The sequence below is a fragment of the Pseudorasbora parva genome, chromosome 22 (genome assembly GCF_024679245.1).
Source record: "Pseudorasbora parva isolate DD20220531a chromosome 22, ASM2467924v1, whole genome shotgun sequence".
Taxonomy (NCBI): Eukaryota; Metazoa; Chordata; class Actinopteri; order Cypriniformes; family Gobionidae; genus Pseudorasbora; species Pseudorasbora parva.
Window position 1 is genome coordinate 9331603 of NC_090193.1, and position 144179 is coordinate 9475781.

At 39.2% G+C, this 144179-nt stretch overlaps 4 protein-coding genes and 1 long non-coding RNA gene across 6 annotated transcripts; 3 read left to right on the plus strand and 2 right to left on the minus strand.

Annotated features, from left to right (window-relative positions):
* The first annotated feature begins 324 nt into the window (after window positions 1-324).
* Window positions 325-913, plus strand: LOC137058808 (uncharacterized). Its single transcript, XR_010900855.1, has 2 exons — window positions 325-369; window positions 450-913. It is a non-coding gene; the product is annotated as an uncharacterized lncRNA (long non-coding RNA).
* A 4988-nt stretch (window positions 914-5901) lies between these two features.
* On the minus strand, window positions 5902-7305 carry ccl25b (chemokine (C-C motif) ligand 25b). Its single transcript, XM_067431083.1, has 3 exons — window positions 7220-7305; window positions 6739-6856; window positions 5902-6576 (listed from the first exon to the last, which is right to left on the minus strand). The coding sequence occupies exons 1-3, from the start codon at window positions 7281-7283 to the stop codon at window positions 6486-6488; spliced, it is 273 nt and encodes a 90-aa protein (XP_067287184.1). The 5' UTR covers window positions 7284-7305; the 3' UTR covers window positions 5902-6485.
* Window positions 7306-21695: 14390 nt separating this feature from the next.
* ctns (cystinosin, lysosomal cystine transporter) lies at window positions 21696-34512 on the plus strand. The gene is made up of 10 exons (XM_067431071.1): window positions 21696-22048; window positions 22148-22226; window positions 22326-22413; window positions 22878-22981; window positions 27845-27982; window positions 28058-28157; window positions 28320-28439; window positions 30674-30844; window positions 33909-34026; window positions 34121-34512. The coding sequence occupies exons 1-10, from the start codon at window positions 21988-21990 to the stop codon at window positions 34288-34290; spliced, it is 1149 nt and encodes a 382-aa protein (XP_067287172.1). The 5' UTR covers window positions 21696-21987; the 3' UTR covers window positions 34291-34512.
* Window positions 34513-35916: 1404 nt separating this feature from the next.
* On the plus strand, window positions 35917-64257 carry ranbp3a (RAN binding protein 3a). Its single transcript, XM_067430768.1, has 18 exons — window positions 35917-36213; window positions 38471-38553; window positions 40018-40073; window positions 40158-40194; window positions 40548-40634; window positions 40741-40812; window positions 43626-43691; window positions 43893-43985; window positions 44071-44183; window positions 52599-52706; window positions 53761-53855; window positions 53963-54035; window positions 54140-54248; window positions 57087-57211; window positions 57299-57419; window positions 58968-59110; window positions 59194-59371; window positions 60799-64257. The coding sequence occupies exons 2-18, from the start codon at window positions 38538-38540 to the stop codon at window positions 60846-60848; spliced, it is 1542 nt and encodes a 513-aa protein (XP_067286869.1). The 5' UTR covers window positions 35917-36213; window positions 38471-38537; the 3' UTR covers window positions 60849-64257.
* A 24844-nt stretch (window positions 64258-89101) lies between these two features.
* On the minus strand, window positions 89102-122978 carry nrtn (neurturin). Of its 2 annotated transcripts, XM_067431755.1 has the most exons (4): window positions 122362-122978; window positions 121641-121689; window positions 97798-98071; window positions 89102-90795 (listed from the first exon to the last, which is right to left on the minus strand). In XM_067431755.1, exons 3-4 carry the CDS (start codon window positions 98042-98044, stop codon window positions 90368-90370), a joined length of 675 nt encoding a protein of 224 aa, XP_067287856.1. In that variant the 5' UTR covers window positions 98045-98071; window positions 121641-121689; window positions 122362-122978; the 3' UTR covers window positions 89102-90367. The 2 variants fall into 2 exon arrangements, with proteins under 2 accessions (XP_067287856.1, XP_067287855.1); XM_067431754.1 differs by lacking the exon at window positions 122362-122978 and having other exon boundaries at window positions 121641-121984.
* Window positions 122979-144179: the final 21201 nt, after the last annotated feature.

The window sequence follows — 144179 nt, forward strand, 5'->3', positions numbered from 1 at the left end:
ACAAGAGAGAATCTCCAAAGTCGAAACTGTGATTGGAACTAACAGGGGCATTCACATTCACAGAACTGGAATTAATTTGTTCATTCTTCATTACACTCTGGACTGTGTTCATCTCAACAATTGTAGTTCTGGGTTGTTGGTTGTTGATATCATTCTGAGTTGTTGTATGTGGATGTTGCTATCATTCTGGGCTTCATTCCTTAGTGCAACTGATAACTGATAATGCCTCTTGGAATGTAAAGTATGCAAACAGCTAGCAACCTGCAAATCACCAGGTAAGGGGGCGAGGTTGGTGACTCTAAAACTACCCATTTCTCTACATGAGGGCTTTTCACCAGGACATGTCTATCCAGGACCATCGCACTCCCGGTGGGTACTACCTCTGAATTTCCCAATGAATTTCACCCAGCCCAACAAATCAGCACATGTGTTTTTTTTTTATCTTGCAGTGCTCGTTCACTGGACTTATCGCTCTCTTAGCCTGAGTCATTTTTCTGCAACTTTAGCAGGGTCAGGAGCATTACCAAAAATGCTGGCAAAATGCACACATCTGAAACAATACCCTGGACGGGGTCTGCTGTACAGCACGTGACCATTTCTGGACCACTCTGTTGCACCTGATTCAGGTAGCTTGCGATTGGGAAGGTCTCTGGACTGAGGGAACATTTCAGGACGGTTTCTGTGCATATCAGGAGCAGAGATTTGGACTTTCAAGTCAGCAATCTGCCTCTTCAAGCCAGTGATTACAATCACTGCTACATCATTCTTTTTTTTAAATTAGCTGTAGTTTTCATAGCTGTGACCTGGGCCTGAAACTATGCACTGATACCCATTTTTTACTTAGCTCTTTACTTGCCAATACCAAGTACCAATATGAGTACTTAATTGTACCATTAAAGTTCTTCTAACAATGTTTTATTTTCATTAGATTTTTTTTTCACATTCTGACTGTAACAAAATACAACTTGATGCTGTTTAGCATTTTACCTAGTGGAATTTTAATTGTTTTAGTGTTAATTTTGTCACCTATTTTTAATTTAGTCTTAGTCTTGTGCTAAATGTCCTTGTTAGTTTTGTCTTGTTAGTCATATTTAGTCATTCACATATCTTTTTTAGTTAGTCAAGTTTTAGTCGACTAAAAGTCTTGTCATTTTAGTCTAGTTTTAGTCAAAAGGCAACTCAAGGTATCTTAGTCAAGTTTTAGTTGACTAAAAGTCTCATCATTTTAGTCTAGTATTAGTCGAAAGAAAACTCAATATATCTTAGTCAAGTTTTAGTTGACTAAAAGTCTCATCATTTTAGTCTAGTATTAGTCGAAAGAAAACTCAATATATCTTAGTCAAGTTTTAGTCAAAAAATGTTAGTCTTTTTTTACATAAATTATTTCTGAGATTATTTCTAATACCATTTCAGTTAAACAGTGTTTCACACATCTCAAATATTGGTTAAATGTCATAAATACCAGACAAAATACATGATTTTTGTTGAATGCAAAATGCAACTAACTTTGTTAAATTTATCAATTTCGATCAGTATCAATTCATATATATATATATATATATATATATATATATATATATATATATATATATATATATATATATATATATATATATATATATGAAGAAAATAATAAGAAAATAAGGAAAATAAGAATTAGCATTTTAACTAGTAAAATGTTATATCAAGAATTCATATCCTGTAAACGAATATAAGTCAAAACGGCTTGCCAAAAGTGCTGCTGCTGTAAGTCAACTTGGAAAATACTAGTCGTTTACTTTGGCTACATTGGTTTTCTCTGGTGCTCACAGCGGCTACAGATAAATCTCTACTCGGGTGAGAGAGGATTTTGAAAGCTTACACAAAACTTTTACGTTTGTCATATCAATCTAGTATAGCAATTAAGCTGTGCTTAGCTTAATATACCTCATAACCGGTTATACTACTGGTTATGAGGGACAATTAGCCTGGGAAAACCAGACAACTTCCGTTGAATGTGAAACCCAGAAGTATATTCGAATGATCATTCTATCATGTATTCGATCATGTATATTCGAAATATAAAGCTTAAATACAATGCTGAATCACTGAAGTAACCCTTTAAGCTGGGAGGAACAAGTGGGGACACATAAATCTTTGAGCAGGGAGGAACCAGTGGGGGGCACAGGAGACTTTGAGCTTGACCACTCGCTGTGGCTGGTGTGAATAAAATTCAGAGAGCAGTCTGTATCGTGAGTTACGCATGCATGCCAGATCTAAAAAGTTCCTTATATGGTCCGCTAGTGAACTGTCCTTTTGCTCCAGGCAGAAAAGTTGTACAGAGAGGAAGGTCCAAAGTGAGGACGAAGAGAAAAAAAGAAAAACAAAGAAAAACGTTTTTATTGGTCTGGTAATCTGTCACGGTCAGTTGTAGAGAGTGCACAACAAAACAAAGGAATATCCAAAATACAAACTAAACCTCAGATGATTACTGAAGAAAATCTTAACCACATTAAACACATAAATCAAGTTTTTGTTGTTGTTATGTCTATGTGATTTTTAAAAATTATGCTTTAAGACAAACCATGTGCAAATTAATTTGTCAAAAGCATTGTTGAGTATTTTCCCTTTAAAACTGCAACTAAACACAGACTCAGAAACGAAATCACTGGCTTGTCCAACTTTTAAAAAAATGGAAAAAGGGCCGAAACAAATATCCACTTTCTTAACAAAGATTAATATTTTCGATACATTTCAGTCTGGTTTTAGGAGTGGACAATTATGCTTCATTAATTTTATAGGATTTGTCAGCAGGAGGATCCTTCTGACTTGTTTAAAGCAGTTAGTTGGTCTTAAAATGGTATGGCGCTTGTTTGAAATGTAGATCATTTTCAGTGAAGAAACTATTTCTCTGCTTCAGCTCCTATTACCTGTGGGGTTCCACAAGGGTCCAGTCCTGTTTTCATTGTACATGCTCCCTTTCAAAATAATTTTAGGAAGTATGGTATTTCTTACTATCTGTATGCAGATGACACTCAAGTGTATTTGCATCTGAGTAGTAAGAATTCCAATGCCATACTCCTTGAGTGTCTGGTGAAAGCTGTAGATGGCTGAAAACCTCATTTATCTGAATAAAAACAAAACAGTGCTTTTATATGTCGAGACCTGCCAAACATATGTTGTAGTATATGTTTGCAGCTAGTACAAAATGTTGGGGAAACAGATCATGTTACTCCCTTGTTATCTTTTCTTAGGATGACTACTAGTACAATTTAGGATACAGTATAAGATTTTGATATATGTTTTAAAAAGCATTCCTTGGAATGGTGCCAGAATATATAGCTGAGCTTATTAAGCCCTACAGTCCAGGCGAGTGTCTCAAATAAAAGGGTGATTGTGCTTTTTCCATCGCTAGATCTTCCTCAACCCTGATTGTTTTTAAGGACCGTTTAAAATGTAATTGTTCTCTCTGGTATTTTAGGTTATTAGCATTTGGCTTTTTTAGGTTTTGTCTTGTTGTTCTTTTGCTATCTATTTTAATGTACAGCACTTTGGAACTACTGTGTACCCTGAAAGGTGCTATATAGCACCTTTACACTCACACTCACCTAAAGGATATACACTCACCTAAAGGATTAGGCTATACACTCACCTAAAGGATTATTAGGAACACCATACTAATACTGTGTTTGACCCCCTTTCGCCTTCAGAACGGCCATAATTCTACGTGGCATTGATTCAACAAGGTGCTGAAAGCATTCTTTAGAAATGTTGGCCCATATTGATAGGATAGCATCTTGCAGTTGATGGAGATTTGTGGGATGCACATCCAGGGCACGAAGCTCCCGTTCCACCACATCCCAAAGATGCTCTATTGGGTTGAGATCTGGTGACTGTGGGGGCCATTTTAGTTCAGTGAACTCATTGTCATGTTCAAGAAACCAATTTGAAATTATTTGAGCTTTGTGACATGGTGCATTATCCAGCTGGAAGTAGCCATCAGAGGATGGGTACATGGTGGTCATAAAGGGATGTACATGGTCAGAAACAATGCTCAGGTAGGCAGTGGCATTTAAGCGATGCCCAATTGGCACTAAGGGGCCTAACGTGTGCCAAGAAAACATCCCCCACACCATTACACCACCACCACCAGCTTGCACAGTGGTAACAAGACATGATAGATCCATGTTCTCATTCTGTTTACGCCAAATTCTGACTCTACCATCTGAATGCCTCAACAGAAATCGAGACTCATCAGACCAGGCAACATTTTTCCAGTCTTCAACTGTCCAATTTTTGTGATCTCATGCAAATTGTAGCCTCTTTTTACTTGTAGTGGATATGAGTGGTACCCGGTGGGGTCTTCTGCTGTTGTAGCCCATCCGCCTCAAGGTTGTGCGTGTTGTGGCTTCACAAATGCTTTGCTGCAAACCTCGGTTGTAACGAGTGGTTATTTCAGTCAAAGTTGCTCTTCTATCAGCTTGAATCAGTCGGCCCATTCTCCTCTGACCTCTAGCATCAACAAGGCGTTTCCGTCCACAGGACTGCCGCATACTGGATGTTTTCCCCTTTTAACACCATTTTTTGTAAACCCTAGAAATGGTTGTACGTGAAAATCCCAGTAACTGAGAAGATTGTGAAATACTCAGACCGGCCCGTCTGGCACCAACAACCATGCCACGCTCAAAATTGCTTAAATCACCTTTCTTTCCCATTCTGACATTCAGTTTGGAGTTCAGGAGATTGTCTGGACCAGGACCACACCCCTAAATGTATTGAAGCAACTGCCATGTGATTGGTTGATTAGATAATTGCATTAATGATAAATGTAACATGTTCCTAATAATCCTTTAGTGAGTGTAAATAAATGAATGAACGAACAAAGATATTTTTGAATAAATCTGAGAGCTTTCTGTTCCTCAATTGACGGACTATAGACGCATTTCCACCGCAGGAACCAGGGGTCTAAATAATGTTCTGGGTAAAAATGTATGTTGCGGCGCGAGGAGTAAGAGTTGTTTGATTTACAAATGTAGTTTAAAAAATACGACAGATGATCTGACAAAGAGGTTCAGGCTTTATTACGTTTATTTGCAGAGGACGAAATCCAGTGGGATCTGGCAAGCCACGCAGTCCTATCTCACTGGTCTAATCTTCACAGTACTTTAGACCCTGATGGAAACGCAGACAGCAATAGGTCTGGGGGGAAAATAGTTCCTGGGAAATTCTTTGTTAATTTGGGGTAGTTCTGGGTAATTTCGGTGGAAAGGGGGCTTATGCAACTTTGATGCTTTAAAAATTTAATACGGTATCGTTAAACAAAACACTATGAATGCAGTTCAATACAGAACCTTTATTTTCAAGAGTGTTAGTAGCCTATCCTTGAACAAAGATTAAATTGATTTGTTACAAATAAGATTTTTGACCGCACAGCAAGATTAAATGGATGCGATGACAGGTTTAGACCAATGTTATTTGAGTCGCAGCTATTTGGCATGGAACGGAGAAACTCTACTCAGTAATTTATCACACCCCAGCAAGTTTAGGCATCACCTGTCACACCTCACAGTGATACGTAGGCATATGAAAGACACAGAGATAAGAATCTCCTAAATCAACCCCAAAGAGCTTAAGCAAGAACAAACACGTGCTCAGAGGCATGGGCCCAAATGGGATATAAATGAGATTTCTTAGAAAGGTTGAGGCAGACTTACTTTATTACCCAGCTTTTCTCATTAAGCAATTGATATTTATAAATAAATTATAATTATAAACGAGTAAGGCTAAATAAAGCAGTGTCTGGTTGTTTTAAATAAGCTAATAAAAGACAACAATAATATTTTACATTTAATTTGTTTAGTTTGTTATTGGTATTGGAAGCTAGATTATCAATCAAAAGAAAAACACATGACAATTTAAATGTACAATTGCAATACTTTATTATACATTGAGTGCATTATACTGCCCTCACACACACACAGACACACAGACACACAGACACACACACACACACACACACACACACACACACACACACACACACACACACACACACACACACACACACACACACACACACACACACACACACACACACACACACACACACACACACACACACACACACACACGCACGCACGCACACACACACTATACAGTTCACAGGTTACATGTGCATTCGACTAAAACTCAAAAAATATAAAAAAATATATACATAAAGTATAAAAAGATTAATTGAGCATGGAAACAACGAGAGAAAACATTCACAGTCCGTACATTCATATTGTTTTAAACAGAGGCAAACAATACAGTTAAATATGAACCTCTGCATGAAGATAGCAATTCATAGTCTGATGTAGAAAATATATCTCAGCAGTAGTGATGATGTTATAAAATATACATATTATAATAGTGTGTTGCTCATATACATTTTTTTTTTGTTAACATTTTCGTCTGTAAGTGGCATGATCAAATCTGTCTCTGAAACTCATACGCTACATTGTGCCTTAGTTGTTCATATCTATTTTCTGCATCAGCTGTCGCACCCAGGGTTTGTGTGGATCAGCACAGACCGTCCTTGATGTCTTCAGCTTTAAACTGTTTAGAGAAAAGAAAAAGACTAATTAGAAAAAGACATACATATCTCTGCAGCCATGGCTGTTCGTTTGTGTGACTGATGCACAAGACAATTCTGTGTTACTGGTAATGATTTCCAGCTTTCCAAGCAATCGTGTTTTATGTGTGATTTATAATACTCACACAACAGCAGGAATGTTACATCCTCCATCTGTTTGCTGCACTCTGTAACTCACTACATTTCTTTTCATGGACTTCTTCATTCCTGAGACATACTTCAAGCAGCAGTTTTCATAGGAACCTGAGAAAATATATATATAAATAGTAATGTATAAATAGTTGGTATAAATTAATGCATTCAGGTTGATTCAGTGATTTAAAATAATATTTTTGGCCTAAATAAAACCAGTTACAATTTTTTTTAGTGTATCTATTTATGCAAAAGCACACTTCACGCTTTCTTCATTTATCTTTTCCTCTTAAACCCTTCGATTAAAAAAAGATGCAATTTTTTAGAAAATGAAAACATTTGTTATTTGTGTAAAACGTACATTTATACAAACTAAACATTTATTTTTTACTATATATTTTGTAATATTACTTATTTAATATCACATTATCAATGCACACTTGAAGTGACCTCACTTAATGAATCGATTCCTACCTTGTGCCACACTGGGGTACATGCAAGCCAGCAGCAGGATAAAAAACAGGATTTGAAACTTCATGGCAGAATGTTGTGCTTCCAAATAATCTGCAAGAAAAGACGAGAAATGTTTAGTGAGCATTTTCATTATGTGCATCCACCAAACAATACCTGTTTAACCGCAACTGTAACCCCAACCTTTAATGTGTAACACGTGGCTCTAATGTGCTGAATAATAGCTAGACCGCATGCCTCATATTTACCTCAGAGGTTCTCGGAAGAATGATGTTTCTCCTCACTGCTAAAGCTGCTCTTATCCCCTCCTCTACATAGTTAACACTTTTTATAGCAACAAAATCTGATACTTTGCCACGCCCCCTGTCACATTTTGCCTAGATTTTACTTTCTGCTGCATTAGACGCTGTTAATAAAACTAACTTTATGTTGTTTTGACAAATCACAATTGACTTAAGTTCCCGCACTACAAACATAAACAGGATGCCTGAGGCGATATCTCTAATATCTCACATCTCTTTGGTCAGCAGGGAGATGTTTTATCGTGAGATGAACCGCTGGGAGTCTGGAGTTTTTTTTTACAGCCCCCATTTCTCGCCCCTGTCATTATTGCACAATACAATATCTTTGCCAAATCCTTTCCCCCCTTAAACATCTGCTTTAAAACTTGTAAGGCCTGTGTGCCAGTTAAAATGAATATTAAGCAAATTAATTGTAATATTGTGCAACGAGATTCCCCTAAACTGATCCCGCTTTTTGAAATTATCCAGCAGTGCATGTTGCTGTGTGTTAATGTCACATCTTTCCTCCCTTATGGATGTCTCAACTCTGATGACCAATCATTATCTTGGTGCATCTTGACCTTGACCTGACCTGAATCTGAACTAAACTGCAGAATTGTGTTTGTGAAGGGATGTGTAGTTTGTTAAGTGACAGGCACATCCTTCCTAGCTAGTGATATTGTGCAGGTCTTTGCCAGTAAGACAATTCAGTGTGGGCCAACAGCTCATTTCTGCTGCTTTTTTGGGGAATTCCATTTGATTTGACCAGGACATGAGAATTTCATCCTTGAACTGCCACATCTAACATTCTACAGACGTCTAGAATGTGTCCTTTAAACCAGAAATTCTGCGGCAAGGAGATCCACTTCTCCAAGTCTTGGGGGTAATAAAGCAAGGGTCAGATTTCTTTGGAAACTTCCGCACTATTAAATATAGCTCTACATTTGCTTTTAAAGAATATTGAGTTTCCTCAAACTTAGAAGACACTTCAGCCTCTTTAGGGACCTCCCAGCAACACTAATGCTGGAATGTTAAATAGTCCCATATGGAGAACTGTTGTAGTGATTGATTTAGAACATCTTTGTGAACACATTTTTTTTTTGTTGTTTTGTCAAAAGAACATTCTGACATTGTTTCTAGAATTCTACATAAGTGGCCTATGATTACACTACTCTGCAAAAAGGGGATATGTGCATGTTGTATTTATTTATGACATGCCATCATCCCCCTGACCACTTTTTTATTAAGTCGTATTTCTATAACCCTATGTTACAGATGTTCTTGATTTCATCTCTTTTTTTTTAATGAGGCTTACAGTAGAATTTATGTGAGAACTAAACATCTCACTCCACTGTCATAGCTGTAAACATTCAATAATCTTTTTGCAGTGCTTAGAGTGGAAGTAATGCAGAAACTTTATCTTATAGTATTTATTTGTATACTATTCTTGTCTTGTTCATACTTGTTCGGCTTCTGTTCTTGGATTCTTCAGTCCTGTGCATCACAAACTCTTCAAGAATCAATCAAATAAGCAGATGTATGTATGGAAAATGTGTAAACAAAGGTGTGTTCACACCATGCCGTAAATACCGCAACTGTAAAAAGGCTTCACTTGCTAGTAAAACTTTTAATTACAAAAACAACATTTTCTGAGAGCTACGTCTTGCACAGTGTGGCTGCTGTAGGACTACTTGACCACTGCAAATGTAAGGAGTGTTCAAAGCCACGAGAAGCCAAGAATGCTAACGCTGCGGTACTTTTACAAATAATCTTTTTGTAGATTATTTGTATTTGTAGTTGTGTTTGTTTTTAATTAGTGGACCTTTGGTTTGTATTAATTAGTCACATGTGTTCTTTTGTTTCAGTTTTCTGTTTAACATGTTGCTATGGACATTCATTTAATCATCTGGTGTTTTTCATTTGTTCCCTCATTTAGCCAGTATTTTCCTTCAGTTGTCAGTTAATGGGTGTCTATGCTTGTATTTGCATTTGACACACTACTACAAAAGTCTTTTGTTTATTAAAACTACGTTTAAACTTTTTAATTATGTCAGTCTGTCTTCATCTTCAGTCCGTGACGGGTATGGATTGAAAGAGACTTGCTAGGAAGACATTTGTGAGGAAAGAGTCTTATCCTTTAATAAATTGACAGTCCATTGGCTGATCTTCAAAATGTTTGGTCTTAAACATTAGTGTAGGATTTAGCTACTTTTAGTCTACACCGAAAAAAAGTTTTTATAAAAGAAGTCATGGACAATTACACAACAGGTATGATTCAGTTTATGGCACTACTCATTAAATAGTTGTGTTTGACATTGGCTGTGGCGAGAGTAGCCCATAGATAGACCATAAAAAAATATTGATGACACGATTTCATTCTCTTCCACGGAAGTACTTGAAGCATCAGGAGGTCCGAATATAGTGCTGAAATCTTGCGCAGATTTTGGGACCAAGTCTGCACAGAACAGTGGGATGAGTTGGCGAAACATGGCGGACTGTTGTCGCTCTAAATTTCTCGACAACCATAGTCACAGAATTTCCAAATAGGCCTTCATTGGAAATGGGGGCGTCCAATAAAAATACTTTTTTTCTTTAATGACAGTGAGATTAAGCCAAAGATGGCGCTCGACTGACACCATTCCTGCCATGGACCTGCCTACTGCACGGGCAGTGTGCTTGGTAGCTCTTAGCGCCAAGTCAGTTGCTCATCTGAGCTCTCCCTCATCCAGCTCTTTTAGTAGGTCGGCTTGATAGGCTTGGAGCACAACCATAGAATGAAGGGTGGCTGCTGCTTGCAGATGCCATCTAGGATTTTCCTACCAAAGAAGTAATCCTGCATGGTTTGGAAGGCAGCAGGGGGCATGACTTCCAGGACGGAGGTCCTGAGGTTGGCACTAGATGTGCTGCGAGAGTTTTGATGGCCAGCATCATCGCGTAGCCATGATCCGCCATTTTAGAAATGGCCACGAAATCCACGGCCGTGGGATTGGTGAGGCACGCTGAAAATGGCTGCTTCCAAGACTTCGAAACTTCATGGTGGAGGTCTTGGAAGAAGGGAAAAGGCCTATGAGGCTGGGTTGGCGCGCGACCAGTAAAAAAACGATCCAACTTAGATAGAGCCTGGTCTTGCGCAGGCTCGTTGTTCCTTCCAATAGCTCGCTGTACACCAGGGAAGGGCATATCTCTTATCCGCTTGGGGGGAGAAATGCACACAATTCGCCCATGAGCCCTTCGGAATCAGAAGCCGCCGTAGATATCACATCCTCATCGGAAAAGCCACAACCAAAAGAAATCACGTGTCACGGGCTTCTGGCGTGGGCCACAATTCGTCATGAATAAAGAAAACTGGGTTGTCGTGGCTTTCAAGGGCGCAGACGCGACTGGGGGAGAGTGAGAGAAGGGGATCATAATCCGTCTGCTCACTCTCAAAAGTACTCTGATTCGCCAATGTCATCCCAAGCATCCATCTCATGGAGTGCCTCGGCGGCCATAGAAATCGAGAAGCTGGGATTAGACGGGCAGCCTTTTCTAAAGGCGGCAAGCCTCGAGCCCAACATTTTTAAATGCAGGCTATCGCAGTGTTGATAGTCAGATAGGCCGTTAAGCATGGCCTGAGCATGCGCACTGCCTAAACATAGCACGCACCTGTCTTGAGTATCTCCTCCAATGTGCAGCATCCACCTGGATGATGTGGTGGCAGCCATATTGCATCAGAACACCCCACACACACCAGCTTATGGTGGAGAGGAGACAGAGTGATTAAGCCAATCATTAAGCCAAAACATCAGGAAAATCAGACCGTTCCTTACGGAGCATGCAACACAGCTTCTTGTCCAAGCCCTGGTCATTTCTAGACTTGACTATTGCAATGCGCTTCTGGCTGGACTTCCATCTTGTGCAATCAAACCGCTGCAAATGATCCAGAACGCTGCGGCACGTCTTGTCTTCAATGAGCCCAAAAGGGCTCATGTCACACCTCTATTCATCTCTCTGCATTGGCTACCACTCGCTGCCCGGATCAAATTCAAAGCCCTGACTCTTGCTCATGGATCTTCCACAAGCGCAGCACCCGCATACTTCGACTCGACTCACTTCAACTCATGAGCGAAGGCTTGTGGTACCATCACAGAGAGGCATGAAATCCCTCTCTAGAACTTTTTCTTTCATTGTTCCTGGTTGGTGGAACGATCTTCCGTCCTCTATACGCACAACAGAATCACTCACTTCATTCAAAAGACAGGTAAAAACTCATCTCTTCCGTGAGCACTTAATCTTACATTAAAAAAATAATAAAAAAAAACGTTCCCCCTCTATTTCTCCTTTCTTCTTAAAAGCGTCTGCTAAATGCATAAATGTAAATGTAAATCATTATAAGGGGATTATTAGAAGGCCATGATGGACAGGGGACAATGGGCAAATTTGGCCAGGATGCAGGGGTTAGTAGACCCCTACTCTTTTTTGAAGAACATCATAGGATTTTTATTGACCACAGAGAGTCAGGACCTCGGTTTAACGTCTTTTCCGAAGGACGGTGCTCTTTGACAGTACAGTGTCCTCATCACTATCCTGGTGTGTTAGCACCCACACAGACCACAGGGTGAGCACCCCCTTCTGGCCTCATTTACACCTCTACCAGCAGCTACCTGGTTTTCTCAGTTGATCTCCCATTGGCCTTCCGCAAGACTGGAAGTAAAATCTGACAACATGCCCCATAGGTAAGGTACATTGTAACATGACCAAATGACAGCTTAAAATGTTACCTGCTATAATTATAATAATAATACAAAAAATATCCAAAACAAACTAAAATATTTTGTTAATAAAATGCAATTATTACCTTTTAAAAATAAAACAATGGCATTTTTTAATAATTCAAAAATACACACATTTTTGAATTTGACAACAAACACATCGCTAAATACATCTGTACAGCATAGTTGAAACAATAATAATGAATCATTTCTGAACATTGACTCTCAGTCATTATCCACCCTTTTCTCATGATTTCTCAAAAGAATTCATAAAAGGATAGAATATAATAGCGTAGTTCTAATAGGGGCTAATAGGCTCATTGTAACGCAGTGTTAGAACCTGCGCGCTTGGGATTTAAACTGCAGCTCGAGTCTTCTGCTGTTAGATCAGTGATTTAAACTGTTAAATAACAGATATGCAATTACAATAATATCAGATTTGTCTCATTTTAAATAGACACAACAAACTGAGATGAAAAATTAACGCAAATAAGAAATGTTCTTTTGCTTATATATATATATATAAGTTTCGTCATCAATGCAATGAGTGTCACTTTCATCCACTTAGATGAATTTAGAAGGCTATCTCGTGAAAATTTTTCTGACCATAAAAACTACCAATACACATGAATTATTTACCATATATTTCATACTTACCAAGCATGATGAGCCTTGGTGTGGCTGGTAGATGTAGATCATTTTCCACTGACATTCGGGTTGACGTTTTCTTTGCAAAGAAATTTGCCCTATGTTGAAGTTGTTTTCTATAAAAAAGTTAGTTGGTGAAAAGACAAATTGCAAAGTTTGCATCTGTACATTGTGGCAAATCCTGACTAACTAAGAAAAACAAAAGCAATGATAAAACAAGTTGTTAATCAGCAAGAGTTCAGTTGCTGATAAATGCAGTTATTCCAGGAAAAAAAATCTACACAAAGGGATATTACTTAGTGAGGAGTTGTGAAGAGAGGCTAAAAAAAACTTGCTAATCAGGAAGCTATTTCAAACCATGCAAACCATCTAACTTTACATTATGTATTTTAAAAACACAAATATTTGAATTGTTTACTTACTTGTAGCTGTGCGATTCATTTTCAGTCTGAAAACATACAAATCTACTATTGCAGTTCTCAACACAGCACGTAGCAGTAGCAAACAAACTCCAAATGGGTGACACCTGCTCGTTTAGACTCAGAGCCCTTGCACTGTAAACAAATGCTGTAAAAAAACAGCCACATTTTGGCAGTAAAATGCTGTTTTCCATTAAAACAGTAATAGACTGTAGAAAATAATTCATTCTGGGTAATATTTGTCATTGCCGAGAAAATAGCCAACAGTAATATACTGTGAATTAACACGCTTAAAGTCGACACTCAGAGGCTGTGTTCAAAATCACTCCCTATCCCCTTATTCACTATTCCCTACACTAGTTCACTGATATAGACCACTCGACAGAGAGAGAGGAAAGAAGAGAGTGAATTCAGACACTGATGAACACCTGCTGTTATCACTGAAGGAAAGAGAAACATCAACAGAATAAAGTTGATTTCATCAACTGAAGATAAAGAGAAGACATTAAATCTGTGAAGATCTCAGCAGAGGATTAAACAACCCCACAAACAGCATTACCAGCTTCACACATTACTAACCAGACTGACTTTATTTCTGTCAGACGACTACAGAAGCTCTTATTGAGAATTAACAGATGATGTTTGATTGTTTCTTCTGACGTTACCATTATAGTGATCAGTGTTTGCTTTAGTTGGGCTCTTGAACATTGACACAATAACATTAGTTTTTCTCTCGCTGCTGTAACGGTGTTTTCAATACATTTGTTATAGCAAACAAAGCTGAGACAAAGCCATGAGTAGGTTTTGTTGACTATTTAATAATGGTCTAATTCACTAATAATTTAGTAGTCATATCTATAAACATATAGCCGATGCTTATTTTTTTGTAAAATTTGATCCCTATAATTTTATAACATCATTGTTGTAACATCCAGATAATTTGAAGAGCATGGAAACAGCTTCTGGTAAAAAAAAACATCTGAAAGCATTGCTCCCAGAAAACTCCCAGCATGCATTGCAGCACCAATAAATTATTGCTGCTGAATAGCCTGGTTATTTTCTTTAATTCTTATTATTTGCCTTTATTTTTGCTGCTGTTGTTGTGTTGACTTTAAGTAGTGTTTTGTGATGTTCAGAGTGATCTGTTCGGTTTTTTTTTATTGATTGTCACCATTGATTCATATGCTGATTCTTCATCTCTATGTGAGTCTAAATGACAGCAGAGAGCAATCTATTCTAGGAAATCAAGCGTTTAAAAATCAAATCAATCAATCAAGAGCCCAACTGAAGCAAACACTGATCACGATAATAGTGACCAAATATTTTCAATTAAACATCAACACCTAAAGATCTGATAATTCTCAATAAGAGCTTCTGTAGTCGTCTGACAGAAATAAAGTCAGTCTGGTTAGTAATGTGTGAAGCTGGTAATGCTGTTTGTGGAGTTGTTTAATCCTCTGATGAGATCTTCAGAGATTTAATGTCTTCTTTTATCCTCAGTTGATTTCATCTAAAGCTGTGGCTGAAGTCAGTTGTAGTTCTTGTGTTTCTCTGTCCTTCAGTGATTCTTGTTAACTAAGTGATTAATCTCTTAATTATCTCATTTACTTCATCAATGCTTCAATTACTCTAACACTCTGTAGTGTGTACACTCTTCAGTGTTCATTTAAAACTTAAGATTTTGCTGTGGGGTTAAAAGGGTTACAGGGGTTAGATGAAAAATCCCACAGAGGGAACCGCAAATTAATGGTAAGCAACTGTAAATTCATTTACAGAAAAGTTCTGTAAAAAAACGGCAATTTACTGGAACCAGAGCTGCCAGTAAATTACCGTTAAATCAAGGAAAAACAGTAATATACTGTAAAACGTAACAGTCAGATTTACCAGATGAATCAAGATATTTTCACTGAATTTTAGTGCAAGTTAATAGAAAAAAGTTGTGCAAAGTCAGTAACTGATAAGGAGAGTAAATCTTAAAATGACCTGTGTTTATGTGTTGTTGCACAAGATGATATAGAAGAGATCTTTCAGTTGAATTCATTAGTTTTGTGGGTTACCGTTGTGCTGAAGTGTAGAGCATGTGCTTCAGTCCAGGATGAGCAGAGAAACATTGATGATATGCTGCCTGATGCTTTATTTAACGGCAGTGACTGTGTTTGCTGATGCAGTTATGAGCTGTTTGTTGAGTAATTTATCACATGCGTTTGTGCTATTGCTCGCAACGAACTGCAAAGATTGAAGTTAAAGTCATGTTTCTAAATCATTTTACTACTACACCTTACAAGTGTGTAATGACTCAAATGAAGTTTTACGATACAAACACCTATAAATACTAGTTTTAAAATGAGAACTGTTTGAAGCGATCAGTTTTCCAAATGAAAATTTACCTTTCATGGTAATATTACGGTAAAATACTGTAAAAAAGGAGAGCTGTATATAAACAGTAGAGGGCTGTAAATTAACAGTACATTGCTGGCACCACAGCTGCCAGTAGATTACCGTTATTTTACGGCACAATTTTTTACAGTGTGCGTATGTATTTGTGTTCTCACATGCATGCATACTTGCATGCGTATGTGTGTGTTAATGCATTAATCCTTGTTTTCTGACTGAAGATGTAAACAGTTTGAAATAAAGGGTGACGTAATGCATCATGGGAATGTAGACCAGTAATTTACCAGTAAATGTTACAGTTATTTCCCTTCATGGGCGCTGAAAGTAATGTACTGTAGTTTATTATTAGTGCAGCAAAACCTCACCTCATATTACAGTAAAACACCTTCCAATGATGTCAAAGCTAAATACTGGCGATTTTATAGTTATTTACCCAGAAATCTACACTCCCTGACAAAAGTCTTGTCGCTTGTGTACAAATTGACCTAAAGTGACGCTGAAATATATTTCTAATCAAGATATTTTTACAAGAAATGGCTCATTTTAATCCCACTAGCTTTTGTGATAATGTTTCAGTGAAAAACTAAACTTTCAAAAAGTATTCTAATATTCACAGCTTGGTAAAGCCCATTGAGTCAATTTTTGCAAAGACATAAGTGTTGTCACCTTGTCATATGAGCTTCCCCTTTGACTAATTATGGATCAATTAGGTCTCAAGTGTGTATAAAAAGAACCCCAGTACGCTAGACCTTCACATCAACTGCAACTAGACCTCTGCAAACATGCCTAAGATTCACCCTGAGACTAAAGTTTTGATTATCATGAGGCTGAAGACCAGATCCACTGCTGATGTGGCAGACACCTTCAATGTGTCTCAGCGTCAAGTACAGAGGATAAGAAAATCCAAGGCCAGCCCATTTTCCACTGCAGCAGAGCTCCACGAGACCTGGTCACCTGAAGTCCCTGTGTCAACCAGAACAGTTTGTAGGATTCTGTCTCGAAATGGCCTCCATGGTCGAATCAGTGCCCAGAAGCCACCACTAAACAAAAGACAATTGAAAAACTGTGTGGCATTTGCCAAGGCCCACAGCCTGCTAAAAAGATGGACGCAGGAAAAGTGGCAGAAGGTGGATTTTTCAGATGAATCTTCTGTTGAATTACACCACAGTCGCCGCAAATATTGCAGGAGACCTACTGGAGCCAGAATGGATCCGAGATTCACCCAGAAAACAGTGAAGTTTGGTGGCGGAAAAATCATGGTCTGGGGTTACATCCAGTATGGGGGTGTGTGAGAGATCTGCAGGGTGGAAGGCAACATCAATAGTCTAAAATACCAAGAAATCTTAGCTACCTCTTATATTCCCAACCATAAAAGAGGTCAAATTCTGCAGCAGGACGGTGCTCCATCACATACTTCCATCTCCACATCAAAGTTCCTCAAGGCGAAGCCAGCCCAGTCACCAGACATGAACATCATTGAGCATATGTGGGGTAGGATGAAAGAGGATGCATGGAAGACGAAACCAAAGAATATTGATGAACTCTGGGAGGCATGCAAGACTGCTTTCTTAGCTATTCCTGATGACTTCATCAATAAATTGCACTGTAAAAAATACAACTTTAAAAAAGTTGAAATGACTGAATTTGTTGTGTTGTTTCAACAAAATATCACACATTGTAAAAAACACAAATTGAAAAAAGTTAAAAAAAGACTGATTTTGTTTTGTTGGTTCAGCAAAAATCCATACTGTAAAAATCTCATACAACAAAAAAAAATCTTAGTACTAATTTCCCCTAGCTTTTTTTTGTTGACTCAACTTTGGTAAATAACTAGCCTAGAAATCTAGTCGCACCCTAGCGGCAGCAAATTTAATTTGCCCGCAAGTGTGGTCTAGCAACTCTCAATTCCTATCTGAGCTGTATTCCTCAGAAACTGGACGGCCCAATCACATCGTGTATAGAGTCGGCGGGCGAAGCCATAATGACCACGGCCGAGTTGCGTTTGCGTGCTAGTAACACAGAAACTGGCGAATGGCGGCGGTCTTTCGAATCAGCTCTACCCTCGCCTCCGGAAGACTTGGAGTTAAGCTTTCCTCTGAGAAAAGAACAAAGAACGGCACTGAAGTCATTCTTAAAAAGGGAAGATGTGTTCGGAGTCTAGCCGACCGGATACGGTGAATGTTTAATCAGTCAGCGAGCTCCCCTTCACCTTCGTTGCTCTGGTTGGTGTAGCGCTATCCTATCACGTGCAGAGGGAGTTTGAAAGACAACCGTTTATCCCGCCCCTCGGATTGAGCCCTGTCTATGGTGAGTTTCCAGACCAAACATCTTGATGTGGGTCTGGCTTGTCAGGCTAGTAAATAACAGTTATACGAACTGAAAATAAGTTGTCTGTGACACACAAAAAAATGTTTAGTTGAGTCAACGTGACATTGTTTGTTTTCTGGAGAGATGCAACTAATCTGTAACAAATCTTTTGTAGTTGAGCCAATTCAGCATTTTGTGTCTTTTGGAAACAGAAGCTCTTATTAAGAATGAACCGGTTCAGATGTAGACTTTTTTATTGAAAATGTGTGGTTACCATTTTTGTGATGAGTGTTTCCTTTAGTTGGGCAGTTTGAGTCTTAACAAATTGTATGAGTTTGTAACAGTGTTAAACAAAACACATAATATGTTGCAAATAATACTGTAACCAACGATTAAGTGATCTAGAGAACAGCTTTATAAAGGGGAGTAGTTGACTACTTTTTTTCATGATTAAAATGATTTTTTTTAAATAATGGTATATTATATTTATCACCAAAGTTTTTCATTGCAGCAAATCAGTCATTCTGAATTTTGATTTTTAAATATATTGTAGGAAATTTTTTTAGACACAGACATCTAGAATCAGCATATGAATCTAGACAATGGTGACATGCTTCATGCCACAATGCATGCTCAGAGCACTCATTTTAATACTACGTTGGCTCCCAGCATGCATTGCGGCATGAAGCATGTCACCATTGTTGAGATTCACATGCTGATTCTTGATGCCTGTGTGTGGTAAAACACTCCCCCCAATAATGTATTTCAAGTTCAGAAGGTCTGCTCTATTGCAACAAAGTTTTGCTGGTAAAATATTCGTCAGGAATAATAATATTGATTTATTAGAGTTTATGAGGCTGAAAACTTGATCAACTTGGTTTCTTTCTTAGCAAAAAGTATGCCTTTTGGCTAAACACCATTACAAACTCACACAATGAGGCTAACTGCCCAACCAAAGGAAACACTCATCACCAAAATGGTGATGACCAAATTAATCTAAACCTGTTTCCAATGGACAACATTTCTTGAATTGGCTCAACTACAAAAGATTTGTTACTGAATAGTTGCGTATCTCCAGAAAACAAATAATGTCTAGTTTACACAACAACAACAACAACAACAAAAAATGTCACAGACAACTTATTTTCAGTTCATATAACTGTGATTTACAAAAGTTTAGTCAACAAAAAAAAGCTAATTGAAGTTGCAACCCATTCTTGTACCACCTTATTTTTTTTTTTTACAGTGTGTATGAATCCTTGCCAAACCGCATGGATGCAGTCCTTCAAGCTCATGGAAGTCATACAAGATATTAAATTTGGATCTCACAGCACCACAACTTAATTTGCTGACGTATTTTTGTATTTGCAGTAAATTTGTTCAATTTCTGTATAGGCGACAAAACTTTTGTCTTGCCAAAATTTGACATTTCTGTCTTGATTAAATGATACATATTTTTTCTATGAAAATTATTTATTTCAGTGCATTAAACATCATTTGGGAGGGTTTTAGCTTTTCATATGAGCTATTTCTAACACCAATGAATTAATTAAAAGTCAGGTTAATATCAGGTATTTCCAGAAAATAGATAAGCGACAAGACTTTTGTCAGGGACTGTACAGCAAGGTTTAACAGTGTAGGCTAACGATTTGCACTTTCACATTCAGTGATGAACCTGTAAATCTTAAACATTGGAAAGTTTGGTTTCATGCATGTGAAATTGGCTACTTGTGTGTATCGTGTTTTTTGAGTGAATTATTAATGAGTCTAATCTCCTTCCATACTTCACTGCCATAAATAATAATAATAATACATTTTATTTGTAACCCTTTATATTAAACAAAATCTCAAAGTGCTACAGATTTAAAACAATCAACAACAACAAAAAAATAAATAAATTAAATAAATAAAACTGAAAATTAAGAAGTAAAAAATTAATTCAATCAGAAGCTCTGCTAAAAAACATGTAAAAACATGTTTAAAAGCATTTACAGTCTGTGGGGTGCGCAAGTGGTCAGGGAGAGCATACAGACGGGGCTGCTGAGCAGAAGGCCTGATCTCCCACAGCATGAGTTTGGTCGTGGGAGTCCTGAGAAGACAAGTCGAAACAGAGCGGAGGTTATGTGTGGATGTTTGTGTGGTGAGAAGTTCCTTGAGGTAGGTGTGTGCGTCACCATGGATGCACTGGCGGGTAAAGAGGGAGATCTTATACTCGATCCTGAGCGAGACAGGAAGCCAGTGGAGTGATTTGAGAATGGGGGTGATATGGTCATATTTGAGCACCCTCATGATGATTCTAGCAGTGCTGTTCTGAATTAACTGCAGCTTCTGGAGATTTTTGCCAGGGATGCTGATATGGAGCGCATTGCAGTAGTCCAGCCTGGAGGAGAAGGCATGGATAAGCTTCTCCGCATCTGCCTGTGTTAATATGGGATTAAGTTTAGCAATGTTTCTGAGGTGGAAGAAGGAGGTCTTACACAGATGTTTGATGTGAGCTTCAAAAGTGAGTTGCGATTCCATTCTGACCCCCAGATTGGTGACTGAAGTGGAAAGTGGAATGACCTGATCAGAGAAAGCAATGCTGGTGATAACGGACTTCCGGACCTGAAGTAGAGTGCCGACTAGGATAGCTTCAGTCTTGGAGCTGTTTAGCTGCAGAACGTTTTGCTTCATCCACGCCTTTATCTCATCCAGGCAAGTGGATTGTGTAAGGTCAGCAGAGGGAGATGAACTTGTTCTAAGGTAGTTGAGTGTCTTCTCTTCTGCATAGCAGAGAAAAGAAATCCCATGCCGGCTAATGACACGCCCAAGTGGGAGCATGTAGAGTATCGAACAGTATCCAAAGCTGCAGTTAAGTCCAGGAGGATGAGAAGGGATGGGGAACCAGCATCTACTGCCATCAGTAGATCGTTTGTGACCCTGACCAAAGCTGTTTCTTTCCTGTGTCCAGTGCGGAGTCCAGTATGAAATTTCTCATATAAATTGTTTTGTTCCAAATGGACCTTAAGCTGTGAAGCAACAACTTTTTCCAGCACCTTAGAGAAGTATGAAAGGTTGGAGATGGGCCTGTAGTTGTCAGTAACATCTGGGTCTAAAGTGGGTTTTTTAAGAAGTGGTCTGATGATAGCAGTTTTTAGTGATGAAGGAACATGGCCAAATCCTCTCCCATTGCCTCCCTCATACGTGTTTATGCAAAACTTAGGTCATCCAGATTCTTTTTGCATGCTGTTTTATGAATGCTGTGTGTACGGACATATTTATTTTGTCACAAGCTGTTTTTCATCTATAAGCCTAGCAGGGAGGTGTGTGATTTTGGATGCGACCATCATGGTTTGACTCGAATTGTTTGCTCAATTTGTTTTTAATTCACATGAAATGTAGCAAATAAAATCATATTGTTCAAAATAATATGAACAGAAAATATTTGAGTGTCACTTATTCCAGAGGAAACTAAATCTCTACAAAATCTTTGAGAAAAAACAACAACAATTGTATTAAGTTGGTCTGACTCTAACGGAAGAAGCTCAAGAACCAAAAATAAAGAGATCTATTTTTATCCAAGCAACTGTGGGAATCTAGACACATACACGCACACACACACACACACACACACAGTGCTAAATTCGGAAACTTTCATCTGTGCGGTCGGGTAACGGTTCATGAGGCGAGGAGAAGAGGGAGGGGAGGCGATCCACAGACAGTCAGCTGATCCGTGTCATGTGATCTAATATGGCGCACGCGGAACTACAGACTGATCAACATCAGTTTCCTCCTGTCGTAGAGTTTGTTTGAGCTCATGATTTATATTTAGTGTATGGATAACTCATCGACTGACGGTTGATGATATGTAGTTAATCTGAGTTGTGTCTTTCAAACACTAGGCGTGCTAAAATTATTTTCGCTTTACATTTGATGAGAGCGCATGACTGAACAGTAATAATTAGTCGTGTAAGATTAAATAAAATGTCAAGATGATGCACACCGTATTATTGTTTCTAACGCTGTCTGCCTGTGCGCACACAACGTTTGGTTGTGAGTATACGTTTTTTTTTTTTAAATACAAAAATAAGATATTACACATGAGAATAAAGGTAGTTAGGAAAGTTAATATCACTAACGTTATATTTACAGATGCAGAAGTGACCATCAAAGCGCCAGCAACAGTGAATCTACAGGCAAAATCCTCAGAAAATATCAACATTACACTAAGGTATGCTTACAAGTCCTGATTTGTGTATTCACTCCACTGAGTAAATATGTGTTTTTGGAAAGCGTTTATATTGGGCTTGTCATGTGTTTACATTCACAGTTCAACGCTGAACACATCTGTAACAGTTTATTTCAATATTACATACACGTCAAAAAATGTCTCTTCAATAGTTCAACTGCCTGATGAGGTATGTGCACTTTTTTTTCTATCATATTTTAATACAAACGCTGTTTTAATCATATTCAAATGTTGTTGAATACAAATATTATGTTGTAGTTTACTCGGAAAGAAACACGTTATTTTGTTTTTGGTCCAAAGTTTTTTTTTTAAATTTTTATTCCTTGGCAGTAAGCTTCTGTAGTTTTCGGTGCCAGTTTATAAAAACATTAACATGTTGCTTTTCTACTGTATATTATATTTTGAAGCCTGCTTTCATATGGAATAAAATTCTTTGAAGCTTTTTTATTTATTTAATTTTTTATTACATATGAGTCATAACATAAAGTAATTGTCCGTATTAAAATCTCATTGTCTATGTTTGAGCCGATTGACATGAGTATCACATTAACTTAAAACAAAATGAATCCCATAAAATACTGTCAACTTAAGCAATGTTAAAGAACTATATTTGTCCTCTGTCATCTTGCACAGGTTGTTGTGCCAGCAGGAAATGCATCTGTATCTTTTGAAGTGCAGGCAAAAGGGGTTGGTCAGGTGACCGCTTACCTTTACAGCAATGACACTCGCATAAAAAGGTGCGTTTTAAGCTACATTTTCTTAATCTGTCACCAATTAAACACAGTACTGGGTGAAAATGAAACACATGTGATCTTCTACAGCTTCCTATTGTTTTCTTTGAGAACTCCTACATTTTGTTCAACACATGGGCATTCATTATAATTTACATTTTTTCCAATACTGTTATTTTTGTTGTTGTCAGTTACAGCATTAAGTAACATGAGTGTATGCATTATAACTAGATTTGGAGACATTTGCATCAGCTTCTTGCAGAACCAGTTCTATTTCTGTAGTTCCTTAATTTAGGGGATTTCAGACTGGGCGTTTGTGTGCCGCTAATAGGTGAACTGTGTTTCATGTTAAAAGTGCTATAACGTGTTCATTTTGTCAACTATTTTATTATTTAGACTTAGCCCTGTGCCAAATGCACTTTTTGTTATTTTATCAGATTTAGTCAACCTTGTTCTTTTTTGTGTCTATGTAGTCAAGTTTTAGTCGACTAAATGACCTTAAGTCTAGTTTAGTTAATTAAAACTTAGTCACAATTTTGTCATGCTGCATAATGGATAAATATTTTTTTCGCTGATTTGAATCACAATGATTGTCGTCATATGTGACCATGGATCACAAAACCAGTCATAAGGGTACATTTTTTGAAACTAAGATTCATACATAAGCTTTCGATTGGTGTATGGTTTAAGATATGACAATATTTGTCCAATATGCTATTATTGTTTAATAAGTTATATTTTCAGCTTTCAAAATTATATGACAGTTCATTGAAAATCTGGAATCTGAGATTGCAAAAAAATCTAAATCTAAAGAAAATTGCCCAAGCAATGCATATTATTACTAATAGTATATATATATATTTACAAAATATCTTCATGGAACACAATCCTTACTTACTATCTTAATTATTTTTAACATAAAAGAAAAATGTATAGTTTTGACCCATACAATGCCACCTATTGCCACAAATACACCTGTGACATATGAGAAATGTATTTCTACATTTCGTCAAAATGATTGCACTTTTATCTGTAAGCACAAATCAAGAGAATGTCCACTCGTATGCATAGTTTACTTGACGTTATCTAGTTTCCTGATTTATTATTGGCTAATCATCATATAAATTGGCACACACTTTGCATTATGAAAAATGGCAAAATGTTGTTAATGTAAATAGTGAAATATAAATGAATTTTAATTGAATTGAAAATGTATCTATAATATTCTAATACTAACTTATAATACCCAACTATTTTGTGAGGGGGGAATATGTTGTTAACATAAAGTGCTGCTATCATGCTATTTCAGAGATTCCTTTTCTTTCTTTCTTTGAGGCCATGCCCACAAAAAGCCAGAGCTTTCCCTTTCCGATCTTTCGCTTGTCTTTTTCTTCTCGTCTTAAAATTTGTTCTGACATAGACTCAAAATGATGTAGTATACACCAGGTCAGTGTCTGTGTGTCGCTGTAATTCTGCCACAGAAATACACTGAGAACAGAGAAGAAGAGTTGTGGCTAAAAGGGTTTCAGCAAGGGTAGAGTGAGGATAAAATCTCACGATAAAATAACAATAAATAGAGATTGTGTTTTATTAACGCCTACACCTACCCCAACCCTAAATCTACCCTTACAATAATGCAGACACTTAAATGATGCAATATTGATGTGGGCATGCCTAGTGCCTATAGCTGTATTCCTTCTAGTCTTCACTGTGTGATATGTGGTGTGATGTCATCGTTTCACAAAATATACAGATTGGCTGTACACATGAAAATGCAAAGGTGTAGGTTTCAGATGAAAAAAACAAAAAAAAAACAGTTTCTGGCTCCTAAAACGCCGGATCCGTCTGGACGAAACGCTGATACAATATGAAATGTTTACGTAGTCATATTTCTCATAATATACATTGCAGCTTCACCTCTTTTCTCACAGTGTCTAAAATGGTTCGTTAAAGATTTTATCGATAAAGTCTCTCCAAACCCCTCCTTTCTGAGAGCTTATGCCCATCTGATTGGTCAGATGGCCAAGTCTGTCGTGATTGGTTTACTGCTTGCAGCATGTCGAAAACAAAATGATACAAACGTAGCAATGGCCTTAGTTTTACCATACCAGGGGCCTTTGCCATGAAGCCGGTTTAGCTGGCTAGCCAGATATGTTTAAGCTTAGTTTGTGCCAATTCCGGGTTTAAGGTATAATTTAAAGTGTTTTGGCATTTAGCTGTGTTCATCGCCTTGGTAACTTACGCTCCACGGCTAACCTGCTACAGTGCAGGTTATGTTCTGGGTAAGAGATCTTAAACTGAAATTGGACGAATCAGCTGTGAGTAAAGTGACACATTTCTGATGCAATAAAGTCACTCCCCGTTTTTACTCCAAATTAAAGGTCACTGGTTTTTAAAGACTAAAGCGTCTGGCTTTTAACAATGCTTATTTAAAATAATGATTTAGATATAATTTATGTAATTATTATACCCTTAATCAATTACACATGTATAATTTTAGTTAATCAATCATTAATTGGCACTTTGTTAAAATTAATATAAATAGCCTATATAAAGTCAAGCTTCAAAATCAATAAATAAAGCTTTTAAAAAGATGCTTACTGAGCTTAAATGTTCAATTCTCTCTATATATCATCCAAACTAACTTCATAACTTAACATAATTTCAATCATGTAATTGTCTGCAGAAGAGAGGAATTAATCTCACAGTAATTGCGAGAAGTGAATCTCCACTGTTCCACTGATCCACAGCATGTGATTGGCTGTTCACTGCTGATGTCACATCACCGATCCACAGCATGGGACTGGCTGTTCACTACTGATGTCACAGCTAAACTTAGGAGCAAAGCCTGAGTTGACAGAGAAAGCTGATGATCAGCATCATGGTACCAATAAAGCCTGAATCGATTGGTTTGGTTTTGTCAACTCGAAACTAATCCTGTAACCCTGAGTTTGTTAAACTACCATCATGGTACAGGCACCAGTTCCAGCCCAAGTCCTCATTCTTTGTAGCCTGACAAGCCAGACCCACATCAAGATGTTTGGTCTGTAAACTCACCATAGACAGGGCTCAATCCGAGGGCAGGATAAACGGTTGTCTTTCAAACTCCCTCTGCACGCGATAGGATAGCGCTACAACCAACCAGAGCAATGAAGGTGAAACAGAGCTTGTTGACAGATTAAACATTCACAGTATCTGGTTGTTAAAACTCCGAACACATCTTCCGAACACATCTTCCCTTTTTAAGAATGACTTCAGTGCCGTTCTTTGTTCTTTTCTCAGAGAAAAGCTTAACTCCAAGTCTTCCAGGATCGTGGTCAAAGCTGATTCGAAAGACCGCCGTTCGCCAGTTTCTGTGTTTACTAGAAGCACGCAAACGCAACTCGGCCGTCATTATGTTAAGCCCGCCCACTGACTCTATACACGATGTGATTGGCCCGACCAGAGTTTGGTTTTTACAGTTCAGACGTGTATTGAGAGTTGCTAGACGACACTCGCGGCAGATTAGATTTGCTGCCGCTAGGGTGCGTCTAGATTTCTAGGCTACATCCTTTGGACTGTTGTTAGGGGTTACAGTTTTGACCCATAGACCAGATATGCGAAATGAAGACCAGGAGTCAGGATGTTCAATCATCGGAGAGAATTTTACTGAAGAATAGTTTGCAGTTTCATCAGTAGAGTCAGCTTCAGAGTCTCTCAGGGCGGTGTCAGGCCAGACTCTACTCTACACAAAATTACCACACCAGTTATACCAATTTCAAGGGCATGATTTACATCATTACAAACACGTGGAATATTACTGATTGGCATAAAGTCTAAACAATGTGTCACGCGAGAATAGATAGGAGATGTTGTTGTTGTTAATCAGGATGTATACATCAGACAATCCCAAGATTGGGGTAGTGTTGACTTCAGGGGAGTCCTAGAAAGACGCCAAGAAGTCTAGGGTGTGAGAAAAAGCGGTCCAATCCAGTCCATAGACCTGCACAGAACATGTAACACACACACACAACTCTAGGGCACATCTCTCCTCCAAGGTAAGCGCAGCAGTGAGCTTATCAACAGGACAAGATATCAACACCACATGACAAACAAATCTCCAGAAAGAAAAGTATGACTAATGTCATCTACCTCATTCTATAAAGAAATATAAAGAAATATAAAGACAAAAATGTACTTCTATCAATGGGAAAAATCACACTATATAAATGGGAAGAAATCAAAATTGGGAGACTCAAATCCTCCCACCCCTTCCTGTCCTGGGGTTACCAACAACAGGCAGGATTCACCTCTTGGAAGTTCTAACTTTCTCTCCAAGGTCCTGTTGGTCAGGACCCAGAGATAGAGGTCAGGCTATCTATATCAGGGCACAGACTGTCTTTGTCAGACCGTCTCTGGAAAGCAACTTAGAAACCATACAGCAGACATAGAGTCAAAATCATATTAAATAATAGTTAAATGTATTAATGATCAAATAAAATTGATTTTCAATATAATTCATTATTGTGGAAGGATAATAACTGATTATTAAATTCATGAGGTTATTAAAAATCATTCAAAAGGATAAGATGCATATGATGAAGATGCATATGATGAAGAGGCAAGGGTGTCGGCCCACTCCCCCCTTCACTGTGCACTCCATTTATTGTGCACTTTAATCTTGGCAGACCTTTTACATTTACAAACACTATGTGAACGATAATATCCGAAAAAGGCATAATAGGGGCACTAGATATTTTCCACATAATATTTTAATAATTTGTTTTGGCTTTAGTACAGTGATAAATAGAAGCACATGTTGAATTAGTTAAGAAGTGCTTTAAGATAAACACCTTGACAATAACAACTAGCTGTGTTTCTCTTTTTCAGCTTTGAAACCCGAATCAGATTCTTGATTGTCAGAAGCAACGTCCTTTTCATCATCAACCAAATCATTGGCTGGATTTACTTCGTGGCCTGGTCCGTGTCGTTCTACCCACAGGCGTATGAGAACTGGAAACGACGCAGGTACAAGATAAACCTTGAAATTTGAAGATTTAGACTGACTGAAAAATGATAAATAACATGTTTTGTTTCATACAGTGTGGTAGGCCTCAATTTCGATTTCCTCGGTCTCAACTTGACTGGGTTCATTGCTTACAGTGTGTTCAACGTTGGCCTATTCTGGGTGACTTATATGCAGGTGAAGCAATTTAAAGCTTTCAGGTTGTCAAAATAATTTTGTAAAACATTAGACATTTAATAATTTAGTGCGAGATGTACTAAAGCAGTATACTGTCTTTAGCTATCGTCTGATTGTTGAGTAGCAGTTTTTTAATGGAGATGATAAATGTTGCATCTACAGGAGGAGTTCCTGAAGAAAGATCCGAATGGTGTCATTCCTGTCGATGCCAATGATGTCTTCTTCAGTCTCCATGCTGTAGTTCTCACTCTCGTCTATATTTGCCAGTGTGTCATCTATGAGGTAAACATTGAAACGCAAATGTGAAAATATTAATATTGTTAATACAAATGATAAAGTATATTATTTTACACACACATGTATAGATTAGAGGTCTGCAATAAACTTTAAACGAGATCGTTTAACCCTACCAGACTGATCGTTTAACCCTACCAGACTGATCGTTTAACCCTATCAGACTGATCGTTTAACCCTATCAGACTGATCGTTTAACCCTTCCAGACTGATCGTTTAACCCTATCAGACTGATCGTTTAACCCTACCAGACTGATCGTTTAACCCTACCAGACTGGACCGGTAAATTACTGGACGTTAAATTTTAAGCCCGCATCCGGAGTCAGTTTCTCACAGCAATTACCTTTTTGCAATTTACTGTGTTTTAGGATCGCATGCAATAGAAAACGCTAATAATGCCTAATACATCTAATAACGTGGTTCATCGCTTCCTGTCCATAGAATGCTCCGTTTCCAGTATGTCGACACAGATACATTTCAGTTGAGTACTTCAGTTTAAACGAGGAATCGTGATAGCCCAACTAAAGAAATGTATCAATTAAATCATTAAAAATCATACTGATTTAGAATGGCATTGTTTGTGTGTGTGTGTGTGTGTATGTATGTATGTGTGTATGTGTATGTATATATATATACACACACACACATTGTCATTCAATATTCTGTATGATTTTTAATGATTTAATTGATTTCTTTTTTAATTTTATTTATTTCTTGTGATCAAAGAGTTTTTAGCATCATTACTCCAGTTTTCAGTGTCACATGATCCTTCAGAAATCATTTTAATATGATTTTTGCTGCTCAAGAAAAATGTATGATTATTATCAATGTTGAAAACACCAACTTTTTTAAGGATTATTTGATGAATATAAAGTTCATGAGAACAGTATTTATCTTAAATAGAAAGCTTTTGTAACATTGTACTACCGTTTAAAAGTTTTGGTCAGTAACAAGTTTTTATTTTATGCGAAAGAACTTAAAGAAATTAATAAATTTTTTCAGCAAATATGCATTAAATAGATCAAAAGAGACAGTATAGACAAAAGCGCCATGCTCTACTGTTTGAGCTACAGGAAAGCCTATATTATTATTATTTTTTTATTTATTTACAGAAAGTAATTATTTTAAGCAAGGATGCACTCAATTCAGAAATTACAATACAGATTTTTACATTATATATATATATTTCAAATAAATGTTCTTTTGAACTTTCTATTCATCAAAGAATCCTAAAAACAAATGTCACATTTTACACAAAAATATGAAGCAGCACAACTCTTTTAAACACTGATATTAACAATAAATGTTTCTTGAGCAGGAAATCATCATAATAGAATGATTTTTGAAGGATCATGTGAAAATGTCTATTAAAATAGAAAAGTTAATCTAATAATATTTGACAATATTATTATTATATTTTTTTTGCTGTATTTTTATCAAATAAATGCAGTCTTGATTATTACTAGCCTGACAAGCCAGACCCACATCAAGATGTTTGGTCTGTAAACTCACCACTGACAGGGCTCAATCCGAGGGGCGGGATAAACGGTTGTCTTTCAAACTCCCTCTGCACGCGATAGGATAGCGCTACAACCAACCAGAGCAACGAAGGTGAAGCAGAGCTCGCTGACAGATTAAACATTCACAGTATCCGGTCGGCTAAACTCCGAACACATCTTCCCTTTTTAAGAATGACTTCAGTGCCGTTCTTTGTTCTTTTCTCAGAGAAAAGCTTAACTCCAAGTCTTCCAGAGTCGCGGTCAGAGCTGATTCGGAAGACCGCCGTTCGCCAGTTTCTGTGTTTATTAGTAGCACGCAAGCGCAACTCGGCGGTCATTATGTTAAGCCCGCCCACCGACTCTATACACGATGTGATTGGCCTGACCAGAGTTTGGCGTTTACAGCTCAGACGTGTATTGAGAGTTGCTAACAACACTCGCGGCAGATTAGATTTGCTGCCGCTAGGGTGCGTCTAGATTTCTAGGCTAGATTATTACTTCTTTCAAACATAAAAAGAATCGCTCGCTCTGTCTGTCTCTCTGTCTATCTATCTGTCTATCTGTCTCTTTATCTATCATCTATATATATGTGTGTGTGTGTGTGTGTGTGTGTGTGTTCATTGTATTATTAAAAAATACATTTAAAAGTAAAAATAGATAATGAAATTGCATTGCTTCTTAAAGTGTTTTTTACATTTTTTTTTATTTGTGTTTATTATTTAGAGAGGTGGACAAAAGGTTTCCAAAGTGGCCATCGGGTTATTAGTGATTGGCTGGACCTTTGCGTTTGTCTCCCTGTTTGTTGCTGTGGCACAGAAGATCTCCTGGCTGGATTATCTGTACTATTTCTCTTACATTAAACTGGGTGTCACACTTGTAAAGTACATCCCTCAGGTACAGCTCTCTTATCTCACACCACAACATAACACAAAAACAGGCTTTAAAGCTGCATCCCCCATCATTTAATCACTGTCTTGTCTTCTTTTTTTTAACGAGAATGAGATGTTTATCATATGTTTTTTTGGGCCATACGAACAAAAGAGCATGAGAACCGGGGCTGTCAAACTACAAAACCAACATTTCATTTTATTTATAATCTTCATCCCCCATTGTAGCTGTCAAATCTCTTTCACACTTGCATTCAGTTGAAACATTCAGTGTTTTGTTCAGTCATGAGAAACATGAGAATCAAACCTGGCCGTAATGTTTGAATATTCACATGCGTGAAAGAAATTTAAGAGTCATGGTAGATTTGTGCTTAGTAAAATACTTTGTAATGCCGACAAAAACAGTGGCTATTCATAGACCAGTGCAGTAGATTTTGATGCGGTTCACTGCAATGCTAAACATATTTCACACTTCCCCTTTTTTAAAAGAATTGTACACTTGCTTGTACTTGTGGCATGTAACAGTAGATTGAGAAAGAGTTGCCAATGAACCAGAATACAAGTAACCCTTCCAACGTCCTAATAAAGTGTACCTATCTGTCCTGAAGTGTACAATGTTTGATTTCAATAGAATCTCATTGTACATTGGAGTAACATAATTTGTGAAACATTTTTAGGACTAAATCTAAAAAATAAATAAAAAAAATGGGTCAAGTTTGATTCATCATTTATTATATTATAATTTTTCCTGTGAATCAAATTTTACAAAACACACACACACACACACACACCTTTGTTTTTGTGACATATGGGGACATTCCATAGGCGTAATGGTTTTTATACTGTACAAACCGTATTTTCTATCCCCCTACACTGCCCCTGTCCCTAAACCTACCCATCACAGGAAACATTCTGCATTTTTACTTTAAAGAAAAACTCATCCTGTATGATTTATAAGCATTTTGAAAAGTGGGGACTGCCAATGCCCTCATATTTCACCCTCTCCTTGTAATACCTATGTCATACCCATGTCATTATACACATTTGTGTCCTCATATGTCACAAAAACATGCCCACACACACACACATTTGTTTTTGTGAAATGTGGGGGCATTTCATAGGTGTAATGGTTTTTATACTTTAAAAAACGTATTTCCTACCCCCTTTACTCCCCCCCCTCCCCCCCCACACACACACACACACTTTGTATTGTAAAAAGGGAACTTATCTAGACCGAAACCAAAAGGGCAGGTGCTTAAGCACCACTTACAGTCTATCTCTGGACATGCCTGATGAAATATATATTATACTGTATTCAAATATGGATTATTTTGTATTAAATTAACTTTTTGTTTGTTTACATATTCTAGACATTTCCACCAAGCCTGGTTCAGTTATTCAAAAATACAGTTCCTTCTCAAAAATTAGCATTTTGTGATAAAGTTCATTATTTTCCATAATGTAATGATAAAAATTAAACTTTCATATATTTTAGATTCATCGTAGACCAACTGAAATATTTCAGGTCTTTTATTGTTTTAATACTGATGATTTTGGCATACAGCTCATGAAAACCCAAAATTCCTATCTCAAAAAATGTGATTTCATCCGACCAATAAAAGAAAAGTGTTTTTAATACAAATAACCTTCAAATAATTATGTTCAGTTATGCACTCAATACTTGGTCGGGAATCCTTTTGCAGAAATGACTGCTTCAGTGCGGCGTGGCATGGAGGCGATCAGCCTGTGGCACTGCTGAGGTGTTATGGAGGCCCAGGATGCTTCGATAGCGGCCTTAAGCTCCTCCAGAGTGTTGGGTCTTGCGTCTCTCAACTTTCTCTTCACAATATCCCACAGATTCTCTATGGGGTTCAGGTCAGGAGAGTTGGCAGGCCAATTGAACACAGTAATACCATGGTCAGTAAACCATTTGCCAGTGGTTTTGGCACTGTGAGCAGGTGCCAGGTCGTGCTGAAAAACCATAAAGCTTTTCAGCAGATGAAGCATGAAGTGTTTCAAACTCTCCTGACAGCTAGCTGCATTGACCCAGCCCTTGATAAAACACAGTGGACCAACACCAGCAGCTGACATGGCACCCCAGACCATCACTGACTGTGGGTACTTGACACTGGACTTCAGGCATTTTGGCATTTCCTTCTCCGCAGTCTTCCTGCAGACTCTGGGACCTTGATTTCCGAATGACCTGCAAAATTTGCTTTCATCCGAAAAAAGTACTTTGGACCACTGAGCAACAGTCCAGTGCTGCTTCTCTGTAGCCCAAAAGTGTCTTGACCTGGGGAATGCGGCACCTGTAGCCCATTTCCTGCACACGCCTGTGCACGGTGGCTCTGGATGTTTCTACTCCAGACTCAGTCCACTGCTTCCGCAGGTCCCCCAAGTTCTGGAATCAGCCCTTCTCCACAATCTTCCTCAGGGTCCGGTCACCTCTTCTCGTTGTGCAGCGTTTTTGCCACACTTTTTCCTTCCCACAGACTTCCCACTGAGGTGCCTTGATACAGCACTCTGGGAACAGCCTATTCGTTCAGAAATTTCTTTCTGTGTCTTACCCTCTCGCTTGAGGGTGTCAATGATGGCATTCTGGACAGCAGTCAGGTCGGCAGTCTTACCCATGATTGCGGTTTTGAGTAGTGAACCAGGCTGGGAGTTTTTAAAGCCTCAGGAATCTTTTGCAGGTGTTTAGAGTTAATTAGTTGATTCAGATGATTAGGTTAATAGCTCGTTTAGAGAACCTTTTCATGATTTTTTTTGAGATAGGAATTTTGGGTTTTCATGAGCTATATGCCAAAATCATCAGTATTAAAACAATAAAATACCTGAAATATTTCAGTTGGTGTGCAATGAATCTAAAATATATGAATATAAAAATCATAAAATATAATGTATTATCATTACATTATGGAAATTAATTAACTTTTATCACAATATGCTAATCTTTTGAGAAGGACCTGTATGTGGTATTTTTTTTTTTTAGCATATTCTTTATTTAAAACAGCTTAAAAAAAATCAGTATAGCATATTTTACAGTTAAATAATTGTGAATGCCTTTTCAGGCATATATGAACTACCGCAGGCAGAGCACGGAGGGATGGAGCATCGGGAATGTGCTGCTGGACTTCACCGGGGGAAGTTTCAGTTTGATTCAGATGTTCCTTCAGGCCTTTAACAACGGTGAGACCACACAAACACTTTAATTTCCTAAACCGAAACTCTTTAATGAAGTTAGAATGCACACAAATCATTGTTTTATGTGTTTCCTTGACAGATAAATGGAAGTTTATATTTGGAGACCCCACAAAGTTCGGACTGGGCGTTTTCTCCATATTCTTTGACGTTGTGTTTATAATACAGCATTATTGTTTGTATAGAAACAGAGAGTCCCCGTATCATGATTTAGATGATCAGAATGATCACCACACCGATTTTAAAACATGACTGGGAACAAGACAATAACATGAAGATTTCATATGGACTTTCATATGTGTTTTGTTTTTTTGTACTCACTAATCTAAAGTGTGATCTATATATTAAAGGGAACTATATAAATGTCTGTCTTACTCCAAAATGTCTTAAAAGCAAAAAAGCACTTTTTTCTTATGAATTAGTATATATATTTATAAATGATTTTTCTTATTTCAATAAATTGATGCTGTCTCAGGTAAACTCTTGTTTGTCTTGTCTGTATTTCATGTGTTTTACACTGTCATCTGATGGCTTAAGATAAACTACATGAGACTAAAGTTTTTTTCATAGACTGATGACGACGCATTTTAATGATCATCCGCATAAAAAAAAATTAATGCTATACTTTGTATTATATTACATTTGTATAAACAACAAAAAAAATGTTTAGCTAATTCTGCTCTGAGGTTGTTTTTAATACACCGGCCATGGGAGTGACACTTTAAAAAAAGAAAATGTTTAACATCTTTCTCTCTTTCTGACTGATGCTATCAATCTCTCTATTTTTGTCCTCTTTTTTTAAAGTTGTGATAACAAACTTTTGCTTTTTGAGCAAATGGGGAGTCTGAATAATAGTCTCTTATTCACCACTAATACTATAGACGTTTATACAATATGACGACTACCGCCTCAGAGAAATCTGGAAATGTGAAATGTGTCTATTGTTTAGTCTGTTAACTATACGCCCAGGTTACGGAACATATAGCACATCACATCACATATTAGGTGGGATATTAGGCAGCAAGTGAACATTTTGTTATCAAAGTTGATGTGTTAGATGCAGGGAAAATGGGCTAGCGTGAGGATTTGAGTGAGTTTGACAAGGGCCAAATTTTGATGGCTATAGACACATCTCCAAAACCAGTGACATGACCCTGTACAAGATGTGTCTCCAAGGCTGTGATGCATGTGGGCCCGAAGGCTGGCCCGTGTGGTCCGATCAAACAGACGATCTATGGAACAAATTTCTCAAGAAGTTAATGTTGGTTATGATAGAAAGGTTTCCGAATACACAGTAATCGAGAATTTGTTGCATATGGGCCTGCATAGCTGCAGACCATTTAGGGTGTCCCTGTCCCTGTCCACGGAGCAATGAAAGAAGGTGGCCTGGTCTAATGAATCATGTTTTCTTTTACATCACGTGGATGGCTGGGTGAATGTTCATCGCTTACCTGGGGAACACATGGCACCAGGATGCACTATGGGAAGAAGGCAAGCCAGCGTAGGCAGTGTGACGCTTTGGGCAATATTCTGCTGGGAAATCTTGGGCCCTGCCAAAAATTGGTTGAGACACGGTTTAAGGAGAACAACGAGTTTGAGGTGTTGGCTTCCAAATTCCCCAGATCTCAATCCAATCGAGCATCTGTGGGATGTGCTGAACAAAAAAGTCTAATCCATGGAGGCCCCACATCGCAGTTTACAGGACTTAAAGGATCTGCTGCTAACAACTTGGTCAGGTTCCAGATACCACAGCACACCTTCTGGGGTCTAGTGGAGTCCATCAATGAGTTCAGGGCTGTTTTGGCAGCACAAGGGGGACCAGCACAATATTAGCATAATGCTATTCCTGATTGGCGTGCAACCTTAAGATATTCACTTGTGTAATAATATGTTTCTTCTTTAAAACGATCCAACGTCAGTATTCTCAAGCATTCATGAATTACAAATATTTAAGGTCGATGCTCAAATAGGGGAATGATAGTTAACAGGCTAGAGTAATAAAATAACATGGCATTTGGATAATTTAGAAAAATAACACATTTTTCTACTCTGCTGCAAGCGCGCGACAGAACCAGAACAGAACTGCCTGAACTCAGCAGTTTACGCTCTTGCGTCACTGTAGAGCGCAGGGGATTATGGTTAGCGGAAGTAAGATGGCGGAGGTGACAGATGAGGGTAAGTGGTATTTGTGTCTTAATACCCCTTTACCTTTTCCATACCCGTTTATTAACTATAACCAATCATGTTATGATGTCGCGGACCGTTTGGAGTTGAGAGATCGAGTGGTTGCTTATTGTTGCTGATTTAATCACGCAATTTTATCGTCGCATTTACGCGCACCGGCCTCAAGTCAGAGACAGAACTAATGTTTACATACATCTGTGTTTGTTAATATTCTCTCACAGAAGTTTTTTTATAACAGGTATCTTTGTTTGTGTTCATATGCAGGCATGTACATTTCTGCTATTTTCATCTGTTTATACTGGTTGTCGCCGTAAATGCGTGTAGCCAGTTATTTCGATTTGCTGGTTTCTGGTGGTTTGTGGCAGGAGTGGATGTGCCACTTTCAACACGTTTTAAATAAACTTATTTTGAGGAAAGTTAAGAGGAATTACAGTGTGTCATTTGTCCGTCCTAGAAAGTCATTTGTAATGTGTGCAATCAATTTAATTGTCCTTTTGGATGCCAGTACAGCAATTGTACATGGGTATTCATTTTAGTGAGGTGACGTGAAGGCCAAGTATGGTAACGTTACCCCATACTCGGAATGTGTCTTCTGTATTTAACTCATCCAAGTTAGTGCAGACACATCAGGAGTAGTGAACACACACACTGCGAACCATGAACACCCCCCCCCCAGAGTACTGCATTAAAGGGTTAATTCAACAAAAAATTTATATTCTGTCATTAATTACTTACGCTTATGTCGTTCCAAACCTGTTAGACATTCATTCGTCTTCAGAGAACAAAATAGGATATTTATATTCTATCTGACCTCTCCATAGACAGTTTTTTAAACCCTTTTAAGGACTAGAAAGGTAAACATTGTTAAAATAGTCAATGTGACTCCAGCGGTTCAACCTTAATTGAACGAAGTAACAATAATACTATTATAACAAACAAAAATAAAGACTTAATTTAACTTTTTTCTAGCCTGTGTCAGACTCTTACGCTGTTGACATAGAGTAAACAGTGCAGCGCCTCCTAGTTCTACGGCAGAACAACTCCCGTCGTGCGCATGCATTGTGGTGCTCATGTCAACATTGTTGCCCAATAATAAGCCAGCGTTCTGGAAGTGCTTCATGTGTTTTTTTGTTTGTTTGTTTTTTTCACACAAAAAGTAAGCATGACTTTACTACTTTTCTGGACCTTGAAAATGTTAATTACATTGCTGTCTATGGAGGAGTCAGAGTCAGAGAGCTCCCGGATTTCATCAAAAATATTTGTGTCCGGAAGATAAACGAATGTCTTGGAACAGCATGAGGGTGTGTAATTAATGACAGAATTTTCATTTTTGGGTGAACTAACCCTTTGATGTGCGAGCAGCTGTTATAGGAATGATCCACTGGAACACTGTGCCGATCTTTACTGAAGACACACTTTCACATCATTTTTTTTGTAATGCGGTGAATACAAGAGGAGAGAGACACTTAAAGGGATAGTTCACCCAAAAGTGAAAATCAGCCCATGATTTACTCACCCACACCCTCAAGCCTTTATTGACCCATCAGAGCTGTGAGGAAAGCATTATTTGATGTACAGATGCATTTTTTATGGAGTTTTAAAAACAGCAACAATTAGTGCCATTATAAAGCTTGGATTAGCCAGGAATTTTTTAATATAGCTCTGCTTGTATTCGTCTGAAAGAAGAATGTCATATACACCTAGGAAGACTTGAGGGTGAGTAAATCATGGGCTAATTTTCATAGTCTATATTCTTTGTTTGTCACAATAGGGAAGAAAAGATTATCACAACTTCCATTTCATGCCGACTTTAATAGGTCATTTGTAAATAATCATGTACACTGTGGACTTAGTTGTTTAAAATATCACAGCTGTTTGAATGTAGCCTCTGATTATCAATATGATGATTAATAATGATTCAATCAGTGAGTTGCATTTGAGAACCAAATCAGTCAGATTCCTAAACTAATCATTCAGACTGTTTTTTAACAATTTATTGAAAACTCGTTCACTTTCATAATAATAAAAAGGGGCAGATATTCTGAAGAAATTTAGTCATACAAATTTTATAACATGACATAAACGTTCGGTTTCGAGTGAACTGTACTTTTAAAGTTTTTATTCGTAAGTTTGTAAGCTTTACCTTTCTATTAATATAATTTAATATTATATTTAGGCTATTTTATTCTTGTCATGTTTTTTTTTTATTACTTTAACTCTCATGCTTTTGCCTTCATGTTTCATTTAGTATTTTCTCTCTGATGGTTGGAAACACAAGAGCTTAACTTCATCCTGAGGAGGGATCAGACAGCAGCATGGCAGATGACAACGGTGAGGTGTATTGGCAAACGGATGAAGAGATGATCTCTTCTGCACTTCTTTAGAGATATTATTGGGACAGTCATTGCAATTTGTTCAGTAGATTTTGAACAGTCTGATTTTCGCTCTCAGAATCATTCATTCAGTGATAATGGACTGAGGCTTTAAATGGGTCAGCGCTCAGCATCAGAGGCTGTAACTAGTAGATGTGTTCTAGACGGATATCTCTGCAAGTCCATGGTAATATAAAAATAGACACTAGCAAATTAAGCCAGGAATGTTTTCTTTGGCTTTTAATTTTTTTTGTCCATCTGCTTCTAAGAGATTGTAGCCATTTTTCCATTGCCCTCATGAGTTGTTTTTCTCTCTGTGTCTGGGCTTTGTTTGGTGTGTGTGTGTGTGTGTGTGTGTGTGTGTGTGTGTGTGTGTGTGTGAGAACGCGCATGCGTGTGTGCTTGTCTCCATGAAGATCAGCCAAAGAATGTGATAGGACAGAGGCTTTATAATTCTAAGATATTAACCCGATAAAGACATACTTAAAGGGTTTGTTCGTTCCACACCTGAAAGACCTCCATTCATCTTCGGAACACAGTTTAAGATATTTTATATTTAGTCCGGGGGCTTTCTCTTCCTCCATTGAATGTTTACGGTATACTGTCCCTTTCCAGAAAGCTAATAAAAACATCATTAAAGTAGTCCATATGTGACATCAGTTGGTTAATTAGAATCTCTTGAAGCATCGGAAATATTTTGGTCCAAATATATCAAAAACTACGACTTTATTCAGCATTGTCTTCTCTTCCGTATTTGTTTTCAATCCGCAAACAAAGATTCGAACGGTTATGAATCAGCATATTGATTCATGATTCGGATCGCCAATGTCACGTGATTTCAGCAGTTTGGCAGTTTGACACGCGATCTGAATCATGAATAAATACACTGATTCATAACCGCTTAATTCTTAACAGGAAAACTGTACAATGACAAACTCACTTAAACAGCTGCATTACATTTCACTTTGAAACCAAATCTTCCGTGATCATATTGTTTGTCAGCTCTTCGCTCTCGTGATGAATGAAATCTGACTCCTTCTGTGTTTGTGTGGCGACTCTCGTTCGGGTCATGCTGTATTGAGCAGACACGTTCGGGTTTTAATTGTAGTGTTTGTTCTCTAACTGAACTAAATGATTTTATTACTATAAAAATGAAAACGAGGGTGGGCTGGTGCTGGGGTGGGCAAGTGATGTAACCGGTGGGAGTGGCCTCGTAGGGCAGCGAAGCAAGTGCATTCTGGGAGTTGTTGTCTTTCATCCATATGAGCCAAAAGTACTGGCTTTTCACAGTCTAGAAGGAACCAACGTCAAAAATAATTGTACATTTCTTAGAACTTTACAGAAAGCAGCTGACTTGTTTTGGTACAGTGATTGAATCATATCCACTCCCACTGACTCAGACATCTTGTTTTTCTACTTGCAGATAAACCTGCTGTTGCTCCTCCAGTGTTTGTGTTTCAGAAGGATAAAACACAAAAGGTAAGACATGCACTTCAGTTCTTACTGCATGACTCAGGTCACACCTGTTTAAAACTGGCTTTAAATCACTGATTGTTTCTTCAGAGGTCAGCAGAGGGATCCAGCACAGAGGATGGAGAAGGTGAGTTTAGTCTTTTTTTGAAAGCACTGAATTTCACTAAGAAATGTTTGGAACATATTTCATATAATTAAATAAAAAAAGGAAAATAAATTGTTACTTTAAGAAAATGATGTCTATATTTGTATGTATGTATGTATGTTTAAATGTACTGTTATTACTATAGTAGATAGATATACTAACGTGTAACTACGTCACCTTAAGATAAAGTTTAATTTTTGGGTGGATAATGTCTTGAAAATGTGCTTCATCCAATAAATTCTGTATGAAGAATTACTTTATGCATGCGTATTTAAAGTTTAAGTGCTATTTTTATTTATATTATCTATCTTTTCTGGTCTCTTTTTCTGTCCTAGACTCTGATAAAGAAGATGGGAGTTACAGTCCTGCTGCCAAAAGAGGAAGAACATCACCATTTACACAATTCCCACCAACTCATTCCGGTAATCCAGAGTTTTACACCTTGGAAATAATTACAGATGTTTGTAGTACATGAAGGGCTTCTTCTGTTAATCCCTTTTCTTTTACACTTTCTTTTCCTGTTCGCAGTTTCTAAGAATAATGTTTTCATGCCATCCAGTTTCTGTCAGTCACCAACCGGAAACTCCGACTCAGAACCTGGTGAGATTTGCAACAATGCTAAAAACTTAAACCAAATCACACATTTTAAGTGAACATGAAATAGCACCCACAGTCTGTTTTGCATTCATAATGTGACATTTCTGAGGGATTTTATCCATTGGGAATTGATCAGATTGAGAAAAGTAGTCTGTAATTGACAGACATGAAAAGGAAAGTTCTTATAGAAATGGACATTTGCATTAAAGGTGCCCTAGAATCGAAAACTGTATTTAGCTTGGAAGAGTTGAATAATAAGAGTTCTGTACATGAAACTAACGTACTATGAGCCTCAAACACCACTTATTCCTCCTTCATTTATAAATCTTGTGCTTGAAAAATACCACTGAAAAATGAGCGAATCCCAACATAACACTGACTGTGATCATAAATATTTACGCCTCCTCAAATTTGCATATAACTAGCCCATGTTCAAAGCCAGGCAGTATTAACGTGGACCTGCACCGAATCAACAGAAGTTTTGCAGGTATTGTGAAGATGACGACAGTGAAAACAGCAGGTCATGGATACGAATGTTATGTTCCAGGCTGTGCTGGAGATGTGAGCACTTTTCATAGCCTTCCCACAGAACAGAACTCAACAGGCACGGTTGATGTTTATCATTCATAATTCAAAATTGTTAGTTTGCTCTAACTAGTCAATTTTGTGAACCAAAATGATGTAAAACCTTCATTGACAACTGTTCATTCCATTACTTAGGCAAGACGAGATGACACAAACATCTTTAAATGATTATTTTGACTATATTAAACATGCAATATCAAAAAAGCACTTTTTGGTTTTGTCAGGGGGAAAAAGAGGAGCGTTCGAGAAGTTCATGCTTGCGGTTGCCAGATTTCAGTAACTTAAATCCCCCAATCAAAGCTTTACTGTTAAAAGATTATGTATTCTAGCCGGTGTTTTACTTAAACGTGCTGCACCTCGCATGACTTCTGGTTCGAGCCGTTAGTTCTGTCATCATGTCTGATCTGGGCCGTGACAGCCTCATATAATACATGCGTCCGGAAACAGAAAAGGTTAGTTCTCTCGTGTCTTCAAGTCATTCGTTCATCAAGTCCCAGCGCCATATAGGCAAGGCTATGCAGTCACCGGAAACAGAAGAAATGAGTTCATCTCTCGAGTCTTCTCGTTCAAGTCGTTCGGGTCTGAATCTGAGTCTCGTTCTTTTGTCACATGACCGCGCCGGTTCAGTGTCTCACAACATTAGTCGTATTATTGACTGCATGTTGTAATTTATTTATTATTATGAAATCATTCAGAAGATATAGCAATAAACTATGCATACCCATTCTGACGAACCCAATGTGTCCAGGAAAATCAATTATTATAGGCCTACTAGCTGAAAAAACAATTTGCGCACTTGTTTGTGAGGAAAGGTTGTGAATGAACTATTTCTGTATCCAACATGGCTGTCACGTCACATGACAAAAGAACGAGACTCGGACCGAAGACTCAAGAGAACTAATTATTTCTGTTTCCGGTACAGACTGCATAGCCTTGCCTATGGGGCTGGTACTTGATGAACGAATGACTCAAACCAGTACTCGAAAGATTAACTAATCAATTCTGTTCCCTGTACAGAACATATGGGATGTTGCGCATGCGCGGTCAACACAAAATGAACGAATTGCTCTCTGAGAAAACCCGTCGTTCTCGAGTCATATTAAAGATTCGTTCAAAATGAACGAATCGTTCATAAACGACACATCACTAGTCTGTGTTCTGTCACGACTCACGAGCCGCTTGTGCTGTTTGCTGAAAAATTGCACTTGAGTGAGATACTGAAATGAGCCAAAATCAGAGCAGAGCTCAACTTTATTATTCATGACCCTTCCAAATAAGACAAAAACAGATAATTTATTCTAGGGACAATTTCTAGGGTTGTAAATGGACCAGTAAAATCATATCTTGACCTTTTTTGCACTTAAATAAGCCACATACCCTATATGTAGAGAACAATGTGTTTCAATATTGTTTTGTTTTAGTATTGGTCAACGCGTTTGATTGGAATATTATTTTTGTATTACTTGGCCCGCCCGATCGGTGGATATAAGCGTGACCCGCACACGCGCGCACAAATATTATTTCACTATTTGAGATTCACAGGCCTCCCTAAGGGCTTTCGTTTTGTTAGCCCGTCTGGAAAACACATAGCCCCGGGTCTACTATTACATATAAAAAAGTTGTTTTACTCACATAAGTGTGTTGCACCATTCCTGTCGGATCCAATATAAAAGGCACAGCTTTGTGTTTTAATCTCAATATGTCTGCAAATCCAGCTCAACCTGACACTTATTTACAAATGATTCCGCAGTGAAATGAAGCGCACAAGCGTATAATGTCTTCCCCATGTGAGGCAGAACTTCTTTAAAAATAAATTAAGTATCATATTCCTAATATTAGGATCCGAAGGAAGCTTATGCAGCGACTGTGTTCTTCCACATCCAGGAATAGTTCAATGTCTTGGCATGTTTATTGCTGCTGGCTAGCATGATCAGAACATTATTATTATTACATTATTATTCTGTAGAGGTAGTGTTTCGTCACACGATGACGTCAAGATGCGCACACAATCGTTTCCTGGGCCTGGTGTCAATAAAATATATTCTTTGACTAACAAGGAATTTTTGAGCTCTGAACCTTACAGGATATCCTTATATTACCTTGTCCTTTTATACATCAAAAGCTCAAGGGAAAGTTGATTTCTCAATTCATCACCCCTTTAAGAAAACAAGCAATGTCAGTTTCAATTTCATTATGACAGATCTATTTTTCTCCTAATTTGTTTCCATCAGAAGAGAAGACTGTGGGATTTCGCCTGAAGCCCCCGACTCTGATCCATGGCCAGGCGCCGAGCACTGGTGAGTCAGTGTTCAAACATCTGCTGTTTTGACCTGTCTGTTGATAGATATGCAGTTGTGGTGCTTTCATAAGATTGTTTATTTACATGATTCCACAGACCGTCACTATTTGAACTTTCAGTACCAGAGATCATCAGAGGGCCTGACAAGCTTGAGGGATGCTGAGTTAAGTGCAATCATTATTTGATTGATTTGTTTCAGGTGTCCCCAGCCCCAAACCCAAAGAAGCCCAACGCAGCATTCTGCGACCTCCAGTGCTTCAGCCCCCTCCGGCCCGGACCCCCCCTCAGAACAGTGAGTACATGATGAATATCAACTCAACTAGATCAGTTGAAGGAGTACTAGAACATATTACAGCTGAAGTCTGTTGTTTCACCAGGCACGAGTAACAGCAGTTCAAACGGAGTGAAAAACCTCTCAGATGGAGGAACAGAATGTGAACATACCTCAGAGATGTCTGCTGCTGGCACACAGAATGATGACGTGTCATTGGTAAGACTCAAACCCATGTCCCAGGCAGCACTGCCATCTATTTAAGGGGATAGTTCAACCAAAGGAAAAGGAAAATTCTGTCATCATTTACTCACCCTCATTTTGTTCCAACCCTGTATGAGTTTCTTTGTTCTGCTGAACACAAAATAAGGTATTTTGAAGAATGTTTGTTACAAAGCAGATAGAACAACCATTTCCTACCATAGTATTTATTTCTCTACTATGGTAGTGAATGGTTGCTCTATCTGCTTTGTTCCAAACATTCTTCAAAATATATTTTTTTGTTGTCAGCAGAACAAAGAAACTCATACAGGTTTGGAACAACATGAGGGTGAGTAAATTATAACAGAATTTTCATTTTTGGGTGAACTATACGTTTAATGTACCTCTATTATGCTCATATAAAGTTTCCTACAGCAGGTTTACATGCATTCAATGTCAAAAACACTTCTCATAATATAATACAATATATATTGCAGCATCACCTAATTTCTCAAAGGAGTCTGTGAACAGTTTGTTCAAAGATTCAGTCTCTAAAAACCCCTCTTCTCCAAGAGCCTAGTCTGCTCTGATTGGTCAGATGGCCCAGTCTGTTGTGGATGACCCAGAGCCATAGAAAAACAGAGTTGCGACATGCTTTGATCTCGATGTAACTTGGTTCACAGAGCTCTCAATAGTTCCAAACAACTCTACGCTGTTTGAATAGGATTAAACAGCAGTTTCACTATGTTTTTACAGCAATTTCTGGGAAATATTAAAGGGATACTCCACCGCTTTTTCATATTAAACTATGTTATTCCCTTAACTAAGGGTGCTTTCACATCTCTAGTTCGGTTCTTTTGGTCCGAACCAAGGGCAAACAATTATGCATTGTTGCATGTGGCAAGGGGGGCGTGGTTCAGCGAGGTCTGCAGCGGGAGAGAGAGCCGCGGGACGAGCGGTAAGTGAGTGGGTTGGAAGCAGATTAATAACACCTGTCTCTCGTTCCAGTAATGAGCGCGGAGAGGGGATAAAACCTAGGTGGAACCGGAGATCCAGGAGAGAGAGAGGGACTGCTGACGCGACACACACACACACTCACGGACATTGAGCTGTGAGACACGTTGACCCGGAAGCGGAACGTTTAACCGGAACCCGGAAGTGACTGAGAGAGATACACACGGGCAATAGCCGTGTGAAGAGACTGAGTTTTGTTATAATAAAGAGAAGCGTCAGCAGTCAAACCGACCCCCTTGTCCTCTTCCTTCCTTACACAAACGAACTTTATCACACTGGTGCCGAAACCCGGGAAGGAAGTAGGACAGCGCCGCCGCCATGACAACGCCCTCCGCCTCGCCATTTGCGGACATCATCACCTCCCTCGCGGTCCTCCACCAAGACCAACATCAGGCAATGCTGGACCTGCGGGCGGACCAGGAGCGCCGCTTCGAGGCGATTGTCCGCGGCCAGCAAGAGGACCGCGAGCGGTTCCGGAGCTGGATGGATCGGGAGGTTCGCGCCGAAGCCGCCGGGCGGGCTAGCGCATCGGTCCACATGCCCCTCCACAAGATGGGGCCAGAGGACGATCCGGAGGCCTTCATAGACCTCTTCCAGAAGACCGCGGAGGCCTCCGGCTGGCCCCGGGCACAGTGGCCGGTGCGCCTCATTCCATTACTAACAGGAGAAGCCCAGGCGGCCGCCCAACATCTGCCGGTAGCGAACCTCCTGAAGTACGAGGATCTAAAAAGGGCCATCCTACAGAGGGTCGGTCGGACCCCGGAGCAACACCGCCAGAGGTTCCGCTCCCTGGAATGGGGCGAGGCCGGCCGACCCTTCGCTATGGCCCAACAGCTCCGGGACTCGTGCCGCAGATGGCTCTTGGCCGGCGGAAGCGACGTGGACCATACCATCGATCTGGTGGTGCTGGAGCAATTCATCACTCGGCTCCCAAGAAAGACCGCCGAGTGGGTCCAGTGCCACCGGCCCACGTCGCTGGAGACGGCCATCCAGCTGGCGGAGGACCACCTGGTGGCGTGCCCGGGGGTCGGCGAGCCCTCACTAACTTCTCACTCTCTCTCTCCCCCCTCTGTCTCTCCCTCTCGCCCTGTCCCTCTCCCCAGGTCCCGTCCTCCAGGCCCTCCTCGCGTTCCCCCCAGAGGTCGGGGTGGGATGGGCCCAGGACCGTCCGGGAGTTCGCGGGCTCCGCCCAGGGGGGCGGGGCCGCTGGGGGCGGGTGGTGATAATGGCTCCGGTTGCACACCCTCCCCGCGCTCATTTTCCAACCCACTCCCCGCCGCAGGGGTGGCGGGTAAGCCTGGGCTGGCCTGCTGGCGGTGCGGTGATCCGGATCATTTTGTGGACCGATGTCCGAGGATGGACATCGGGACAATGATCCGGATCCCGGACGTCCAGCGGACCACCCCCGATCAAGCAGGAGAGTACCAAATTCCTGTAAGTATCAAGGGGGGTACATATCAGGCCTTGGTGGATTCAGGATGTAACCAAACCTCGATCCATCAAAGCCTGATGCAGCCTGGGGCATTGGATACAAGCCGCATGGTTAAGGTGCGGTGTGTGCACGGGGATGTGGTGGAATATCCGGTTGTCCCAGTCACGATACAGTTTAGGGGGAAAAAGCATAGTGTTGAGGTGGCGGTTAGTCCCCACCTCCGGCATCCGCTAATTCTGGGGACGAATTGGCCCGCCTTTTCGGCATTATTGGGGTCGTTATGCGCGGATGCCGCTTGGGAAAACAAGGCTAGGAACGGGGCGGTGCGAGTGCAGGTTGGCGAGACTGATACGGGACCCTTGGGAACAGCTTCAGAGGAACCGAGCGGGGTCGAGAGACTGATTCTCTCGGACCGCGATGACTTCCCTCTGGAGCAGTCTCAAGATGAGACCCTAAAACATGCATTTCAGCAGGTCCGCTCTATCGACGGTCAGTCTCTCCAACCCGCGTTGCCCGTCACGTATCCTTATTTTGCCATAATTAAGGATCGGTTGTATCGAGTGACCCAAGACACTCAGACAAAAGTGGATACAACCCAGTTATTAGTACCAAAGAGCCGCCGGGAAATGCTTTTCCAGGCGGCTCACTCGAACCCGATGGCGGGCCACCTGGGGCAGGCGGCCACACTGAATCGCTTAATGACCCGATTTTTTTGGCCAGGCATTCATGACAATGTGCGCAGGTGGTGCGCGTCTTGCCCTGAATGTCAGTTGGTGAATCCACTGGCCGCCCCAAAAGCGCCATTGCGCCCCCTTCCATTAATGCAGGTCCCCTTCGAGAGAATTGCGATGGACCTCATCGGGCCATTGGAGCGATCCGCACGCGGACATCGTTTTGCGTTAGTCATCGTGGACTACGCAACACGATATCCGGAGGCAGTGGCTCTCCGCAACATCTCCGCGAAGAGTGTTGCGGACGCACTGTTTCGTCTGATCTCCCGAGTGGGGATTCCGAAAGAAATCCTCACTGATCAAGGCACGGCGTTTATGTCACGCACGATGAGCGAACTCTACGGATTATTGGGCATTAAATCCATGCGAACAAGCGTCTATCACCCACAAACGGACGGCTTGGTCGAACGATTTAATCGCACTCTTAAATCCATGATCCGTAAGTTCGTACAGGAAGACGCCAAAAATTGGGATCGGTGGTTAGAACCCCTCTTATTTGCCGTGCGGGAGGTTCCACAAGCCTCCACGGGGTTTTCCCCCTTCGAGCTTCTCTACGGACGACAGCCACGGGGGGTGCTGGACGTCCTACGAGAAACTTGGGAGGAGGGACCTTCTTTGGCCAAAAACGAAATTCAGTACGTCATGGACTTGCGAACAAAACTCCACACCTTGGGGCGGCTATCTAGGGAGAATTTGTTGCAAGCCCAGGACCGCCAGAGCCGGTCATATAACAGGGGTACAAAACTACGCAAATTCACACCGGGAGAGAAAGTGCTCGTTCTACTCCCTACGTCGAGCTCAAAATTAATGTCAAAGTGGCAGGGGCCGTTTGAGGTCGCACGACAGATAGGAGAGCTCGATTATGAAGTGATACGATCCGATAGGAACGGGGCACGTCAAATATACCACCTCAACCTGCTAAAAAAATGGAATGAGGTGGAATCAGTGTTGTTGGCAACGGTGATCGGGGGAGAGGATGATCTCGGGCCAGAGGCGAGCATTAAAGCGCAATCAGTCGCGCTGGCCCCTGGGGGAGATCACCTCTCACCGTTACAACTCGCTGATTTATCAAAATTGCAGGCGGAGTTCGCTGACGTGTTCTCGCCCCTACCGGGACGTACCGACTTGATTCAGCACCATATCGAGACCGAGCCGGGCGTGGTAGTTCGCAGCCGGCCGTATCGCTTGCCTGAACATAAGAAAAAAGTAGTTCAGGAAGAATTAGGCGCAATGCTCGACATGGGAGTAATCGAGGAGTCCAACAGTGACTGGGCGAGCCCGATAGTTTTGGTCCCCAAAACAGACGGCTCGGTCAGGTTCTGTGTGGACTACCGCAAGGTGAACGCTGTGTCGAAATTCGACGCGTATCCAATGCCGCGGGTTGACGAGTTGCTTGATCGGTTAGGCACGGCTCGATTTTATTCGACACTGGACTTAACAAAGGGCTATTGGCAGATCCCCTTGTCTCCATTGTCCAAAGAAAAGACAGCTTTCACCACGCCGTTTGGATTACACCAATTTGTCACGCTTCCTTTCGGCTTGTTCGGAGCGCCCGCAACCTTCCAGCGACTCATGGATAGGATTTTGCGCCCCCATGCTGCGTATGCTGCTGCGTACCTGGATGACATAGTGATTTATAGTCACGATTGGCAGCGGCATATGCAGCATGTGAGGGCGGTCCTGAGGTCGCTGAGGGGAGCGGGGCTCACGGCCAACCCAAAGAAGTGTGCGATTGGGCGGGTGGAAGTAAGGTATCTGGGCTTCCACTTGGGTCATGGTCAGGTGCGTCCCCAAATTGATAAGACTGCCGCAATTGCAACCTGTCCGAGGCCCAAGACCAAAAAGGAGGTAAGACAGTTTTTGGGGCTGGCGGGATATTATAGACGGTTTATACCAAATTATTCGGACCTCACCAGCCCTTTGACTGATCTTACTAGAAAGGGGCTACCAGATACGGTCCAGTGGACGGAGCCGTGTCAACAGGCTTTTACCCAAGTGAAGGCTGCTCTATGTGGCGGGCCGCTTTTACACTCCCCTGACTTTTCTCTCCCTTTCTTGTTGCAGACTGACGCGTCGGACAGGGGGCTGGGCGCAGTCCTGGCCCAGGAGGTGGAGGGGGGAGAGCGGCCGGTGCTGTACATTAGCCGTAAGCTCTCCAAGAGGGAAGCTAAGTACAGCACCATAGAGAAGGAGTGTTTGGCCATCAGATGGGCCGTTCTCACTCTCCGCTATTACCTCCTGGGGCGGGAGTTCACCCTCTGTTCGGACCACGCTCCTCTCCAATGGCTCCACCGCATGAAGGATACCAACGCGCGGATCACCCGTTGGTATCTAGCTCTTCAGCCGTTTAAATTCAAGGTGGTCCACAGGCCGGGTGCTCAGATGGCTGTGGCCGATTTCCTCTCCAGAAATGGGGGGGGGGGGGCTGCAGGCCGGACGGCTCCCCGGCCTGAGTCGGGCGGTGGGGGTATGTGGCAAGGGGGGCGTGGTTCAGCGAGGTCTGCAGCGGGAGAGAGAGCCGCGGGACGAGCGGTAAGTGAGTGGGTTGGAAGCAGATTAATAACACCTGTCTCTCGTTCCAGTAATGAGCGCGGAGAGGGGATAAAACCTAGGTGGAACCGGAGATCCAGGAGAGAGAGAGGGACTGCTGACGCGACACACACACACACTCACGGACATTGAGTTGTGAGACACGTTGACCCGGAAGCGGAACGTTTAACTGGAACCCGGAAGTGACTGAGAGAGATACACACGGGCAATAGCCGTGTGAAGAGACTGAGTTTTGTTATAATAAAGAGAAGCGTCAGCAGTCAAACCGACCCCCTTGTCCTCTTCCTTCCTTACACAAACGAACTTTATCACATTGCATTTTTCAGCTTTTTTGGGTTCCTTTTCACACCACACTGATTGCTTTGGTCCGAACCAGTTGAAACGAACCAAAACGCAGGCACGTGACAACATCCACATCACTCATTGGCCATGGCGTATTTCCTAAACTGCTTTTTGATTGGTCAGAATTTACGTGTGGGAAAATTCTAACAAGAGGAAAAGCCAGTAAACTAACACTATAGCCTACAGCCATTCGCACGGGACTAGTATTATCTAGGGACCTCTGGTGATTTGTAATAATTGCAGAATGTCTGTGATCTTAATCCCGTGCGAATCGGCCATGTCTGTAATTTGTAAAGTAAAAATTCCCCCGCAAATGACCTACCATATTTCGCCGAACACCGAGGTCCTGTGATAATAGTAGTCAAGATCATCAGTAGTAGCAAGCTTTTTTTCTTCCTGTGAGCATTTCTATATCTTTCACGACGAATAAAGTCTGCATTCATAATGCGCACCGTTATGAATTCACGTGCAGCCGCGCCCACACGGATAATGCTTTCACTTTAGAATGATTATCAATTTGGGAGTAAACTGATTGAATGGTGTGTTAATTATATTAACATCAATACTGTTCTTAATGAAAAACAGAACAGAACAGTACAGTACAATGACAAGCTTGTTTAAATATGCGCTTTTACATTTAGTTTTGAAACTGAATCTTCTGCCGTATATTGTCAGCTTCTCACTCGTGATAAATGAAATCTGACTCCTGCCGCTGGTCTGAGCTCAGTTCATAGCATCTGTTCGCTAACTGAATGAAATTGTTTATTTATTAGACTACTGTAAAATAATCAAAACGATATCGATGCCTGTGTATGATTTCATACAGATATATAACGAAGTCTTGAATAGTGCTTATGAAGACAACTGCGCGGGCTGGTTTTGTCCCTGGCCATAATCTACTACAGTGTGTTTATTTACCACAGTATGCAAACAATACCTTTATATAATGAAGTGCGGCTGCGACTTGAAAACAACGTTCTAATGCACTGCAAATTGCGAGCACGCATCGCTCGTCACTTCAAGCGGAGACGTGCATTAATTATTCTCAACATGCTCATCTTCTGAAAATATTGCCAATGATCTATCAGGTAATAATGTCATGCACATAATTTCAGCGCAGCTTACTACGGCAGCTGGTTTAGTCCAAAAATGATCAGTGCTTTTGCATTAAGTTCTGTTCGAGGTCGGATCACGTTCTCACCACAAACGAACTGCTCCAGCATTCACTTCTTCAAAGGAGGTCTCGGTACGCTGGTTTGGTCCGCTTTTGGTGTGCGCCCGAGTGCGATTGCTGCTTTCGCACCTGACCAAATGATCCACACTAAAGAGGGAAATAAACTCTAGTACCATTCAACCAAACTAAATGAGGCAGGTATGAAAGCCCCCTAAGACGAGTTGATACATACCTCCCTCGTCTCAGTGACACACGGTGACATTTTGATAGAACTTAGACCACTTAGTCCAGTTCATTTATTAGGTACCAAACAGAGATCAAGTTAGAAGTGACTAAACACCTCAACGTTTTCTCTATTTAAATACAGTTACATGAATAGTTGAACAACCAAGTATGGTGACACAAATACAATTTTTCTAAGCGGGTTAAAAAGGATGACTATAATGTATGGCGGGATAGCACTTTGGAGAGTACTTCGAGAGATTTTTCAGGTGTGACTTTTTACTGCGTCGAGTCGAAGTACTCTCAAAAGTGCTATACCTTGGTCATTCTTTTAGGAGACAATAACTTTATTTATCATGCACTTTAGTTTTTAGTTTTTTTGCAGACATTTTCACAAAGAACCATATGACATATTATATGAAAGGTAATATTCGAAAAAGCATAATAGGGGCACTTTAAAATAATTTATTTAATAAATGAATGGCAGTATAATGTTTGAGTGTCTAAATACTTTTTGTATTTATTTTAAACAGTATATTATAATTTTTTTAAATAATTTTAATTGTATCAAAACTTCCTTTTGTGAAATGTTTTGCTTAAAAAGTGTATTTGTGCTATATTTCTTAAATCATATCCCATTTTATTTGATATTGTGTTATATAAAGAAAAAAATCTTATTTTGAAGTGAGGCTTAAGTGTCCACATATTTTAGGGGACACTGAAATGTTTAAACGTGTTTTTTCGTATTGTACAGTGTAAGCATGTTTGAACACAGCATGGGCTGCGGTTCAAAGCCAGACAAGTTTAGTTTTAGTTTACATGGCTGTGGTTTCCAGAAAATAGTTCTGAACATCTTCGTTATTGTTGGCTGACCCTGTGTGTGTAACGTGTGAATACAGCAAAAGGAACAGAATATGTGTTCTCGCCACACTTTTAAACTTAAATGACAGTTTGTTCTTTCTTTTAAGGTATTGAACAACAGTACATTTGGGGAAAAAACAGATGATAAACCTGAACCTGGTGCCCCAGTTGAGGCCAGTTTTGTGTTTGGACAGAATATGAGGGACAGAGCAAAGGTTTGTCTGATGTTCTCTGTGTGATTTTTGCCTTATTCTTATCAGGGCTGGGTGATATATTGAATATTAACCACACAGCATTGCTGTCGATATGAAAATTAAGCAACATTTTGAATATTACAATGGTTTGTTTAGCTTTTTATCTATTTAGTTTATCTATCCTTCCTTGAATTGAGTATGGAAGCATTTAGACGTATGTTTTAATAGTAGCTCTTTTTTAAACTTTTTTAAAAAATCTATTAATTTATAAATTCATAAATTAATGATTCAAAACTCTGCTTCTGAGTTTTGTTTGCACTATCGGTCAATAGTTTTTTACAGAAGCCACCACATAATATGATTTAGGATTTAGTGAAATTCATTCAGACGTTTAAAGAAATGAATACTTTTATTCAGCAACGATGCATTCAATTGAAATTAAAAATTATTTAATTTAAAATATGTTTCATCAAAGAATCCTGAAAAAAATGGTTACTTTTTGCTTATAACAGCATAATTGTTTTAACATTAATAATAAATGTTTTTGATCAGCATATTTAGAATGATCACATGACACTGAAGACTACAGTAATGTCACTGAAAATTCAGCTTTTCTTTCACAAGATTACATTATATTTTAAAATAGATTAAAACAGAAAGTGGTTATTTTAAATTGTAGTGATCTTCATAATAGCTCTAGTTTACTGTATTTTTCATCAAATAAATGCAGCCTTGGGGAACATAAGAGACTGCTTTCAGAACATTAGAAAATCTTACCAACCACAAACTATTGAATGGTTGTGTATGTTGATTTTATTAATGTTTTTATTTTATTTTATTTTATTTTTTATATTTTTATATTGTCGTACATACATTATTTTTTTTAAAACAAATAACAGGTTTTTTTTTTCTTTCTTTGAAAACTATCACCCAGTCCTAATTCACAGTAAATATCTACAAATCTGAATTTTTAGGTGCTTACTATGTTATGTGGGTATTTAGAAGTACAACATATGTTTCTTTTTTGAGTTTGATGTTTTGTTTTATTAAAAGGGCAAAATTGCATTTGCTGCAGGTGGGTAACAGCTGGGACTCGTCTCAGAATGCTGATTGTCTTCTGGCAGAAAACTCTGAAGAAACAAATTACTTCTTGCAGTGCACGACTTCTAGGTATTGCAGTTCAAATGTTCATGTTCATTTTAAAGACATTTTACAGCTCTTCTCAGGCAGAAACTTGTAACTTTTCTTGGCATCACTATCTCTTTTTTTTTTTTTAGCGCACAACCTGACAATAGCAATGCCAACAGTGTGAAGTTTGTCTTTGGGCAGAACATGTTGGATCGTGTCTTGGTAAAGCGATAAATTCCTTTCTGTTTGTCATAATTTTACACACTCGAGTTATCATACATCACAGTTCCTGATCATTCAATCCCACCCGTACTGCATGCTTCCAGGCGCTGCCGAAATTCAACACAGAACTACCAGGGGGCAGCAGAGAGTTTCAGTCTGAGATGGGCCTGTTCAGCCAGCTTTCCTCCTCACAAGATCAAACCGTGGAGAAGAGTATGTGTTCCAGACCCAATCACAAGCCTGAGCTGACAAAAATCATGTTGAGTTTTGAGACTAATGCCATTATCCTAAGTGCAAAACAGTTTTTCTATCCACACTGAAAGCAAAATGCTGTGTGAAGTGACAGTAATTTCATTTTTATTACACCGTGAGATTTTCAGGTGTTTATAACAAAAGCAACTGTAGATGCATAATACATTTTATTAAATGTGATAACCATACGCAACTATTTCATATTTAATTTATAAATAACGTTTATTGCTGCTCACTTTCTTTTTGTGCATGTTATTTATTTAAAAATCGACTGACTAGTCATTTAATGGGATCATGACATCAAATTTGCCTTGTCTTTTTAACATATTAGGTCTTTGTACCATCAAAATGCCCTATTTTGCCTTTCATCCCTTAAAGTCTCCCTGTTATTATTAATTGTATCCTTTAAAACTTATCTTTGATCACCAAAATTGCATATTTAAATGGTTTTCCTTGTGAAATTTCCTGTTGCTAAATACCCAATTTTCATATCAACACGAAAATATACCAGCATAACCTGGCCTCTCTTGAGACACCCCTGCTTTGCAGCATAGTTAATAATATTAACACGTTGAGATGATTGGTTTCACGGTAGTTTGTGACGTAAGGAACACAGGCAATTTCAAATTTTTACTTCAGTTTTAAGGAGAAAATACTTGACAATGGTGTTGACTTATGATTTTGCCCATAGCTTGTCTTAAAACATATTAAAAACATCACAGACATATAAACAATATTTAAAAACTTAATTTTCACCACATGGGGTCTTTAAAACGTCTTCATAAACAACGCATTTATTTAATCAAGCTCCAAAAACGTCTGATTTAATGTTATAGGATCCCTGATGGAAAATCCCCAAAGGAAAATACATTTGCGTTCTACTGCCTCCAGAGCAAGACATCAGCGAACAGTTATACATCATTGCACCGTATTTTCCACCTACTGGTCATTCAGCCAATTAATGGCTGACATTTGCCTACTCTGGATGTGAGCGTTATGTTAAAATCAAACAGAACCCATTCTAATCACTGACGCGATATACCTCGCTATAGTATACAGGTGCGTGTTTAGTTTCTGACGTACTCCACGAACTTAAGCCTGTAAAAAAGGTGCTTTGACGTGTCCAGTTTAAACAGCTTGTTTGCATCTCTGTACAAAATTCAAAAATATCCCAGCATCGGACACAAGTAGATCATTTATTTTAATAGTGTCCTGAGTTGCACCAGAATATTCTGGTGCAACCCAGGACACCATTAAAATAAATGATCTACTTGTGTCCGATGCTGGGATATTTTTGAATATATATATATATTGCAAATAAACTTTTGTTGAATGACAAAACAGCCTGTTTTATTAGATCTAACAGCAGTTACATTACAAAGTCATAAGTAAATGATTTCATGATGCTTTGTCTTAAATAAATTATGGTTTTATATGGATAATGTTTTCAGAACACTTAATCATTCACAATAGCGATTAGGCATTGATACTGTTTCCCATGAGGTAACGTTATCCAATTATAACAGCGTTTTTTTATTGACAAGCCTTAAAGGAACCCCTTAAAACGCATAATTTCAGACATTGTCAGAATGAAGGTTGAAAATAAGTTTTTTTTTGTGGCAAAAAAACTTACATTAGTGAACATCAATTTTAAATTAGTAAAGAAAATCTTTGTCATGACCCCTTTAACAGGATTTTTACAGATTTTTTCCCAACAGACTGGTCCTTGAGCCATCTAAATAAAGGTTTTTTTTTCTTCTCACTTTTTAAAAAAGAGCAAAACAAATGAACAAATATGGTAGGACATAAAAAAATATATAGTGTAAAACACAAAGAAACTGGTCACCCGTCTGTATGTGTGTAGCTGGGGTGGCTGAGCTTGAGAAAACACATATAGGAGAAAATGTAAACACAAACTAGTTGATGTATCGTTTCTCACATACATCTTTTTTTTTTTAAACCCCCAAAAAATATTCAGGATAATTTCCAATTTACTCATCAATTATGATGAGTGTTTATTGTAATGTGAAGTGAACAATAATTGTTTAAATGTTTGAATTGTGTTTGTCATTACATATTTACATTATTTATCCAATGAGACTTACAATTTTTTACAAGAGCTAACACATTTCTTGATGAATAAATATTTAAAACAATCATTGCCGTCAAGTATCTAATGTCAAGAAGTTTTGTAAGTTACAAAACTACACTGCCACTCTAAAGTTTGGGGTTGGTAGGATTTCATGTTTTTGCTCACTTATTGTATCTTATCTAAGTATCTTATGCTGGATTTATTTGATAAAAATACAGTAAACCCCATAATATTATTTAAAAAAATACTGTTTAAAATAATTGTTTTCTATTTGAATACAGTTAAAATGTAATTTATTTCTGTGATCAAATCTGAATTTTCAGCATCATTACTTAAGTCACATCAGATCCTTCAGAAGTTATTCTAATATGCTGATTGGCTGCTCAGTAAATATTTCTTGTGCTGCTTCATATTTTTGAAATACTGTAATACTTTTTTCAGGATTTTTTGATGAACATAAAGTTTAAAAGAACAGCATTTATTTTAAAATACATATATTTAGTGATTTTTTTTCCCAGTGTGATTTTAATCAATTGATTGCTGCCGGATAAAAATATTTCTTTCCGACCCCTAAAAAAACGTAATGACTGAATAATTTTTTAATGGTATTCTAAGTTATATTTTCTACCATTTTCTTGCACCACAGTTTAGCAACCACTGTACTAAGTCATTCAAATGAATTGATATGATTCTATAATGTACTATAGGTGACAGCATGAAAGAGTCTCTGGAGGAGTCGGCGGCGCGACATGAAGCACACAAACCCCAGAAGTGTTTATTGGAGCGGGTGGAGGTCAGGACAGGAGAGGAGTCTGAGAGCAACGTGCTGCAGGTGAGAGCAGATCTCGCCTCTGATCGATACAGACCATCTTGATAAAAGCCCATGAGAAGATGATGCTGCACTGTCCTGTGTTTTCAGATGCAGTGTAAGCTGTTTGTGTTTGAGATGACGTCTCAGTCGTGGGTGGAGAGAGGATGTGGAGTGCTCAGGCTTAATGACATGGCATCAGCGGATGATGGCACTTTACAATCCAGACTGGGTAATGATGTTGTAAAAGGCCTTGCCCGAATCACCTTCACACTTTAGATTTTACTGTGAATTTGCTGGAGTTTTGATAGTGCCTTTGACTGACATTTAAAGGAATAATTTACCTGAAAATGAAAGATTTGCCATCAATTACTCATGTTGTTTGATATATTTTTTAAAGCAGTCTCTTATGCTCACAAAGGCTGCATTCATTTGATCAACAATAACAGCGGAATCAGTAATATTGTGAAATATTATTAGAATTTAAAATAACTAAAATTACAAAATTTAAGTTATTCATGTAATGCAAAGCTGAGTTTTCAGCATCATTACTCCAGTCTTCAGTGTCATTGAAGAAAATCATTTAAATATGTTGATTTGGTCCTCAAGAAATCAATGTTGAAAACAGATGTGCTGCTTAAATCTGTTGTGGAATTGGTGATACATTTTTCCATTTCAGAATTCTTTGACAAATATAAATGTTGATTACATTTAAAAAAATATTTACAGACTTTAAATATTGAACTATTATTTTAAAATGATTTAAAGTGAGCAGATGAGAAAACAGCTGATGCTCCCTTTACTCAATATTTATGCGAAATACATTAATAATATATTAAAGGGTTAGTTCACCCAAAAATTGATGTCATTAATGACTCACCCTAATGTCGTTCCACACCCGTAAGACCTCTATTCATATTCAGAACACAATTTAAGACATTTTATATTTTATTCCCAGAGCATATGCAATCTATACACACTGTACTGTCCATGTCCAGAAAGCTAATAAAAACATCATCAAAGTAGTCCATATGAGACATCAGTTGGTGTCATGACACGCGATCCAAACTGCTGAAATCACGGCATTGGCGATCGGAATCATTCATCGAGACCCTGATTTATGGCCGTTTGAATCTTTATTTGAGGTTTGAAAACAAACGCGGAAGAGAAGACAATGCTAAATAAAAACGTAGTTTTTGTTATTTTTCGGACCAAAATGTCTTTGATGGTTTAAGAGATTCTAATTAACCAACTGATGTCTCATATGGGCTACTTTGATGATGTTTTTATTCCCTTTCTGGACATGGACAGTACAGTGTGCATAGACTGCATATGCTCTGGGACTAAAATATAAAATATCTTAAAACTGTGTTCTGAAGGTGAACTTCAGAACCGTCTTACGGGTGAGGAACGACATTAGGGTGAGTCATTAATGACATCAATTTCATTTTCGGGTGAACTAGCTCTTTAATAAAAGGCAAATGTTCATTACAGACAAAGCTGTATGCAGATTTTGGAACTGACACAAGGGGGGGCTAATACTTCTGTTTTATAAGCCATGGGTGCTAAAGTCAGTGGCTGATGCCAGTAGTCTCAAAATGGTCCTTTAAATTGTCTTTCCTATATACTGACCTTTTAGTTGACAAAAATTTGCAACACATTCTCATAAAACATGTACGTCAGACACAAGTTTTAAAAGGAGCATAGATGTAATTCATTCACTGAGCGTGCGGGACTTGTCGTCTCTAGATTAATCCTGGTGTTTGTTTGTGGCTTGCAGTCATGCGGACTCAAGGGAGCCTTCGAGTGATCCTCAACACTAAGCTTTGGCCTCAGATGCAAGTGGATAAAGCCAGTGAGAAGAGTCTCAGAATAACAGCAATGGACACAGAGGAGCAGGGCGTCAAAGTCTTCCTTATATCTGTGAGAATGGTTATAGTCGTAATGAGGTAAAGAACAGTGAATGTTCTGTTGTTGGTCTCATCTGACTCCATCTCATCTCTCAGTCCAGCTCTAAGGACGCTGCCCAGCTCTTTGCAGCCCTGCATCATCGTATCCTGGCACTGCGGAGCATTGGTGGGCAGGAGTCTGACTGTCAGCCAGCTCTCCCCGGCGGAGAGGTCATCCGCTTCAGTGATGATGACGAGTCCCGCACTCCCCCCAAAGCGGCTACGCCTGATCCAGGTAATCTTTCATGTCAAATTCTATGAGATGTTTACTCAACACTAGTAAGGTGCAGAACATGCCGTGTATTGCAAAAAGTATTGGGACACCCCTCCAAATCACTGAATTGCAGGCGTTCCAATCGCTTCCATGGCCACAGGCGTATAAAATCAAGCACCTAGGCTTGCAGACACTTCTGCAAACATTTGTGACAGAATGGGTCGCTCTCAGGAGCTTAGTAAATTCAAGTGCGGTACCGTGATAGGTTGCCGCCTATGCAATAATACATTTTTGAAATGTCCTCACTACTAAATATTCCACAGTCAAGTGTATACTGGTATTATAACAAAGTGGAAGCAATTGGGAACAACTCAGCCCCAGAAGTGGTAGGCCATGTAAAATCACAGAGCGGGGTCAGTACAATCGCCAACTTTCTGCAAATCAATAGCTACAGCAAGTTATTAGCTACAGACCTCCAAACTTCGTGTGGCCTTCAGATTAGCTCAAGAACAGTGCGTAGAGAACTTCAAGAAATGGGTTTCCATATCTGAGCTGCTACATCCAAACCTTACATCGTCAAGTGCAATGCAAAGCGTCAGATGCAGTGGTGTAGAGCACTCCAGTGCATGGGAGACGTGTTCTCTGGAGTGACGAATCACACTTCTCTGTCTGGCAATCTAATTGGACGGGTCTGGGTTTGGTGGTTTCCAGGAGAAAGATACTTGTCTGACTGCATTGCGCCAGGTGTAAAGTTTGTTGGAGGGGGGATTTTGGTGTCGGGTTGTTTTTCAGGGGTTTGGCTTGGCCTCTTAGTTCCAGTGAAAGGAACACTTAATGCTTCTGCATACCAAGACATGTTTGGACAATTTCATACTCCCAACTTAGTGGGAACAGTTTGGGGATGGCCCTTCCCTATTCCAAAATGATTGTGCACCAGTGCACAAACCAACGTCCATAAAGACATGGATGAGTGAGTTTGGTGTGGAGGAAATTGACTGGACTGCAAAGAGTCCTGACCTCAACCTGATAGATCACCTGTGGGATGAATTAGAGCAGAGACTGGCTTTTTATTAGTTACTGCTGATATACAATGTTCCTAATTGATTTGGGTTCAGGTCAGGACCCAGATTTTTACAGATGACAACCCAGCACAATTTATATGATGTACATGAAATGCAATTCTTAAATCAAATAAATTAAATAAAAGTTTAAATGAGCATGGTTTACAAGAAAAAAAAGGATCTTTCTACTTGAATTTTTACGTTAACTTGCATCAGATTTTTTGTATTGTGAAATTAACTTTTTGAGGGAAAACGTGATTATATGGTTATTTTTGTTATCATTTGCATTTAGCAATTTTTACTCCCTCCTGTCCACAATCAATTGCTATTGCATTCTTTTCTAATCTGTGCTTTACCAATTTAATTGGGTTTTGTCTATTATTTCAGGTAACCCAGAGGCCGGTGTGTGTCCATCAACAGGTGACACACAGTGCTGAGCCTTCTGCTGATTTCTATCCCACAATGCCTCACTGCAGCCCTCTGATCAGCTCAAATACTATGCAGGTGTTTTTCTCCAAACTCAGTCAGGTGTACTGTAGTCATTTGTTCAGCTGGTTTTATTTATTGCATTTTTAACAGCAAAAAAAGAGAAAAGGACTGCACACGTAACACACTCTCACTGTCATCATATTGATGACAATGAGAGGCTCTTGGTGTTTTAGTAAACTGTCAGGATTTTCCATTATAAATGTGATAACTCGTTTATGTGAGACTTAATTATTTTATCCCCTCCTGAGTGGAAACAGGATAGAGTGCACAGAAATCAAATAAGGATGTGTGTTGTCCCAATCTCAGTTTCAGCTGCACTGTTGAAATCATCCCTCACCACTCACTTCTCAGAAGGACTTTTTAGATGAGTCATGGGATGCGTAAGGCATTTATTTAACTCTGTAGTTTGCTCATATAGTGCTGTAGAACAGTACAATGTTAAAATCACCCATGAGACCTTAGATAAGAGGGTTATTTAAACATTTTAGAATCAAAAACATTCACAATGCTGCTTTAAGTGGACCTCATTTATTACATTACTCATATTATATCAAGTTTGTTTAGTCTGTTTACTTAAAGGAAAAGTGTCCCTATAAATGAGAATTCTATTGTGATTCTCATGTCGTGTCGAAGGTGTATGCAGTACGTTTTTGAGGCTTCTGAGGGTGCGTAAAACAAAGACTTGTTTCAACTTTTAAACATCACACCGGCGAGGTTGACCTCACCAACAAACAAAAAGAACAATTGTACAAATACTTACTGTAAATTACCCTCCAGTTTTAATGCAATAGACATTTTCACACAGTATATTTTTATGAAAATATCCTGTATATCAAGAGTTAGTATTGTACATGGTTTAGATCGCAAGTTTTATAGCAAAATGTCTTATTAATGATGACTAATTGTAATTATTATCATAAAATGGGTTGTGTGTTGTCTGTTACTACAATAATACTATATACAGTGTTTTTCATATATAACAAATATTTTGTTTATTGGAGAGTTTTTGTCATTAGATTAGCGAAAGAAAGACTCTTTCTCTCATTTAACAGGAATTTTGTTGAAAAGGAGAGGGATTAGTTTTACATTTAGACAATTTTTTTTATTTTTAATTTATTGTTTAAAAGACTTGAATCACTTTATGTGAGTGTGGAGCGTTTGAACAGGCCTGTTGGGGTAAATCTCACAGGAACACGTCTGGGTTGTAATTCACACTAAAATCGAGTCATTCATTAAGAGCTTATTTTTTTAGATGGCAGTTATCCAACCTTAATGTTTAGTAGCCTACTTATAAAAAATTCCATTCTCGTTGTAATGTGAAAGCAATATTATTTAAATTGCGTATGTCATGGTAGAAGTTTGCCTTTGATTTGTGTTTAAAATCTAGTGTGCTTATTTGTCAATTTGTCCAAAAAAATTAATTATATTTAATTAGGGTTCATTGATATTATATTTTATTATAATTACAAATCTACAACAATACTTTTAATAAATAATAATAATAATAATAATAAAGTGTTGTGATTTTTGCCCTGTAAAGGTTTAGGATTATTTTATTTTTTTTGAAGAAAAAAAAGACGAACAAGCACAACCTGATCTTAAATGGTTAGGTTACCCAAAAAGGTAAATTCTGTCATTAATTACTCAACCTTATGTCGTTTCAAACCTGCAAGACCTTCTAACCTGTAAGATCTTTAGAACACAAATGAAGATATTTTTGATGAAACCTTCTGGACCTTGAAAGTCTTCATTAAATAGCTGTCTATGGAGGGGTCAGAAAGCTCTTGGATTTGATCAGAAATATCTTAATTTGTGCTCTGAAGATGAACGAAGGTTTTAAGGCTTTGGAACAACTTAATTAATTAATTTATATAAGTAATAAAAACAATAAGTAATTAATGACGGAATTTTCATTTTTGTGTGAAATAACACTTTTAAGTTTTAGAATGCATTTATCAGCTAGTATGTGTCAGACATCATCACCCATGAGGCACATTACTACCAAACAACAGAGAAACCAGTCATAGAGAAAATAGTCAAAGAAGGGCTTTTCCCCCTCTGCTGCTGAATATCTTTAATACACTGCCAGTGGTCGGTACTTATTTGTAGCATATTCACAAAATGTTAAAATAGACAACAATGTATTAGTACACTGACTGTTTCTATCAACACACATGCTGTAATGTGTCTGAAGCAGATTATCCATGGCTCCATCCTGCCATACACATAAATTAAGAGACCTTGAAGAGCAAGATGTATAGACTGTAAAGTAAGAGTTGAAATAATCATCCTTCAGTCCGTTTTTCACCTAAATGTGTTCGGATGAGAACAGGTTACATTTTGTAGTTTTATAGTAGGATACTCTTCAAATATGCTTTATTTTAATGAAAATATTGTCAAAATTAAAACGAGAGATATGTAGATATTTTGGTCAAAATGCTAAGTAGGCCTTTGTTATAAATTTAGCCATTAAAAGTTCAAGAATATTTTTGTCCTGTTTGCAGAGGTTTTTAGTGTTTTTACCAACTGCAGCACTTGATGTATTTTATTTTGTGTTCATATCTGTGTTGTACTTAGTTTCCTTTTAGCATTACATTCTGTTGTTCCGCTTCAGTAGGAATGCGTTTCTATACAGTTAGATGTTTCCCATCAATATGAAAGAACGTAAACTAGCAGGCCTAAAGGTTTACAAAACAGATGTTTGCTCGGTGCGAGTTGATTGCTGTAAATGTCTGTAAATGTTTACATTCAGTGTATGTATACGACACACTTTCGTTTTATTTTGTCTATTTTGGGTTGTTTGTATAGACCTCAGAGAGACTGTGAACATGCCAGTGCTATTTCTGGTCCAAAGCAACTCAACTGCACTGGCCTTGTGATTTAAATTACAATTTCACTCTAGTGGAAGCGTTTAAAGATCATTTAGAAGGGCTAGGCTACTATTGGAATAAACATCTGTTGACTTCACTGGAATAAGTATGTCTTTTTGTTAACCACAATTTGAAACGTGTAATGATGGTCAATTGTCTGCATAATTGGTCGGTTATAGACATTTCTCTGTTTTCCATTAACCATGTGGCCAGTTGCACCATTATAAAACCCAAACCTAGAATACGCAGATCTTGTCTTTCTTTCCTCTTCTGTTTTTTTCCCCTCCGTTATTCATCCAGCATCTCAATGTTTTTTTTAACGGAATACTATATTGTATTCCTTATTGCAATTTTAAAAAATCTGACCATTTCACTTTTCCACCTACACACATCTGCTGATTTTACAAATGAAATATTATGCTGCATCTTGGAAACCTGTACCGCCTTTGACCGTTGCTTCATAAAGTCTTTCTTTGTCTGCACTCTCCACACTGTCTGATTGTTCCTTAAAAAAATTAAAATTTTCTTTTCTGGGTGCTGTTTTCTGTAAAGGGGCCATACTAAGCACTCAGTGCCAGCTTGCTTGCAATTGCTATTTGAAGGCTGGTGGTATTAGGCAGGCTTTCTTTTTCAAGGGAAATTTGATTGGGCAAAAATGTTGATATGCCATAAGTGTAAAGAGACATTGCTTTGTCCATTTCCAAGTAGGGAAACTTATAAATCTGCCTTAAAGATAATTTTGGTCATTTTAAGATATCTGTGGAGATAAAATACACTCTGAAAGGATATGAGAAGCAGCATTCTAGCTCATGCACACTTACACTTCTCCAAAGACATTTATGATAAAAAGTCAATCTATAAGGTGACTTCATTATCATTATCATCAGTTGACACAGTCGGTCATGACACACATTCTGAACAGCACTCATTTGAGGCGGCGGTTGTGGCGCGTTGTATTAGAGGTTATATTTGATTAATATATTATAATTATATTAAATTAATTAGTAATTTAAAGGGTTACTTCAGCGATTAGCATATGGCTTTGCATCAGTAGAAACCCTGGAGTATATTCAAATGATCGTGCTCCCCCCTCTCATATCCCCCTGAGACTAGAGATTTATGCATTTTATTTCTGGAAAAATTACTCCGGTGACGCAAATATCGCTAAATTGTTTGGCCAGATGCTAAAGACTACAGCCAGCAGAGGGAGCTATTTCCGCATGTTTTCAACTCGCACATAGGGGATGGGGTCGCACTCACAGCTCAGCTCGGCTCAAGCATTTATGGAAACGGTGTGGCCGGCAGAGCAAAGTGAGTATTTGATCTTCTCAAGTTAATTCCTATGAAAGTTAATTTTCCAAAGGCATGAACTGAAAGCGCACCAGACTGAACATGCTGAGAACTACTGCCACGAGCGTGGACGCGTTTACCTCAGCTCTCATCACGATACGTGTAATCTGACTCCTGCTGCGTTTGTGCTGACACTCCCTCAGCGGCTAAATCACACTATATCGAACAGACACGTTCAGTTTTTAATTGTAGTCTCTGTTCTCTAACTGAACTGATTTTATGAAGATGAACGCGGTAGTGGGAAAGTAAAAGTGATTCAGTATCGGTGGCTTTGGGAGTGGCCTCAAGGCAGCGAAGCATTCTGGGAATTGTAGTCTAGAAAGCATCAAAATCAAAAATAATTTCACATTTCTACTACATTAATGACCCAGTTTAAATACAGATTTATCTTCCCAGCGCCGAAGTAACCTTTTAATTAAATTAACTATTACTATTTTGAAGTTGCTGCTACGATTCATGACTCCATCATTAAGGGTGGTGGCGCCGGGTGCGAGGGCCCTTTCAACGCTTTTTGCAGCTTTTAATTATTATTATTAAAAAAAAATTCATCTTTAGAAGTTTGCTACCATATAGATTACTTTTTTCAAGCATATACAAGAAGCTACTAAACTTTAAATTTTTAACTTCATATTAGAATGACTGAGCCATAGTTAGGCAGAGGTCACAGTGGAGGTCTGTATATGCGAGGGCTGTGTACTTTAAGAGATCCACTTTTTTCTTCCATTCTCTCACGCTTAAATGGTTTAAAGGTCAACACCATTTTGAGCAAGTTGTTTTTGCGAATGGATGTTTGGAACCTTTTTTGTAAACTAATTATAACTTCATTTATACTATAACTCCATGGTTAAGAAACACCAGCAACTCTCTTGACAGTTGGCTTTGTTGGCTAACACAAATAGTCAACAGAATAATAACAGATATTGGCTGCATTCTGTTATTTAGACAAACTACGGGTTAAGTGAAGGGATTTAAAATGTTCATGCACTGAAATGTTCTACATGGTGTGCTGGGATCTCAGTGTTTGCTTTGCTGCTCGGTTCATATGGAGACCCTAAGTATTTGGAAAGTTCTGGACACGTAATGTACATGCACAAAACGTATGGATTAAAATTTCTGACAAACAGATTATCATACCAAATGACATTTGTAAACAAATGATACTAGGCCAGCTACCCCAAAGTGTTTTTAAAGGACGTATGAAGTCAGTTCCCCTGAGTGTACACGCGTTTCATATCAGTTTCACTAATGTTTTGACAGCCAGAATGTGTCCAAATGATATTTTCTTTATTTTGAATTTATGTGAAATGTTCAAAAAGCATGTTTGTGCTGTCTCAAATGGTGCTTAATGTTTACATAAAGACATTACATGTGGCTAGAGTATCCAAATATTTCTGGGGACACTTTTTATGCATATCTTATTATTTTAACGTTTAAAATGATTTTTAGATTACTTTTTAGATTTTATACACACACACACACACACACACACACACACACACACACACACACACACACACACACACACACACACACACACACACACACACACACACACACACACACACACACACAAAGGATTATTAGGAACACCTGTTCAATTTCTAATGCAATTATCTCATTAACTAATCACATGGCAGTTGCTTCAATACATTTAGAGGTGTGGTCCTGGTCAAGACAATTAAAGAATGGTGTTAAAATGGGAAAACACCCAGTATTCGGCAGTCCTGTGGGCGAAAATGCCTTGTTGATGCTTGAAGTCAGAGGAGAATGGGCTGAATGATTCAAGCTGATGGAAGAGCAACTTTGACTGAAATAACCACTCGTTACAACAGAGGTATGCAGCAAAGCATTTGTGAAGCCACAACACGCACAACCTTGAGGCGGATGGGTTATAACGGCAGAAGACCCCACCGGGTACCACTCATCTCCACTACAAATAGGAAAAAGAGGCTACAATTTGCACAATCTCACCAAAATTGGACAGTTGAAGACTGGAAAAATGTTGCCTGGTCTGATGAGTCTCGATTTCTGTTGAGACATTCAGATGGTAGAGTCAGAATTTGGCGTAAACAGAATGAGAACATGGATCCATCATGCCTTGTTACCACTGTGCAGGCTGGTGGTGGTGTTGTAATGATGTGGGGGATGTTTTCTTGACACACTTTAGGCCCCTTAGTGCCAATTGGGCATCGTTTAAATGCCACTGCCTACCTGAGCATTGTTTCTGAACATGTCCATCCCTTTATGACCACCATGTACCCATCCTCTGATGGCTACTTCCAGCAGGATAATGCACCATGTCACAAAGCTCAAATCATTTCAAATTTGTTTCTTGAACATGACAATGAGTTCACTGTACTAAAATGGCCCCCACAGTCACCAGATCTCAACCCAATAGAGCATCTTTGGGATGTGGTGGAATGGGAGCTTCGTGCCCTGGATGTGCATCCCACAAATCTCCATCAACTGCAAGATGCAATCCTATCAATATGGGCCAACATTTCTACAGAATGCTTTCAGCACCTTGTTGAATCAATGCTACGTGGAATTAAGGCAGTTCTGAAGGTGAAAGGGGGTCAAACACAGTATTAATATGGTGGTCCTAATAATCCTTTAGGTGAGTGTATATCTGGACGCCTTTCAAGGCAAATGCCGGTAACGTATGATAAGCAAATTTGTTGTGTAGTTAGTTAAAGCTTTAGTTATTTTATGAGTTATTTTTCTGTGGCCACAGTAAATATCCTTTCTGAAGAGTTGATACTCAATCAGTACTGTGTTCAATGGACGATCAAATTATTTGATTGTAATATTGATTCAGTTATTAAATTAATTTGGTTAACCGATCCAAATATTCCTAATTACTTGTAACAAGTTTTGATTTATTAGTAGTATTTCTCCTTTGAGCTAATTTGTTAGACAATCAAAATCATGTTTACTATATGTCAAATTTAGGCTCACAACCAAGGTTAGATTCTTCTACAGCAGTGTTATTTACTTATCATCTCACTTTAGGTAGTAGGGTTAGGTACATAAAGCGCAACTATCCTAAATGCTTAGTTTGATATGTAAAATCGTCCATGTGCTTCTCCACTGGTGCATGTCTGTAATTTTCCAGTTCCTAAACTCGTCACTCATTCTGGACAGCTTCAGTTAAGTTTATTTTAACAGTGAGGGTGTGATATGTCAGCTCTGGTGGGCTGTGAGGTCTGGATCTTTGCATGCGTGAGGCCGTGAATGCAGCATTTCAGATGAAACGTGAGGAACACTTTCCCCTTTAGCTTTCAAAAGAAGTCAAAGTGTCTCATGCTAACAGCTTTAGGACAATAAACATGAGTTCTAGAAAATTCTTCCTAAATATACAATTATGTCTCAAAGTGGATGATTCATATGGACACGTTGAACGAAAAAAAATACCAAATAAGAAAAGCGTTTTTTTGCAGTGAATGATCTTGAATGCAAGTTTCTTTTATACTTTGAGAAAATGCTAGGAAAGTCAAGTTGTGGAATTGCTAAGAAAGACGACTCAAGTCGTTGCTACTTGGGCTACGCCAAACGACCAATTTGAGGAACATCTGAGTTTTTGAGCTCAGTCTCTCTGAATCGTTCCTAAATGTTTGGGTTCAATCACACCAGACATTTGTGCATCGGTTCCATGCATGCTTTTCTCCGCTACCTCTGAACAATGTCACTGATCTCCTTGACGGAGGAAAGCAGCTTTGAAAAGTCTTGAGGTGTGTTAGCGCCGGCGCAGATCTGTAGCTCACGACGGCTGCTCTCCAATTTATTGATGGCTTCACGGAATACAAACTTGAAACGTTAACACGGTTTTAATTTCATGTTTTTTGTTTGTTTGTTTTTTCAGTTTGTGCAACAACAAAAATGACTTTGCAGGATTTCAAGTCAAAGTGAATAACATTTTTTAGCACCTTATTTTTTCATTCTTCCAGACAGAATACGTTGGTTGAACCCTCAGTGCCACATTTCGCTTGTGTCCAAATGTTTATGGATACAGATGGTCGAAACGCACGTTTGTATACATGGACATAGTCACACTCGGTGAGTGTGATGAGTAGGCTACGTGTGCAGTGTCTCTCAGCACTGATTGTGGGTTTCCTCACTGTTCCCTTTCAAAACAAATGTGGTCAACCACAGAAAATGTTCCCTGGATGAATCACCAACAGTGATGATGATAATTACTCTCTCCATTAGCATGCTCGCGGTGGAGCTGGGGGAATCAGTTCAATCTTTACATATTATTTGTTCATTTTGGATTCATGTTATGTCAACTGTCCTATACCGAATCATGTAACTAAATCTAACTCATGTAATTAAATCTATTTTGCTGTATTAAAGTCAGGTTACTTAATCTACATTTTAAATAAATCTCATGATTTTTCTCATTTCTTTGTTTAATGAGATTTGTCTCATTTGGTTAAAGCGGTTTGGAAGCATACTGCTCACATCAAGCCATCATTTATGCTTTGATTTACGTGCTAAACTGAGTCATTTTTAATCAGCTAAATATTAGCAGACACAGACTAAACTGTGCCTGAATATTTGATGCGTTTATTTTCTGCAAAATATCCGCTTTAAATGTGGAATGTGTGACAGGCTGCCACTGTTCTGCGATGAATCATGTTCACATAAGCTAAACATTTTCTGGCCTCTAAACTGAGGAAAAATATATTTTGGATCAAGCACAAGCTTGATCCAAATTAAATTCGGAGGTGAGTTTACATCTAATTTTTAGCAAATTTCACCATGTCCGGATAGAAGCTCTGTACAGTTTTAGCAGATCATGATTCTTGTGAGAGGAGTTTTGAAAGTGGACATTTGGATAATTTTACATTCCTTTGCAGTTTCTTTGCAGGAAAGACCATATGTCAGGTGGCAATGGAGATGAAGATCTGCAGAATTTCCTTGAAAAGATTCATGGAGAAGAAAAAATAGAAGTAACAAACACAAGTCAAGTCTATTTTATTTATATAGCGCTTTTTACAATGCCGATTGTTTCAAAGGAGCTTCACAGTGTTAACAGGAAAATAATGCAGCAGAATTTGATTTCGGCTGTACAGCCGCTCTGAAGAAAACGGTGATGTCATCCAGCTCATTTCAATTATCACATAGTGTCAATGAAGGAAGATCAGTAATTTAGTTTATATAGTTAAATTAGTTTACTAATTAGATTCGTTTGGATATTTTAGGTGACATTTTGAGTCCCCAACTGAGCAAGCCAAGCCAAACGGGACAGTGGCAAGGAACCAAAACTCCATCAGGTGCATATGGAGAAAAATAAACCTTGGGAGAAACCATTGTGAACTTTTTTAATGATACGTTTGGCCGTTAACTTTTAAATGCATCATTATATTTAAACTGCAAACACGTGAGGAGAGTCTCTGCATCGAAGACCCACACATGGCAAACCAATGTGTTACTACATTTCTTTCCGATACGGTAGGAAAATAAACTGAACGTGGAGGATTTGAACTGTGACAACTCTGACGATGATTGACAGGGTAGTTAAACGGTGATGGGATGCTCGTAACTAAGCGACAGAGTCCGTTAAAGATGGCAAAGTAGTCCCGAAGCTTGCAGACTTTTCTGCTACACACTCAAAAGTATGTACTTTTTCTTCACAAAAAGAGTACATACTTTTAGGACGTAGTATAAGTAGGCGAATTGGGATGTAGCGAATGTGTCTGCTTCCCGAACAATACTAGGAAGACTGTTCCAGAGTTTAGATACTAAACAGTAAAAGGATCAACCGTCTGCAGTTGATGTCGATATTCTAGGTATTATCAACTGGCCAGAGTTTTGAGACCGCAATAGACGTGATGGAGTATAATGTGTTAAGAGGTCGCTCAAATACTGGGGAGCTAAACTATTTAGTGCTTTGTAAGTAATAAGCAAGATTTTAAAATGTATGCGATGTTTAATAGGGAGCCAGTGTAGTGTTGACAGAGCTGGACTAATAATGATCATACTTCCTGGTTCTAGTAAGAACTCGAGCTGCTGTGTTTTGGACCAGCTGGAGTTTGTTTATTAAGCGAGCAGGGCAACTACCCAGTAGAGCATTACAATAATCTAGCCTTGAACTCATGAACGCATGAACTAACTGTTCAGAATTTGTAATTGTCACACCCAGGTTCCTAACTGACGATGAGGGCTTGACAGAGCATTCATCAAGTGTTAGACAGTATTCTAGGTTACTACTTGTGGAGCTTTTTTGTTCAATAATTAAAAATATTTTTTTTTTCAGAATTTTTGCAGGAAATTACTAGTCATCCAATTTTTTTATATCAGCTATGCATGCTGTAAAAGGTGCACTATGCAACTTTCCGTCCTCTGGAGGGCGCCTATTCTAAACAAAGGCATAGTTTGATGACGCCAAGTGTGAATGCAGTATCTTGGGATGTGGTCTTTACCTCATAGCCAGTGGAAAATAGGACTCGGGCAGAAATCATGTTCATGGATGCGGTTATTAACGTTACTGTAGTGTAAAACAGAGTAGGACCGAGTGTTGTGGGACTGAACAAGGCCGCTGGAGCAATTGTTATACAGGTCCTTCTCAAAAAATTAGCATATCATGAAAAGGTTCTCTAAACGAGCTATTAACCTAATCATCTGAATCAACTAATTAACTCTAAACCCCTGCAAAAGATTCCTGAGGCTTTTAAAAACTCCCAGCCTGGTTCATTACTCAAAACCGCAATCATGGGTAAGACTGCCAACCTGGCTGCTGTCCAGAAGGCCATCATTAACACCCTCAAGCGAGAGGGTAAGACACAGAAAGAAATTTCTGAACGAATAGGCTGTTCCCAGAGTGCTGTATCAAGGCACCTCATTGGGAAGTCTGTGGGAAGGAAAAAGTGTGGCAAAAAACGCTGCACAACGAGAAGAGGTGACCGGATCCTGAGAAAGATTGTGGAGAAGGACCGATTCCAGACCTTGGGGGACCTGCGGAAGCAGTGGACTGAGTCTGGAGTAGAAACATCCAGAGCCACCGTGCACAGGCGTGTGCAGGAAATGGGCTACAGGTGCCGCATTCCCCAGGTCAAGACACTTTAGGCTACAGAGAAGCAGCACTGGACTGTTGCTCAGTGGTCCAAAGAACTTTTTTCGGATGAAAGCAAATTTTGCAGGTCATTCGGAAATCAAGGTGCCAGAGTCTGGAGGAAGACTGGGGAGAAGGAAATGCCCAAAATGCCTGAAGTCCAGTGTCAAGTACCCACAGTCAGTGATGGTCTGGGGTGCCATGTCAGCTGCTGGTGTTGGTCCACTGTGTCTTATCAAGGGCAGGTCAATGCAGCTAGCTATCAGGAGATTTTGGAGCACTTCATGCTTCATCTGCTGAAAAGCTTTATGGAGATGAAGATTTTGTTTTTCAGCCCGACCTGGCACCTGCTCACAGTGCCAAAAGTATTGAGTGCATAACTGAACATAATTATTTGAAGGTTGACCTTTTTTGTTTTAAAAACACTTTTCTTTCATTGGTCGGATGAAATATGCTAATTTTTAGGAATTTTGGGTTTTTAATGAGCTGTATGCCAAAATCATCAGTATTAAAACAGAAAAAAACCCAGACAAATTTCAGTTGGTGTGCAATGATTCTAAAATAAATGAAAGTTTAATTTTTATCATTACATTATGGAAAATAATGAACTTTATCACAATATGCTAATTTTTTTAGAAGAACCTGTACAAACACACAGCTCTCGAGTACCGGGACTTTTATTATGACGGGACGGGACACAGTCACCGGGCGCTCGCACTTCCGCTTTTTCCGGTCAGGTAAAGCAGCTCTGTTTATCATATCAGATACATTAAAGTCTGTTTAAAATTATGTTATGACGTTACTCTGTGCGTTCGCTCGGCGCTGCTGTCACATGTTCACACTGCCAAGAGAAAAGCGCTTCTGCAGAATAAAACCGAGGGTAACGCAGATATGATGCGATTGATAGGCGACTCGCTCAAACGCTATGTTGAAACGTCCCGGTCCTGAGTTAAAATAGCAATTTTTTCACAATTTACATATAGTTGGAAACATTTGGGATATTGTACGTACTCAACTGAACAAAATATATAACACCGGCCTAGCGGTGTTTGGATATTTTACTGCAAAAATACAGCATAGTGCACCTTTAATCTTTTGAATTGGTAGGTTTCGTCACGGCGTGAAGAAAAATAGAGCTGAGTATCGTCAGTATAACAATGAAAACTAACACCATGTTTCCTAATGATATCTCCCAGTGGTAGCATACAGGGTGAAAAGCAACGGTCTTAACACGGAGCCTTGCAGTACTCCATACTGAACTTGTGATCGGTTTGACATCTCTTCATTTAGTGCTACAAACTGATAACGGTCAGATAAGTAGGTTTTTGGTTCTGATTGGCAGATTGATTGTTCCTGATCGATTGCTCCTGTCTGTCTGCCTGCTGCTGTTGCTGCCACAGTGTTTGTAGCTCTGTATAGCTGTGTTTGAATCTCTATTTGATATATTTTCTTTGTAATTTACACTGCTAAATATAACTTACTCATCACCATATAGTGTTTAATATAGCCTATCAATTTAAATTTGACATTACTAGCTTTTAATCTAAATCACTACCACACGTTAGCTTTTCGCTACCCTGGTAGCTTTCCATCCCAGCATCCGGGTCTCCTGTTTTCTGAGTTCTTTAGACAACTGTGGTGAGTTGGATTATTAAAAAGACTCCATCAGACAACTGTGGTAAGTTTTGGATTCATCAACAAATACGGTAAGCCATGTCTTCTTCTCCTGTCATTGTCACTTGCACTGCATGCTACATGTTTAGCATATCTATCGCCGTTGGCAATCAGGGCTTCACATGTGATAAATGTAAGGAATTAATCAGGCTGACGGAGAAGATTTCAGATTTAGAGACACGCATCCAAGCTTAATGTGAGAGTAGTGAGAATGTAACAGCTTTAGATACTGCTTTGGATGCGACTAGCTTAGTGAACACTCATTGTTTGGTTCCAGCTGAGGCCGCGCAGCAGGGCTGGGTGACGATGAAAAAGCATAGTCGCGGATCAAAAAACCATTCTTCCGTTCCGATTAGAACATCAAACAGGTTCTCCCCACTCAGTGACGCACCCACTGAGGATCCTGTTGAAAGTGCCCTAGTTATTGGCGATTCTATTACACGGAAATTGAAAATAGAGACACCAGCCACCATAGTCACATGTTTACCGGGAGCCAGAGCGCCTGACATCAAAGCAAATTTAAAAGTGCTGGCTAAAGCTAATCGTAAATTCTCTGAGATTATTATTCACGTTGGCACTAATGATGTTCGACTTCGCCAGTCGGAGATCACCAAAATTAACATTAAAGAGGTGTGTAAACTCGCAAGTACGATGTTAAAAGCCGTATTTTTCTCTGGTCCTCTCCCTGCGAAAAGGAGTGATGAAATAGTTAGCAGATTATCATCACTCAATGGCTGGTTGTCTAAGTGGTGTCTGCAAAATAACATAGGTTTCATAGACAATTGGAAAAGTTTTTGGGGCAGACCTGACCTGTTGAAGATAGACGGCATTCATCCCTCCTGGGCTGGTGCTGCTCTTCTCTCTAGTAATTTGGCACATAGTCTTAGAGCTAAACCTTGACTCACTGGGGCCCAGGTCAGGAAGCAGACAAACTGGCTAAACCAACCGTCTGCTAGCTGTCTCACATCACCAAAGTCAGCTAAATCCCATCACATAGAGACTCTTTCACCTAGATATTATCATATAGAGACTGTGTCTGTTCCCCAAATTAGTAAATACAAAAAAACATCAAAACCATTCAACAGTAAAAATTTAATTGATGTCCAACAAATAAACAACAGATATAATACGGATGCACAATTGATAAAGCTTGGGTTGCTGAATATTCGATCCCTTTCGCCAAAAACGCTTGTTGTCAATGATATGATTATAGATCATAACTTAGATGTGCTGTGTTTGACAGAAACCTGGCTAAAACCTGACGATTACATTACTTTAAATGAGTGCACCCCCCGAGATTATTGTTACAAACATGAGCCACGTCTGAAAGATAAAGGGGGAGGTGTTGCTGTAATTTATAATAATATTTTCAGTATTACTCAGAAGTCTAGTTTCAAATATAATTCCTTTAAAGTTTTGGTGCTTTATGTAACGCTGTGTAGTGTAAATGATAAATCCCGTTTGACATTTGTGTTGGCTACTGTATACAGGCCACCAGGGCACAATACAGACTTTATCAAAGAATTTGCTGGTTTTGTATCTGAGTTAGTATTAGCTGTAGATAAAGTACTAATTGTTGGGGATTTTAATATCCACGTAGACAATGAAAAAGACGCATTGGGATTGGCATTTAGAGACATTCTAAACTCTATTGGAGTTATACAACACGTATCGGGCCCACTCATCGCCTTAATCATACTTTAGATCTAATAATGTCACATGGAATAAATGTTGATACTGTTAAATTTCTGCAACAGAGCGATGACATCTCAGATCATTACCTAATATCATGTATACTTCATTTACCTAAGGCTGCAAAGCCATCCCCTCGCTTCAAATATGGCAGGACGATAACTGCTGCGACTAAAGATTGCTTTGTACATAATCTTCCTCATCAGTTCCATCTCCTCAGCATTACAGATAGCCAAGAGGAACTTGATGCTGCAACAGAAACTATTGACTCTCTCTTTACTAGCACTTTAGACATAATTGCTCCCCGGCGCTTAAAGAAGATTAAAGCAAATAATCCAACGCCGTGGTACAACGAGCACACTCGGGCCCTTAAAACAGCAGCCAGAAAAATGGAGCGCAGCTGGAAAAAAACAAAACTGGAGGTTTTTCGCAATTTGTGGAAAGAGAGCATGATGGCATATAGAAAGGCTGTAAAAACTGCTAGATCTGCTTATTTCTCAACTCTTTTAGAAGAAAACAAACACAACCCTAAGTATTTATTCGATACAGTGGCTAAATTATCAAAAAATAAAGCTTCAGCTTCTGATGTTTGTAAACAACACAGCAGTAATGACTTTATGAACTTCTTTACTAGAAAGATTGATAATATTAGGAATAAAATTATAACCATGCAGCCGTCTATTACAGTATCACTTCTGACAGAGTATTGTAGGGTCACTGAGGAAAAATTACACTCATTCACTGCTATAGGAGGAGAAGAATTGGCTAAACTTGTAAAATCATCAAAATCAACAACATGTATGCTTGACCCTATACCGACTAGGCTATTAAAAGAGATACTTCCAGAGGTCATAGATCCTCTGCTTAATATCATTAATTCATCTTTGACATTAGGATATGTACCGAAAACTTTTAAGTTGGCTATAATTAAACCACTTATTAAAAAAAACGCTACTTGATCCTAAAGAATTAGTCAATTACAGGCCAATCTCGAATCTACCGTTTCTATCAAAAATACTAGAAAAGGCCGTGTCTTCACAATTATGTTCCTTTTTAGAAAGAAATAGTATATGTGAGGATTTCCAGTCAGGATTTAGACCGTATCATAGTACTGAGACTGCTCTAATTAGAGTTACAAATGATTTACTCTTATCATCTGATCGTGGTTGTATCTCTCTATTAGTGTTACTCGATCTTAGCGCTGCATTTGATACTATCGATCTCAATATTCTTCTGAATAGAATCGAAAAATTATGTTGGCGTTAGTGGAACTGCTTTGGCATGGTTTAAATCATACTTATCTGACCGTTATCAGTTTGTAGCAGTAAATGAAGAGATGTCACACCGATCACAAGTTCAGTATGGGGTACCGCAAGGCTCAGTGTTAGGACCGTTGCTTTTCACCCAGTATATGCTACCACTGGGAGATATCATTAGGAAGCATGGCGTTAGTTTTCATTGTTATGCTGACGATACTCAGCTCTATATTTCCTCACGCCCTGACGAAACCTACCAATTCACAAGATTAACAGAATGCATAGCTGATATAAAAAATTGGATGAATAGTAATTTCCTGCAACTTAATTCAGATAAAACTGAATTTTTAATTATTGGACAGAAAAGCTCCACAAGTAGTAACCGAGAATACTGTCTAACACTTGATGACTGCTCTGTCAAGCCCTCGTCGTCAGTGAGGAACCTGGGTGTGCTCTTTGATACCAATCTTTCATTTGAAAGCCACGTTTCTAGCATCTGTAAAACCGCATTCTATCATCTTAAAAATATATCTAAATTACGGCACATGCTTTCAATGCAAAATGCTGAACAGTTAGTTCATGCGTTCATGAGCTCAAGGCTAGATTATTGTAATGCTCTACTGGGTGGTTGCCCTGCTCGCTTAATAAACAAACTCCAGCTGGTCCAAAATGCAGCAGCTAGAGTTCTTACTAGAACCAGGAAGTATGATCATATTAGTCCAGTTCTGTCAACACTGCACTGGCTCCCTATTAAACATCGCATACATTTTAAAATCTTGCTTATTACTTACAAAGCACTAAATAGTTTAGCTCCCCGGTACTTAAGCGAGCTCTTAACGCATTATACTCCATCACGTCTATTGCGGTCTCAAAACTCTGGCCAGTTGATAATACCTAAAATATCTAAATCAACTGCAGGCGGTCGATCATTTTCCTATTTAGCTCCTAAACTGTGGAATAGTCTTCCTAGCATTGTTCGGGAAGCAGACACACTCTGTCAGTTTAAATCTAGACTAAAAACACATCTCTTTACTATGGCATACACATAGAACATTTTTAACTTTCATTATTCAAATCAATTGACTGATTGTTAGGCTGCATTAACTAGGTCAGCCGGAACCGGGAACACTTCCCATAACACCTGATGTACTCGTTACATCATAAAAAGAGTGGCATCTACGCTAATGTTAGTCTCTCTGTTTATCCCGAGGTTTATCCCGGATCTGGGCCCTGTCCGGATCGGATGGTGGACCTGCCTGGACATGACCAACGCATCCTGGAGTGTCTGCTGAGCCGTGTCAAATGGTGTCTCCTCCGAATTTGCCTCACTGGCACGACATGCTCAAAACCCGTCTTCGGCGCAATAATTCCGATCTTTCATGTATTCATACTCTTGTGTAATCGACGCCCCATCCTAAATAAATCTGTCTCTTCCGTGATACCCTGAAATTCTGAATATTCCAATCTAATATGATTTCTGACCTGTAAGGTTGCCAGAATAATAATCTTACACGGTGTGTTAATAGGCCAGAGGAGAACTGGCACCCCGACTGAGTCTGGTTTCTCCCAAGGTTTATTTTTCTCCATCACGCCCTGATGGAGTTTTGGTTCCTTGCTACTGTCGCCTTTGGCTTGGCTTGCTCAGTTGGGGACACTAAAAATATGATTAAAGTTATTCAACTTATTATACAAATAAAATGTATGAATTAGGTCTTATTTAATTCTATAAACTATAATACTGATCTGCCAACATTGTCGCTATATGATAAATTAAAATAAGCTGATAACATCACTGTTTTCTCCAGTACGACTGTACAGCCAAATCTAATTTTGTCGCAATATTATCCTGTTTGACACTGTGAAGCTGCTTTGACACAATCGTGATTGTAAAAGCGCTATATAAATAAAGTTGATTGATTGATTGATAAGTACGATTTAAACCATGCCAATGCAATTTCACTAATGCCAACATCATTGCCGAGTCTATTCAATAGAATATTGTGATCGATAGTATTGAATGCAGCGCTAAGATCGAGTAACACTAATAGAGAGATACAACCACGATCAGATGATAAGAGTAAATCATTTGTAAATCTGATGAGAGCAGTCTCAGTACTATTATATGGTCTAAATCCTCACTGGACATCCTCACAGATACCACTTCTTTCTAAAAAGGAGTACAATTGTGAAGACAGAAAAGTTAGATTTAAGTTCTTAAGGATCAAGTTGTGTTTTTTTTTTTCAAAGTGGTTTAATAATTGCCAACTTAAAAGTTTTTGGCACATATCTTGATAACAAAGATGAATTAATGATATTAAGCAGAGGATCTATGACCTCTGGAAGTATCTCTTTTAATAGCCTAGTCGGTATAGGGTCAAGCATACATGTTGTTGAATTTGATGATTTTACAAGTTTAGCCAATTCTTCTCCTCCTATAGCAGTGAATGAGTGTAATTTTTCCTCAGTGACACTACAATGCTCTGTCAGAAGTGATACTGTAGTAGACGGCTGCATGGTTTTCTTTCTAATATTATCAATCTTACTAGTAAAGAAGTGCATAAAGTCATTACTGCTGTGCTGTTTACAAATGTCAGAAGTTGAAGTTTTATTTTTGGTTAATTTAGCCACTGTATCAAATAAATACCTCAGGTTGTGTTTGTTTTCTTCTAAGAGAGTTGAGAAATAAGCTGATCTAGCAGTTTTTACAGCCTTTCTTTATGCAATCATGCTCTCTTTCCACAAATAACGGAAAACCTCCAGTTTTGTTTTCTTGCAGTTGCGCTCCTTTTTCTAGCTGCTGTTTTAAGGGCCCGGGTGTGCTCATTGTACCACAGCATTGGACTATTTTCTTTAATCTTCTTTAAGCACCGGGGAGCAACTGTGCTGGAAAGAGTCAATAGTTTCTGTTGCAACATCGAGTTCTTCTAAGCTATCTGGGATGCTGTGGAGATGATACTGATGAGGAAGATTATGTACAAAGCAATCTTTAGTCGCAGCGGTTATAGTCCTGCCATATTTGAAGCGAGGGTACAGCTTTGCAGCCTTAGGTAAATTAAGTTTACATGATACTAGGTAATGATCTGAGATGTCATCGCTCTGCTCCAGAATTTTAACGGCATCAACATTTATTCTATGTGACATTATTAGGTCTGAAGTATGATTACGGCGATGAGTAGGTCCTGACATGTGTTGCCTAATTCCATTAGAGTCTAGAATGTCTCTAAATGCTAATCATAATGCGTCTTTTTCATTGTCTACATGGATATTAAAATAACCAACAATTAGTACTTTACCTGAAATTCAGCAAATTCTTTGATAAAGTCTGTATGGTGCCCTATTGGCCTGTATATAGTAGCTAACACAAATGTTAAATGGGATTTGTCATTTACACTATAACTAACCCTATTCTAAAGACAGGGTATAGAGAACAGTATTGCCAACCAAGTCTTCAAAGAAAACATGGAGACAGAGCTAGTATAACGGACGCCAGCTGGTAGTTGCTGTGTGAGTAAACCTCACTCCTCAAGAGACGCTCTAACAACTGACGCTGAGGGTTGCAGCCTTTAACTTCCTTGTTAGAGCGTTCGACTCTCATGCCGATGGATCTAGGTTCGAGTGGGCATTTCGAACAGGAGGGGTTACACTGGCAGACCATATAAAGGCACAAGGAGCAATGTTTCACTGGGTAAGTGCCATGAAATGCCTTGAGCTGGCATTTGAGTATGCACAAAGAAATGACATTGATATCCTCAGTGTTTGACTTAACTGCCATTTGTTTCATTTAGCTAACACTGATTTCAGTTTTGTGTTTACACTATGTTATGAAAGAGAAGTTTTGATCAGTTGTTAAGTGGCCTAAGTCACAATAAGGCCTAGTTATTTTATTTTTATATGTTACATAATTGAAAGACAGCATTCTATGTATGTCAACAGGCATCTATTGCCAAAGCGTTTTTGCCTGAAATGATTAACACATATAATATATTGTGTATTAAAGTTTTAAAGTACGAAATATTACTTATTCAAACAGTTTAATAGGGGGACAATTCTAGCCTAGAAATCTAGACGCACCCTAGTGGCAGCAAATCTAATCTGCCGCGAGTGTCGTCTAGCAACTCTCACTACCCTTCTGAGCTGTAAACGGCAAACTCTGGTCGGGCCAATCACATCATGTATAGAGTCGGTGGGCGGGGCTTAACATAATGACGGCCGAGTTTTGCTTGCGTCCTTCTAGTAAACACAGAAACTGGCGAACGGCGGCGGTCTTTCAAATCAGCTTTGACCACGACTCTGGAAGACTTGGAGTTAAGCTTTTCTCTGAGAAAAGAACAAAGAACGGCACTGAAGTCATTCTTCAAAAGGGAAGATGTGTTCGGAGTTTTGCCGACCGGATACGGCGAATGTTTAATCTATCATCTAGCTCTGGTTGGTTATAGCGCTATCCAATTGCGTGCACGACGTGCAGAGGGAGTTTGAAAGACAACCGTTTATCTCGGATTGAGCCCTGTCAATGATGAGTTTCCAGACCAAACATCTTGATGTGGGTCTGGCTTGTCAGGCTAGGACAATACCTAAATAAACCTTAAATTAGTCATTTGGTATTGAATTTGTCTTGCATTCATATTCCATTACAGTTCATATCATTCAAATGTTCTGTTTTACTTCAGAAATCACTGGCATAATTTATCCCAACGTATTCTCCCCAAAGGCAAATCTTACCCTACCCTGCACCAGGGTAAAGTTGTACCACGAGACCCCTTTTTTCCCCAAAAGTTATATTTCTGAAACAGTTAATTTCAGATCCAAAGTTATTATTCTCAGGGATGCACCACATCCTGAAATATATGTACATTCTTAGTTGAAGGCATTACTGTCACGGCCTCACTTTAAAATCACTTTGAGTAAAAACTGGCACAACTCACCCCACAGTGAGAAACACAATAAATCTCAATAAACGTTTGACGTGTTTTTGTAAGGTTTTGGTTAGTAATGACTCAAGTGTTACATTACTAATTATTTGGATCAGTATTCTAAAGTGAAGATCATGGTAACCCACTAGTAATTGCTCAGTGTTACTAAATCTGTCAGAAGCCATTGTTATGTATATCCATCATGAATTGATTGTGGTTTGCTATTGCTGTGATCTCACGTAAGTGACAGATTTTCCCGCCCTTGTGCCAGAAAACACGTCATCAGAAAAGAGAAGAGATGTTGCTGCAAGAGGGAGGGGAAGTATTTTTGATGAAAGATTTCAAGGGCACACAATTTTTATTTCATTGCGACTTTAAAAAAAGACAGGCAACGATACTTATCCGCTGAAGTCCTCGTATTACAAAATTAGAGAATCTGAGATCATCATTAGTGTTCTGGTTGAAGACATTCTCATGCACAGTAAAGTCAGACGACCAAATCAATGATCGCTTTAACATGAAAACTGAACACCAAGCCTTGATTTCAGGTAATCGAGACCAGCTTCATCACCGGAAATAATAACTCACGACATGTTTAGTCTGTCTGGGTTCACCCGAGTGACCCACTCAGAAGGCTATTGAGATTCAAACATTGTATAATGATTGAACAGAGTCCAGGCAAACAGAAGGTCCTGGCAGTGATAGATGATGTTTGTGTTGAGGAGATAACGTAACACTCTCGCGGGTCAAAGTAGTTTACCGTCCCAATTACAGTGATCGATTCCTCAAAGCAGAGCCGTGTTTGCTCAGTGTGATCACCCCGCAGGCTCGCCAGAATCTCATCTACATGCGTCCTCATTTCAAAGTCAAACAAGCCTGTGGCCATTTATTATTATGCACTTCTCTCAGTCAATGGTCAGCAGAGGGCGCTCAGTACATGGCCAGGTAGAGCATCACCATAGGCTATTTCAACTTGCGTTTGAAATGTTTGGAAACAAAGCCTGGATTGTTTAATTTATATTATAGATTACAGGCTACATTGCATTAGACTCTTTTAGCACACAGCAAGAACCACATAAGGGAAAAAGAAATCTAATCTAACGGTCAGATAAGCAATATAAAAATAGAAAAGTCATAAATGAGTCTTGAAAGGCTCTTACAGGCTTTAATGTTAAATCGCAGCTGCCTTCACTAAAGCATTTGCCAGGAAACGGTACCGTCTGTGCCTCAGCGTTTCAGGGAAACACTTTTTTCATTTGAAAAGTTACTGTGAATCTATCAAGAAAACATATTTCCCACATCAGACCCAAAGGGCCAAAAACATTCACAGACATTGGGAGTCCACCTCTTAACACCAGCAAAAGCATTTAAATAGTAGCTCATTTTAGATAATTTTAAGGTAATAAGTCACTTATTTTTATATACTTTGTTTGAAAGCAGGGATCAATGCAAGATGTTTAAAAAAAATGTTTTTAAATGATACACTGTAACTTTAACTGTAACATTATTTAAATAATGGTAGTAATTATGAATCATTTTTTTTAATGGACTTCTTATGAGCTTTAGTTATTGAATTATTATTAGCTTTCTCAGACATTGATTCATACATTTTATATCCAAAATGCTACACCTTGGTTGACCAATGTTCCAAATTATATTGCAATACAATTTGTAAGATTTAATGAAGAACTGATTATAATGGATAGTATTTGTTATATAGTCCTGTGTATCCTGAGCATTCCAGTCCTGTCCATGTGGATTTATGAGATGACAATATACAGTATATATGGTTTTCTTTCAAATGATATGAGGTGAAAAGTGTAAAGATCAGCTTCCATGACTCAAGAGCTTGCCTATGAAAGTTTGAACGCTTCCTTCTTAAAGGGATAGTTCACCCAAAAAGGAAAATTCGATCATCATTTGCTCACTCTCAAGTTGTTCCAAACCTGTATGAGTTTTTTTTCTTTCTGCTGAACACAAAAGAAAATAAGAATTTCAGTAACCAAATAGTTGATGTGCCCCATTGACTTCCACTGTGCAGGAAAAAAATACTGATGAAGTGAATGGTTGCTCAAACCATCAACTGTTTGGTTTAAAAAAAAATCTACTGATGTGTTCCATCTTATTTTTCCATATGAACCTAATATTAACAAGAGTCCATAGATTAGTTGTTAAAATTAACACAAAAATGCATACACTACATTGCCAAAAGTTTGCCACATCTGCCTTTACATGTGCATGAACTTTTATGACATCCCATTCTTAATCTGGAGGGTTTAATATGGATTTGGCCCAACCTTTGCAGTTATAACCACTTCAACTCTTCTGAGAAGGCTTTCCACAAAGTTTAGGAGTGTGTTTATGGGAATTTTTCACTATTCTTTTAGAAGCGCATTTGTGAGGTCGGGCACTGATGTTGGATGAGAAGGCCTGGATCCGCAGTCTCTGCTCTAATTCATCCCAAAGGTGATCTATCGTGTTGAGGTCAGGACTCTGTGCAGGACCGTCAAGTTCATGGTGGGTGCCATCTCCAGACTGTTCCCTCAAAGTTGGGGGCATGAAACTGTCCAAAATGTCTTGGTATTCTGGAGCATTAAGAGTTCCTTTCACTGGAACTAAGGGGCTAAGCCCAACCCCTGAAAAATAATCCCACACCATAACCCCCCTCCACAAAACTTTACACATAATGCAGTCAGGCAAGTACCGTTTCTCTGGCAACCGCCAAACCCCGCCTCGTCCATCGGATTGCCAGACAGAGAAATGTGATTCGTCCAGAGAACACGTCTCCACTTCTCTAGAGTCCAGTGGCGGCGTGCTTTACACCACTGCATCTGACACTTTGCATTGCACTTGGTGATGTAAGGTTTGGATGCAGCTGCTCGGCCATGGAAACCCATTGCATGAAGCTCTCTGTGTTGTTCCTAACTGCTTCCACTTTTTATAATACCACAAAAAGTTGACCGTGGTATATTTACTAGTGAAGAAATTTCATGAATTGACTTACTGCACAGGTGGCAACCTATCACGGTACCACGCTTGAATTCACTGAGCTCCTGAGAGCGACCCATTCTGTCACGAAAGTTTGCAGAAGCGTCTGCATGCTTAGGTGCTTGATTTTATACACCTGTGGCCATGGAAGTGATTGAAACACCTGAAATTAATTGATTTGCAGGGGTGGCCCAATACTTTTTGCAATATAGTGTATAAAGTTGGATAAAGTGTGACAATCCTTCAGCTTTAGACAGTAGACTTCTCCAACTGAAGATATGATGGCAAATTATACAGTTTCCTAAGAATGGTCCCGCAACTGTGTAATTTAAATGCCGCAATTTACTGTAAATGCATGCCATTTTTAAAAGACCAGTTTTTCTCAGTCAGGACTGGGTCAAGTCTGCAAGTGTGTGTAACATTTACAGACATTTATTCACACACACCAAGAGCTGTTGACAGTAATCTGTGTCAGGAATGGCCATTCACCATGAATTGAGACTCATTGTGAATTATGGGTCACATGTTGTCCTCAAGAGATGTTTCTCAACTTAAATTTATCATCCACCAGTGAGGACGAGGAGGATGGAAAAGTTCACGAAGCCTCGCCGGAAATTTACAAAATTCAGAGACCTGCATCAGACTAATATAAAATCCAAACAAACAAAATCACACGTTTTTTCTCATCATAGTGTAAAGCTGTGTTTCCTGCTGGAATCTGTTTCTGTTGACAGCTATGACACTAACTGACTATTGTACATTTATGTTGTTAATAACATTGATTATCACTCAAGCACTTAAACTCTTGTCCAGCGGTTATAATATAACCACACAAACAAAAGATGAGACATAACAGCTTCTAAATGTGTCTGCCGCTCTACAATGCACATTGATATTTATTCATTTTTAATTAGTAACATAATATAAAAAATGACAGTAATAAATCACAAAGGGTTGGTTTTATACAGTTTATTATACATGTTATATATCGAATGTAATACATATGAGATCTTTTTGGCACCAAAAAATTAATAAATAATATGTTCTTGTTAAGTCAGTGATTCTACATCTAAATAAATAAACATATAACTTAATCTTTAATAAATATACATAATTTGTTATATAGATGCATTGCATCAATGTTTATTGCAGTTGGTCAACAGGGTCCAACAATGCTCGAGCTGAAAGGCTGTGTGTGTACGTGTGTGTGTGTGTGTGTGTGTGTTTGTACTCGCACTGCGTTAACAGGACGTCCCACTGCAGCAGGTGGAAAGCTGACTGAGGTCATATGGATGGACAGATAAACTCGATTAACCGCAGAGTGACAGATTTAGATATCAATGTTTTTTACAACACCATTTGGAATTATTTTGTCTTTAAAAAGTGAAACTGTGCAGTTAATATGTTAACAAGTTATTCTTGAGCAGACACTGATTTGTGTGTGTGTGTGTGTGGGGGGGGGGGGGCAATGTAGGCAATGTCAATGTTTTTAAAGTGAATAAAATCAGTTGCTATTTTAGCTGATTTCTTACAAAATTGTGTACACAAAATATCTTGTATGAAAGAACAGTTAAAGGGATAGTTCACTCAAAAAGACATTTTTGTCATCATAAAAAATTATATTTTAAGAAATTATTATTGGTCATTCGGTTACCTACATGCATCAAAATATCTTGAGTTTCACAGAAGAAAAAAAGTCCATATCACTTCATTTTAAGGTTCAGTTATTAACTATTAACTAGTTGCTTATTAGCATACATATTACTGGGATATTGGCTGTTTAGTAGAACTTATAAAGCACATATTAATGCCTTATTCTTCATGACCTTATTTTACATTTCTTAATCCTACCCAATACCTAAACTTAAATGCTACAAAAACTACCTTACTAACTATTAATAAGCAGTAAATTATGAGTTTATTGAGGCGAAAGTCATAGTTAATATTGAATATTTGTTTCCCATACTAAATTGTCACCAAAAAGCCATACATGTTTGGAATGACACAAGGGTGAGTCAATTATGAAATGGCAGAATTGTTTGGGTGAACTATCTCTTTAAATGTATTGGATAAAAGCAATATCATAGTAGCACTCTTGCGTTATATTGCTTAAACATTTTTGAGAACCAAACAAATGATTGCTTGGGAAGTTTGAGAATGCATAGGGTATTTGATTATGAACATGGATACAGAATATTCTGAGGTGAAATTAGGTTCGGTTTCATAACTATTTTTTTTTTTTTTCTAGTTCCGCATGCTAAAAGATTCTTACAACCATATACATGCACATTACTACATAAGTGTATTGCATAAATTTTTCATTTGGTTTTATATATATATGTTTGTTCGTATGTAAAAACAAAATATATACAAAATAAAATCAAAACAATTTGTATTAATGTTTGTTACAGCAGCACAAAGTCTGTAGACCTTTGTAAGCACATGGTCGGTTGATTTTTAAGGCCGGGCGCTCTTTAGGGCTTAAGTCTTCTCCTGTAATTACTTCAGTGCTTTAATGAACTGATCGGACTTACATGTGGCTTAAAGGGTCACTCATCTGCTTCCAGAGCACAAGACAACCACTTTAGATTCATTGTAAATTTCCTGGTCTTGACCAATACATTATTGGTGACTGTTGCATGCGATTATCACACATCATGTATACTTAAGTGTCATATTGCAGCTGTAATCCACTATTATATAATATTATTAAACTGTATTCATTGTATGTCAATGCAAACAGGATTGACTATGAAACGTTGTAATGAGGAGTTAGTTTAACTAGTATCTATGCTTTAATGCCTGATTACAGGAGATTATTTCGGTGGATTTTAGATACTTTTTGATGGTTTTGCAGGTATTGTTCCTCCCACTTTAGTTCTCCGTATTTTTGGCCAAGGCTTGACAGGAGCTAAGTGGATTAGACTCATCTGTTATAGGATTTACACAAACAAAGTAGATTTGGTCAGGTTAACTAAGGGAAGACCACGGGTACGCGCTCTGAGAATACACAGATTGCTGCTGAGAGGTTACCTTCGATTCCAATACACTTCCAGGTATCGGAAGGAATGAAAACCCTCTGACGACGAGAGGAACCTTCGATATGCAGCAGCTGCTTCTGGGGGGATTCTTGAACTGGACGGGACGCAGTGAGAGCTGCTGTTTTCTTTCCTCCGAGGAACAGTTCAGAGTGCTATTATGAAAGCAGTCCAAGCCTGTGGTTGCCATCTCGTGATTTTTACAACAGTAGAAAAGTTTTGGCAAAGCACAAGTTTGGATATTTTTGATATTTTTCAATTTTAATTCCCTCCTAAATTAAACCCGACTGGAAGATTTGGGGAAGCTTGCAGCCCGATCTCACAGGAAAAAGTTTTGTTCAAAAACATACGATGTCCTATTTTAACATTCTGAGCTCATGGTCTGAAGCGTATGGCGAATCCACTTTTGCTAGTTTAATGATGGGAAAAACAGTCGGCTGGCCAGGCGCATGGTCTAAAAGGGTCGTCCCTAGTCTCTTAATTAGTCATGGTTGTGTTTTGGGCGTTATGTGCAATAAACCAATCCGAGTCCCATCTCCCTTTCCCTTTAAAAGCCAGTTGTGCTCTTTCCATTCGCTTGGCCCCTTAGTTCCAGTGAAAGGAACTCTTAATGCATACCAAGACAATTTGGACAATTTCATGCTCCCGACTTTTGGGAACAGTCTGGGGATGGCACCCACCATGACTGCGCACCAGTGCACAAAGCAAGATCCATAAAGACATCGTTATTTACAAGGCGGAATTTGTGAGCAGAAAGATTTTCCAGAGAGGAATCCTTTTATTTTGAATATTTAAAAATGTTTATGTGCTGCTGCGCATCCCTCTGTGTGTAATAAAAAGAGTGTACACGTGTTGTGCACCCGCATATAGTCGCATATTACTAAAGCGCTCTTTAAATAGCACAAAAAATACTGCGCTATTGACTTTAGACCAGGTTTTTGTTGGTCAATCGCACAGTCGTTTTCAAATGCCTCAAAACAGAAACGCACCAACAATGCTCCTGAACACAACGTTTTCTGACCAGCATGCCCATGGGCGCACAAATGGGCGCGAATACATTTGCTGTTTAAACTACGCAGTGCAGGACGTGAAAATGATAACTGCGTTGGACTGAAACTAGCAAAAAAAAACTTGTGTTGCGCCTGGCGCCGCATTGCGATGAGCGTATGAGTCCACCCCAAACATAAACGTCAATAGGGTGTAAGCAGATCGTAGGAATTTATATGAATTATAGCCACCTATTCACCAAAATGTAAAATAGTTACGAATTGGACATTGAATGGACATTGTAGTATTGTTTTATAAAAAAATCAATTTAAATAAATTTGGAACCAATCCTATGTAATTTGTTTGTGTGTGGTATGTTTTAAAGACTGGAATACACTACACAACTGTTGCTCAATTTTTTTCAATGCTATTTGCAAAAAAATCTGAACCAGTCCGCTTGGTTAAGGCAGTCAGAATTGACACAGCTTAGTCGCACTGTGATAACGTAATTGGACATCAAAATGATTTGATATTTTAAAACGATTTTAGAACACATTGGCTATGTCTGAAATCACATATTGTATAGTAGGTATTACATTTGGTTTGAATTTTGATTGATTTTTATAACTATTTTTTGAACAGTTATAAAAATCAATCAAAAATTCAAACCAAATGTCACACTACATAGAGTGTGTGTAGTGTACATGAAATTCACATCACCATGTTTTCACTGTCGTGACCTATACGTCAGCTGCGTTGCTTCACTGCCAGTCCCAAAATCCTCTCCCATGGCCTCATAGGATAGTAAAGTGTCCATCAGATATTTCAGAATCATGATAGTCATCCGAGTACTTTCCGCCTAGCTAGTGTGGCAATTTAAAATCTGTTCACATTTTAAAAGTTGTGTATGTATTCCAGCTTTTAACAGATTATTAGTATTCTTTTATTCCTTTATAAATAAATCATTTAAACAAGTATTTGCCTATTTAATTTATAATATGTATGATCAAATATTGGGTTTTCTTTTACAGAGCCATGTCGACTATATCAAAGCTGAGGTAGATGTTTATTATAACTAATATGTTCATTTGAACTTGATTTGTGGGAATGTTTTGAATGACATACTAGAGACTCAGATCTGAAACCTTTCGGAATCGCTTTCATCATTAACATGTTGGTTCCTTTCCTTTCTCAGCGCAATGAGGAAGTTTTGTTCAGCATTGGGTGTGCCTTTGTGTATTCTGCTTTGTTGACCGAAGCCCTGAATTGATTTTCTAGAGGTGTTCTGCATTTAAACTCCGAGCTCCAACATTCACCCAGCACTTCAAGCTATTTGAAATCGACCCACGAAGGCAATATAAACAAGACATACAGCAGCATCTCATTAGCAATGACTAAACATGGAAATAATTACTCTTTGCATGATACGTTTTCATTTTCTTCATCGGGCCTGGCAGAAATGTCTGAGGAAAATCTGTCAGCCAAGTATTTTTTATAAAGGCAATGCAAGACATACGCTCTTGTATGCTTTCAGCCCAAGACAAAGACGTTCTTAGAATTAGGGGTCTATATTTTTCATTTAAATGTCTTGAGAGATTAAATGTTTCCTAAATGTTTTGAGTACTCAGATGAGTTTTGACTCTCAAAGTCAGATGCATCCGCATGCTTGGGCCGAAAACTCTTGGATTGTGTGGTATCGGTGGAAGTTATCGAGGAAGGAGAGGTCCTCCTCATACGCGGTGGGCCGGCAGCAGGGGCTGTGACGTGCCTTGTCCTTCTGGTCCTTTGTGAGCAGCCGCGATCGCTTCATGAATGCTAGCGTCAGGTCATAGTTTTTGCGACTAGTGCTGCACCTCCCGCTGCAGTAATGGAAGACTATAGTCTCGTCACTGTCGTAACCCAAGCCCAGCTGACTGACCGTCACCTCCACCTCTCGCAGAGAACAGGGCTTTGCTCGCTTTTTAGCCCGTTTAGTCCTTTTGGTCTGTCGGCCATCTCTACGGGCTTTCCTTTCCACCAGTGTCCCAATGACCTGCTTCAGCTCGCCCTCTGTGAAGCTCTGGAACATCTCCATGACTGAGGAAAAAGGAGGGCTTATTACTTTTAGCATAACATGACGAAAACATTAGCATTGCTTCAATTATATTATGCAGTTTTCAATGAAAGTGTTAGCACTTTATTTTACAGTTCTGTTCTCCATACACATACTATGTACTTATTACAGTAATTATAACTGGGTAATAACTAGGTACTTACCCTGAATCTACACCGTAGATCCTTTATATTACACAATATTTTGTTACCTAAGTGGGGGTGAGCGGGGCACAACCTTACGCGGTTAGTTGTAACACATGGTATAAAACTTTCCACACATGTCAGGATGACGAGACTTAGTGTATTTACTAGTTGACATTTCAACATTATTTAGAGAAAAAAATGGCCAAAATTAAAAAATCTTATCACTGATATCCACATAGCTAAAGTACATTTCTTACGTGTAAGTATTTTAGTTTATTCTTAGCTAAAAATACTTAGTTCTTTCAAAAATATATGTGCTCATTAATGTATTTTTACTTCTTTCAAGTAATAAAGTATTCTCGTAAGTTTATAATATGCCATTGAAAATACATACGGGTGAGGGGTTCGAATGCCGGTCGCCATGTTGCCCCTCCATCTTGAAAGTACATTAGCCAAAGAGGGCCAAATACCCGTAAATTCAAGTTTCGCTTTTCGTGTTTTAACACTCGATGGCAGTCATGAACGAGGTCGAACTGGAAGCCATGTTAATCTTGGACTAAATCGGCCACCGTAGGAGTTAAAACGAAATCGGAATTGAGAGGAACAGAAACTATTATTCACTGGATGGTCATATACCTTTACACTGCTAGATGGGGGAAAATATCACACAGTGTAGCTTTAAGTTTATTTTTTATCTCAGTTTCTTGTGTTTATTTAAAATGAGACAAATCGGATATTATTGTAATCTTATATCTGTTATTTAACAGTTGAGATCATTCTTTAATGCTGATCTAACAGCAGAAGACACGAGCCGTGGTTAAATCCCATTTGAGTAGATCGGGTGTGTTCTAACACTGCGTCACAATGAGCCCCTATTAAAACTACGCTATTATATTCCATACTTTTATGAATTATATTGATAAAGCATAGTGAATAAAGACTGAGAGTCATTGTTCATAAGTAACTTATTATTTTGTTTTGAAATGTATGTAACTGTGTTTTGCGTTGTATTTGTTGTCAAACTCATTTTTTTTATGATTAAGAAATGTCATTATTTTATATCAAAACGTTTATAGATGTATTTTATTGACAAAATATTTTAGTTGTCTTGTATATTTTTTTTGTTTACATCAGGTAACGTTTTAAGCTGTCATTTGGTCACGTTACAATGAACCCCACCTATGGGAAAGTTTTCACATTTAACTTTCATTCTTTCAGGGTAAATCAAGAAAAAAGTATACACTGTATGAATGAATCAAAACCACATAATTGAACTAGGCGTGTGAAATGAATGTGGGAAAAATAAATACTCTGAACCACAAGAAGATTTATACAAACTGAGAAAGTTTTCTTTTCCCGCTTTTCCCGCTCTCCCCTACACTGTAAGTACAAGTAAATACACATACTGTAAAATAAAGTGCAACCATGGAAGTATATGAGGCAAGACATTGACATAATTGTCACAAAGTTTTGTATTCTGTTAAAATTAGATTTCATTGTGTTCAATTTATGTTTGCCTTTTCATTTGACCAAGTTTCCCAGTGTATACTTGACACCTGATGTTCAATCTGTTAACTCAATAGTCCCTGTGTATTTAAGCCTTGTGTTTAGTTCAGTTCAGTTGTCTGTTATTGTTGCATTTAGGAGGTTGTTCTGTCATGTGCTCTGAGTTCTTTGTTACAATAAACTAAAAACTTTTAGATCCTGCATTCAATTGATTCAGTTGATTTGCAACCAACTATAACACATAAGCTTTAAACTACAGCTGCAATTACCTTTTTGTACACAATAATATTAACAAATGCAAGCTTCACATTTTTGCTTTTCAGCCTTTTGAATATCAGACATCCCACCTCTTCTGAAAGGTCCGGGAGGCTCCTGCATATATTGATATTGGTTCCCTGAAAGCCGCAAATTATATATAATATCCCAGAAATCGAGCGAGCGAGAGAGAAAGCCTGTCCACCTGGTATTAAGACGCATTACCGTTACACCTGTTAATATCAAGTGTTTCAAATTAATTAAATTATAAGCCAATAGGCTGACTTGGCTATCAAAAAAATCTGACTGTTTCTAAAAAGCATTGTGTGCTAAGTTGATCATAGGGACCATTGGTGCCAGTGGTTCTACAATGTACTTATGTTCACGCCATGTCGTAATTAATGTAAATAAAGCTCTGTATGCTTTCAAAAAGCTCTCGTGGTCCATTGATGTCATATACAATTGGTCTGCACAGCGTCGCTTCAAGTCGAACATGCCTTTAATCTGCAGTGGTCAGGTACAGCCGTCACGTGGTAGAAGTCGTAGCTCTCAGAAACTTATGACTAATTACAATTTCTTCAAGGACATAAAGGCTTTTTTTTAGATATATTTATAGATATATTTTAGATCTCTTAACTCTTTCCTGAAATCTAAAATCTACAGTATACAGGTCCTTCTAAAATGTTTTGCATATTGTGATAAAGTTCATTATTTTCCATAATGTAATGATAAAAATTTAACTTTCATATATTTTAGATTCATTGCACACCAACTGAAATATTTCAGGTCTTTTATTGTTTTAATACTGCTTATTTTGGCATACAGCTCATGAAAACCCAAAATTCCTATCTCAAAAAAATAGCATATTTCATCTGACCAATAAAAGAAAAGTGTTTTTAATTAAAGAAAAGTCAACCTTCAAATAATTATGTTCAGTAATGCACTCAATACTTGGTCGGGAATCCTTTTGCAGAAATGACTGCTTCAATGCGGCGTGGCATGGAGGCGATCAGCCTGTGGCACTGCTGAGGTGTTCTGGAGGCCCAGGATGCTTCGATAGCGGCCTTAAGCTCATCCAGAGTGTTGGGTCTTGCGTCTCTCAACTTTCTCTTCACAATATCCCACAGATTATCTATGGGGTTCAGGTCAGGAGAGTTGGCAGGCCAATTGAGCACAGTAATACTATGGTCAGTAAACCATTTACCAGTGGTTTTGGCACTGTGAGCAGGTGCCAGGTCGTGCTGAAAAATTAAATCTTCATCTCCATAAAGCTTTTCAGCAGATGAAGCATGAAGAGCTCCAAATCTCCTGATAGCTAACTGCATTGACCCTGCCCTTTATAAAACACAGTGGACCAACACCAGCAGCTGACATGGCACCCCAGACTATCAGTGACTGTGGGTACTTGACACTGGACTTCAGGCATTTTGGCATTTCCTTCTCCCCAGTCTTCCTCCAGACTCTGGCACCTTAATTTCCGAATGACCTGCAAAATTTGCTTTCATCCGAAAAAAGTACTTTGGACCACTGAGCAACAGTCCAGTGCTGCTTCTCTGTAGCCCAAAGTGTCTTGACCTGGGGAATGCTGCACCTGTAGCCCATTTCCTGCACACGCCTGTGCACGGTGGCTTTGGATGTTTCTACTCCAGACTCAGTCCACTGCTTCCGCAGGTCCCGCAAGGTCTAGAATTCATCCTTCTCCACAATCTTCCTCAGGGTCCGGTCACCTCTTCTCGTTGTGCAGCGTTTTTTGCCACACTTTTTCCTTCCCACAGACTTCCCACTGAGGTGCCTTGATACAGCACTCTGGGAACAGCCTATTCGTTCAGAAATTTCTTTCTGTGTCTTACCGTCTCGCTTGACGGTGACAATGATGGCCTTCTGGACAGCAGTCAGGTCGGCAGTCTTACCCATGATTGCGGTTTTGAACCAGGCTGGGAGTTTTTAAAAGCCTCAGGAATCGTTTGCAGGTGTTTAGAGTTAATTAGTTGATTCGGATGATTAGGTTAATAGCTCGTTTAGAGAACCTTTTCATGATATGATAATTTTTGAGAGGAATTTGGGGTTTTCATGAGCTGTATGCCAAAATCATCAGTACTAAAACAATAAAAGACCTGAAATATTTCAGTTGGTGTGCAATGAATCTAAAATATATGAAAGTTTCATTTTTATCATTACATTATGGAAAATAATGAACTTTATCACAATATGCTTTTTTTTTTAGAAGGAGCTGTATATATACAGGTTTCACTTTTAAATGGAATTAGTGAAATAAATCAACTTTTTGATGAATTTTTAATTCATTCATATATATCAATTTTTAATATATATATCACAAATTCAGTATCTCAGAAAATTAGAATATTGTGAAAAGGTTCAATATTGAAAACACCTGGTGCCACACTCTAATCAAAAAAAAAAGAGGCTGGATGTTCACAGATTAATAGAGAGATGAATGGAAGTAAAATATTTGGTAGAAAAAAGTGTACAAGCAATAGGGATAACCTCACCCGGGGAGGATTGTGAAGCAAACCCCATTCAAAAATGTGGAAGGAGATTCACACAGAGTAGACTGCAGCTGGAGTCAGTGCTTCAAGAACAACTTTGCACAGACGTATGCAAGACATGGGTTTCAGCTGTCACATTCCTCTTGTCAAGCCACTCTTGAATAACAGACAGCGTCAGAACCGTCTCGCCAGGGCTAAAGACAAAAAGGACTGCTGAGTGTTCCAAAGTTATGTTCTTTGATGAAAGTACATTTTGGATTTACTTTGGAAATCAGGGTCCCAGAGTCTGGAGGAAGAGAGAAAAGGCACACAATCCATGTTGATTGAGGTCCAGTATAAAGTTTCCACAGTCAGTGATGGTCTGGGCTGCTGTGTCATCTGCTGGTGTTGGTCCACTGTGTTTTCTGAGGTCCAAGGTCAACACAGACCTATACCAGGTCGTTTTACAGCACTTCATGCTTCCTGCTGCTGACCAACTTTATGGAGAGGCAGATTTCATTTTCCAACAGGACTTGGCACCTGCACACAGTGCCAAAGCAACCAGCACCTGGTTTAAGGACCATAGTATCCCTGTTCTTAATTGGCCAACAAACTCGCCTGACCTTAACCCCATAGAAAATCTATGGGGTATTGTGGAGAGGAAGATGCGATATTCCAGACCCAACAATGCAGAAGAGCTGAAGGCCACTATCAGAGCAACCTGGGCTCTCATAACCCTGAGCTGAGCCACAGACTGATCGACTCCATACCACGCCGCATTGCTGCAGTAATTCAGGCAAAAGGAGCCCTAACTGAGTATTGGGTGCTGTACATGCTCATACTTTTCATGGTCATTCTTTTCAGTTGGCCAAGATTTCTAGAAATCCTTTTTTTTTTGTATTGGTCTTAAGTAATATTCTAATTTTCTAAGATACTGAATTTGGGATTTTCCTTAGTTGTCAGTTTTAATAATCAATATTAAAAGAAATAAACATTTGAAATATTTCAATCATTCATCACAGTGTGTATTACGTATATAAAATATACGTTTCACTTTTTAAATGGAATTAGTGAAATAAATTAACTTTTTGATGACATTTTAATAATATGACCAGCACAGCAGTGTATACACTGTTAATAAAATGTAAAGGAACACTTTGAAAACATCAGCTCTCAATGGGGAAAAATATGCTGGATATCTATACTAAAATGGACTGGTAATGTGTTATGAACAAAATTATGCCACATCATTTGATGGAAATGAAACTGATCAACGAATTCAAAGACACCATGAAAATTAAAGTGAAAAATTATGCAGCAGGCTAGTCCATTTTGATAAAATTTCACTGCAGCAACTCAAAAGGTACTCAGTAGTTTGTATGGCCCCCACATGCTTGAATGCATGCTTGACAACGTAGCGGTTCTCCTAACGAGACAACGGATGGTGTCCTGGGGTATTTCCACCCAAATCTGGACCAGGGCATTACTGAGCTCCTGGACAGTCTGAGGTGCAACCTAGTGCCGTTGGATGGACAAGCACAAAGTCCCAGGTGTTCTATTGGATTGAGATCAGGTGAGCGTGGGGGCCTTTTAACTTTATTAATTCCTTCATCCTCCAGGAACTGCTTGCCACATGAGGCCAGACATTGTTATGAACCAGGAGGAACCCAGGACCCACTGCACCAGCGTTGGGTCTGACAATGGGTCCAAGGATATCATCCCGATCGGGCCCTCAGGCCACCCTCATGAAGTCTGTTTCTGATTCTTTGGTCAGAGACATTCACACCAGAGGCCTGCTGGAGGTGATATTTTAGGACTCTGGTAGTACTCATTCTGTTCTTCCTTGCACAAAGGAGCAGATAGAGGTCCTGCTGATGGGCTTAGGACCTTCTACGGCCCTGAGACTGGGCACGAATTAATGTGTCATCCTGGAGGAGTTGGACTGCCTGTGCAACCTCTGTAGGGTCCAGGTATCGCCTTATGCTACCAGTAGTGGCACTGACCCTAGCCAAATGCAAACGTGGTGAAAAACAGTCAGAAAAAAAGAGTTGAAAAAAAATGTCAGTGGCCTCCACCTGTAAAACCATTCCTGTTTTGGGGGTCTTCTCATTGTTGCCCCTCTAGTGCACCTGTTGTTAGTTTCATTAACACCAAAGCAGCTGAAACTGATTAACAACTCCATCTGCTACTTAACTGACCAGATCAATATCCCGGGAGTTTAACTGACTTAATGCTATTCTCTGATTAAAAGTAAAAGAATGTGCAGTAGAACCACATTTGACCTAAAATACAGAGGAAAACTCATGAGATTACATTGAGAAACTTGTTTGAATTTTTTTATTGTTTATTTTTTTCAATTCTTTTGGAATGGGTCCAAGGATATAAGGAAATATTCTGGTTATCAGATTTCTGGTTAAATTCACATGACATTCAACGGTTTTACCACAGTTATCTCTTGTGAAGTTGGACCTGAGTCTAATCTGATATACACCTTTCTGGGTGGCCTTTATGCTAAATGCAATCTGATTTAAACAAAGATATATGCGCTATAACGAACACAAACATAAGAGAACATAAAGGCTTATGATCTTACATTCTGAGATGAAAGAGTTTCCTCCGTCAGCTGATCTGACCCTCCGTTGCCGCCCACCTGCCTCAATGGAAGGCGACGAATTACTGTGTGTAAATGAAGATGATGGTGGTGAAAACGATGAAGGTGAAGCTCTGCGGTGGGGGGGAGGGGGTGGGGATCTGGAAGAGGGAGTGGTTTTAAGGACAAGCAGGAGGAGTGCAGCACCACAGAGAATCAGGCCGATGGCAGCAAACTTCCATAACTTCATCTTAGAATGAGGAGAAGCATTGGGCCCCTGCAAAACAACCAAACATCCATCACTCAAAATATAAAACAAACACTGTTTTACTGCTTGTTATTCTATTTAGATTTTGGCATCACACATATACACAAGTAAGGAATATATGCTACTACTGAATGGTTATCATTGGAGAAAACATTTTGTATCCCCATAATGGTCTAATAATGATTTTCTACATAAGCTAAAGCTAACCATCAAATCCTAACCCCCTGGCCAGCTAAGCATGTTAATAGTTTTACTAATGTTACCTAATTTGCTAAAATGTTGACTAAATAATGTTAACTTATTTTTGTCTGTCACAACAGTAGTTTATTAAAAATTGACCATGGAAAAGACATAATGCGCTAATGAAAGTGACATGTGAAGCTAACCCATACTTGAATTTTGTCCTCTGCATTTAACCTGTCCAAGTTAGCGCAGACACTGGGACACACACCCAGAACAGTGGGCAGACATTTTGCTGTGGCACCCAGGGAGCGATTGGTGGTTAGGTGCTTTGCTCAAGGGCACTTCGGTCTTTTCCTGCTGGTATTGAGACACAAACCTCCAATCTTCAGGTTACTAGTCTGACTCTCTACGCATTAGGCAACGACTGCCCCCTTGGCTACTATCAACCTTATTTTGCAATACGATAGTAAGCTTATTTGACTTGCGATTCATTAGCCGATATAGGTAAATAACTAGAAGAATAACAAAAATCATGAACCCTATTTCAACGGTCTAAGCGCATGGTCTGAAGCTCATGGCGCAGGTGCTCTTAGAGTGTGTCCAAATCCACTTTTGCAAGTTTAACAATTGAAAAAATTGTCAGCGTGCCAGGCACATGGTCCAAAAGGGTTGTACCTAGTCTCTTAAAGGGGTACTTCAGCGCTGGGAAGATGAATCTGTATTTAAACTGGGTCATCAATGCAGTAGAAATGTGAAATTATTTTTGAATTTGGTGTCTTCTAAACTGAGAAAAGACAGAAAATGTATTTTTGTCCCATGGGGATGAAAGACTACAATTCCCAGAATGCTTCGCTGCCCCGTGAGGCCATTCCCAACGCTACCAACTTCATTACTGTGACTGAGTTAGAGAAGAGAGAAGACACTACAATTAAAACCTGAACGTGTCTGTTCAATATAATGAGTGAGTCACCGCGCGAGTATCACAGCACTGATCACTAACTGCAGGAGTGATGAGAGCTGAGGTAATCGCGACTACATTCGCGGCATACTTTCACAACGCGAGTTCAGTCTGGCGCGTTTCAGTTCATGCCTTTGCAAGCTTAACTTTCATAGAAATGAATTTGAGAAGTTAAAAGACTTACATTGCTCACCATAGCTCCGTTTAAATGATCCTGTCTGCAAGCTGAGCTCTCCCTGCGAGCTGAGTGTTATCTCCTAACCCCCAATTCCGGATTCAAAACATTCGGAAATGGCTCCCTCTGCTGGCTGTAGTCTTTAGCCTCTGGGCAAACATTCCTCCTATGATGCAAAAATCATCATTTTGCATCATAGGAGGAATTTTTCCAGAAATAAAATGCATAAATCTCTCGTCTCAGGGAGATATGAGGGGGGAAAGCACAATAATTTGAATATTCTCCAGGGTTTCTACTGATACAAAGCCATATGCTAATCGCTGAAGTAACCCTTTAATGAGTGAGTCATGGGTGTGTTTTGGGCATAAAGTGCAATAAACCAATCAGAGTCTCATCTCCCTTTCCTTTTAAAAGCCAGTTTAAAGTTAATTCTTACCATGGCAAATTCGCTATTTACATGGTAGAATTTGCAAGTAGAAAAAACTTCTCAAGCTGGGACACGGATCTGCTCATCCAATGACACAGAAAATACAATGCATTGACACATTTTTTTGAAACACTGATGCTTAAGGCTGATTCATACTTCTGCGTATGACCTACGGCATGGGCTACACGTGGATTTTCATTTATGAGCTGCGTCCTTGTCCGTGTTGACGTGTAGTTACACATGCAGAGGGAGCATGTGAATCCCTGAGGGAGGGGTTCTGGCAGACCAACCACAGCGCTTGTGGTTGACGCGTTGTTACATTTTTGAAGAGGTGCACATCAGGGCACGTTGTAGGCTATGCATGCTACACACAACCTACGAAGTATAGCTACGGCATAAACTCAACGCAGAAGTATAAATTGGGCTTTAATTCTCATATTTGGGTGGATTTTGTTTCTTAAATTCCATGTATTGTTCAAATAACCACATTAACAATCACTTTTCCATATTTTTTTTCGTTGCACCGATGATTGACATTGGTGTTTGACACAACTGTTATTCACAAAAATGTTTCAAGTACAGCAGTCCAACAATTACAGAACTGCTGCACTAACAAACGCCAAGCCAAATTAAAACATCTGAGATTGTGTATTCTAAATCTTTCAGCTACATATGAGCAGCCTCGTGCAAACCGAGTTGTTATTGCAAAGATTTCATTCACAGATGTTTGCACAAGTGGTTTTGCCATCCGTAACTTTTCTGCTCCTCTGTTGATCTCATTCCGGTCGCAGGTCTCGGCGCGCACACAGGTGTGGATTGTCCAGCGTTTTCATGTGGCCCGAATCGTCTGTATCCTTAACTTACAAAAACCACCACATGCTCCCAACCTGCTCTTGTTTATTGTTTTACGTTTTCCATATATCAGATGGGGATAAAAAGGGGAGTTCCAAGGGGAGTTCCAACAGACTGCGTTTACACATGGGCCGTAGTGTTACTCGGATCACAAGCTTCTCCTTTGGCAACATCGCAATGCACACATGAGAAGTATATCAGTAGGTTTTCTTCAGTGATTTCCCTACATCCACATAAAGATTTAATTTCCCCTTTTGCTCTCTTAGACACATATCTGGCAGGTATGTTTATTTCTGAAGTTTTTAAGAATCAGCGGGCTTACTGTTACAGGACCAGAACAAGTGGCGATACCACTATAGTGATCAGTATTAAATGGTAATACAACATTTTTTACTTTTTAAAAGTAATACTTCACAATATTGCATTGCTCCAAATCATGTGCTTAGGTAGCTCAACTCAATAACAGAATATGAGTCTGAAACTGCTCCATTTGGCTGTGATTATGGGGCGTGTTTCAACCAAACCAGGAAAGATCTCGATTGGATAGACCTACAACCAATATCCATGCACTCCACTGCACTGTGTTGCCAAGTCCGCGTTTGTTTTTCTCACGTGTTGTTTTCTATGTCTGCGGGTTGAAGCAACTATTATGTGATATATAGACCCATGAGTGCGAATTTTAGGAGGCAACCTTGCCAAAATAACACATTTTACCCCCCAGACACCTTTTTTCTTCTTCTGGAGAACCCCCTGAGAAGCTATTGTTTAGGGCTAGTAGTTGGCAGGTTTGTTGTAAAAACTTGGCAACCCTGTCTGCACGCGCACTGAAATCAGGCTGGAATTTTTGCCGGTGTTGTAAAAAAATTAAAGAATTTATTCATACACAGAGAACTTACCCAACATGATCATCATTTTTGAGAGAAATTGTGAAGGTGAATGCAGATACAAACAAGCTCTCCGTTTAAGATTTGAACAAATATAATCCAAGCCCCTTTGATGACGTGCATGATTACGTTACTGTTGATCATCTGTCCATCGTCGTCTAAAGCCCGCCCTGATGATTTCATTGGTCTGAACAGTTTCTGTTCGGAGATAATTACTTCTCTATGGCGCAAGGCCAGACCAAACTGCCCGACCTTAAAATGTTGTGGACGGGGCTAAGTTAGGCTGGCGTTCAGGCTAGTGCTTAGGTTAAGTTCATTCGTTACATTACTTTTGCATTTTTTTTCTCATCTGGGCTGGACTTGCTTGTTTGTTTTTAATAACACAATATATTTTTTGGTAAATGTGAAGGCTCTTTCACACCATGGGGCCAGATTTACTAAACAGGGCAAATCAGTGTGAGAGCGCACTCCCATAAAAGTGCGAGTGGAAAGTTAAGAAGTTGCGTTCTACTGATGATGCGCAAATTAAAGAACACAGACGCTGCCGGATCATTTCCATAATGACCAACGCAATCTACCAAGAGCATTGAAAATTAGCATCTAGTTTAAAAGTCACGATATACTTCAAGCAAAGAATGAACTGATGTAGTCATTTAAAAAAAAAAAAAAGTTAGAACTTTCCAGAAAAGTTAGATCCGAATGCTAAACACCTTCATACTACCATTGGTTCATGCTGATTACTAATAGGTAGGAATGTGCAAAGGCCCTCTTCATGTGAAAATCTTTTATGGTTCATTTTGCCGATTCATGATATTACGCAGCACCTGAAAATAGTATAACTTTCATGAACATAATCAATGAGACAACCTGCTTGTTCTCGACACATCGCCTGAGCAGAACTTTTTTCTTGCGGGTGTTCGAGATCTATTGTTTGATTGGTCATACATTTATAGTGGGCGGGGTTAATGTGGAGAAACGTAGATGATCTCATGAAGTGTGGAATGTACTGCAAGAACAAACTTTGTTGAATGAATGAATGAGGCATTTATATAGTGCTTTCATATGTACTACTGTACACCCAAAGCGCTTTACCCTCATGTCAGGGGTCTCTCCTCAACCAACACCAGTGTGTAGCATCCAGTTGGATGATGCGACGGCAGCCACAGTACAACGGCGCCAGTGCGCTCACAACACACCAGCGATAGGTGGAGAGGAGAGAGGGTGATAGAGCCAATTCAGTGGATGGGGATTATTAGGAGGCCATGATTGGTAAGGGCCAATCGAGGGAATTTGGCCAGGACACCGGGGTTACACCCCTACTCTTTTACGAGAAGTGCCATGGGATTTTTAATGACCACAGAGAGTCAGGACCTCGGTTTAACATCTCATCTGAAGGACGGTGCTCTTTGACAGTATAGTGTCCCCATTACTATACTGGGGCGTTAGCACCCACACAGACCACAGGGTGAGCGCCCCCTGCTGGCCTTACTAACACCTCTACCAGCAACTACCTGGTTTTCCTAGTTGGTCTCCCATCCAGGTACTGACCAGGCTCAGCCCTGCATAGCTTCAGTGGGAAACCAGTCTTGGGCTACAGGGTGATATGGCTGCTGTTCCTGCACTGTAAAAAATGATATGTTCAACAAGTTATGACAACATATTTTTTTCCATTGTTTTAACTCATCAAAATAAGTTAAGCAATGTTAAACTTGTTTTTATTAGTTATACAAGATGTAACTAATTTTATTAAGTCAGTTTAACATAATTTAAGTTGAAATAACTTAAACATCCGAGTCGATTGTACTGCAAAAGTTCAAAATTTGCCTTTTTTTTACAGTGTGCCACCTCAAGAAAACAAAAAAATGTCTTTGTTCTTGCAGAGTATGTTCCAAGCTTTACTCTGGGGGATACAATGAATAAGCTAAAGTCTTAAAAAAATCAGCGTTCCTTTAAATTTCTTTTTTTTTATTTTTTATTTTGTCGTGTGTTTATTTTGTTATTGAAAGGAAAGCACGCACCATATATTAAAAAATAGAAAAAAATATGTTTACATATTCAAGTGTTGGTGGCGTCAGATGTTCAAAAACAGTATATCGCTGGTCATGTATTTCAAACGTATTTTACCTCTAAACAAAGACTGAAAACAACTTTGCCGTGAGTATATCGGCAATTTTTGGACGGTAAATAATGGCGCATACACCAGTAAATTGAAGAGCGCAAACATTCCCATAAAATTTGCGTTTGAAAAGGAAACTCCTACAAATGCATATGCAATGTCAGGCGCAAAAATAACTCTTTTACACTCATCTAAAGGATTATTAGGAACACCTGTTTATTAGGAACACCTGGGAAAGAATGGTGATTTAAGCAATTTTGAGCGTGGCATGGTTGTTGGTGCCAGACGGGCCGCTTTGAGTATTTCACAATCTACTCAGTTACTGGGATTTTCATGTACAACCATTTCTAGGGTTTACAAAGCATGGTGTGAAAAGGGTATCCAGTATGCGGCAGTCCTGTGGACGAAAATGCCTTGTTGATGCTAGAGGTCAGAGGAGAATAGGCCGACTGATTCAAGCTGATTGAAGAGCAACTTTGACTGAAATAACCACTCTTTACAACCGAGGTATGCAGCAAAGCATTTGTGAAGCCACAACACACACAACCTTGAGGCGGATGGGCTACAACAGCAGAAGACCCCACCGGGTACCACTCATCTCCACTACAAATAGGAAAAAGAGGCTACAATTTGCACAAGCTCACCAAAATTGGACAGTTGAAGACTGTTGCCAGAATCTGATGAACATTGATCCATCATGCCTTGTTACCACTGTGCAGGCTGGTGGTGGTGGTGTAATGGTGTGGGGGATATTTTCTTGACACACTTTAGGCCCCTTAGTGCCAAATGGGCATCGTTTAAATGCCACTGCCTACCTGAGCATTGTTTCTGACCATGTCCATCCCTTTATGACCACCATGTAACCATCCTCTGATGGCTACTTCCAGCAGGATAATGCACCATGTCACAAAGCTCAAATAATTTCAAATTGGTTTCTTGAACATGACAATGAGTTCACTGTACTAAAATGGCCCTCACAGTCACCAGATCTCAACCCAATAGAGCATCTTTGGGATGCGGTGGAACGGGAGCTTCGTGCCCTGGATGTGCATCCCACAAATCTCCATCAACTGCAAGAAGCTATCCTATCAATATGGGCCAACAAAGAATGCTTTCAGCAAATTGTTGAATCAATGCTACGTGGAATTAAGGCAGTTCTGAAGTTGAAAGGGGGTCAAACACAGTATTAGTATAGTGTTCCTAATAATCCTTTAGGTGAGTGTATTTTATATATTTTTTATATATCCTTACAGTAGTTTTTTAACACCAAAAGAGGGTTTGTGCTGGCGCAAACTGTTAGCAAAAAAAGAAAGGTCAAGTCAACTTTATTTATACAGCAATTTTTACAATGCCGATTGTTTTAAAGCAGCTTCAAAGTGTTAACAGGAAAATAATGCTACTGAATTTAATTCGGCTGTACAGCCGCTCTTGAGAAAATGGTGATGTCATCCAGCTCATTTCATTTGTCATATAGTGTCAATGCGGGCACATCGGTAATATAGTAATATTACATTTTTGAAACAAAAATGAAACAAATCACAGTGATTCTCCCATCTAAGGTAGGCAGGCTATGTGTGTGTGTGTGTGTGTGTGTGTGTGTGTGTGTGTGTGTGTGTGTGTGTGTGTGTATTACAACCTTATTTTAAGGTTGTCATGTTTGGGTAAAATTTGTTATACTGTTGTCTGAGGTCAACTTATGACAATGCATAGTTTTTACAACGACACATCCTAATGAATAAGTAATAGGCTATTTTGTACCCTGATTTTAGGCTTTCTCAAGAAACTCTCGGGTTTTATGTGCATGCCACACTGAAGACTTGAATTCAATGTCCACGGCTAGGATTGGATAAGATTTGCATATTCAATGAGCTTCAGCTCCCTCTTCAGTACATGTGGAAAAAATGTTGGCAGCGTGTGGGGAAACAACAACCGGAATGATTCGCCCACAGGGCTCTTAAAATGTCTTTATCAAACAAACACAATGATTTATCTCTCATCCACCTGCGATTGATTGGAATATTTTTTTTTTTTATTACTTGGCCGGTCCAATCAATGCATATAACCAGGAACACATACACACACACACACACACACACACACACACACACACACACACACACACACACACACACACACACACACACACACACACACACACACACACACACACACACACACACACACACACACACACACACACACACACACACACACACACACACACACACACACATTTTGCCTGGCTATCTAAAGGGGCACTTGCCGTAACTCTTTGAATAATAAAAAATATATAATTACGAATATGCTAATTAGTCAAGTCCCAAACATAATCCGAAAATAACTTCGTTTTACATAAAAATACAACTTTTGGGATTTTTTATTTATTTTTAATATGTTATTATATTGTAAGACAGTAGACACTAGTCTAGACAGTGAACAACGCACATCAAGAAATAAGTATTATTTCACTATGTAAGGTTGGGCTTAAGTTTTGACAGCCCGTCTGAAAAACACATAGCCTCGGGACATTGGGCTTTGTAAGCCCTGGCCCATACCCGAGTCTGAACCTGAATCGCAAATAAAGGATTCTCCAGCCTTTGACAGCGTGCTAAGGTATGTTCAGTTAGACATGTACACAATGCAATACTATCACAAATAAAAAACCTGTTTTACTCACATAAGTGTGTTGCACCATTCCTGTCGGATCCAGTATAGAAAGCAAAGCATTGTATTTTAATCTCAATATGTCTGCAAATCCAGTCTTGACCTGTGTCTTGTTTACAAATGATTTCGCAGTGAAATGAAGCAAATGAATGGGCAATGTCTAACACGTGAGCTGGATCTTCATTAAAAATAAAGTTCAACCATATCACAATAAACTTTTATATATCAAAGGCTCAAGGGAAAGTTGATTTCTCAAATAATCACCCATTTAGAGAGTTATCGTACATGACAGTATACTCTCTGTGAACAACAACTTGGCTATAGTGTTATTCACCTGCTTTCAATATTAGCCCGATTCCATTAACACAAAGAAACGTGTAAGTACACTATAAATTTGTGTTCTTCTTTTTAAATTGAGATGTTGAAATGCCTCTTTATTTCTGTCATAAATGTGTCCAACCATAAATATACAGATGTTTCTTTTGCTTGTCACATAACAAGACACAGAACATTAATTCCATATGCTTGTTAGAGTTTGTGCCAGTTGATGTGCCTTTTCTTTTCTTGCCTTTAAAACGCAAGATTCTGACTGAAAAAAAATAAGCGGCTAGGGGGTACCAAACAATTCAGCAGCTGAAATCAGGAAATGCCTAGGACTGTCTTCCACAGACTAAGAACTAAACCAGACCACACGCTCTCAAAGACTTCAGCAGACGTTATTAGAGTGCACTGAGCAATACTAGACTCTGGTTCTGGTCCAGAAGAACATGGAAAGAGAAAGATGTGGACCGATACATTACACAGTTATTGTGCCACGATTTTTCTGCCAAAGCTTTGCTGTTTAGTACGTCAAAATATCAAATGGCAATAACAGCGAACATGCCAGAACATAAATAAAGAGCCTGTTTTAATTCCAATCAGTTATATGAACATACATGTGTAGTTGTTTCAAATCTTGTATGGGGAAAATGTCCAGCAGATGGGACTAAATAATGTGTATTATACTCTAAAATACAGGGGCAGAATTGAGTTGTTTGGTCTAAAATCTAGTTTTGGGAAATGCGGGTACAAAACACTTTCAAGTATTTAAATGCAAACACTGTTATTAAAGAGACGGGACAGTCTGATATCATACTGAGCTGAATTTCCAAAAGTACAGGAGACTTTTTATTTTAAATTCTCATTGGTCTACGAATGCTGATGCATAATAATATGTTGCATACGCTGAATACGTTGCAGCAAAAGTCAACAAACAAAATAACATAATAACATATACTCTTACTATTTCTGCCATATAAAGATAGTAGCACATAGTGATTATAATTAACTTCATTTAAGAAAAATTAAAGTTAATATGAGGTCTTCATAAAAAAAAAAAAAAAATGATAGGCTTGTGTGTGTGTGTGTGTGTGTGTGTGTGTGTGTGTGTGTGTGTGTGTGTGTGTGTGTGTGTGTGTGTGTGTGTGTGTGTGTGTAAAGATGAATTTGAATGTGAGTAATGATGATTCATAACCTTGGTTCATCTCTGCTTTGACATCAGCTCTCCTGGTTTATTTTAAATAGAAATCTTTTGAACAGAATACAAGGATTTCTTTCCTCAAAAACTTTGATTTTATAGAGTTACTGTCTAAGCCACTAATTAAACATAAACAACTAAATCAATTCTGATTGTAATATTTCAATTCAAGTCATTATGATGTTGATGCTCAGTTGAAGGAGGGGAAGAACTGAAGGCTTAAAGGTGCAGTGTGTACATTTTAGTGGCATCTTGCGGTGAGGTTGTGAATTGCACCCCTCCCCCCACCTTTCCCTTTGAAGCGCATAGAGAAGCTACGGTGGCCAACACAGGACAAATAAATTCTCATATGAGAGAGCAGAGAGTAGCTAGAACTCTGTAGAGAAGTTTGTCCGTTTAGGGCTACTGTAGAAACATGACGGGCAAAATCATGATTTCACTGTAAAGGGACCCGTGATGTATGGACATACACTCTAAAGAATGCTGGGTTAAAAACAACTCAAGTTGGGTTGAAAATGGACAAACCCAGAAATTGGGTTGTTTGAATGGGTCCATTCACTGTGGGTTCAAACAACCCAATTTCTGGGTTTGTCCATTTTCAACCCAACTTGAGTTGTTTTTAACCCAGCATTTTTTAGAGTGTAGAAATTGCTCATTCTAAAGTCTTATACGGAAGGTAATTGTTTTTCATGCGGACGTCCATAAAAATTAATTTTCATTCCACCTCAGTGATAAAACTCGTGCATTCTGATGGTGATTTATTCACGGTGGAGGAGTGAGTTTTGTCATCCTGCGCACCTGGGAACGACTGCTCATGTGGTCAGTCGAATGATTGTCATATTGTCATATGTAAACATGTCATATGCTTGGAATAATAAGAATAAAATCATATTTACTTTATTAATAGGAAATTATTAATTATTTAATCATTTAAATCTCCTGTTTAAAAAAAAGAAAGATGTCATTTAAAAAATGTGGAAATGAGCGGATTCAGACGGCAATTCAATCACCACACGACCTTTGTGTCTGTCAAAAACGGTGGGATTAAAAACACTGACATTCTGGATTCGGACTAAAGAAGGCCCTTTTACACCAGGCACGTAACGGAAAAGCGAAGCGAATAAGCGAATATTTCGCATGCGAATATTTAGCGTCAGAACCATTCACATCAGCCGTGACACGATTTTGCGACTTCTGTGACGTTTCAGAGATCCAACATTCAAAAACATTTGCGGTCACCGAAAAAAAGGGCACTTCATCATTCAGTGAAGACGAGCTTTTCATTTTATTCAAAAGACCAAAAATACGTTTTGGGGTGCTCCCAGTCTTAAAGAACAGAGAGTCTGAAGGGGAGTCTGCTAATCTCTACAGGAGCTAAAACTTTATCATGGCCAGTTCTGCACTTACTTTCTAAAGTCTGTGGGACAATATGAGACTCTCATCCAGAGACAGCAGGGCATCTGACGAGACTAACACACACTTCAGGAACCAATCATCCGCAGAAGTTGTTTCCAGTTGAGTAACAATGTAAACATTTAAGTGCCACAGACATACTGATGGCAACACACTCATTTACATTCCATAATCACGGAAACAAGGTTTAGAAAAAAAAAACCCAACGATTTATAAAAGGTTAAGTCATTGCTGTGTGTAAGCACAGTAGTAAACACAGCTGCAGGTGCACAGCTTTGATTAGACCTACAGCTGTAATCTCATGAAAAAACGCCATACCTGGTAAAGGTTAATGTTGAGTGAATTGACATCAACTGGACATTTCCTCACCTTTGTTTCCTTGTTTGTGATTGGTTAAAGCCATTTCTGTTGCCGCTAGAGTAAAAAAAAAAGACATTGAAACGAAAAAAAATAATTTTGTTTTTTCTCCGCAGCACATTCACGTTCGGTGTGGAAGCACTCATTACACAAACAGCTGATCAAAAAAGTTCATTATGTGAGGTTTTTATACACCACTGAAAACATAGTTATGTATATTATATTGCATTTCTGTCAATAGATCCTCATAAATACTACACACTGTATTTTTAAATACACAGAGGAAGGTTATCAACAGAGCAGGGAACAGGTGTGGACTATAATTCAAAACCATGAAAACTAATGAATGACTTGAACTCTGACTAAAACTGTCTGAAATGTCCCCCTATACCCTTAAATAGGTTGGAAAGCAGTTGCTTGTAGTGGTTTCTGAAACCAAAGTGGACATTATCGTTATATATGTCGATGCCACATTCGACCACTCCAGACACGTCGGTGCACCCGCCATTTTGAAGCGTTCACCGTGTCGTCACTCACAGGAATCAATTCTGTCACAACATTCTGCAGCTTCTGGTTATATGTATTACACATTTTTAAAATATGGTGAATTTTAATGTTGTGTTAGCTGACACCATTGCCTTGTTTTGTGTCATTAAAAAGTCAAGTCAAGTCAAGTCAACTTTATTTATATAGCTCTTTTTACAATGCCGATTGTTTGAGAGAATATCCATAATGCAGTGTGAGAGTTGAAAACTAGTCGCGTCTTACCAGAAGATACCGAAAAATAGTGCCAGCAGCTGAATCATCCATTTATATATTTCCCCAACCGCTGGTTGTGTGTACATCGTAATATCACACAATTATAAATTACTTTTGATTGATTATTAAATTGTTTAATTACAATTTATACATGCTAGTTTCCATGACAGAGTTCAAAATAAATCTTTTCATAACCACTGGAGCTGCCAGTTTACTAAGTTTCGAATAATTATTAACCAGAAAGCACAAACTATGCAAAAGCGGCAGCCCTTCCATTGCACTCAGCCACTGTAGCTGTTACTGTAACTGACATAACTATACATTATGCATAATTATATGCAATTAACCCTAAACCAAACCTTCTCCTAACCCTAAACCTATAGTATATGTTATTCATTAATTTTACATGATACTTAAAAGCATAATTACACTTCAACAAGACCATCTTAGAAAGGAAGCGTAACCCAGGACTGTAAGTGCTACCTGGAACTCTTTTACTATTAAAGAAAATGGCAAGGATCCATTTTGATTATCCTTCAGTTGATGTTGGTTCATGAGGCTGCTCACAGCGGTGAGAAAGGGACACTCATTGATTAAATAAAAGAGAGTATTCTTTCAGTCCTGTGTAAACAAAACATAACTAATAACCCTCAAAAATGAAATTTAGAAAAACTGCCCCTTTGTTTTCTTCTCAGACATCAGACATAGTCTCCAGCCAGGATACACCCTACACAAATCACACTATTAAGCACAGTGTCTCCTTATTAGGAAACAGACGATTGTTCTGAGCGCCCTTTTGGAGGCATGGCGTTCTAAAAGTGTATTCTTTTCAAGGGAAGTGGACTTAAGCAGATCTGTGTTTATATAACATTCAAAAAGTAAATTGTCTAGTCAAGTGGGCACTCAAAAATTACAAGATGGCTACAATAGGATCCCAAGAGCCACCTTTCCTAAAATAAGTTTCTCAGGCTTCAGAGAAAATAGAAATACCTCTATCACATGTTCTGATATTCTGACTCATTGTTGAAGAACTGCTGATGTCATCTAGACATTCGACACTCAGATCTTCTATACTGTGTGCTCCTTGAGCTGCAATGAAACACACATAAATATATTTTTAATCAGATTAAGGTGGGTTGGCTATATTGTCATATATTTTGGGACATCTGCCTTTAAATGGATATGAACTTTAATTACATCATATTCTTAACCCGTAGGGTTTAATATGGAATTGGCCTTTGCAGCTATAATCACTTCAACTCTTCTGGGAAGGCTTTCCACAAGGTTTAGGAGCGTGTTTATGGGAATTCTTTTAGAAGGGCTAGAGGTCAGGTGTCAAGTCAAGTTCCTCCACACCAAACTAACTCATCCATGTCTTTATGGATCTTGCTTTGTGCACTGGTGCGCAGTCATGGAGGGGGCCAACCCCAAACTGTTCCCACAAAATTGGCAACCTGAAATTGTCCAAAATGTCTTAGTATGCTGAAGCATTAAGATTTCCTTTTACTGGAACTAAGGTGCCAAGCCCATCCCCTGAAAAACAACCCCACACCATAATCCCCCCTCCACCAAACATTACATTTGGCACAATGCAGTCAGGGAAGTACCGTTCTCCGGCAACCGTCAAACCCAGACTCGTCCACACGATTGCCAGACAGAGAAGCGTGATTCATCAGTCCAGAGAACACGTCTTCACTGCTCTAGAGTCCAGTGGTGACATGCTTTACACCCCTGCATCTGACACTTTGCATTGCACTTGATGATGTAAGGCTTGATGCAGCTGCTCGGCCATGGAAACTCATTTCATGAAGTTCTCTACGCACTGTTCTTGAGCTAATCTGAAGGCCACACAAAGTTTGGAGGTCTGTAGCTACTGACTGCTTTACACCACAGCATGCGTTGACCCCACTCTGTGATTTTACGTGGTCTATCACTTTGTGGCTGAGTTGCTGTTTTTCCCAATTGCTTCTACTTGTTATAATACCACTAACAGTTGACTGAACATTTAGTCGTGAGGAAATTTCATGGAGCTCATGGATTTCATTTTATAAATATAATTGTTATGCGATTTTTTTATTTTATTTATATTTATATAGCTTTAATTAATTTTTTTATATCAATGTTTGTAATTTTAGCACTTCAACAAATTAAACTTATTTTTGTCATTTAAACTTATTATTCAGTTTATTTCGAAGCAACAAAACTAATTTTCTTTGAAGTTTTTAATTGAAGTAATTATTTTTTTATCTAATTTTAATATATATATTTTTTTTTTAACTTTATTTCAGTTACAAATGGTTAAATGGGTTTTATCATATATATATATATATATATATATATATATATATATATATATATATATATATATATATATATATATATATATATATATTTTTTTTTTTTTTTTTTTTTTTTTTTACTAACAATGACACTACAGATTATGGTTTACCTACTTTTAAGCTAGAAAATAAACTGATGATTTTTTTTTTTTAAACTGTTCATGATTTACATCCTAATTTTAATATATGAGAAACTTCAAGATCAAAACAGAAAGACGGTCCATCTAGTTGGGATACTCTGTAACACCACGCTGCATTTGTTTAAGAAATATTCTAAAGCAAGTTTTATCAAAACAAAACAAGTTGAATCAGCTCATGGAGGTATTAATGCTAATACCTCCCAGTTGAACAGCAGAGATGTGAAGTAAATTTACTGCTTCACCCACAAGCAGAGGGCATGATCCTCAGCATTACTATAAACCACAGCGCTCAAAGATGCTTTCTAAAGTAACTTATAAGTACACTATTTTTAAACAAAGTCTCCCTGGAGCAACCTTAGGATAAGTGCCTCACTGCAGGGAAAAATGGTTTGAAGTTGGACAGGAATTACCATTAGGCTGATTGATCTCCAATATAGAATGTTTCTTAAAACTGCAAGTTTAAGGTCTGGGAATCAATGGCTGATTCTAGACATTTGATGCATAGAACCAAGACCCCATTCCTGCAATGTTTCTTTTTAGACAGTCCATTGGATGAACATCCCCATGTCGCTACACAAACAACTGTTATACCTTTTCATACAAATGATGATAACAGAGACAGGTTATTGTATAACCAAAACTTCATAGTAAACTTGCTTAGTAGCTCACCCGGTACAGCACTGCACTTGCAATGTGGAGCAGGGCAATATGAGTCCCTTGAAACATGACTAATGAAGAGCATAGAGACTTGTAGACGCAAGCTAAAATGACATGGTTGCTTAAGCAATGCGTTTTTACCTCATGTTTATTTTTATTAACACTCTCGGTTAGGTTTACAGTATAGGGTTTAGTAGGTGGTACATTATTTTTAAGCATGATAGAACATTAACCTTTAGCACCACTCTCTGGACATTTTATTGCCGAACTGCTGTGATACGCAAGACAACTAGTTTAATAAAAGTGTGGACATTTCACTTTGAAAGAGTTGCGAAAAGTGCAAGAAGGAACATAATATAATTTTGCAGAAATGTCGCCACAAGTATATTGTCTCATTTGAGGATTATATTGGACAGAAATGTAGTGCAGCATTAGTCATCAATGTTTCTGATCAGTTTATTAGTACTGTCAAATCAATTCATTGGGATATATATATATATATATATATATATATATATATATATATATATATATATATATATATATATATATATACAGGTCCTTCTCAAAAAATTAGCATATTGTGATAAAGTTCATTATTTTCCATAATGTAATCATAAAAATTTAACTTTCATATATTTTAGATTCATTGCACACCAACTGAAATTTTTCAGGTCTTTTATTGTTTTAATACTGATGATTTTGGCATACAGCTCATGAAAACCCCAAATTCAATCTCAAAATCTCAAATCTCAAATAATTAGCATATTTCATCCGACCAATAAAATAAAAGTGTTTTAAATACAAAAAAAAGTCAACCTTCAAATTATTATGTTCAGTTATGCACTCAATACTTGGTCGGGAATCCTTTTGCAGAAATGACTGCTTCAGTGCGGCGTGGCATGGAGGCGATCAGCCTGTGGCACTGCTGAGGTGTTCTGGAGGCCCAGGATGCTTCGATAGCGGCCTTAAGCTCATCCAGAGTGTTGGGTCTTGCGTCTCTCAACTTCCTCTTCACAATATCCCACAGATTCTCTATGGGGTTCAGGTCAGGAGAGTTGGCAGGCCAATGTAATACCATGGTCAGTAAACCATTTACCAGTGGTTTTGGCACTGTGAGCAGGTGCCAGGTCGGGCTGAAAAACGAAATCTTCATCTCCATAAAGCTTTTCAGCAGATGGAAGCATGAAGTGCTCCAAAATCTCCTGATAGCTAGCTGCATTGACCTGCCCTTGATAAAACACAGTGGACCAACACCAGCAGCTGACATGGCACCCCAGACCATCACTGACTGTGGGTACTTGACACTGGACTTCAGGCATTTTGGCATTTCCTTCTCCCCAGTCTTCCTCCAGACTCTGGCACCTTGATTTCCGAATGACATGCAAAATTTGCTTTCATCCGAAAAAAGTACTTTGGACCACTGAGCAACAGTCCAGTGCTGCTTCTCTGTAGCCCAGGTCAGGCGCTTCTGCCGCTGTTTCTGGTTCAAAAGTGGCTTGACCTGGGGAATGCGGCACCTGTAGCTCTGGATGTTTCTACCAATGATGGCCTTCTGGACAGGTTCGGGTCGGCAGTCTTACCCAGGATTGTGGTTTTGAGTAATGAACCAGGCTGGGAGTTTTTAAAAGCCTCAGGAATCTTTTGCAGGTGTTTAGAGTTAATTAGTTGATTCAGATGATTCGGTTAATAGCTCGTTTAGAGAATCTTTTCATGATATGCTAATTTTTTTAGATTTTTTAGGTTTTCATGAGCTTTATGCCAAAATCATCAGTATTAAAACAATAAAGACCTGAAATATTTCAGTTGGTGTGAAATGAATTTAAAATATATGAAAGTTTAATTTTTATCATTACATTATGGAAAATAATGAACTTTATCACAATATGCTAATTTTTTGAGAAGGACCTGTATATATATATATATATATATATATATATATATATATATATATATATATATATATATATATATATATATATATATATATATATATATATATATATTTCTATGTAATATAAATGCAGAAGTTATTATGAAAGCTGAGGTTCTAATCTTTCAAATGATACCATATATGTCTAGTTTTGTGGTGCGCGAGTTATAGATTTTTTTTTAAAAATATGATGATGCAATTTTGGACCCACGAGTGGGTCCAATAGGGGGTGCAGAGCTGAAGTGGCTAGTAGATGACTTCAAACTGAATACACATGGACTTAAAGCCACAAAACTCTGGTTTTGATTTCAATGGAACTTTAAAATACCAGTTTAGAGAACAATTAAAAGAGACAACTATACAGCTCACAGGTTGATCCCCCTGAAAAGTGTAAAGACTTTTGCTCTGTGGTGCTGCAAAACATTGATCTGAACCAGTGTGACACCAGAACACTGACAATCAATAGTGTGAGTTTGGGGCAGGACTGTCTGTTTGACCAATGGAATTTTTATTTTATTTTGCAATTACATTTGGTGATGCTGCTGTCCCAAAAATGACACACCTCACTTTGAAATCCTACTACCAGCCCAAAGCTCTCATGTTTTATAGTGTATTGTTTGAGAAATCTGCTATTCTGACTGATAAAGCTCTCCATCTCAAGCAATGCAAGGTGATCGTGCAGTGAGATCCAACTCAGATGACTGTCCAAAGGGTGGACGTTTCTCTTTATCTGCAGAGTCAGAGGAAGTTGAGGTGCTAAAAGCAGGACAAAATCAATCGCTCTGCCGCTCTTGTCTTGTCTTCTTCTGTTACAGAAGATGGGCAGAACTGTTTTAGGTTACCTCACAGCTCTGGGCATGTGTTTGGTAGCCTCGTTCACTACAGAACAAAACTCATGGAAAATTAACAAATGCCTTAAATTAAACATAACCACCCTGATGTTTATCAGCCCTATTATGAATGGCTCGATTTCAGGACATTGCTTATTTTTGCAGTTAGGGATGGGAGTGTAACATAAGAGCTTTGTGTTTATGAATTGCAAATGCATGAAACTTTCATGAGACATGCATGAATAAGATGTTTCGTACTGCGCTCTTTAACACAATGAATCTCAGAAGCTCCCAAGGGGAGCTTAAGAGGCTTTTAAACATCCTGAAGATGTGGAGATTCTAAAAACCCTCAGCGGACGTTAACACACCCTGTCAACATCAATCAACTGATTAAAAGCAGCCTTCCCTGCATGTAAGTGGGTGATACTATAAATGATTTGGGTTTAATATAAAAGAATATCAATGAATATTGATCAATCATTTCATTTCATTTTAAATGTGATGTAAAATGTAAATTAAATAACATTTATTTAAATTTAAATAATAAAATGTCATATTTTTATATATACAATTTAAACATAACAAACAGATGATATTCGATTAGAAATAAATAGCCATTTATCTATTAGCTTGTGCTGCTGTCAGGTTGTCCATTTGAAATGTGCTCTATATCAAAACACCATCACTTTGATTCAGGATTAATGCTGGCTCTCATTGATCCTGCAGACATTCAATTCACTCTCATTGATTGTACAAATGGCCATTTTCCATTGAACAGAAGTTAGTAGAGTGATGCATCGGCATTGCGTGTAAAAGCACACTGCTACACACAAAAGGCATGGAATCTGAGTTTGAAGTTTGTGTCCTGAAGGGACATCCATGCAGAATACTGCACAAGTTCCGGTGAAACTGTGCTTCCTTTGGCATAAATATCATAAATATCTCTGGGCAGATGTTATTTAATCTAGAGTTTGATGATGGTAGTGATGGATATGATACTGTCCTGAAGTCAGGTCCTGAATGACTCCGTTGGGCTATTCTGGGAACGATTAATGTAATTGGTCCTGAATTCAAACCACAGGAGCCCACACACAATTACATGGTTCACTAACACAATCTCTGCAAACTAAGTTTACATTAACAATTCCAACGCCAGACGGTTCTATTCATACACAGTTCGGTTAGTTTGGAGACAATTACATTCTATAAAACAGAACCAATGGTCCCACTTTATATTAGGTGGCCTTAACTATTATGTACTAACATTGTAATTAATAATTTGATACAATGCACTTATTGTGTACATACATGTTTTTACATTGTACTTACATTTAAAAAAATACCTGCATGTAATTACGTCTGTAATTAATTTCTGTAGTTACATTTGTAATTACACAGTTGGCACTTCCCTTACACCTAACCCTACCCTTAAACTGACCCATATCACCACACCTGTGCCTAACTCTACCCGTATCCCACCTCAACATCAACAAAGGTGTTTTAAAAATACAATTTAAACACAGTAAGTACATTGTACTTATTTTTTGATGTAAGTACATAGTACTCAAGGCCACCTAATATAAATTGGGGCCGAACCAATTTTAGAGAGTAATTTTGGCATCATTGCACACATGATCAAGTACTACATGTACAACTTTGTTGAACCTGGAACAACATTCCAATCAACCAATCAGACTTGAGGGGCAAGTTTACAGTTTATGTCAAGTTTAGGCTTAGAACCAAGGCTAGGTGCTTCTACAGCAGTTTTATTCTACCTCAGATTTTAGGGACAAGTTATGTATAGGGTTAGGTTTAGGGGTATGGATACGGTTAAATGGTAAATGGACTGCATTTATATAGCGCTTTCAACAGACCCTATGGCCATCCAAAGCGCTTTACATTTTGCCTCACACCTATTCATACACCGTACCATATGCCATACCATATCACCCATTCATACACCATACCATATGCCATACCATATCACCCATTCATACACCATACCATATGCCATACCATATCACCCATTCATACACCGACGGCGATGTCAGCCATGTAAGGCACCATCCAGCTCGTCGAGAGTAGCTGGGGTTAGGTGTCTTGCTCCACAAAAAACTGGAATGTGAAATGAACAGCACCAGAGGGCTGGAGCCCAATCACGTAAAAATGTAATACGAGTGTGCAATGTCATGGAATGTATACGCCAAAATGAGTTTAGGCGTGCATATGGTATGCAGTTTTTGGCGTGTATATAATACGCACTTAATGCCGTATTATAGGCTCAAACCCTCCACCCCCATCCCACCAAAGAACGTGTCATACACGCCATAAAGTGTGCATCATATGCACACGAAAAACTGCGTAACATGCACACGAAAACACATTTTGATGTTTACATTCCACAACATTGCACCGTGTTGGAGAGTTGTTGATTTCCGAGAGGATGAAACAGCGGGAGTTGCCTGAAAATGTGTAGAATAAAATGTTAAACCTTAAAGACGAAATATATATGTTTAACTATCTGTCACTATATGGTTACAATGGAAAAAGCCCATCAAAAGTTTACATTTACATTTAATTATTTAGCAGACCCTTTTATCCAAAGCGACTTACAAAAAAGGGGAGCGCAATAGAAGCAACGAAACAAACAAGGTCGACAACCTCTAAGAGCTGTAAGAAGTCTCAGTTAATTAATCACAGTACACAAAAAAATATTATTTATTATTATTTTTTGGACAAACAAACTAAATTTAAATGGATAGTTAAGTGCTATTCTTTATTGGTCAGGTGTAATTGGAAAAGATGTGTCTTAAGATGTTTTTTAAAAATGGCTACAGACTCAGCAGCACGAATTGAGATCGGCAGTTCATTCCACCAGGTGGGAACGGTCCAGGAAAATATCCGTGAGAGTGATTTCATGCCTCTTTGGGATCACGAGGCGTCGCTCACTCGCAGAACGCAAGCTTCTGGAGGGTATGTAAGTCTGAACAAGTGAGTTTAGGTATATTGGCGCAGAACCAGGGGTTGCTTTGTAGGCGAGAACCAGTGCCTTGAATTTGATGCGAGCAGCGATTGGCAACCAGTGATGTAATTTACAGTAATTTACAGCCAATTATCAGTAGCTGGTAGACTGTAAAAATCACCTCTTTCCTCAAGCTCTTTAAAAAGGGAACTAGCTGCTCAATGCTGCGCAGGCAGATTTCAAATTTGTCTACTTCAACCCCTTCTGGAGGTGTTTCAAATCACTTTCAACCACATTGCGGTTATGGTGTGAATGCTTATGTGTTTTAATGCTTTTAAACTACACTAAGGATAGGAAATGGGAGCTGAGTAGGAAAGGAGGGGTTATATTGGCGCCATGACCCTGACGAGACTGCGGTTTAGGGGGTTGTGTGTAACGGAGTCCAGCTAGGGAGAGCTGTGCAGGTAAACCTCACTTACTTAATCTCAAGAGGTACACTAGAGACTGCAGTCGTTAGCATCCTTGTTAGCACGCCTGCCTCCCATGCTGGAGACATTGGTTTGAGTCCTGCTCAGAGCGGGACTGGTAGGACCGGAAGGGTTACAATGGTGCCATGACCCCCATGGAAGTGTGTTTAGGGGGGGTGAGTGTAACGGATGACAGCTAGTGAGAGCTGTGAGGTTAAACCTTACTCCTCTGATCTCAAGATGCCTCCAATGCTGGAGACGTTTGAGTCCCACTCAGAGCGGTTTGAGTAGGAAAGGAGGGGTTATATTGGTGCCATGACCCTGATGAGACTGTGGTTTAACGGGGTGAGTGTAACGGATGCCAGCTGGTGAAAACTGTGCAGGTAAACCTCACTTCCCTGATCTCAAGAGGTATACTAGAGACTGCGGGCCTGCCTCCCATGCTGGAGACGTTGGTTTGAGTCCCGCTCAGAGCGGGACTGGTAGGACCGGAGGGGTTACAATGGTGCCATGACCCCCATGGAAGTGTGTTTAGGGGGGTGAGTGTACTGAATGCTAGCTAGTGAGAGCTGTGCAGGTAAACCTCACTCTCCTGATTTGAAGAGGCATGCTACAGCTGTGTCTGAAATAAATGTAAATACAGTACATGAGGGTCCTGCGATGTTCTGCACCACTTTAGCAGAAACTATGCAGATTCATTTAGCATCTCCTGATGGTATAAGAAGCCCTGTCTGTAAGCGGCTCCTGCCAACATATGCACATATTCAGACATAAAATAATTGAGATACTTCAAAGGCGTCATTGTGTCACATGAATAAAGCATTGTTAACATTAGTTAACTACATTAGTTAAGATGATTTATTAATAAATACTTCTACAGCATTAATTAATCTTAGTTAATGTTAATCTCAACGTTTACTTATACATTTTTAAGATCAAAAGTTGTTTATGTATTTAATGCATGGTGAACTAATATTAACAAAGGTTAAAATATATTGCTCATTTAGTTTATGTTAGTTGATGCATTAACTAATGTTAACAAATGAGACCTTATTGTAAAATGTTACTGAAAATGCATTACAAAAAATGCAATATATAAATCAATATACTGTTTGTCTTTATAACATTGGACATAAGTGATTACCATCACAATGATATATTTCGCTATTGTATTATGTTTAAATGGTTAGTCTGAGTCATTTTTTTTTTCAGTGTCTCGCATCATGCGCACCATGCTTGGACAAGTTAAATATCCAAACTTCAAAAATTACAACATTTGAAAAACATTTTGAGAGCCCCGTGTTCAATTCCTTCCCAATGCGCTCCATCCAAATCCATATGTATTGTGCGTCCTACTTTATATAAGGTTTCTTTTAAAATTCCTGCAGGCAATTACATCTGTAATTACATCTATAATTACGCTGTTGATCCTTCCCTTACCCCTTAACCCACACTTAAACCTACCCATACCACAAAGCCATCTCTCACCTTACCCGTATCCTACCTCAATAGCAGCAAAAGTGTTTTGCGGTTGCACTTTATTTTACAGTATTTGTACTTACAGTGTAGTTACCAAAGAAAGTACTGGTAATATAAGGTACCTACATTGGTTAAGGTTAGGTTTAAGGAATAATTCAGGGCCAATATCTAGTTATTACTATAATAAGTACATCTATGACTATAAAATAACATGTTCTTATTTTTTGATGTAAGTACACATAGTAGTTAGTTTAAGATGCCCAATATAAAGTGGAATGGTATTCTGTGCTATCCACTCATACATTGTTTTTAAAAAAAAAAAGAACCAGTTGAACTAATCAAATTGTTGCACACACTTCAGACTAAAATACATTTAGTCATTTTCAATGCATTGAAGATGCTTGTGCATTATTTGAGAAAACCTCAGTTCTTAAGCTGGAGTTAAGCTGAACAGGATGTGCGCTTACCGTCTGCCCGGCTTATCCAGACTCCACAGCGTGTCTGTTCAGCTGACCTCTGGGTAAAAATGGCATCGATCAATATTCCAACCCTTTCTCTTTACAATCGTCTTTTAATTTCTCTCTTTATGTAATATGGATGAATCCTGCGCCGTGTTTATGACAAATTGGGAGCTCGTCCAGGATACGCACTGCATTCCTCAGTTACAGGATCCTCTAAAAATCCAGGGATGCAGAGGGTGTAAAACATTTCTGACCATCCTCGCTCTGCTTTAAGACATATTCAGGCTATTACATTTTGGAGACTTTTTGCCAAAATGGGAAAAAGGAAGAAAATGTCCTCACAATCTGTGCTGTAAACAGCCTTAAATAACGAGTGCAACTCGTGAACTGTCAATATGTAAGGACAATATCACATTTGTTTTTTAGTTATGAGTTGTCATATTTGACTTTTTCATTTGCATAAATTGGGTGGGGGTGGGAGATATGGAAGAATGTCCTCACAATCTGTACTGTGATGAGTAACCAGCCTCAAATAATGAGCGCTGCGAATAGAAACCCATTAGCTGCTCTCCCAGCCAACATTACACTTCCACACCAAAATGAGTAATTAAAGGATATGCCAACCATCCGTCACTCAAAACACCTGCAAACTATTACTCATCATTAAAAAAAATTGAAATACACATATGTATATATATGTTTGAAGAATTTGGAAGCGCTTGTTCACCTGTTTACAAAAGCAGCTGTTCATGGGCAGTTTGTTAAATGTTTACTCTGCAGGTTCTTGTCTTACATCCTTTATATACACAACTCCGAAAGAAGTAATCACTTCGAAAACAGCTTCAAAAAGATGTTTATCCAACAGATTCCTCTGTAATGATTCATAAATGCGAGGAAAAGCTGTGTTGCTGTAAGTCGCTGACTGCAAGTCTCTACAGAAGCCAAAATCCCATCACGCTCTCTCTGAGAGAGGCGCATTCAAGTTGCCATGAAGCCAGATCTGTCCTTCTGCGTGAACACGTCCAAATCTGTATTCCATCACTTTTGCCGCTGCCACCCAAAGCTGAGTTTTCGAATACTTGCCATCGGCCCCACGCCTCATTACAGATGGAGATTACGATCCCAGAGTCAGGTACCTGTCCAACGTGTCCTGTGCTCTCGCCGAGAGTACACGCCACCTTCTCCCTGATCCTTTCCACACCAGAGGATTAGAAGCCTTTGGCAGCTGCTACCTGGTGCGCCACATAATAAGGCAGCCCTGACAACTCAACTGAATTAAACAGACACAGTATTTACTTCCACCCCACAAGACGAGCGTGTCTGACAGTGAGAGCAGCACTGTGGCATTAGAGATGAGTTTTTGTGTACTGCTGGAGAGCTGGAGAAAGGGGTGGGTGACTAGAGGAGAGGGAGGGAGGGTGCGTGGTGGAGGTATTGTGAGGGCGGATGGCATGTGCTTCATCTCTCAGTTACCTCCCTCTCTTATATCCACACACGAGCTCCACCCCCTGTCCATTGTGGAAGTTTACCTTTAGCTTGGTTATGTTGGTCTATGCTCCAGACGTAAACAAAGTCCTGCCAAAATTGTGTTTAACTTCCGTAGCTAAACTTACAAAGTCAAACTTTGCTTTGTACTTGTGACATTTACATTTTGACACTGTTTGACACGTGTACAATTAATGTTGTATTATTGCCTTTCATCACATGACATTGCAATATTTGCAGAATAAATTGCAATTGGTCTTCTTTGGTCTTGGTCTGTCAAAATGAACTCTCTCTATGAAAGCATATTGTGTGATTTTTTAATGTTCATGATGGTTATAAAGCGTGCAAACTGTGGAGTTTAAAAACTGCAAACTGGAAAAAATAAAAATGGTCGAATTATTGCATTTTATTTCAACATAGTTTAAATTAAGCTTTTGTTTAGTATTAACACCAATGTGCCGATCGCCAAAGTGACACAGATCCAATAAATAAATCTACGATAGTACTATTTTACATTTATTAGGTATTATATTGTAATGTTATGCAGTCACCTGAACAGCATAAAACCAAAAAAATGAAGAGGCTTTTAAAAGAGTAATGCAGGATTCACACTATGGGCCCTATCGTACACCCGACGCAATATGAGGCCAATCGCGTCACTCCTGGATAACAGAAAATGGGCAAAGAGGCGGGTTGTGGGCAGAGCTTAGGTGACGCAATGACTAACAGACAGCGGATAAATGGCTATCCACCTGTCACTTAAAGTGACTAAACCCTTAATTATGCAGAACTTTAAGGCTTTATGTAATGTAAACGAATGAGTTATAAAAAAATTCACCCCCTCACAGTTGTCAAGAAGGTCAAAATTAGCCGTTTAGCAGAAACCACATGTGGCAAGCAGCGGGGCGAGGGACCCTGAGAGCGGGCCGGTGATGAGTGCTAATGAGTGCCAGCTGCGCACCACACCTGTCTCGTCTCGCGGCCGAGTGACGGGAGCATAAAAAGAGGAGCGAAGGCAGCGGAAGACGAGAGAGGACCAGGCCTGGATTTTATGTTATGTTTTGTTTACGTTTTGGTGTGTGTGTGTGTGGGCAGTCGTCCGTGAGGGGCTGCCCGCATTTTATTATGTGTGTGCGGGCTGCCCGCATTACTTTCGTTTTGTTTATTTATTTAATTAAAGTTTGTTGAATGTTCGCCAGTTCCCGCCTCCTTCCTTCCCATCTAAGAACCTCGTTACATTGATGTCTAACCCCGGGAGGAAGGAGGGATGCGCTGTCGCAGAGCCCTCGCTGCTGAGGGGGATAGCGGTGCTGAGGAGTTCGGGCAGCGCGGATGAGGAAAGACCGCGAGTGGCTGCCCGAGGCGGTGGTGCTGGAGCCAGTCAAGACCGGTGGGAGGGAGAGCTCGCTGCCGTGCCCCTGGGTCGAGGTGGGGTGGCGGCCGTCCTGGAGGGAGTGGAGTTGCCAGTGTTCTTCGTGGTCCGGAGCCTGCTGCCGTCCGCCGTCATGGGGAGGAGCAGGGAACGTGGAGCTCGCTGCCGGCTCCCTCAGGCAGAGGAGCCAACGCCGGCTACCAGAGGGCGGAGGAGGATCGAGCCATCCAGCACCATCGCATGGCCCCACGAGGAAGAGCCTCTCAGCTGGTGAGGACTGAGAGACAGTGTGCCTGGGAACCGGAACAGATTATTTATTTTTTTCCTCTCTCCACTCTCTCATCCTGTTGCTCGGTCTCCCGCTTTCTCTCGTCTCGTCTGCCCATATCCCAGACGTGTGAGACGCAGAGATTGGGCCCCCCGGGGGGAGTAGGCGCAGTCTCGGGTGTACCCCCCGGCCTGCGAGGGGTGATGGGGGTATGTGGCGAAGTGAACGAGCGAGGGACATGGGAGGAGCGAGTCCTCTCATGAGGGAGCTCGGAGGCATTTAAGGACGAGCGACACCAGTCAAGGACGAGAGAGGACCAGGCCTGGACTTTACATTGAGTTTTGTTTATGTTTTGTTATGTGTGTGCGGGCAGTCGTCCGTGAGGGGCTGCCCGCGGTTTACTTTTGTTTAGCTTTATTTAATAAAAGTTGTTGAATGTTCGCCGGTTCCCGCCTCCTTCCTTCCCATCTAAGAACTTTATTACACCACAATTTGTACCAGACTGTAATAATGTTTTTTTCTGCTGTAAAGTAAGGAATTTTAACATGAGGCTCAATGAGATCCTGTTCTGAGTGGCCAGTCCAGGAATTGCAGTTTAAATTACTTCCGTATTGGCTTCAAGAGAGATCACGGGAGGTTGCCACTTGGATACGATGCAAGTGTTTATTGCTAGTTTCAGCCCGACACATGTCATTTTCACGTCAGCGGCATGTTTTTTTTTAAATGGCAAATGCCCATCGAATAGCTGGTCTGAAAATGAGGTGTGCATTGTTGGCATGTTGCTATTTTGAGGCAAATGAAAATGACTGCGGTATTGACCAACAAAAACCTGGTCTAAAATCCATAGCGTAATATTTTTTGTGTTATTTAAAGGTGCATTATATAACTTTTCCGTCCGCTAAAGAGCGCCTATTGAAAACAAAGGAGTAGTTTGATGGTGCCAAGTTTGAACCTGGGACATGTGGTTTTCACCTCACAGCTGGTGGGAAAGAATCGGTATATATGGCTCGGGTAGGAATCAAGTTCATGGATGCGATTATTAACGTTACTGTAGTATGAAGACGAGCAGGACCAAGTGTTGAGGGAGCTGAGCAAGCTGGCTGCTGGAGCGATTTTTAATAAGAATGCAACAAACGCCTCGTGAGCAGGGGGACTTTTATTATGCCACAGTCGCCGACACCATTTCCGCTTGTTATATTTTTATTTCTGACCCTCCTTTATTTCTGGCATTACTCTGTGTGTTCGCTTGGCGGCTGCTGTGACACTTGTTTTACACTGCAGTAAGAGTAAAGTGCTTTTGCAGAATAAAACTAGAAACCGAGGGTAACGCAGATATGGCGCAATTGACAGGCGACTCCATCACTCATCCCAGTTCATTGGTGAAAATAGCAATTTACAAATAGTTGGAAACATTGGGGATATAGTAAGTACTCAGTTTAACGCAATATATATTTGGTTATTGTTTTTGGTTATTTTACTGAAAACATATTACATAGTGTACCTTTAAAGGCCGCGCTAATAATATGTGTCTATAGGCGGGTGCACAACATGTGTACACTCACAATACACACACAGGGATGTGCAGCAGCTCACAAACATTTTTAAATATCAAAATTAGAAGATTTCCTCTCTGGAGAAGCGGTCAGTCTTTCCGCTTAAATTCCGGCATGTAAATAGCGAATCCGCCATGTTGCAAACGCACCTGGCTTTTAAAGGGCATAGGAGATGACTCTGATTGGTTTATAGCATGTTACACCCAAAACACACCCTTGACTCATTAAGAGAATAGGGACAACCGTTTTAACCAGTTAAACTAGCAAAAGTGGATTCAGACACGCCCTACTTGCACTTGTGTCAAGCGCTTCAGACCATGCACTCAGAACGTGGTAAAACTGGGCCCATTTGCTACAAATGTAACTGTAATTTTTAAATAGATGATCGAAATGACCCGTTTCATTTATCATATTACATGCTTGAACCAAGGTTTAAAACATGATTGCCATGTTTTTATCCCAAAAAATACAAATCATATATACAATACACTTCTCATTTTATATACATTCAAATACATTATCGGGAAATTAGTGTTTAAATTCATTGATCATGTGAAATATTTCATCTTGTGTATCATCTTTCAACACGGAAGAAATTTCAAGAGAATTCAGATTCATTGGCAGCTATGGGTAAATAACTTTGCTGTACAAACCAGTGTGTTTATGCTAAGTGTGTGTGTGTGTGTGTGTTCTGCTGAATTAAAATAATATTATAACAAATACCAATGGTCATTAACATCAAGCAACATAACTAGCACACGGGATCCTTGTCCACACCTACATTCACATTAAAAATAAGGCGAATTTGACGGGGTCCAAAAATAGACAATATCGAAGAGAGCGAATCTGTGACATGTAAACAATTTTTTAAAAATAAAAATAAAATCTTCACTGTAAGCAGATTGCATGGAATTAATCTAAATACTTTCCCCCCACATGTTTTCTGCTTACTGTGGGAGAGAAAATGTGCTCATGAGATAAAATGTGTTAAATACAGCAACAATATTAGAGTAGACGAAAGCATTACGACAAAAAATGATTTAATAAACATACACACAAAGGAGTTAAGGATGTCTACAGCTTAATTTGGGTGTTGCTGGATACACGCTAAGCTTTCTACAGCCACAAATGTTCTGCAGGAAAACCTCATGATGTCAAAGTGAATGACAGCCTTGAACTTTGACACAGAGGGACAGTCAAAGCCCTAAAATGCTTAAGTGCTTTGCTATTAGACACTATAGGCAAGGTATATATAGCTGGATTAAATCGGCAATCTCTCTCCCAGACGAGGCTTGATTCAACATGTTTTGGTCATCATTTATTGGATATAATCTATACAGAAAGAGATGGTTGTTTAGAACAGTTCCCATAGAAACCAATTTAGCCTGATGACTGATCTCTGGGGAGTGGTGTTAAAACATTTTGCTAGACAGGCCATTGTGAGCATTGCCCATTCATAAATTCTTTTAAAGTCATGGGATTGTTGTGTTGTGCTGGGAGTGCTGTGTGTGCAGGAACATCTCTGACCTGTTCGTCGATATCAGAGTTAAAACAGAAGAGTGAATCGCACACGCCAGGAGATGTTGTCGTGACTGAATGCCTTACTAAAGCTAAATTAAAGCTAATTTTATTTAGTATTTTTATTAGTCTAACAAGTTTCTGAATTAAACGAACAGTCCACCCTGGAATAAAACTGTACGACCTAAAACCCATCTGATTTTTTTAGGGTGGCAGTAAGGCCCCATGATCATGTTCTACAGACATGATAGCTTTATGTTGAGGAGCGGATGGAAATGTACACGTGTTTAGACGTGTTGCACCAGTTTTGACATCAGCGATGGTCACGAATCACTGACGTCAAACCTGGCGTGTCATCTGAATGAACATAAGAGAGTAAGATTTTCATTAAATAACCAAATAAATTTCAATTTAAGCCTGTTCCTCACAAAAGGACTAGCATAAATGTGATATGGATTATTTAGATAAACTGCATCTCACTTGGAATCAAACAACAACTTTTGTGTGGTCTACTCAAGAAGGTTTGGCTGGGCATGTTAGCAGTTAGCCCCTACTAGTTGATGATGTGAAGGAGAAAAGAAAAAGGTTTAGTGGGGTTCAGTATAGAATCTTAGGGTTCTTGACTCCATTTTAAAGAAACTTTATGGCAAAAATGTTCTATTTAAGGAGACGTGTCTGAAATTATTGCATTTTTAATGGATTATTTAAAACAAAGGAATTAATTAAATCTGAATCCATAAAATGACTTCTAAAAGGTTCTATAAATTAAACGTCTCACGGAACCTTTTAAAGTAAAAAGCATGCTTTCAACCAACATATAAATCTATACTAGAGCCCTGCACATAACATGCAAACAAATGATATACAGTATATATATATATATATATATATATATATATATATATATATATATATATATATATATATATATAGTAGCAGAGCAGCTGGAAAACACTGTTTATTTTATTATTATTATTATTATTTGAGCCGAGCATCACAAGGGGCGTGGAAATTGAGCTAAAGCAGCATAAAAATAGGAGGATCTTCAGTATCTGACACGTTATTTTCTGAGGCGGATTTGATGTGACGCGGTGATGACGAAAGGATGTGAGGTTCCTGTCTGTGGCCTTCGTATGCGCTCCAACTCTGAGACGAGGCGTGTTGGCACAACAGCGGATTCAGTTCACGTTAATAAAACCGCATTTCATCTTAAAAATCACTCAACGTGTACCCGCGACATGCACCAAACTGGTCAGTGATTTTCCCGTCTGCTATCCACACTCTTTCAGCCCTGTGCTCTTCATTCTCACTGTCTTTAGATTTCACCCATCCAAACTCGCACGCACACACACACATTAACATACGCATTCTCACTGTCTTTAGATTTCACCCATCCAAACTTGCACGCACGCACCCACACACATTAACATAAGCATCCATTTCACGTTTGAAGACCTTTTATTTTTTGATATACCTCAGTTTTGAAGTTATTTGTATGTGTATCGATGTGACATTTTATTGTATTTATTTATTTGATTGTTTTTTGTTTTCCTTGTTACACAAAGGTGCTGTTTGTATTGGGTCTAGGAAAACGTCCACAGTTACTGCTGACGACGCTGGAGCTTTCTATTTCAAGGGAAATAGCCTTATCGTCGCACTGTGTTACCCTGTGAACTAAAAAGAAAAAGAAAAAAAAAAAACAAAGAGAAACTTTCTCAGTTTGAAATTGAGCTTTTTTCTTTTTTATTTATTTAACGTTTTTGTTGTTGTTCATTTTGTCTATGCAATTTTTTGTTTAATTTTCATTTTTCTGGACATTCATTAAATTAATTTGAGCAGTTATCTGGTTTCCTATTTTTGTTTTTCTGCTCCTATGTACTGGTGGTTTTTGGAGCTATCTGGGAAAATTTAAATTTGACAGTTTTAACTGTCTGGCGCCCGAATCAATTTTATAAAAAAACAAATAATTTTTGCCAGCGGGTGTACCACCGTTACAATATATATATATATATATATATATATATATATATATATATATATATATATTCCCGGTGCATGTTGGTCTCCGGCAGGGCTGCCCTCTGTCACCGGTTCTGTTCATAATTTCTATGCACAGAATTTCTAGACACAGCCAAGGGCCGGAGAGTGTCCGGTTTGGGGACCACGCGATTTCGTCACTGCTCTTTGCGGATGATGTTGTCGTGTTGGCAACCTCAGACCAGGACCTTCAGCATGCACTGGGACAGTTTGCAGCCGAGTGTGAAACAGCTGGGATGAGAATCAGCACCTCCAAGTCCGAGGCTATGGTTCTCAGTCGGAAAAGGGTAGCTTGCTCACTTCAGGTTGGTGGAGAGTTCTTGCCTCAAGTGGAGGAGTTTAAGTATCTTGGGGTCTTGTTCACGAGTGAGGGAAGGATGGAACGGGAGACTGTATCAGTATCTATCAAAAGTGCTCCAAGGAAGGAACAGTGGTGAACCGACGACAGGGTCATGGGCGGCCAAGGCTCACTGATGCACATGGGGAGCGAAGGCTGGGGAGTAAAGGCTTGATCCGATCAAACAGACGATATATATATATAATACGCACGACAGAATCTCGTTTCATTCAAAAGACAGGTTAAAACTCATCTCTTCCATGAGCACTTAATCTTCATAAATCATAAATAATAATAATAATAATTAAAAAAAACTATTCTCTCCTCTAATTATCTTTTCTTTTTCCCTTTTCTGGTCTTTGCTACTCTGAGTAGTATACAAATCTTGGTATTTAGGGCACATTTTGCGTTTTATTTGCCTCTTCTTGACGGATCGCTTTCTGTACTCCTGAGTTGTAAGTCGCTTTGGATAAAAGCTTCTGCCAAATGCATAAATGTAAGTGTAAATGTAAAAAATAAAATAAAATGATATATATATATATATATATATATATATATATATATATATATATATATGTATATATATATATATGTATATATATATGTATATATATATGTATATATATATGTATATATGTATATATGTATATATATATGTATATATGTATATATATATGTATATATGTATATATATATGTATATATGTATATATATATGTATATATGTATATATATATATATATATGTATATATATATATATATATATATATATATATTCCTTTGAGGGTTAGCATCATCCGTCTTCCTTTGAGGAAGCAGTGGCTGAGGGCTCGGAGGGGGACTCGTCCATCACCCAGGCTGAAGTCATTGAGGTAGTTAATAAGCTCCTCGGTGGCAAGGCGCCAGGTGGGGATGAGATTCGCCCTGAGTACCTTAAGTCTCTGGATGTTGCAGGGCTGTCTTGGCTGACACGCCTCTGCAGCATAGCGTGGTGGTTGGGGACAGTGCCTATGGACTGGCAGACCGGGGTGGTGGTCCCTCTTTTCAAGAAGGGGGACCGGAGAGTGTGTTCCAACTACAGGGGGATCACACTTCTCAGCCTCCCTGGGAAAGTCTACCAGGTATACTGGAGAGGAGAATTCGGCCGATAGTGGAACTTCGGATTCAGGCGGAGCAGTGTGGTTTTCGTCCCGGTCGTGGAACACTGGACCAGCTCTATATCCTTCACAGGGTGCTGGAGGGTTCATGGGAGTTTGCCCAACTGGTCCACATGGGCTTTATGGATTTGGAGAAGGCATTCGACTGTGTTCCTCGTGGCACCCTGTGAAAGGTGCTCTGGGAGTATGGGGGCCGGGGCCCCTTGCTTAGGGCTGTACGGTCCCTTTACGACCAGAGCAGGAGCTTGGTTTGCATTGCCGGCAGTAAGTCAAAGTTGTTCCCGGTGCATGTTGGTCTCCGGCAGGGCTGCCCTCTGTCACCGGTTCTGTTCATAATTTCTATGCACAGAATTTCTAGACGCAGCCAAGGGCCGAAGAGTGTCCGGTTTGGGGACCACGCGATTTCGTCACTGTTGTAACACTGTTCGTCACTGTTGTAACACACGTAACGTGTTGGCAACCTCAGACCAGGACCTTCAGCATGCACTGGGACAGTTTGCAGCCGAGTGTGAAACAGCTGAGATGAGAATCAGCACCTCCAAGTCCGAGGCCATGGTTCTCAGTCGGAAAAGGGTAGCTTGCTCACTTCAGGTTGGTGGAGAGTTCTTGCCTCAAGTGGAGGAGTTTAAGTATCTTGGGGTCTTGTTCACGAGTGAGGGAAGGATGGAACGGGAGACTGTATCAGTATCTATCAAAAGTGCTCCAAGGAAGGAACAGTGGTGAACCGACGACAGGGTCATGGGCGGCCAAGGCTCACTGATGCACGTGGGGAGCGAAGGCTGGGGAGTGAAGGCTTGATCCGATCAAACAGACGAGATACTGTAGCTCAGAATGCTCAAGAAGTGTAATGCTGTTTCTAATAGAAAGGTGTCAGAATACACAGTGCCTTTCTGTTTGTTGCGAATCTGGCTGCATAACCACAGACCGGGTGCTCATGCTGACCCCTGTCCACTGCCGAACAGTGAGCATCAGAACTGGACCACGGAGCAATGGAAGAAGATGGCCTGGTCTAATGAATCACGTTTTCTTTTCCATCATGTGGATGGCTGGCCGCATGTGCGTATCTTAACTGTAATCTCACTTTGTGAACAGAACACACACGCATTCTCATTCAGATGATACTGTTTAGAATGACGTGGACGGTCACGAGACACACGAGAGCCAATGGCATTTTACAATCAAAGCTGACGAAATGACACAATTGGTCACGAGACACACGACAGCCAATGCTGTCAAACCTGACCTGGCGTTTCTTCCGGGGGCAATATTTGAAATGGATAAATCTTTGGCGGATAGAATCGACATTCTGACCGCTTTTGGGGATTTTCTTCACACAAATCAATCGTTTGGCCTCGGAACACTTGGGATATTTGTACTTTCTGAATAATTTGCGCCTGCAGTCATATCTGCCTGTTATATCCTGTTTTTTATAATACACAAATGGGTAGGTTTAGTGAAGAGCTTGAGTTACGCGTTCAAAATGCGTCTGAATGTGTGTGTGTGTGTGTCCACAAGGTTAATGGATTTATAAACATACTAAATTATGTTTTTTTTGAAAATGCTGAATGTTTCTTGTGATGGGTAGGTTTAGGAGTAGGGGCAGTGTAGGGGGACAGAATGTAACGGCGTTAATAAACACGCTAAAAAACGATTATGCTTCTTGATAGCACGCCAAAATGGCATACAAATTGGCGTGTCATACATACGCCATTTCATGAGATCAGTCTGACTGTTGAGGGGTATTTGCCAGCAAAGCCCAGCCCATATTGCTACCATGTTTCTGCATATGTAATTATACTGTTATAGTTTCTACAAAGTTTTATCGTTGTTATATTGTAATAATTTTTTTAATAAACTGAGCTGATATACATAGCATAACATGACATTATAAAAACACAATGTTCCATATTGTCATCTGTGGCTTTTTGACCCATTTTATGCCTTTGTTGCATGGTGTCCACATATACGTGGACAGTTAAATAATTTTTAAATTTCAATTTTAGCATCATATTAAAGTAATACAAAGAATCTTAAAAAAATCTAGATAATGTTTTTCATAATTCATGCATGAAAGGATGAAAAGGATGGAATTAATTGTTGGAACAAATTCTTAATTCTTAAAACACTAATATGCTGTTTCTGTGTGTTTACTCGTGGTTTATGAGGACATTATTTGGTTTATGGAGTATTGCATGCGACTAAAAGGTAGCAGTAGCAAGTGAAACGGTTTTGCACGTCAAACTAGTGCGTACATAGACAAACAATGGAATAGTAGCACATTTGAATGAAGAAATGTGCTGTGTTTAAAGGGTTACTTCAGCGATTAGCATATGACTTTGTATCAGTAGAAACCCTGGAGTATATTCAAATGATTGTGCTTTCCCCCCTCATATCCCCCTGAGACGAGAGATTTATGCATTTTATTTCTGGAAAAATTCCTTCTATGATGCAAATTGACGATATTTGCATCATAGGAGGAATGTTTGGCCAAAGGCTAAAGACTACAGCCAGCAGAGGGAGCCATTTCCGCATGTTTTGAATCCGGCATTGGGGGATGGGAGATTACACTCACAGCTCAGCTCACAGCTACAGGCACTCATTTAAACTGTGCTATGGTGAGCAATGAAAGTCTTTTAACTTATCAAATTTATTTCTATGAAAGTTAAGCTTCCAAAAGCATGAACTAAAACACGCCAGACTAAACTCTTGTTGTGAATGTATGCCGTGAGTGTAGTCGCGATTACCTCAGCTCTCATCACGAGAGCTCATCAGCTCATTTATCTCACTCCTGCAGTTAGTGCTCAGTGCTGTGATACTCGCGCGGCGACTCAATCATTATATTGAACAGACACCTTCAGTTTTTAATTGTAGTGTCTTCTCCAACTCAGTCACAGTAATCCAGTAGCGGTGGCTTTGGGAGTGGCCTCACAGGGCAGCAAAGCATTCTGGGAATTGTAGTCTTCCATCCCGATGAGACAAAAATAAATTTTCTGTCTTTTCTCAGTCTAGAAGGCACCAAATTCAAAAATAATTTCACATTTCTACTACATTGATGACCCAGTTTAAATACAGATTAATCTTCCCAGCGCTGAAGTACCCTTTTAAATGGCCCCTAATGTTTTGGGTGGTTTTACAATAAACAAACAGACACCTATAGTGGTCAGCTAAACACACATGTATTTAAACACACACCATACATCGCATGCTCCATTGATAAATTAACTATACACAATTGTGTTGTTTACTGATGTTTACGTACGCGACGATATCCAACTACACACAGACATTTGAAGCAGTTTTACTCACCGCCTGCTTCCAAAGCACGACCGGGAACTTTTATCGCTGGAACGTTCCTTAAAAAACACACTTCTTTGGTGACATTGTTGATTTGGTGAAGTGCTGAGACAGCAGTGAGTGCAGCGTTTATGGGCGGCGAGCATTTGCTCTCTTGCGCTGATCGCTCGCGTGCGCACCCTTCCGGGAGAAGAGTCCATACCGTACAAGGAAATTCCACCCTGTTGACGTCAAGCGGACCCATACTTGAAAGAAACCAGAAGGAGCATTTTTGACACAGAAATACTCAATCAAACGTCCCACTTCGTTTTTGAAACTTTGTCCATGTTTAAGGACGGGAATCCAAGTCTTTAAAGGTCCCGTTCTTCTCGTGTTTTGGAAGCTTTGATTATGTTTACAGTGTGAAATATAACATGAGTTCATGTTTCGCCTGTAAAAACACAGTATTTTTCACACAATTGACTGTACAGCGCTGTTTCCTCTGTCCTAAAAACGGCCTGAATGATTTCCTTGTTCTATGAAGTCCCTCCTTCAGAAACACGTAACAAGTTCTGATTGGGCCAGCGCTTCCCGTGTTGTGATTGGACAGCAGCTTAGCGCACTTTGTCCGGAAAGGTCCCGCCTCTTACCATAACGGGGATATGCAAGCGCTGAATGTGCTCTTTTCTCCACGGGGGAGAGCAACAAGACCCCTATTTTGCGTGTTCTTGTGGGCGGAGGGTTGGTCAACAAACGGTTCTAGTGACGTCATTAGATCCCTGCACTTTCTGCTGTAGTCCAAACCGGCCGTTCGCTGTAGGCTTTGAAAGGGAACTTCTGTTAAATAAAATATCTCGCTTGGCATTGAACTTTGAGCTTTATAATTTTACAGGTATTATTTATGCTCTAATAGCAACATTTCACACTAACTAAAGTTTGAAAGATGGGATCGCGAAGAACGGGACCTTTAACAGTGTAAAAAGCTCAGTATGCACGAAACAGCATTCCCCCCCCCTTAGTTTAAGATGGCACAGGGCACATCTTTTTTTTCTTTTTTTGAATGTTAAACATTTTATTAAAAAAAAAAAAAAAAAAAAAAAAAGGTTTTAAAATTCTCTAAAACAAACAAGCCAAGGCATTCATATTGACCCTATTGACTTTATGTGTCTGCGACACCAAATACATCTCACACTGTGTTTGGGTTTCTAGGAAATGAGAGCGTAGTGATTCGAAAAACCAAACATACAAGAGGCCAAACTTTTGTTCGCTTCTTTGAAAAGCAAAAACCATAAAAGAGCCTCTGTAGCTGGAGGCCTGAGCAGAACTGAACAATTTTGCATTCCAACACTCTTAATCACCGCTGTCAGTTTATCATCCGTTATTAAGATGAAGAGATGGACCTCCCTCTCTCTAATGGGAGGTCAGATTGAGCGCTGGCCAGAGGACAGGGAGCAGGTGAGGCTATGAAGAGGGCCGCAGTGGTGTAAACACCACAGTAAAACACCTCACAGCTGTGCAGGGCGCTAACATCTGCGGTTAGAAAAATGGGACACGGAGCCAGAGCCACGAGCGCGTATAGCCTGCTAATGATATAACCGTTACCATTAGACTTTGAAAATGTTTGGAAGATATGTGTACAGGAGATAGAATAACCACTGGGCCTGTAATGCAGCCTTCTATCCAGCATTAGCTGGAAACACAACACAAGTAGCTGGATCACTGTGTCAACAAAACATCCATTTGCTTACATGTAAGTCTTTTTTTAAATATGGTGAGAAAATTCTATATAACAAGGAAAAGAGAGCATGTTATACAATTTCCAGTTAATTACCCCCTCATTTTCATTTTCTTTACAACCGTAATGTTTCTGCTTAAAGTGTCATTTATTAGTGGGAGGTTATTTTACAGCCTATTTAAATGTCTCCATAAACGTTCCCTGAGCTCAGTGGCCACATTGTTCTTAGTTTAGGTAAAACAAAAATCATTGTAAAATAAAATAATAAATCAAATATTATCTCTTCAAATATTATTTCTGAGCGTCATATCACGATGACAAAAATAAAATAAAATAAGAAAATAAGAATTAAACATCACACACAAATAGACAGATATAATGTATGGAAGCCTCCAACACTCTTAGAAATAAAGGTTCCAAAAGGGATTTTTCCCAGCGATGACCTTGCAGAAAAAATGGTCCCCCCCCCCCCCCCCCAGGACATTTTGTGCAGTGGGAAGTTTCCATGGATTTTAAAGATTCTTCATGGAACCCATATAAATGCCAATAAAGCTCCTTTATTTTTAGAGTGAAGTAAAAACTAAAAACATATATTTTTAAAAAAAAACTACAATAAGAAAGAAAACCCCCAGTTTCACAGACAAGGTAAGCCCAGTCTTGGACTTCATGAGTTCACACTTACATCAAATTAAATAGAGTAAAGATTATGCGTATTTAGCGTGCTGTCCGGGGGAGAGCTCAGGGCTCTGAAATTTTGGCCTGAACCCAGAGTACCCACCACCCCTGATAGAGATAGTCTAGAACTAGGGTGCTTCTCAATATCCCTCCTCTTTCCTCGCTCCTCCGTCCTCCATCCTATGACCCGGAAACGATGGAGCTCAGCCATCTTGTAGGAGATCTCAATTCTCTAATTGCACCGCGAGGAGGCGAGGATGGAGGAGTCAGGAGGCTTCCTGAGGAGTCATGAGCGAGGATACACTGGAGGATCCTTTGCGGAAGTGTTTTATCGACTAAATGTGACGCAAGCATTAATTCTCCTCCCCCTTCACATCGTGCCACAGTTTATTAATCATTATTATTATGTTAACATCTAAAAGACACAAATGTTTGTCAAATAACAACACCTGACTGTTGCAGAATTATATCAAAGCACAAGAAAATGAAAGAAACAAATAGAAACTAATATTATACAATGAAAAGCAGTTAATAACTGGAATTCATTGTTAATAATAGCTGGTAATATTGATTAAAATATGGACAAATGTGGTATTTTGTGGGCTGAAGCTCACAATATAAATAGTTATCTCTAATGTTCAAGAATCCGACTAAATCCAACGGTGTCATCATTAACTGACGCCGCTTTAAAGTGACGTTAAAGGCAGCGAGGATACATCATTTCACTTGAATCAATTCCTCCGTCCTCGCGCCTTTCCCTCGCGTCCTGAATGGGGGGTAGCTAAGGAGCGAGGAAAGGAAGCTAGGAAAGGAAACGAGGATGCACAAATAAGAAGTGGGAAGCACCCCTAGACTATTGTATTATGGATTGTGTTGACATCTAATTAGAGTTTATTATATCAAAGTGAGGAGATGGAGTGGTGGAGGGATGCTAAAATAAAAAGGGCCAATGAAAGAAGGTAAATCTGGTATACACCTCCTAAGTTGATTAGCTTATAGTGCTCCACTTGTGTTTAATTAGGTTTAATTATTTGCTAATCTCCTCCCGAAATTTGTTAAAGGTGCCCTAGAATGAAAAATTTAATTAACCTTGCCATAGTGAAATAATAAGAGTTCAGTCTCAAACACCATTGCCTCCTACTTCTTATGTAAATCTTGTGAATCCAAAACCCTATCGAAAAAAAAGTGCTTCTCAACATAACGTCAACCGTGACGCAAGCGTTGGGGATCATTTATATGCACGCCCCCAACATTTGCATCTGTCCAAACATGTTCATTGTCAGGCGGAAATGGAGCGAATCATCAAAACAAGTTGCTCGCATGGACACACTTCATGTTCCAGGATGTTCAGGAGACCTGAGGACTTTACATATCTTTCCCACAGATAAAAAAATGTCAACAGTCATTGTTGATGTGTATAATCCGATACCACAACAATTTAATTCAAGATCGTTCGTTTGTTCGGCCCATTTCAAGCAAGCTTCGCTCAGCGTCTTAAACTGAAGAAAGTGGCAACTATATTCGAGAGACAGCATTGCCTAGATAACGCAAGATGCTAGTACAGTAACAATAGAAAACAACAAGTACCATACAAAACTAAATAGTGTGTCTAATGACAAAGGGTAATATTATTTTGTATTACAAAATACAACCGTAGAGACTTTGCTTACAAACTTAAAATATGTCAGTGCCATTGTTTTGTCTCAAGGTGCACACCAGTAATGTTATATTTTAAGGTACATTTCTAAAGCTACTTAAATATCCTAATTGAACTAAGACCTAATCCTGGCTTTATCTAAAGCCCCGTTCCCACTGAAATTACCTGGAACAATTTGTCCCAGGAACTTTTTTCCCTCAGACCTGTTGCTGTCTGCATTTCCATTGTAGTCTAAAGTACCGTGAAGATTAGTCCGATGACGTAGGACTGTGCGTGAGTCTTTTAAGCCCCGTTTCCACCACAGGAACTTTACCCAGGAACCAGGAACTTTGGGTGGTACTCGGTGTGTTTTGACCGCAGGAACCAGGGTCTAAATGAAGTTCCGGGTAAATATTTCCCCCTCCAAACGGCCCTGCTCGCGAGGTAGTACTTTTTCAAAGTTCAGGAACTTTCCAGGGCGAGACTTGGGCGCTGAACATGATGATTGGTTGAGCTCACACAGCATTTTATTTCAACCGACATTTTTAAAAGTCTTTTGCGAGGTTCGTTCGTTCTGCGTTCAGTAAATAATCAGTCTTGCTCTCTGTCTGATGGTGCGCGTTCATCTCAGCCATCTCACGTGCAATGTCGTAATAGCTGATAATAATATACATTGTCATTTTAAATCTAGCTTTACAAGCTTTCTGAATATGCTGCATGCTGCTGAATCTGCATATAGTGCTCTTTTCTGTCGTTGTTAATTACCTCTTTAGTAAACCTATACATAACCAGCAAAAGCAGCACAGCTTGAATCTCTTCCACACTCGTTATTCATTTTTTTACAGTCTATTTTTCTCCATGTAAACGACCTGACCGATTACTTTTAAGTGTGCGTCCTTACATGGCGTGACAGTGCGCGCCGCGAGAGGAAAGCTAATTTTTTCTGAGGGGTAAACTTTTTATTTCGTAAGTTATGAAGATAATGTTGGAGTATTGACACAGCGTATATTGCCCCAGGCAGTTTTTACTTTAACTGCGCCTGACAGAAGAATTTTTTTTTTTTTCTGAGATGATTATTACACTTTACAACAAATAAATAGCTTATATAATGCCGTTAAGAGTTGCTATGGCTACAGTTAACACATTCTAGCTGCTGGAGAAAACAGCGTTGACATTTTTGATGCTGCAGACAAACTGCATGTGACAAAATGATTGCGATTGAAAGTCATCACATGTAAACACCAGATCGGTTTAGATAACGTCTCATGTATACAGTCCACTAAATATTTCAATCGGTACACACAAAAATGATTACTGTCCGTCACTGACTTGGAGGAGCAGTCGCACGCAGTCCTACATCACCAGACTAATTTGCCTAATCTTCTCGGAACTTTAGATCGAGGTCGAAACGCAGACAGCTGCAGGTCTGGGGGGGGAGAAAAGTTCCTGTAAAAAAGTTCCTGGTACAATGGTATTTAGTGTTCCGGGTAATTTTGGTGGAAACGGGGCTTTAGATTCCAACTCAATTTTGTCCTCCGCAAATAAACGTAATAAAGCCTGAACCTCGTCGCCGGTCCAACGGACATATTTTTTAAACTCCATTGTTGATTTGAATAGCAAACAACTCTTACTGCACGCACAACAACAGACTTTTAGGTTGAAATAAAATGCTGCGTGAACTCAACCAATCACCAAGTCCCACCCCCGAGAGTTCCTGAACTTTTAAAAATTATTACATCACAAACAGGGGCGTTTTAAGAGGGAAATCTTTAGCCGGAACTTTATTTAGACCCTGGTTCCTGTGGTCAAAACACACTGAGAATCACCCCCAAATCCCTAGGTCCTGGGGAAAGTTCCTGCGGTGGAAACGCGGCTTAAGCCTTGTCTGTGAAAAATGGGCCATATTGTGAGATACCATATAATGATGCAACTATATAGCCACGTTTCTACCACAGGAACCTTCTCCAGGAACTAGGAACTTTGGGGTAGTACTCTGTGTGTTTCGACCGCAGGGATCAGGGTCTGAATGAAGTTCTGAGTAAAAATGTCCTCCTCAGAAAGTCCCTCCTGGTGAGGTAGTGCTTTTTCAAAGTTAAAGGGGGGGGGGGGGGTGAAATGCTGTTTCATGCATACTGAGCTTTTTACACTGTTAAAGACTTGGATTCCCATCCTAAACATAGACAAAGTTTCAAAAACTAAGTTGGACGTTTGATGGAGTATTTCTGTCAAAAATACTCCTTCCGGTTTCTCACAAGTTTCAGAGAGTTTTTTTTTAGTATGGGTCCGCTTGACGTCGACAGAGCGGTGTATGGGCCGTACGGGCTCTTCTCCCAGAAGGGTGCTCGCGCGCGTGACCAGAGCGAGAGAGGAAATGCATGCCCATAAACACTGCTCTAAAGGTGCAGATTCCCTCATCCGTGCAACACTTTATTCCTATGGGTGACATCAAACGACTTTAATGCGCACGCACAGCATTCTGGGAAGGCAGTGCTGCATTTGAACCGATTTGAACGCAGAAATGACGAGAAGCATCACATCACGCTTCGGTCGTGTCGCAATAGTGGATCTCCACTGTCACTGCTGTCACAGGACTTCACCAAATCAACAAGAAGTGTGTTTTTGACGGAGCGGTCCCAGCGATAAAAGTTCACGGTCCTGCTTTGGAAGCAGGCGGTGAGTAAAACTGCTTCAAATGTCTATGTTGTTGGCTATCATCACGTAAGTAAACATCAGTAAACGGCACGATCGTGTATACGTTAGTTAATTTATTAATGGAGCATGTGATGTATGGTGTGTGTTTAAATACATTTGTTTAGCTGACTAATTTGTCAGTTTGTTTATTGTAAAACCACCCAAACATAAAGCTAGGCTAGGGGACGTTCTCACAAAGTGTGCTTCTTCATTCAAATGTGCTAACGTTACTCCATTGTTTTTTTATACACTATCTGATGTGCAAAACCGTTTTGCTTGCTACTGCTAAGGTTTAGTCGCATACAATAGTCCATAAACCGAATCATGTCCTCATAAACTGCGAGTAAACAAACACAAATGTTGACAGGCCACTAAATACAGTACATACCACAGAGACGGACGTCCTGCTGCTGCTGTTTCTCCTGTTCAATTTATTTCAGCCTCCGAATCTGATTCTGGATCATATATTAGCTGAATCTGATCGATAGCCATGGTTTATTAGGGTAACGTTTTCTTTTCCACGCTTGAGGATGTCACAGCTTTCAGCAATCTCTCGTCATTTTTTAGCTTTGCCCACATGATACGCCTCCAGGTGCTCGTTTTTTTCCGGAAAGACTCGGAACAGCCTATATTTCTTTTATAAATATAATAAAACTAAAGACGTTTCGGAGTTATGAAGGATGCAGTACTACTCTATAGGTACTCAAGATTGACTGAAACGGAGTGTGCCCCCCCCCCCCCCCCTTTTAAGGAACTTTCAGGGGAAAGTGAGACTTGAGAGCGGAACATGCTGATTGGATGAGTTCAAACAGCATTTGATTGGTTGACTCCACGCAGCATTTTATTTCAACCACCATTTTTAAACGTCTGTTGCGGTTTGGCAGTACGAGTGGTTTGCTATTCAAATTAACAATTTAGATTAAAGTTTAAAAAACACAGCCAACGAGGTTCCACCTGGAACAGGAAAGTCGCGTCAGTTCTACATCACAGGACTAATCTTCACGATACTTTAGACCGCAATAGAAATGCAGACTGCAACAGGTCTGGGGGAAAAAGTCCCTGGGACAAATTGTTCCAGGTAATCTCGGTGGAAACGCGGCTTAAGAGAAATAAAGCCAAAAAAATGTTTCACATTGTGAGATGGAACTTGATATTCCACTTTCTGCTTTATCATACAAAAACCATGAGAACTTTCTAGGGAAATCCTGATTATATCTAAAGATGTTCCTTTGCTATTTATCTTCAACAGACGTGAGGCGTCTTCAGAGATAAAGTCAGATTTATAGTGATATTGTGTTGCTCTAAGGGTCAAACGGTCTGTGTTAGTCCTATTGTGAGCAAGCAACAGATGTTTTTGGTATCATTGTGGAATCGCTTTGACATGATGACAGATTTATAATTATCTTAACGCAAGCCGTTTTATTAAGGCATTTCTTCAGACCAAATGAATCTTTAAAACCATTTTTGGACACCAATGTTGCGATGATAAAGAATAATTCAAAGCGAACATCTGTTCTACTTTAGAAACATTTTGAACCATATTCCCGCTCCTGTTAATTGACAAATATTCTGAGATTTATACTTTGTTTCTCAAGTCACAGTAATATTTAGATACACAGAAAAGCTCCTCTTGGCATTTTCAAAGTAAGCACAAGTTCATGCAGCCAAGCAGCCAAAAGAGAGTCCAATATTAGACTGGCCTAGAAAATCACCCTACAGACTGAATAGGTGAGTTCCCTGCATTGAATATCTAAATAAGCATTTTGCTCGCATAAATAAATTTGCAGAAAGGTTAAAGTACAGATAGCAACAGTCTCTAGAGATTACAAACAGATATGAGGGCTTCTGAGATGAATTTCGCTTTCAGGACTCAATATCTGCTAAATGGTTTTCGGGTTTGAGAAAAGAAACCTTTAAAAAGCCATAATCACACCCGTGGGGACTTATGGCTCATCATTTTCTGCAGACGTTGCACCCCAGATGTTTGTGTGTGCGGATATGTGTGTTCAGAAGGGTGGGGATTGTGAGTGGTCAAATTTGAGAAGTTTGGTTTCAGTGTATTGGATTCCCTCCACTCAGCACTCAGTAAATTATTCAGCTGTGGGACTGGCTTGGTTTAGATTTTTATTAGCTAAAGACCAACTTCATATATTTCTCACTTGGAGTTTATCTCACACTAAACAAACTCATCTTTTATACTGAGATGAGGATGGTTTTGGTTCTTTAGACAAGCAGTGTAATTAAAAGCATAATAAATCAATGGTAGCATAACACTAAAACCCAAAACGAAGTAAAACAAGACAACACAGGCTATACTAAATCCACAAATGTGCAAGTATGCTAATGTTTACTACAGTTTGAAAAACTCTGGGCACAAATGGCTGAAATTCCATTAAGCAGAATCACTGTGTTTCTAACCGAGGTTGAATTAAAGTCAACACCACAGTCTAAATTTAAAGTCATAAGTTTTGCTTCTTTGTTGCCATCTCTGTTTGAAACATTTATTTGCAGAATGATCATCTTTACGTGGGTTGTGCATTGGCACGGCTCCTTAGCGCGAATTAATCTAATGTTTCGAAGGAGTATGTGTAGATGTCATTCATTCACCGCACTTGTGTGGATACTGTACTGTATATATAAAATACAATACAAATACAAAGTGATGCATTTCTCCAGAAAGTAGAGACTCTAAGCTTTCAAAGGTAGCACATATGAGGTCAGAGCTCCTCCACAGACATTTCAAATTGAAAGTAACATAACGATGTCATTCCGGAGCCTATACGGATCGACCGCCTGCAGTTGATTTTG

Bases quoted from the DNA above. Each gene is read 5' to 3' on its own strand.
- ctns (XM_067431071.1), top strand. From the start codon at position 21,988: ATGATGCACACCGTATTATTGTTTCTAACGCTGTCTGCCTGTGCGCAC. The intron at 28,158-28,319 runs GTGAAGCAATTT...TTGCATCTACAG, and splicing joins TCTGGGTGACTTATATGCAG to GAGGAGTTCCTGAAGAAAGA. The intron at 30,845-33,908 runs GTACAGCTCTCT...ATGCCTTTTCAG, and splicing joins TTGTAAAGTACATCCCTCAG to GCATATATGAACTACCGCAG.
- ccl25b (XM_067431083.1), bottom strand. From the start codon at position 7,283: ATGAAGTTTCAAATCCTGTTTTTTATCCTGCTGCTGGCTTGCATGTAC. The intron at 6,857-7,219 runs GTAGGAATCGAT...ATATTTTCTCAG, and splicing joins GTACCCCAGTGTGGCACAAG to GTTCCTATGAAAACTGCTGC. The intron at 6,577-6,738 runs GTGAGTATTATA...TTCTCTAAACAG, and splicing joins TGTAACATTCCTGCTGTTGT to TTTAAAGCTGAAGACATCAA.
- ranbp3a (XM_067430768.1), top strand. The intron at 40,074-40,157 runs GTAAGACATGCA...TTGTTTCTTCAG, and splicing joins AGAAGGATAAAACACAAAAG to AGGTCAGCAGAGGGATCCAG. The intron at 57,212-57,298 runs GTGAGAGCAGAT...CTGTGTTTTCAG, and splicing joins CTGAGAGCAACGTGCTGCAG to ATGCAGTGTAAGCTGTTTGT.
- nrtn (XM_067431755.1), bottom strand. From the start codon at position 98,044: ATGAAGTTATGGAAGTTTGCTGCCATCGGCCTGATTCTCTGTGGTGCT. The intron at 90,796-97,797 runs GTAAGATCATAA...CTTTTTCCTCAG, and splicing joins AAACTCTTTCATCTCAGAAT to TCATGGAGATGTTCCAGAGC.